Genomic DNA, 138078 nt, shown 5'->3' with positions numbered 1-138078 from the left:
TAAGGTCGGTGCGACGTAAATCAACTTGTAAAAAATATATCCCTAAAAGGATGCTTTGAAAAGCCTACATAACTCCAGAAATGTGAATAAAACTTTCGAATTTTGTTTCCTCCTCCCACCATTATAGTGATGTAATTTTAGTAATCCATCTAATACTTCCTTTGATATTGAAATCAGCAGTATTTCCTGAACCGTTTCTCTCGCAGCGCGTGTTCCATTATTCCGAGAATTTGTGAGCAAAATTAGAATATTCAAATATAAGAATGTAACATACGCTGTGGTTCAGTATTTGCATGAATCACAGTCTGCTGATGACTTCTCTGTCTTAGCTCGTAAATGTCAAGTTGCAGAACTTACAGGGGCTTCACCATCAAACTCGTTTCGGTATGCTGTCTCCATTATCGAATTAAGTAAATTCGACAAGGTTAGTTCCATTGTCGTCCATTGCTTCGGGTAGACTACTCTAAGGGTACTAAGTTCTGGGCATCCTTAGGGAGCTAAAGAAGCATCCGCTTTTAGCAATACCGTGGATTATACGCGGTTTACCTAACCACGGCTGCAATAAATTGATAAACGAAAGAAAACAGAGAGTGAACGTTCGAGAACACAGCATTTTATGGACACTTTCAAAGTGACACTTGCACGAAAATCAGTACCTTACCCATCGATCTTGGTTGACTCACTGAACCAAAGCCACCTTACCCCTATATATTATTAAACAAACAGTGATTATTCGTAAGAATGTATTTAAAGGGAGATCCGGGGGATCCAAACTTCCTCTACCTCTGCTGAACTTCCTATTTATTTACAAATACAGGATTACTAAGATGCGTTTTCCACCTGAAACGTCTTCTGATCCGTTAAAGGTTCTGTTATTAAATTCTTAAATTGTATTAGGGGCTCATTAAATAGTGTTCAATTCGTCTCCACATACGTAATTACTGAGAAACTGTCCTCCTTCGTAGCGTAACGGTTAGCACTATTAGGTGCCGTCCTCGGAGGCCTGGGTTCGATTCCCGGTACTGCCAGAAATTTAAGAATGGCAGGAGGGCTGGTATGTGGTTGAAATGGTACGTGCAGCTCACCTCCAATGGGGGTGTGCCTGAAAAGAGCTGCACCACCTCGGGGTGAGGACACGAGTTTACTTTTTACTGAGAAACTGATAGGAACTTTGTTTTCTAATGGGACTGTACTAAATTCACTTAATAGAACGACGGAATCGACTGACAATATCGGTGATGAGCTTATTTTGCAAATCCAACGAATACTTTTGGAGATATTAAACGGTTTCGTATGTGTAGGTATTATAGAAAGCGATCCGCCACTCGCTGTGATGTGGAGTGCATGCTGCGTGACTCACTCTTTGTTGAAAAACACACATACCTCGCCTTTATCTCGAGCGGGCTCGGAGAAACAACAGTATAATATACAGCATTTCGGAGTTACAAAACTTTAGTTTCATTGACGCTGAATCGAAAAGGGACGAGGTAACACAGTGAAACTGTAATACTTCAAATGCTTTATTGCCCTTCTCACAATCACACAGTATAGGAAATGGAATGGACAAATTTATTTTTTATTTTTTGCTATTTGCTTTACGTCGCACCGACACAGATAGGTCTTATGGCGACGATGGTACAGGAAAGGCCTAGGAATGGGAAGGAAGCGGCCGTAGCCTTAGTTAAGGTACAGCCCCAGCATTCGCCTGGTGTGAAAATGGGAAACCACGGAAAACCATCTTCAGGGCTGCCGACAGTGGGATTCGAACCCAGTATCTCCCGGATGCGAGCTCACAGCTGCGCGCCAATAACCGCACGGCCAACTCGCCCGGTAAGCGAACAACTTCAAAATCCAATGAATGACAGCGTCATTGGAAAGAAATTATACAAAAATTAACGGAGAACGTTATTGTTGGGCTCTTTGGTCCTCCTTAAAGCCAGGATGCAAGATTAATATACTTTCGCAACAGGCAGTGATGGAGTTGGGAATAAATTACCGCTGGTATGCTAGCGTACATCACTGTTTAGACAAAATGGTTCAGGTATTCTTATTTTTAGGAGTATTGTTTCATTCACCCCCGCCCCCGTTTCAACCAATTCCATCGCACGGAGAAATGTACAGACGCTCAAAATTTGGTTGAATGTATGGTATTATTGAAGTATCATTGAGGTATTATTGAAGCAGTATGTAAGGATTGTTGTTTACAAGGATAATGTCCAGATAGAGGAGGTGACGAATACTAAAGAAGTATGACAACAATGACATTTACAGTAAGATATAAAAGTTGAAAACTAGAAAAGCAGATGGAATTGATACGGTTTCGGGGGATATACTAAAGACAATGGATTGGGATATAGTACCATATCTGGAGTACTTATTTAATTATTGTTTGCATGAAATGAAATGGCTTTTAGTACCGGGAGTGTCCGAGGACAAATTCGGCTCGCCAGGTGCAGGTCTTTCTATTTGACTCCCGTAGGCGACCTGCGCGTCGTGATGAGGATGAAATGATGATGAAGACGACACATACACCCAGCCCCCGTGCCAATGAAATTAACCAATGAGGTTAAAATTCCCGACCCTGTCGGGAATCGAACCCGGGACCCCTGTGGCCAAAGGCCAGCACGCTAACCATTTAGCCATGGAGCCGGATATTGTTTTCATGAAGGAGCTATACCAAATGAATGGGGAGATGCTATAGTAGCCCCTGTGTATAAAGGAAAGGGTGATAGACATAAAGCTGAAAATTACAGGCCAGTCAGTTTCACATGTATTGCATGTGAGCTTTGGGAAAGCATTCTTTTTTATTATATTAGACATGTTTGCGAAATTAATCACTGGTTTGATAGAAGGCAGCTTGGGTTTAGGAAAGGTTATTCCACTGATGCTCTATTTATAGGATTTCAGCAAGATATAGCAGATATCCTGGATTCTTTTTTTGCTAGTCGCTTTACGTCGCACCGACACAGAGAGGTCTTATGGCGACGATGGGACAGGGAAAGGCTAGGAGTGGGAAGGAAGTGGCCGTGGCCTTAATTAAGGTACAGCCCCAGCATTTGCCTGGTGTGAAAAAGGGAAATCACGGAAAACCATTTTCAGGGCTGCCGACAGTGGGGTTCGAACCTACTATCTCCCGAATACTGGATACTGGCCGCACTTAAGCGACTGCAGCTATCGAGCTCGGTATCCTGGATTCAGGTCAAATGGACTGTATCAAGGTTCTTAAACACTACTCTATCGCGATTGACCTATCTAAGGCATTTGATAGGGTAGGCCTAGATCATGGGAAAATACTGGCAAAAATGAGTGCAATTGGACTTGACAAAAGAGTGACTGAATTGTTCGCTCGGTTTCTAGAAAATAGAACTCAATGAATTAGAGTAGGCGAAGCTTTATCTGTCCCTGTAATAATTAAGAGGGGAATTCCTCAAGGCAGTATTATTGGACCTTTATGTTTTCTTATATATATATATATATATAAATAATAATGATATGTGTAAGGACGTGGAATCAGGGACAAGGCTTTTTGCAGATGATGTTATTCTATACAGAGTAATAAATAAGTTACATGATTGTAAGCAACTGCAAAATGACCTCGATAATGTTGTGAGATGGACAGTAGGTAATGGTATGATGACAAACGGGGTTAAAAGTCAGGTTGTGAGTTTCACAAATAGGAAAAGTCCACTCAGTTTTAATTACTGCGTTGACGGGGTGAAAGTTCCTTTGGGGATCATTGTAAGTGCCTAGGTGTTAATATAAGAAAAGATCTTCATTGGGATAATCACGTAAATATGTTTGTAAATAAAGGGTACAAATCTCTGCACATGGTTATGAGATTATTTAGGGGTTGTAGTAAGGATGTAAAGAAGAGGGCATATAAGTCTCTGGTAAGACCCCAACTAGAGTATGGTTCCAGTGTATGGGACCCTCACCAAGATTACTTGATTCGAGAACTGGAAGAAATCCAAAGAAAAGCAGCTTGATTTGTTATGGTGATTTCCGACAAAAGAGTAGCGTTACAAAAATGTTTGGGCTGGGAAGACTTGGGAGAAAGGAGACGAGCTGCTCCAAGTGGTATGTTCCGTGTTGTCAGTGGAGAGATGGCGTGGAATGACATCAGTAGACGAATAAGTTTGGATGATGTCTTTAAAAGTAGGAAAGATCACAACATGAAGATAAAGTTGGAATTCAAGAGGACAAATTGGGGCAAATATTCCTCTATAGGAAGGAGAGTTAGGGATTGGAATAACTTACCAAGAGAGATGTTCAATAAATTTCCAATTTCTTTGCAATAATTTAAGAAAAGGCTAGGAAAACAACAGAGAGGGAATCTGCCACCTGGGCGACTCTCCTAAATGCAGATCAGTAGTGATTGATTTGAACCCCGGAAAGAGACTGAGCTACAACCCTCCACGAGTTCTTCCCCCTCCCAGCCTTCTAGGCCGCCACAGAACACCAACCACTCCCACTGAGACTTCTCAGACAGACAGGACAGAATCTCCCTCCTCTCCCCTCCCCCCCTCCCAAGGAGGAGTGGGCGAAGCCATGGACACTCCGCCCGTGAGGAAAACCTCTGTCTACCCCCATAGTGGTCGCTGATATGACAGAGTTTCAGTACAACTATAACTATTTGAAATCTCGATGCACTGGCGATATCCGAGTGATAAATACCAGGATCGCGTTGAAATTCCACGCCACTAATGAGCATGACCTCAAACTCATAAAGCAGTACTTTTAAATAACAATAAGGGCTACTACACTCACCAGCTGGCAAGTCAGGGGCTCCTTAAATTTTTCATCAGAAATATTGTCTCCGCAGTCGGCGTGGGCTGGGTAAGGAAGGAACTCGTGGCGCTTGGTTACCAGCACTAGGACGTGTACCAATTCTCTAGACGAGATACCACGACCAAAAAGCTGATACCCCTAAGTGTCATGGGCGCCACCCTCCCGAAAGACAAAATATCTGAGACTATTTTCTCCATTGAGTATCTTTTCGGGTCCAAGGTAAAAATTGAGGCGTTAAAGGGTCGTGAGGGCCCTACACAGTGTTTCCGATGTCAGAGGTGGAGGAATACTGCTAATTACTGCAAGATGCCCTTACGCTGCATCAAATGTGGTGAAAACCACTCAGCTGCTGCCTTCCCCCCTCACGCCGGAGGCACCACAAGCTAAGTGCATAAACTGTCTGGACCAACACCCAGCATCTTGGAAAGGCTGTGACCTATTCCGCTCTATTGTGGAGGAGTATGGTATGAGAGTACCTGAAAGGCCAGAAAAAAAAGGACTCTTCCTCCTTCAAGAGAAGTCGACCCCAACTTCTCTTTTGCTGCTGCAGCAGGAGGAGCCCAGGCCCTCAGCACTACATCGAACCCTGTACCATCAGCGGAAGCGTCGTCCATCTCCGATATGTCGGGCATGAGCGACATTTTGAACCTCGTCAGGTAGATTAATTTTTCCAGGTTTTTGCCTATTTTGAAAGACACAGCGACGTGCATTAAATCATGTCAGACAACAATTGATACAATGGGAGTACTGATAAGTGCTGCGATGCAATACTTTTCAGAACCCTAAGCTATGGTTGTTCCCTGACAATGGATCTTACAGTCTGTGTGTGGAATTGTAAGGGTGTTACTGGTCAGAAACACGTACATGAGTCGTTTATTTCTGACCATAACCTTGACATTCTCCTGTTAGGAGAAACATGTCCTTAAACATTAAGAACCGCAAAGATAGAGCCAACAGATAGGGCGGGGAAGTGGCCGTACTGATTAAGTCGAAACTTATTCATCACGTCATTGACCCTCTCCCTCTCGGCGTAATTGAGTCTCTCGGTATCGAGATTAGACACGGTAACTTTTACTATCGAATTTTCGCGGCATATTTACCCCCCCCCCCCCCCCCCTGCTCCGCTACATTCTGCGGAAATATATATATTTTTAAAAAGAATTCGCTCCATGTCTGTTCTTTCATAGGAGGAGACTTGAATACCAAGCAACCAGACTGGAACTCTAGGACCACAGCAACATATGAGAGATAATGACCAACGGAACCTTCTCTTTTTTTTTTTTTTTTTTTTTTCTTTACGTTGCACTGACACAGATAGGTTTTGGCGACGATGGGACAGTAAAGGCCTAGAAATGGGAAAGAAGCGGCCCTGGCCTTAATTAAGGTACAGCTCCAGCATTTGTCTGGTGTAAAAATGGGGTTCGAACCCACTATCCTCCGGATGCGAGCTCACAGCCGCGCGCTCCTAACCGCACGACCAACTCGCCCGGTAGACCTACATTTTTTTTTTTTTTGCTACGGGCTTTACGTCGCACCGACACAGATAGGTCTTATGGCGACGATGGGATAGGAAAGGCCTAGGAGTTGGAAGGAAGCGGCCGTGGCCTTAATTAAGGTACAGCCCCAGCATTTGCCTGGTGTGAAAATGGGAAACCACGGAAAACCATCTTCAGGGCTGCCGATAATGGGATTCGAACCTACTATCTCCCGGATGCAAGCTCACAGCCGCGCTCCTCTACACGCACGGCCAACTCGCCCGGTAGACCTACATTTTATCCCGACTGGGGTGGCCTATCCGACGTCTTAGATGTAGGAGGTGTTTTTAAAACATGTTATTTATTCGGGGCGTCGACCTAAGAAGATCTTTTGCCCCTACTTTGCACCATATGTTGTGAACCTGCGTGTATTTGGAAATGGAGGAAGTGTAGTGTTGAATGTGAGAAAAGGAACATTAAGGACGACACAAACACCCAGTTCCCAGGCCAGAGATATTAATAATTTACAATTAAAAACACCTGACCCGGCCGGGAATCGAACCCGGGGCCGCCGGGTAACAGGCGGACGCGTCCCCCCCTCCCCCCACACCACGGGGCAGTTACTAAATTGTATAACAGTCCTAAATTTTCTACTCCTGAATTCGGACCACAAACCTACTATCTTCAATCTTACATGAGTCATGTTAGATGAGACAGCCGTCTCTTCCCAGAGAGAAATTAAATCTTAACTGCCACAGATTTATGTGGCATATTAACAAAAAAATTTAAACATTTCAAATAAACAGTAAGAATCTAAGAATGATGTTGACCGTCCATTGTTCTCCTTAATAATGCCAATAATGCGCGAAAATGTATTATTCGAACTGCTAGAAATTCCCCGCAACTACTTACGCACGACAATGGCGCTGGCAATTTTGCCAATAATGGTATTTCTGGCAGAGGTAACTTCCCACCAGATAGCGGAGTTACAATATCGCCATCACGCCCTGAATAACAATAATCAGGACAGTCGTCAAAATAAGCGGACCAGCCAGGAAACGGGTGCTGGCCGAGGAGGCATAAATACGAACGTTAACTCGGCGCACTCCGTCGCTTGACAGGTGTTCAGTGGTATGAGAGAAATACTGATCTGCATGAAAGGTACCAGCTCGCTACCATTCAGAGCAGGATCACCCACACAGCCACCCAGCTGTACGACAAGCTCCATCTGAGCAATAACCCCCTCATCTCCAACCTGGGGATGTATGACACCTTAGGTTACGCTACCGGAGGCCTAAGGACATCCTCCCCTAAACCACTCCCTTAGGGATGTAGGTCATACCGTGGCCAATTAGATTTACCATACAACAGTCCACAAACTTACCACAGCAATGCAGTCTTTATGCAATAAATGTTAAGAAATAGTACTCAAGGCCTCAATAGGTCGAAGGGCAAAAAGCCCTCACGGGTACAGGGACCTCCCGGCACCATGACAATTGTGGCTTCGTTTCAGTATAACCACGGCTCCCGATCTCCTAAGGGATTTGATCCAAATTAAACATACGTATAAGAAAAGATGGCAGAAATATCGCGACCCAGCCGATCGGGCTAAATACAAGGAAATAGTCTGCAATCGTTTGCTGGAACATAAGATCGAAAGATGGGAGGAATTATGCAGGCATCTCTCAGAACACGAGTCAGTTCGTGAATTTTGGCGAATTACTCGTAGTCTGACTCGAACCAAAGAACCCCGACTTGCAATTCACAGCCGAAATGGCTTGGCATTCTCCCCTTCTGATAAAACTGAGTCTTTCGCATGCTCAGTTGAAAGTCAGTGCGGAATTCACACTTTTCTGACGAAGACGATAACGAAAACGAACTACGGACCCGTGAGATACGCAGAAAAGCTTCAACTTTTAAAAGCCAATGGACCCCAGACATCCAGCCTGTTGAGGTTCACAGGATAATGAAGAAAAACGAGAAGAAGTCTCCAGGTGATGATAGGGTATCGAACAAGGAAATTAAGTCACTGCCATATAGGGCAGTAATATTTTCGGCTACAATCTTTCCGGCATGTATTAAATTGGGATACTTCCCTGACACCTGGAAGACTGGTAAAATGATAGCCATTCCAAAGCCAGGAAAGGATAGATTATTCCCACAAAATTATAGAGCGATAACCCTGTTATCATACATATCTAAAATATTGGAGAGACTTCTCACTCGCCTTAATGGATACCTGGGTACCCACAACATACTGCGACCGGAACAATTCGGAAGAGTGCTTTCTCCCATCCTATACGGCCTATACGTGAACGACCTTCCAACCCGTCAAGGAGTGGAGGTCCAGCAATACACGGTGACATTACCATTTACACATGTTTGAGGAGAAATGACTATGCTCCCTGCGCGCTGCAATGTATGTATTGTAGCAAGTTGTTTTGTTGCAACGCTACATAATGTAAGCTGTGGACGATCGATGAGGACGCTGCCTGCATAGGAAAAGCCAAGGAATCCATGTCCTGACCATCGGTTCGATCAGATATGGCGTTCCTGTAGGCAACATAAGCTGCCGGGAGTCATCATTGAATTGGAGAGGAGTGGCATGCCTCTTAAGGAGTCCATTAGGATTGTGAAAGAAGTTAGGTGAAGTCTTGAGCAAGATCTGGGAAGGTAGCCGCTATCAGGGAAAAGTTTTTTTGCTATTTGCTTTACGTCGCACCGACACAGATAGGTATTATGGCGACGATGGGATAGGAAAGGCCTAGGAATTGGAAGGAAGCGGCCGTGGCCTTAATTAAGGTACAGCCCCGACATTTGCCTGGTGTGAAAATGGGAAACCACGGAAAACCATCTTCAGGGCTGCCGACAGTGGGGCTCGAACCCACTATCTCCCGATTACTGGATACTGGGCGCACTTAAGCGACTGCAGCTATCGAGCTCGGTAGGGAAACGTTTGATAGGACCCTGCAACGAAATCTAGATTGGAAGGAGGGAAGTAAAAGTAGCCAGTGTGTTACGAGGTGAGGTACGTGGAACAGTAGACCTAAAACCAGATGAACTGGCTTCATTGAAGTTTTGTCCCATCACTTCGTGTGACGTTTAGAAATCCATCTCACAATACAGAAACATTCTTCAGAACACGGTTGTTACCTGAAAACATTGAAAATTTGTTAGTTGCAAATTCCTTCCATACTCATTGAGTGTACTACTGTATTAAATTATAAGAAATTTCTCCGTGCCTATTTGCCTGCCTATTTTACACAACAGAGCCTATTGACGTGCCTATTTAACTGTTTAATGCCTATAATTACTGAGTATAGTCATGTTTCTATTTGGAAACAATGAGATCAAATGGGTTAAGTGATGCCTAACAATAAGCGACGTTCTCTCAAACTGTATATTGTTAACAATGTGACAGCAAAAGCTATAATACTATATTAATTCTTTATATTTACAATTTTGCTTTACGTTGCACCAACACAGATAGGTCTTAAGACGACGATGGAATGGGAAAGAGCTAAGAGTGGGAAAGAAGCTTCTTTTTTTTTTTTTTTTTTTTTTTGCAAGTTACTTTACGTCGCACCGACACAAACAGGTCTTATGGCGACGATGGGACAGGAAGGAGCTAGGAGTGGGAATGAAGCGGCCGTGGCCTTAATTAAGGTACAGCCACAGCATTTGCCTGGTGTGAAAATGGAAAACCTCGGAAAACCATTTTCAGGACTGCCAACAGTGGGGTTCGAACCCACTATCTCCCGAATACTGGACACTGGCCGCAATTAAGCGACTGCAGCTATCGAGCTCGTTGGGGAAGGAAGCGACCGTGGCGTTAATTGAGGTACAGACCCAGTATTTGCCTAGTGTGAACATGGAAACAACGGAAAGTCATCTTCAGCGATGCCGACAGTGGGGCTCGAACCCACCATCTCCCGAATGCAAGCTAATAGCGTTACTCACACCACAGAGCCACTTGCTTGATATATCTTCTTATCAGTACTAACTGAACCGGAGCACAAAGTTAGTTGCTCATAAGAGCAACAAAACAATTCTGCGTCCTCCTACTGAAAGAAAAAGAAACCTGGAACATGGAAAATTATAGTCTGAGCTGAGAATTCTCTCTCCCATCAACCCAACGAAAACACAAGCTATCATACTAGGGCAGATTGCTTACCCATTTACACAGTCTACAACTTCCAGTTATTCAACTAAATTGCGTTGCTATCCCATTCCGTAAATCAGTAAAAAGCCTTGGAGTCACTATAAATGAAACTTTGAACTGGTATGAGCATGTCACTAATGTATGCAGGAAAGTTCATTCATTACTTCATCCCCTTAAGATTCACCAGACCGTATTAAATCTCAACTTAAAAATAAGACTGGTTCAAACACTGATACTTCCACTGATGGTGTTGCTGGAAGCTACCAGTGAACAAAATAAGAAACTGCAGAGAGCTTTAAACTCCTGCATTAGATTTATTTTTTTCATTGAATTTTGCCTCGCATGTATCCCTTTTTTATGCGCAACTTTCTTGGTTAAACGTAGAGCAGCAGAGAAATCAGCGTGTATCCACCCTTATCTATCGACTCTTATATATACCTGAATATCTCTCAAGTAACTTACATTTTATATCTTCCTTTCATGATCGTGACACGCGTTCTGGGTGAACAATTGCAATACCTCCATATCATACACCTGCCTTCAGTAATTATTTCCTTGTGTCGGGCGCTAGAATATGGAATGCTTTACCGCCTGAAATTAGAAATTGTTCCTCATTAATTACCTTCAAAAGACAGTCTAAAGATTTCCTCTTGAATACGTAGGCTATATTATGTAGTTATGAGTGAGTGAATATCTTAAGTAAATAGTTCCCAAAAGTTTACATAAATTACGGTTATATTGTATGAATTCCACGTAGAATAGTTAATATTGAATTAATTTTGTTCATTTTAGACTTAGGATGTAGATCTTTTAGTTTTAATCTATATTTATATTACTATATTATACACAGTGCGTTGAGTTTGAATATTAAGTTTTTATTCATTATCAAGCCGCATAATGTGGTTAAGTGTAAGAGAGGGCTAAGAACCCTAACTTCGCCACAAATAAAGACACCATTAATAATAATAATAATAATAATAATAATAATAATAATAATAATAATAATAATAATAATAATCCTTCAGGCAAGCAACTCAATGTTGAAAACATCCTAGGGTATAAGCTACGAATTTTAGGTAAATAAAATGTAATGAGAATATATTCTATATTTATTCCTAAAAATTGTAAGACTTTTCTTAAACATCGCTATCCGGTCGATTACATCACGGCCGACTGGATCCTTCGCTGCGCTCCTTACACAGATTAGCAGCTTGCTTTCTTCTACCACTACGAGCGCTAATGTGAGTAAATGCTTTGTTTCACTTAAGCACCACTACGAGCGCTAATTTGAATCAATGCAGAGTTTCACTTAAGCCCTTATAACTACATTCGGTGCGAACATTTTTCTAAAATTCAAAAAACGCCTGACGGTATTGAACCAAGGAACACATTATAGAAATAATTATGTAACTAAGTTAGTTTGGCTAGGATTTGAATAAAAATGAAAACGATTACAGAAACAAGCGATTTTAGGCTGTTTTTCTGGAATTACATGTAGGCCGGGCCCTTTAGACCTTCAACTTTCGGCACAATTGAGTAAATTGATTAACTTTACGTTTTTCATAGTATGGGGACCTCTACTTTGCTAAGAAATGTTTTCGACCATCAACATTAATAAATTTGTTCCAGCCCATAACGGAAGACATAGTGCACTGTAACCACCAGGTCTCGCCAGTGAAGTCGTACATACAGAGTACTACATTAATTAGCCTATTTGCATTAGGTGCATTACCCTGAAAAAAGAAAATTAAATTTCAGAAATATTTTTAAGTTCTGGTTTCTAGATAAGTAAACACGTAAACAGTCCATTGAGCATGTGTCATTTCCCTTCCTTCGTCCTGCATAAGTCTGGCCCTGGAGTTAATTATTAAATGCACTCTTAAGGCTTGATCTTGCAGTAGACCTATTCTGTTGAAAAGTCAATGCAGGCTTCATCGTGGCGCGCGCGTGCGTGTGTGTGGGTGTGTGTGGGTGTGTGTGGGTGTGTGTGGGTAGGTGTGTGGTACAAAGAGAGAGAGATTGACAAATGGAGACACAGTTTAATAGTTACGGTACTCACTTTTTCACACAGCTAAGCCTACGTATTAACGAGAAGCAATGGAAGTTCGTTAAACCATGCCTCGCACTGCACTGTTGAACAGAGTATGTTGAGTAGTCAGCCCGAAGGCTGATTGGATAATCAACAGCTCCGCTATCAGCTTTCAGAGATGGCCTATGCGTCTTTAAAGAGGCGTACAAGAGAAATCAGGAGTGATGTAGTTTCTCGTTGCTTTCCTCGCCGAGCCATAAGTTGCTATTACATATCAGTCTGCTAAGCCCACGAGCGACATTTTCAGAGCATTCATAATTTCATAACAGGAACTGGCTGCATAAGAAATGGCATTACTAGTATCGCTCATATCTCAATAACTTTCAGGTTGTCAAAGCCAAAGGTGAGACGGAAACGGAGAGCACCGTCGCATCCCAGAAACAGGCTTTTATGACGCTCAGTTCAGAAGCCACCATTATACTCACTTTAGGACCCAGCATTCTAACATTGGACTTAACTCTCCCACATGACGCGGAGTAGCCATCTGGTAAGTATCCAAGGCAGCTATTTCCGAACTGTGGTCCGCGGACCCTTGGGGGGCCGCGACGATAATACAAGAGGTCCTCAATAATAATGCAAGTTGTAAGAATTTAAAAAGATATAAATTGTATTGTGCACACACAATTCGTAGATCATTATTCTAAATTTAGGAACATATGTCTTCACTGCCGTTTAACTTACATACAAAAAAAATGTCGTTCTTGGCCGATAAACGGTACAAGTGGGCAGTATCTTATGAAGACCTTCAACTTCACGTCTTTGATGGACTTCTGGATCCATGACGACCTCTAGTTGGTTCGGGTGACTACGCTTCACAGCACCATCCGTCCCATTAATCCAACAACTGAACCAAGTGAATTTTCTCAAGTAAGTATGCAGATCCAGACTGCTGTAATTATTAGCATAGTGTCATAATGTTTTATAAGTTCTATGCATATATAAAGTATCTTTATGTAAATAAAGTTACATTTAAATGTAAAGGAAAGTAAGTATTAGTCCTAAATTATACGAATACAATCAAACATGGTGCTAATACATAATTCTGTGTTTTGTTCACTGAATTCAGTATTATGAATGCGATATGCTAAGGGGGCCTCAGACACAAAAACTTTTGGAAAAAGCTGATCTAAGGAACTGTATATGCATTAAAAAAAAGTAAATTTTTATTATTACGCTGCCTCGGTGGACCAGTGGTAGAGTCCGACTCATGATCCCAGGTTTGCGGATTCTATCCCGCCTGGGGTATTCTGAAGGACGGTCAAAAATCGTGGTATTTTCGAGAAATGTTTCCTAGCATTTCAAATCACACTAACGCATTGAATGCTTTCGGTGACACAAGAATGGGGAAGGAACCGGCCATGACCTAAGTGTGCAAATTTTCCTAGTGTGAAAATTGGAAACCACGGAAATCCATTCATATTATGCTTATAAAAATCGTTGAAAATTGATCTTATGCCTTCGAAATTAAACCTATCAGAGCATTCAGGTGACACGTTTCATTGCACAGGTTACCTGCAGTAACACGCTTAGCTGAAATTAACTTTCCGTTCTGAGACTCATAACTTTAACCTCTCTCATGTGCTTTACCAGCAATTACTCTTTCAAAGTTCTTCATTGCATTGTCGCTTTCGAGTTTACTGTTACTGTTTTTTTCTATGGTGGTTCTAACACATCAGTAGCACCGGTATTACCGGTTTATTCACCACTGTAGCATCCCCCAACACTCATTATCATCATCATCATCATCATCAACAACAACAACAACAACAACAACATCAATTATCTGCATTTAGTTCTGTCGCATATGTGGCCGATTCCCTGTCAATTGTTTACTTAGCTTTTCCTTAAATGCCGGGTTGAGTGGCTCAGGCCGTTGAGCCGCTGAGCTTCTAACCCCAAGTTGGCAGGTGTGACAGTCCGGTAGTATTTGAAGGTGCTCAAATACGTCAAACTTGTGTCGGTAGATTTACTGGCTCGTAAAATAACTCCTGCAGGAAAATATTCCCCGCACCTCGGCGTCTCCGAAAACCACCAAAAAGTATTTAACGGGTCGTAAAAACAATAACATTATTATTCTTACTAAATAGTTTCAAAGAACTGGAAATTTATCAAGCATTCCCCTTGATAATTGATTCCAATCCCTTACTTCTCGTCCTGTAAATGAATATTTGCCCCAATTTGTCCTCTTGAATGTCAACGTTATTTTTCATACTTTTAAAAGCTCTACTCAAGCTTATTCTTTACTTATGCCATTCCACGCCAACTCTCCACTTACAGCTCAAAAAAATCAATCAATCAATCAATCAATCAATACTGATCTGCATTTAGGGCAGTCGCCCAGATGGCAGATTCCCTAGACCCTATCTGTTGTTTTCCTAGCCTTTTCTTAAATTATGTCAAAGAAATTGGAAATTTATTGAACATCTTCCTTGGTAAGTTATTCCAATCCATAGCTCCCCTTCCTATAAATGAATATTTGCCCCAATTTGTCCTCTTAAATTCCAGCTTTATCTTCATATTGTGATCTTTCCTACTTTTAAAGACGCCACTCAAACTTATTCGTCTACTAATGTCATTCCACGCCATCACTCCGCTGACAGTTCGGAACATACCATTCAAAATTCAAACCACCAAAAAGTATTTAAGGTGACGTAAAAACTATAAAATTATTATTCTTACTAAATATTTTCAAAGAACTGGAAATTTATCAAGCATTTCCCTTGATAATTGATTCCAATCCCTTACCCCTCGTCCTATAAATGAATATGATTTTTTTTCTAGTTCTCGTATCAAGTAGTCTTGGTGAGGGTCCCATACACTGGAGCCATACTCTAACTGCGGTCTTACCAAAGAATTACTCGCCCTCTCCTTTACATCCTTACTACAACCCCTAAACACACGCATAGCCATGTGATGAGGTCTGTAACCAAACCAAACCAAACCCCATGGCACTACAGCCCTTGAAGGGCCTTGGCCTACCAAGCGACCGCAGCTCAGCCCGAAGGCCTGCAGATTACGAGGTGTCGTGTGGTCAGCACGACGAATCCTCTCGGCCGTTATTCTTGGCTTTCTAGACCGGGGCCGCTATCTCACCGTCAGATAGCTCCTCAATTCTAATCACGTAGGCTGAGTGGACCTCGAACCAGCCCTCAGGTCCAGGTAAAAATCCCTGACCTGGCCGGGAATCGAACCCAGGGCCTCCGCGTGAGAGGCAGGCACGCTACTCCTACACCACGGGGCCAGCGAGGTCTGTAACCTTTCTTAATAACATCGTTAATATGATTACCCTAATGAAGATCATTCTTTATATTAACTTCTAGGTTCTTAAAGTGTTCCCCATGAAGTACTATCACCCCATCAACGCAATAATTAAAACTGTGAGGACTCTTCCTCTTGGTGACGCTCCCTTCTGTCTTTCGGTGTCGGGCTTTATTATTATTATTATTATTATTATTATTATTATTATTATTATTATTTCATGTAGTCTGACTCCTTGGCTGAATGTTCAACGCACTGAGAACTGGGTATTTGTGCTTGTCCCACCACTCTCCTCGTCATATTCAGACAACACACAGCACTACCAACCACCAGAGAAACAGGCCATGGTGATTACATCCCTCCACATATGGTTGGTGTCAGGATGAGCATCTAGTCGTAAAACAGGGTCAAATTCACATATGGGTGACGCCGTTCGCACCCGCGACCCCACAAGTGTGGGGAAAAAACGACAGAAGTATGTTAGAAGCAGCGGAAAAAGAAGCAGAAGCAGAAGAAGAAGAAGAAAAACGATGCCATGTACAATTTCCATTTCAGCCAGGGTGAAACATTTTAAACAGGGAGGAATAAAATATGAACTATGCAAAAAAAAAATGACCTGTTTTCCAGAAAAACTGCAAAATCGAGTTGGAATTAGACAAGATTATCCCCACCGCTCATAATCGATTGGCAACATTTTATGCGTTTATGAGCCCGCGATGTAGAACGATGTTACTCGTGTTAAACTAAATAAACAGGACAGAACCGTTCGTTAACAACTAGTTTACTGTCGAATAATTTGGTTGCTTGAGAATATTTTCGATAATATTTTCAATTGAGTCATGAATTATTTCTTTAAGATTAATAATAATGGATTAGAAGGAACTCTCTCGAATGAGGTGTGGCAGCACTGACACATTATCGAGTTTTGTCCTTTCGTTTCGTCATTCGATTGCGTTGCGGTTATGGGGATAGCTTCGAATTGGCTTGGAATAGTTTGGAACTGGAGTTTTCTGTGACGTTGCCAAGTTTTCACCGTGATATTTTTGTTAACGTATCTATTTAGTAACATTTAGAGAAAAAAGTACAGTGTAATTGGACTTATTGGGGCATATTTTATCTTGTACTCTGGAGGTGTATGCGGTGTAATACCATTCGCATTTGAGTTGTTATTGATAATTGTAGGCCTTCCGGTTCAGTGTAAGAATTTTAATGTGAATATATTTGTATAATTTTCAGTATTAATGCGCTTATCAGATCAAGCATTTGCAATCCAGAATCACTTACGTAACCTTACCATTAGTAAGCATGTTCTAACGGGTTGCTTTTAATTGTAGGGAGGTTTATGAGTGTTGTATGGATTTTCTTTAAACTGTTTTGCAGAAAAGAATAAGGACCTAAACAAACAACACAATGTCACGAAAGAGGCAGAAGGATGATAAAGATAGGTACAGAAGTAGAAGTCGGAGTAGTAGCAGTAATGTGTCTGGTCACAGTAGAAGTATAGAAGATGAAGAAGAAGATGGAGTCAGGATTCATGTGGCTGGTATAGGTGAGTACACAACTCTCAAAATATATTTGCAGTATAGTACGTGAACCTTTTCTTGAGCCCTGAGCTCCATAGTGCTGAATGGGAACTAGGACTCAAGAAAAGACTTGCGTACTATACATTGACATAGTCACTATGAAAAAAGACTTTTAAGGTTTTATACTAATGGCTTGTTTTCACAAGTGGTATAATTTTTCCTTCTGCAGCCCACAGTTCATAACATTATAAGGAAGGGAAAATAATGCAAATCTTACTTGAATAGCCTACCTTGTAGAGGAGAGATGTGTTCATTGCTATGTCTAGGAACCCACCATCCGACACCCAGAAGTACATTTACTTTTATAACCTAATAAGAGCAGCAGCCGCCATCGACCATGGCTAAAGTAACTACTTGCATTCTCATCGGTCAATGTGAACGGAATGCGACGTCCTTGCCATCAATGCTGATAAATGCATTGCGTTACCAACCCCGGCTGAATAAAAGCCAAAGAAAAAACACCGTGTAAAGGAAACAATGTGAAATACTCAACAGCAGTAATTTAATTTAATACTTACGTTAATGTAGAGGCGGATGCAGAGCTGTGGCACCTTTGAGGAATTCATGCACACTCTGTTCTAGGGGGAAAGTGCTCTTGAACAGGGATTCGAGAAGATATCCCAGGAAATGCTGTTTCCTCCTGCCGAACCCTGGAACGCAATAGCTGCCGTACTTACAATGATGCAACCGATTTTCGATATTGTGCATATGCACAGCAGGGCGATTGTTTGGCAGCGCCCTCCTGTTTCCGTATGGACGTGACGACTCTTGAAATGTCCACAAACACAACAGAATGATTGACGCAGAGATGCACGAATCCCTCGTGCTCCGAGCAATCATACGCCTTCCAGCAATCAGATATTATGATACTTCCAGGCAGTATCCAGTCCTTTATGACTTCGAGCAAAGTCACTTTGTCCCTTCTCTCTACAGGTACAACAAATAAGTTTTTATGGTTCTCCCTCTCCACACCTCCAAAACACCACTGTCCTACAGGCCTCCCCCTATTATACTTCTTTTTACCAAACTTACTCTCATCAGTTTCTACAATAATACCGGGCCCACCACCACCCATTCTACACACACCTCTAGACAGAAGCTGGACCAGTCTACTGTTGTTTCGCCAGAATAAGCCAACTCAAGCTTCTTAATAGGACCCAGCGGTTTATGTTGAATGCACCACAGGACGATGAAATATCCTATTTTGAAGAGCTTCAAATTAGACTCTGCAAAGAAAGTGTTTTTCCATGCACTCCCCAACCATCGGCACCTCATACCCCCTTTCAATCAACGACAACACGAAAAAGTGATACGAGTGCCGTTCACACTCACAGTCAATTTAACTTCAAGACTACACTTTTAACACACTCGGTGATTAGAAAGTAAGCCATGACTTACATACTACTGAACTAAATCATTCACCTTCACCTCATAATCATGTACAAAACCTCTTATATTAATTACACATCCACTGCAGGCAGCCATTTTCCAACATCAGGCAATGATTTTCGAACATAGAATGTGCTGAGATCCCCCTACAGAATACCTCGGGGCTTCCCCTCCTAAGCAGTTCAGACCAATAGTCTTGTCCAGGTCCTATCCTAACCATCCGCACGTCCAAACCAATCGTGTTTCCACACGAAACTAGAGACATAGGGCCGCTTCAGGGCTTCTAACCGTCCAGACCAATAGTCTTGTCCACGGCAAGAATCCTAACCGTCCATACCAAGGGTCTTGTCCACGGCAAGAATCCTAACCGTCCAGACCCATCGTCTTTTCCACGGCAAGAATCCTAACTGTTCAGACCAATCATGTTTCCTCGTGAAACTAGGTGCCTAAGTACGCTTCACGACTTTTAAACGTCCAGACCAATGGTTTTGTCTACGGCAAGAATCCTAACCGTCCAGACCAATGGTCTTGTCCACGGCAAGAATCCTAACTGTCCAGACCAATCGTCTTGTCCACGGCAAGAATCCTAACCATCCAGACCAATCGTGTTTCCTCACGAAACTAGGGTCCTAGGGTCGCGGCTTCTAACTATCCAGACCAATGGTCTTGTCCAGATCATATCCTAACCGTTCGCACGGCAAAACCAATCCATACGAAAGGTCTAACCAATGTAACAGTAATCACCACCACGAGCTATTGAAGTACCACTCATTAGTTCCTAAGGGAACAAGGCCAGAATTCGCCGGCACAGCTATGACTACATGCTTACGGGACCTCCTGGGTAGGAGGGTTTCGGGTGGGGAGAAATTAAAACATACTGAAAAAATTTCGCCTTTACTTTCAGTCTTCACCTTCTTTCAACTCCCGCCTGTGCTTCACCGGCATCCATTTAACCTAATTTATACGTACTTATTCCACTTACGTATTCGCATACTATACTAATTTTACTTACCTGTTATAAATTCCTGGCGATAGCCCATCTTGAACCAGCGATCTTCAACTCCGTAGTCCACCAGCTTATCCACTCAGCTAATGTGTTACTTGATAGTTTCACGTGTAAATGATGTATATATAGATACATGTAGTATATTACCAGTAAAAGAGATGGCATTGCAAAGTAATTAATATTTACCCAAAAAGATGACTCTGTCTTCTCTCTCTCAGCTGTTACCAACTTAACTTCTACAAGTAACAAAAATACATCAAACTTAAATCACTAGTTTCATTACCGGCAGTGTGATTATTGTTTGAAGAGGGAGTACAACTAACAGACAAAAACAAACCATTCGTGTCTCCAGCTATGTTATAGTCGTGATTACTGTCTTAAAGAGGAAGTAGGCCTACAACTAGACGAAAGCAATCGAGTTGTGTGTCCAGCTCTGTAATAGTCGTGATTATTGTTTTAAGATGAAGTACAACTAGCCGAAACAATTAAAACTCCTGTTCAGTGCTGTATCCATACTAGTAATTATTATTTTAAGAGGGAGTGCATCCACGTAAACAAAGAAGTCCATCTTCTGTCCACTCCTCTGTCAACTTATGGTGAGTACCCATATATTCATATCCTGTCTCAGTGATTGCAGTATACTCGTATGTATAGTGTTCCCTTCCCATTCGTGATGTGATCACCAAAAGTGTACTTCCAACAACAGTCGCTGAATTAGCAATGCTGTCGCACCTAACCTAACCTGTCACTACCAGTGGTTTTCGGTGGATTACAGCCTAACCTGTCACTATCAGTGGTTTTAGGTGGATTACAGCCTAACCTGTCACTATCAGTGGTTTTAGGTGGATTACAACCTAACCTGTCACTATCAGTGGTTTTCGGTGGATCACAACCTAACCTGTCACTATCAGTGGTTTTCGGTGGATCACAACCTAACCTGTCACTATAAGTGGTTTTCAGTGGATCACAACATAACCATCATTATCAATGGTTTTAGGTGGACCACAACCTAACCTGTCACTATACGTGGTTTTAGGTGGATCACAACCTAACCTTCAATATCAGTGATTTTTGGTGGATCACGCCGCTCAATTAGCAGTTCTGTCGCACCTAACCTAACGTGTCACTACCAGTGGTTATCGGTGGATCACAACCTAACCTATCACTATCAGTGGTTTTCGGTGGATCACAACCTAACTTGTCACTATCAGTGGTTTTCGGTGAAACACAATTGCTTTCGTAAGTGATGCTAGAGGCCTGTTGGCCGCTTCGCGGTTCTAACCTGGGGGCTGACGCCCCCAGACACCCTTTGCTTCTCCCCAGACCAATGGTTTTGCCACTAGCCAGACCTAATCAAACCAGACCAATGCTTTTCGTACTTGCCGGACGTACTTAATACTCGTAAAGTTTTCGCGACGTCAAGCGAGCCCCATCATATCGTACCGTCAATACCTATTTCACGTATGAACTAGTCAAGTTGTAACCCAATCTAGTGCCTGTAAATTGTGTTAAACGTCTCAAACAGCTAAATATAACAGACCATTAATTCATACATTTAGCGGCCGCTACACGTCCCTTCGAATTATCCGCCATGTTTGCAAACATCAGCTCGCCAAACAAGTCATATAGACGAACAAGCAGTGGCCGCAAAGCCCGTGCTCGCCCGTGCCAGCGGATCCTGGACTTATACTGTTCCGGTTCCTAGGTACAGAGGTTGGCAGCAGTGATCATCTCTTGATAACATTCTACCCAAGCGTGTAAACAAATGACAGTCGTTCCGCGCGCAGCTGAATGTAGCGAGTGCTGGGCTGCGGAAGGTAAAATTATAATTTATAAGGAAGGGAAAATAAATCAAATCTTAGTTGGAATTCCTTTTAGAGGAGAGAAGTGTTCATTGCGATGTGTAGGAACCCACCATCCCGCCCCCAGAACTACATTTAATTTTATAACCTAATGAGAGCAGCACCCGCCATCAACCATGGCTAAAGTAACTACTTGCATTCTCATTGGTCAACGTGAACAGAATGTGACGTCATTGCCATCAGTGCTGATAAATACATTGTGTTACCAACCCCGGATGAATAAAAGCACAAAAAAAAAAACAGCGTGTAAAGGAAACAATGTGAAATACACAACAGCAGTAATGCTGACATTAATGTACAGGCGGATACAGGGCTGCGGCACCTTTGAGGAATTTGTGCATTCTCTGTTCTAGGGGAAAGTTACTCTTGAAGAGGGATTCGGCAAGATATCCCAGGAAATAGTGTTTCCTCCTGCCGAACCCTGGAACGGAATAGCTGCCGTGCTTAAAAAGACGCCACTGATTTTTTATATTGTGCGTATGCACGACAGAGTGATTGTTCGGCATCGCCCTCTTGTTCCCCCTATGGAACAGGACGGTGTCCACAAACTCAACAGACCGGGCGAGTTGGCCGTGCGCGTAGAGGCGCGCGGCTGCGAGCTTGCATCCGGGAGATAGTAGGTTCGAATCCCACTATCGGCAGCCCTGAAGATGGTTTTCCGTGGTTTCCCATTTTCGCACCAGGCAAATGCTGGGGCTGTACCTTAAGGCCACGGCCGCTTCCTTCCAACTCCTAGGCCTTTCCTATCCCATCGTCGCCATAAGACCTATCTGTGTCGGTGCGATGTAAAGCCCCTCGCAACTCAACAGAATGATTGACACGGAGATGCACGAATCCCTCGAACTCCAAGCAATCATACGCCTTCCAGCAATCAGATATTATGATGCTTCCAGGCAGTATCTAATCCTTTATGACTTCGAGCAAAGTCTTTTTGTCCCTTCCACAGGTGCAACAAAACGTTTTTATGGTTCTCACTCTCCATGCCTCCAAAACACCACTGTCAGTCTACAGGCCTCCGTCTATTATAGTTCCTTTTACCAAATTTACTCTCATCAATTTCCACAATAATACCAGGCCCACCATTTTTTAAAATTTTTTTAATAGCCACCACCCATTCTACACACATCTCGACAGAAGCTGGACCAATCTACTGTTGTTTTGCCAGAAAAACCCAACTTGAGCTTCAGGACCCAGCGGTTTATGTTGAATGCATCACAGGACGATGAAATATCCAATTTTGAAGAGCCTTCAAATAAAGTGTTTTTCCGTGCACTCACAAACCATCCTCACCTCACACCCCCTTCCAATAGACGATGACACGAAAAAATTATACGAGTGCCGTTCCCACTCACAGTCAATTTAACTTCACAACCACACTTTTCACACACTCGGTGATTAGGAAGTAAGCCGTGACTTACATACAACTGCACTAAATCATTTACCTTCGCCTCATAATCACGTACAAAACCTCTTATATTAATTACACATCCACCGCAGGCAGCCATTTTCCAACATCAGGCAGTGATTTTCGAACATAGAATGTGGTGCTATCCCCCTACAGAATACCTGGGGGCTTCCCCTCCTAACTAGTCGAGACCAATAGTCTTGTCCAGGTTCTATCCTAACCGTCCGCACGTCCATACCAGTCGTGTTTCCACACGAAACTAGAGGCCTAGGGCCACTTCGTGGTCGTGGCTTCTAACCTTCCAGACCAATTGTCTTGTCCAGATCCTATTCTAACCATCCGCACAGCAAGAACCAGGCCAGATCGTATCCTAACGTCCGCACGGCAAGAACCAGTCCAGACCAAGGTACCGGTAACAATCGCCACCACCAGCTATTGAAGTACCACTCATTAGTTCCTAAGTACAGATATTGGCAACACTGAGCGCTTCTTGACAACATCCTTCCTGAGCATGTAAACAAACGACAAATCGTTCTGCGCGCAGCTGAACGTAGGGAGTGCTGGGCTGCAGAAGGTAAAATTATAATTCACAAGTTTCGTTTAGGCCTAAGGTAGTACTTGTATGTTTGTACTCGTATGTTTAGTTATGTTGTTTTTCTCTCCCCATCCCCCTTTCTGGAGCATACTGCCACTGATAGTATATTACAGCTAAATAAATATTTTCCTACACAATAGGCTTGATTTTGTGGTATTAATGTGATGGAATTTGGTACAGGCCTAAATATGTTCAAAAATATAGGTGATAAACTTCCAAGTACCTTGAATCAATATACATACAATAGCTCTTTAATATTGTGCACTGGTAAAATAGAGGATGCTAGCAACTCCACTTTATTTTGAGGCCTACCATACTCCTGGACTTTACATTCGTCTGGCGAGGTTGTAAAGACAAAGACGATTTATTTCATTTATGGACAGTACACCTGTGCTTTTAACAGTAATTCTGTACAATAAAAAACAAAGTTGCTGTGTTATGCGACCGTTGATATCATGACCATTGCCGTAGGACCTGTAGTTTCATGTGGAATCTGATCCACAGGAACGTCGTGTTTAATTTCTAATATCCTGCGTGCAGTGACTGGCATTCAAACCACAGCCGCTTGATTATCGTGCCCCAATCTTCAACTTCTGTTCAATAATCTAACATTTAGGCCTTGTGGGGCTGTGTTAAGTAGTACGCAGCATTCAAGATTTCCTCACATTTCTGTATAATGTTTCTGCAGTTTTCTTGGTAGTGTCTGTCCCAGAGTACACACACAATTGAAAGGAAGCTGAGCATATTATTCTAGAGATTTTTTTTCCTGATTAATACACACTATTTCCATAAAAGGGGTCACACCTCTGCCTTCTAATACAAGTTTAAATTGTAACAATCGACACAAGCTGCCTGAAAGACTGCTTGTCAATTTTGTTACGTTTTAGAACTACTGGTACACAAGTTTATAGGCAAAAAGTGTACTGAACAAAGATACATTTAAGAAAAAAAAAAGCAAGATATCTTTTATTACATAAGACAGTAGCATAAGAAAGAGTATAAGCCTACAATCAATCAATCGGGCAGTCACCCGGGTGGCAGATTCCCTATCTGTTGTTTACCTAGTCTTTTCTTAAATAATTGTGAAGAATTTATAAATTTATTGAACATTTCCCTTAGTAAATTATTTTAATTCCTAATGCCTCCTCCTAGAAACAAATATTTGCCCCAATTTGTCCTCTTGAATTCCAACTTTATCTTCATATGTGATATTTCGTACTTTTAAAAACACCAGTCAAACTTATTCATCTACTAATGTCAGTCCACGCCATCTCTCCACCGACAGCTCGGAACATACCGCTTAAAACTTAGAAACAATGTTAGGTTTTGGTGCACCCAATCAATACACATCACTTTACAAGTGAACTGTTTAATTAAAGACATATTAAAAATATTTAGGGACATGTTTCATCTCTATTTGAGACTTCATCAGTCCTAAATATTTTTAATATGTCTTTAATTAAATAGTTCATTTGTAAAGTGATGTGTATTGATTGGGTGGACCAAAACCCAACATTGTTTCTGAGTTTTAACTGTATCAGTACGGATCTACATGATGAAGTTCGTAAATTGTACATACCGCTTAGTCGAGCAGCTCGTCTCCCTTCTCCCAAGTCTTCCCAGCCCAAATTTTGCAACATTTTTTAACACTGCTATTTTATCAGATCGAGCTGCCTTTCTTCTTTTTTTTTTTTTTTCGAATCGCGTAATCCTAGTCAGGGTCTCATACACTGGAACCATACTGTATTCTTTATTAATAAAATCAATTGTTTCTAAAATTACATACATTATTTTACAGGTTGCTTTACATCGCACCGACAGATGGGTCTTATGGCGACGATGGGACAGAGAAGAGCTAGGAGTGGGAAGGGAGCAGCCTTGGCTTTAACCCTCAAACTGTGTCGTGACATTTCCAGTGTATAAACTGCATCTTGGGGTCATTAATGGCACCGGGAATGTACAGTCGAATAACTCTGTTTGAAATTTCTTGATTACACCCTTATTAAGCGATTTTACTACAATGTATTACGTACCAAATGATCGTCATCATCGCGATCACTTTGCTCACTATTATCAGCATCCTCGTCGAGGACAATATTTAATTCATTTTCAATCATTTCCGAAAAATAGGGTCCAGAACTGAAACATGAGCTTCTGTGACAGACAACATATAACCTACTCACAGAATCCTTTGGTCACTCACAAAAGTTATTACAATGAATGAACACGCATGACAGCATTTACGACATAAACTCCGTCGTGGGGTCGAATATGGTACCACTTGACGATTATTACATTGTTACAAAACGAACTAAACTGAGCAGAACCTTGCTAGCCTGGCAACAGTCAAATAACACAAAGGTAGGAAGGTACAGTACAGCAACTACCAACAATAGTATACTAAACTATTTCCTGTTATAAGAGCAGGTTAGTTCAGCGGTGTCGTAAATGACCCCATGGCGTAGTTTGAGGGTTAATAAATGAATTACAGATCCGCCATTTGTCTGGTGTGAAAATGGGTAACCACAGAAAACTATCTTCAGGGCTGCCGTCAGTGGGGTTCATGCGTTATTAGGAGGCATAAGTATATAAAAGATTTTGATTTCATTATTTTGTCTCTAGAAAACCTGTTCATAAACGTTCTTTTTCCACTGAGTGAGTTGGCCTTGAGGTCAGGAGTGTGGAGCTGTGAACTTGCAGTCGGGAGATAGTGGGTTCGAACTTCACTGTCAGCAGCCCTAACGTGGTTTTCTGTGGTTTTCAATTTTCACACCAGGCTAATGCTGGGGCTACACCCTAATTAAGGCCACAGCCACTTCCTTTCCACTCTTAGCCCTATCATGACCCATCGTCTCCATAAGACCTATCTGTGTCATTGCAACGCAAAGCCAGTTGTAAAAAAAAATCTTCCTCCTTGTTTTGTCATCGATGTCGCCTCTCAGGAGACAGGAAATCAGTTAAGTCCACTTAGGCTTTGTACAGCAGTTGAATGTTTTCTGCGACATGGCCCATAGTTCCAACTCATTGTGTCAGTCGCTTTCACTCCATACTCTCCCTTACCTCTCCTTCTCATGACATGCACTTGCATACAGCACTGTGAAATTTTAAGCACATGACATGCTCACATGCAGCGCAGTGGGTCAGCTGTAGGCTACAATATTTATGCTTACCATAACAACCAAGGTCAGATTCCTGGCATCAATTTTTTTTAAATACCTAATGAAGGCACTGTGATGATATCAGGCAGCAAACACACCAAGTTTGGCCAAGCCAAGTTCGATGCTAAATGCTCGCTCCATTCTGACAAGGCTCATTATTCACATGTGTCAAGGGAGCAAATGCTGACTATCTTCCAACATTGCAGTTTTAGTTTTCAAGGGCAGTGATTTTACCTAGGAGTGCTAAACCAGATTTCTACTAGGGAAGAAGACAACAGGTTATTTGAAATTTCACAGGAAAACCCGTTCTTAAACTCGGCAGAGTTCAAGCAGGTGACCAATTTTTCTGGATGTTCATGCAGGTCTGTAAACAATTACGAGAAGCCACAGTCTTTTGCAGAAAAGCTATCGCCAAAGAGTCTCCGATGAACGGATGGTTGGTCGCTGCTCCTTTGCAGGGATGGAATTAAATAGTAATTGGGATCGTGTAGTCGTATCTGACAAGACTTCTTTCAGTTCAGCAGAGGTCGGGTCGCTTTGTATTTACAGGCCACGGGGAACCCTGTACGACAAGACATATATAGTTCAAAAACAATGAAGTTATTTATTAAACCACCTGTTCAATACTTGACATCCACTTATAAGTGGTTACATAAACATAACACTTATTCGGGACATGTTTCGCCCCTAATTTAGGGCATCTTCAGCCTAAAATATAATCTTCAAAAGTACACATAATATTAAAAGAGAAGCTAAAAGATTAGCCTTGTAGCCTAATTACTAAAACTTGGTACAAATGTGAATAATACATTGATACCTTAATAAAACATTTCAATGGAGCACTGTCAATGATCATACTAAAACTATCTTGCCTTGTCCGAGACTAAAACTTCCTCCAATAAAATTACGTAGTTCTAATTAAAATGGTTCAACTAAAATTGTTTGTGGTTTCACCTAATGTGAGATTGCGTATATTGCCAACAAAATAAAGGCTTTAACACAAGCACAAAAAAGTATGTCATGTACACAACATGTTTAAGGCCACTGTTAAAGTCGTAAATGTGAAGGTAGTAAAACATTCCAAAGGTAGATATAAGTAATGGTGAAACTGAAGCATCAGTTGATTATCGTAGAAGAAGTGACCCTGTATACAAGTAATATTGTCGGAAACCTTTGCCGAGAGATACCAGTAGATTCTGGAATAATGTTCACTGTAAAAGAAGGAAAGAAAGTCTTTTAAAGGTTGCTTAGAATAGATGAGGACTTGCGAGTTTGTTGTAAGTTGTTACTTGTTTTCTTCTGTTGTGTTAGTAACCGCCATTCTGTTGACTCTGTGTCTTGTATTGTATCTGTGCTGCAGAGGCGGTAGTGAACTCGGAGGGGAAGGGATTGGGTTATGTGGAAGGGAGGAGAGGATGGCTGGAGTTATCTGTGTCGAGGCTGATGAAGGGGCGGAGTTATCAAATTTGATGGAAGTGGGCCTATTATCCGAAGGTATGGGTGGAGCTTTGGAGTATGAAGAATTAAATATATTAGGAATCCTAACTTTGTCTGAACTAACCGTATTTAATAATTTAGGCGTTAATTCATGTAACATGCTTTTAATGTCCATGATGTCATTAAGATTCTGATCCTTATTATACGTCTGGTCTAAATAGATATATAAACTTTCTAGTTAGTTTTAACATTCTTCCTTTTTCTATATTTCTAATTATCGCTAGATCAACTTTCTCTATGGATTCAAATCGGTGACCAGTCTCCCTCATATGCAAACTCATTGCTGAGTATTTTCTATGTTTTTCCGCATTAACATGTTCCATGTATCTTGTCATAAAGCTTCTCCCAGTTTGTCCAACATATGAAAAATTACACTGTGAACATTTAAGTCTATAATACTCTCGATCCCAAATAACGATTTTTGTCATAATTAACTTTATTATGATTAAAGAATATGGATTGGTTAGTGTTAGTAGTTCTAAATGCTATATTAAAATGATGTTTTTTGAATATGTTAGCAATCTGGTAAATAGCTGGATTGTTATAAGTGAATGTACCAAACTCAGTCTTTATAGTTGTAGGTGATTGTATCGGTTTTCTGAAGATTTGGAAATCAAGGGTTTTATCTTGACGCGTGACTGTTACATCTAGAAAATTCAATGAATTATCGATCTCGTCATTGCTTACGTTATTATACAAGGCTGGGAAATACAAGGCCTCGCTGGTTGTGAAACTGGTTCCCGCTCGGGCTTGTGAAATGCATCGTTTTGCCGCTAGGTGCGCTCTTCTTAGTCATAAAATTGCGCGGGCGAAGTACTCATTCAAACATTAGCGAGCGTTTCAAGACGTATTTTTGTAATTTATGAGTTTGTTGTGCTAGTGTGGGTGAATATAATTTAGTGACTGAAATTAATGATGTGCTTACGGAATGCGAACATCGGATACACAAAAAAAAACATGGCATACTGTAGTATTCATTACTGTAAATCGAAGACCTCAAAAGGATTTGTATTTCATTTCCCAGATTTCCGAAAGGCGAGGAACTTAAAACTAAATGGTAATTGACAATTTCTCGTCAAGGAAATAGACTGGGATCTCTGTGGAAACGTAGTGAACATTTCAGTGTTTGAAGTAGGCATTTTAAGGACTCAGATTATAGTGTAATCATAGCACTAAAAATCCTACTTCTGAATGTTATTCCATTCGTGTTTCAAGATTTTCCCGGACACAGATAATCACATACAGGAAGACCACTTAAGAGGAAGGCTACGGAATTGGGAAATGAAGCTGAACCCTACAAGACAATTGAACTTCATGTGGAACCAACCACATCTACAGCCAGTGAAGAGAATGACCCTCCACCTGCAATTGTCAGTGAAACATTATATAAAATCACAGGCACACAGTGCTCTGTTAAATTTCAACTCTGTTTCATTAAAGTGGGTTTGAAACTGGAAAGAATAGTCAGAATATTTAGGAAAAAAGAACACTTGTAAGAAGCAGAAAGATATTATTACCACTTTAAAAGAAAGGATGCATCACCTCAAAAATGAAAAAAATCAACTTGGACTTGACAGTTTACAAAATAAAATTACAGGACTAGCTGAACAAGGTGATTTGAAAGCAAATTTACTGATTGAGAAGATTCAAGCTTTCTGTGAACAAAAGTGTAAATTCAGAGAGAATACAATAAAGGACTACATATTACTGTCCAACAGGTCATCCACAGGCTATAGGTTCCTAAGATATCTTAATATTTTGCACCTACCACACCAAAAAGCTTTAAAAACTTACATTGGTCATTCCAGAAGAGAGACATGAATTACTTCTTTGGTACGAGCTTGTCTGATTACACAAAAGAAATCCTTACAGCACGATAATGAAAAGGTAGGTTCTCTCATCATAGATTAAAAGGCAATAAAATCAAGGCTGGTATATGACAGGAATTTGGATATGCTTCTTGGAATGACTGATGTAGAGATAGATGGTGAAGACAAGCTTGCTAATAAATTGCTCTGCAGTCTTTTCAAAGGTCTTTCCACACATTGCAGGATTCTTGTGTCATATTATTTTACACACAGCTTGACAGATCAACTAGCCAAATTAACATGTGAGGCCTTAGAGATTGTTGAAGACTGTGGATTCCATGTCGTCCAAATTGTTAAGTGAATGTGGCCAAGTTTCACTTCTTGTGTGGAAAGGAAGAAGACCTTGTGCATCAAATTCAGCTCCCATTAGATCTCGGCAGACCCTAGCCATATATTAAAAAATGTAAGATCACAACACTTCGGCAGGAATGTTAAAGTAAATGGTAACGTGGTAACTGCAGAACTTGTGAAAAAGCTGTATCACCTCCAAAAACGATTGGTAGTGAAACCTGTGCGGAAATGAACTAAGAAAGAACATAGTATATACCCTACAAATTTGGAAAAGATTAATTTTGCAAGGGCTAAAGTAATATTCTCGACAGACGCTAGTGCTGGCCTAAGAAGTTTGGAGAAAGTAAGCCCAGAAGAAATCGGTGGCAGGAACAGCTTTAATGAAACCACAGATTTTCTTGAACTATATCAAACTTGGCTTGATATTCATGATTATTTGCATTACAACAAAAATGGATCAAAAGCAACATTCAGAACACGTGGTTTCTCCGTAAGGATCATAATTACCTATACATGAGCGAATTTTCACAAGCACTTGTCACAAGATCCATGCTAAACATAAGAGGACATTGAAAACTTATGTCTAAGAAAGGTGTCAATATCGGTGGTTGTCTTGAACAAACTCTTAGCGAGGTACCTCCGTGGTTGGTTCCGCGACCGGATATACGTCTAGATCTGCTCCGTGGACCCAACGTGAACATGGATTCCTCCGTTTATCGGAGGTATTTCCAGGACTTCGTTCACCAATATCCGGGTGCGAGACTGATCTTCACGGATGGTTCTAAAATCGGAGATAATGTTGGTTGCTCTTTCTTCATTGATGATATGAGCACGAAGATCTTGCTTCCTAAAGTATGTAGCGTGTATACTGCAGAGCTTTACGCCATCTTAGAGGCTCTGCAGTTTGCACTGCGTGACGAAAGAAGCCACTTTCTTATGTGTACCGATTCGTTAAGCTCTCTGCAGTCTATTGAAACCTGTTTCTCGCAACACCCACTGGAACAGCAGATACATGACCTAGCCAGGTTAATGGATGCTGGCACCAGAATCACTTTCGCGTGGCTACCAAGCCACGTTGGGATTGCGGGAAACGAACTTGCGGATGAAGCTGCAAAGGAAGCTGTACTTCTACCTCCAAGACCAGTCAATGTACCTGCTAAGGATATTTGTTCTCAGCTACGTCGAACCATCTTGGTGTCCTGGGAATCGGAGTGGCTAGATATCCGAAATCCCAACAAGCTGAGAGCAATTAAGAAGACAACTACCGTGTGGCGGTCCTCTTTCCGACCTTCTCGGAGAGAGGCCATAGTACTGTGCAGGCTGAGGATAGGTCATTTACAATCCACGCACTCTTATCTCTTGAAGAGGGAAGACCCCCCCAGTGTGTTCTTGAGGTGCCGACTTCACCGTGGCCCACATCCTCACAGAATGCGCCGATCTCTCTGGCCTAAGACGGAGCCTCGGCCTGCAGGAAATACTCGAACGCATACTAGCCGATGACGCGACTACTGCTGATCTCGTCATCCGCTTTATGTGCGACAGTGGACTTATCAAGGGCATATAAATTAAAAGTGTACCGTTACTCAAGGATTGTACGTTCCCTTTTGATATGTTAGTAATCTTTTCGGCCTAATTCTATAATTGTTTTTTGTTTTATTTTGTACTGAGTTTCCAAATTCCTTTGTTGAATAAATAATTTTGTTTTATATTTTAAATTTCTTTTCCACTTATTTGTTCAGAGAGGATGATTACCTCATTGTACTTCCTCTTAAAACAAAAATCAATACCACCACTCTAAGAAAGGCGATCCTAGCGGGAGAACTGAAAACTAAATTTGGTGACCCTACTTCTCATTGCTCATTTCCCAGCCTTGTATAATAGCGTAAGCAACAGATCTCGTTCTCTTTAGTGAATTTAAATTGGGTTTGATTTCATTTAACTTATCTTAAACTTCTTGACTATTAGTAGCGACCCCTTTGTTTAAAATCACAAATTACATATCTCACCCATAAATCAATTCCTTTAATTTTTGCTATTATTTCATTGTCAGCCTCGACACAGTTAACTCCACCCTTCCCCTCCGAGTTCACTACCGCCTCTGCAGCACAGATACAATACAAGACACAGAGTCAACAGAATGGCGGTTACTAACACAACAGAAGAAAACAAGTAACAACTTACAACAGACACGCAAGTCCTCATCTATTCTAAGCAACCTTTAAAAGACTTTCTTTCCTTCTCTTACAGTGAACATTATTCCAGAATCTACTGGTATCTCTCGGCAAAGGTTTCCGACAATATTACCTGTATAAAGGGCCACTTCTTCTATGATAATCAACTGATGCTTCAGTTTCACCATTACTTATATCTACCTTTGGAATGTTTTACTACCTTCACATTTACGACTTTAACAGTGGCCTTAAACATGTTGTGCTTGTGTTAAAGCCTTTATTTTGTTGGCAATATACGCATTCTCACATTAGGTGAAACCACAAACAATGTTAGTTCAACCATTTTAATTAGAATTACATAATTTTATTGGAGGAAGTTTTAGTCTCGGACAAGGCAAGATAGTTTTAGTATGATCATTGACAGTGCTCCATTAACATGTTTTATTCATGTATCAATGTATTATTCACATTATATGACCAAGTTTTAGTAATTATTATTATGTGTACTTTTGAAGATTATATTTTAGGCTGAAGATGCCCTAAATTAGGGGCGAAACATGTCCTGAATAAGTGTTATGTTTATGTAACCACTTATAAGTGGTTGTAGAGTATTGAACAGGTGGTTCAATAAATACCTTCATTGTTTTTTAACTATAAAAAGTTTTCAATGCGGATCAATAATGAGGTTTATAACATGTAAGGCATATAGCCGAATGTTCACGCAGTGGTCGCATACGTGTCATGTTGTGGGGTATATCGTATATCATCTGACGGGGCTGGAAAGCTTCATCGGAAGGTTGACCATCTCACATTAGACCAAGAAGTGCATGGGATCGTTGAAAGTGCAGTGAAGATGTGGCCTTAGAGCAGTTTACTTTCAGTCCATTGTCTTGTAGCATTTTTTGCCATTTTTCAAATAGCTCTTGAAGGAGTACCATGTTATTACTAATCAGTGCCACATCATTAGCAAACAGTAATGTCTCAAGAAGTGCATCTGTAAAATTCATGACAATGAAAAGGAGCAGGCTGAGAATATTATGGTTTCAAGTGTGAGAGAGAGCTATCCAGATAAATTTGTGCAAGACAGCTCTCCAATCCACGCGAGCGGTCATGTTCGTGGGTGGTTTTCAGAGCAGGACTCCATTAAACTGCTCAGTTTAGTCCCTCGAGCTCCAGACTAGAACCCCATTGAACTACGTGTGGGCAAGGTGGAAAAGTCGTATAGAGAAACGCTGGCCTCGCCCTGCCCGGCGTTCGCATGATGCTTTGTGGGGCATTATGTTGGACCCATGGGAGGAGATTGCCCTTGGCGGGAAATGCTTATTGGGTCAATGCCACGTTTGCTCCGACAAGTTGTTCAAGCCAATGGAAAATGGACGAGGTACTAAGTCATGTCAAAAACAGTCCTTTTCAGTATGATATAATTAAAAACACAATACAGTACCAGATTTTGCAATGAAGTTGGTTAATGCAACACTTAAAATTTTTACAAAAAGTAATGTGTAGAGTAGGACTTGAACCCTGATTTTTACCTTGATGGACAGGTACACTTCCTCGAAGCTAACTGGCATGTGCATTAACTGTGTGTGGCACGTAGCATATTTACACATTATTAAGATAAGTTCCAGATTTCAAGTTCTTAAATATTAAACGGAAATAAACATAAATATTATTGAGTGTGACTTGATAGAATCTGATCTTTCAAGAACAAAACATGTCATTCTTCTTGTAATAGTGTGTATTTTTATTTCTTGTTTGATATGTTTTTTATAGGTATAGTGTAATATTGACATTTAACTCTTTTGTATGTGTGTGTTTTTTTAATGCTATTTGTTCGGGGCGTCGACCTATAGAGATCTTTTTGCCCCTACTTGCACCGTATGATATGAACCTGCGTGTAATTGGAATTGCGGAAGTGCAGAGTGTTGAATGTGAGGAAAGGAGCGTTAAGGACGGCACAAACACCCAGTTCCCAGGCCAGGGATATTAATCATTTACAATTTAAAACCCTTGACCCGGCCGGGAATCGAACCCAGGGCCGCCGCGTGACAGGCGGACGCATTGCCCCCTACACCGCGGGGCCGGACTACTTGTGTTTTTGACAGACTAGAAAATTTTAAAGTTACATTTGTACTATTACAGTCCTTCAGGATTTCATTGATGATAAATTATGTGCATATTGCATTCATTTGGAGTGGAAATACAAAGACTGTATGTAGTATGGTGCAGTTGCACAATAGAGCAACGGAATTCATTTTTTGTTTTTCAATGCCAATACCAGTATTTGAACCCCAGGGTTAATAACAAAGGACCTTTCTCTTTCACTAAGACATGTTGTGAAGTGCTTCACTTCGAGTTTTGCTTGTCAGGCATGTACCTCACTTCATGTATTTATTTAACCATTATGACAGTTTCTCATCCATTGTATTCTTCTATGTTATTCTGATGTGCTGACAGTTTCAGACAGTCACATTTCATCAGAAACATGCTGTTTAACAATAAGAGTTGTATAACTTTTTGTTGTTGCTGTACGGCATCACATGAGGAGGATGATGATGACTTCAAAATTTTTAATGCATGAATTTGTTATTGTTAAACCGTACTTTCATTGGTGATATCCTGGTAGTGGAGCATTTGCTGGAGATCCTCCATGGTTGCAATTTGTTGTTGGCAGCTGCTTGTGTTTTGTCATCACTGGAGCTGTAAAGTAGTTGTCGTTGCCGCCGCCTCATCTGTTGGGCCAAGCTGTTTGTAGGCCTTCCTCTTCATCATACTCTCGGTAGCTGAAGGTCAAGGGCTTTTTTGTCTTCATAACTTTCATCCTGTTTGTTCATCTTCTCTAACCGTGTCACCTGCTCACGCTGAACCTTCTCCGTGACTGTCTCCTTAACATGTGACATGCTTGTGATGCACTGGTTTTGGAGAGAGGAGAAGATTTTGAATAAAGAACTCCCTTCTCGATAATGATACCCCCTTTGACCTTCCCGACAGCAATCTATTCTAAAGTATACCACATTACACAATAACATTTGCAAACTACCTCTTAATTCAGTGATAAAACATTCCTTGTAACTCGTTTCGCACCCAGCAGCTGCTTTTCAAGGTAGGTTTTCATCAAGCATCCTTCCCCCTCTGATCACATTTTCGTTTCCTGAACCAGAGGCGATTCCAGTGTAGATGTCCTTAATGTAGGTCTAAATTCTTTCTATCAATTGTCCGGTACACTTACTACAGAAATACAACTTTACTTAAGGATTTATAGCAAAGGAGAGATTATGGGCAGCGAAAGGAAGTAACGATCAAATAAGTATCGTCGTCTCACAAGCAATGAAACGAGGAGAATTTAGCAGAAATGCTCGAAAGGATCAAACGTTTTTCCTTCTCTTTCTTACGTAGAAAATGATTTTGTGTAAATGTCAGCTTTTCCATAATAATTTCCCCTTTGAGCGTAATGCCGTAATCGTGAATTGAAATCCGTAATAATTACGGACAATCCGTAATAGTTGGTACCTCTTTGGGACTCTTCCCTAGTTGTAGCCGCAAACATCACCTCGTCAGTGTATAGCATTGCCCGAGGGTCATAACAGTGCAGTTCACATGTTAGTGTCCAAGATTTTCTGGAGAACCAGAATCTAGTTTACTGGTAAGCACTGTTAATGACAGAGTTCAATTAAGAGCAACCTATGACTCGCGTGGGGAGTATAGTCACTTGTTGGCAGCCCTGACTCTACCCCACGCTATAGGACACCTGGATGGAAGAGTGGAGGCAGCATGTGATGTGTTATTGCTGTGCAGTTTGTTGTGCTTACTTGTTCCCACTCGCGCACTACTTCGTTTCTCCCACTCGCGCACTACTTCGTTTGAGTGCTAAAGTCATCAATACCTGTCTCTACTTTTATTTTGTTCTGATCGTGAAAGATGCTGAAGAGTGCACAGGTGTTCTTTTCAATTCCAGGGCACAAAAGATTAATAGATCCAAACTGGACAACTTGATAACTTCATCTTGGCTACAGTTCTCCTTTTGTCGTTCCATCCAACATTCCATTCCCTTCTAGGTCTCTTATGGTTTTTATAAGGACCTAGTGGAGTTGTTTATTCAAAATCTTCTCTCTTTTTTTCCCTAATTTTCATTAGCCTATGCAAAAAAAAAAATCCTCCCTCTTTTCACACACAGAATTATTATTAGTTATTATTGTCATTATTATTGTGAGTTTTTCTGGTTCGTTTCAGGTCTTGCTGTATCCAAGAAAGATCTGCAGCATGTATTTGAGAAGTACGGGGGCTTAAAAGAAGTTTGGGTTGCCAAATCACCTCCCTGTTTTGCTTTTGTTGTTTTCCGTGACAAGGAAGATGCTGAAGATGCTGTGAAAGCCACAGATGGCATGTGAGTCTTTAATTTGATTATGACATTGTTGTAGAATTTCTTTCTTTTTTCCCAGAATATCAAAATTTTGACTTTTCAGGTTGTGAAACAGCCATGCATTTGAAAAATATTGTGCTTGGTAGTGTGATTTAGTTTTGTTCATTGTTTTGTAAGTCCCTTGACAATTAGCTATTGTGATTTTAAAACATAATAGTTTGCTCTCTAGGGAATCATTTTTCATATTAAGTGGGGAATGTGCTATTACTGATTTTATGCAATAACTTTTGGTACTAGTTTCGAACCTGATCATTCCTCTTTTACTTGCAGAATCTGAATATGTTTTTAATGATGTTACTGTGTGAGGGATGTATTAAGTTACAGTAATGTCTTGACTTCATTCCTGCTATGAAGGTCTTGGAGGCATTGGTTGCATTTATCATCACCCCACACAGGTATACTCTAGAATACCATGTAAATTGATTCCCTTTTTTAGTAGCTTATTGGGTCTGTTTTGACCACATTAGTTTAAGTTTACTAAGCACAAGACTGTTGAAATGTTTTACAGGATTAGTTTCATTCAGATATAGATGGAAATGTGGAATTGCTACAAATAGTGCATTTTTTTCTGGAAGTTTCTCAGTAATATTTAGGTCCAAGAACTGAGCAGGCCATCACAGTAAGGAAGTCATTATGTTCCTGAAGAGAAAGGATTACTCTTCTTTGATATTCCATTGCAATATGGCATTCAGATAGGAATGTATGGATGTTGGGACCAAATGTGTATAAAAGGATGTTTCTCAAGTTTAGTGAATGTTTTACAGATGTGACCCTGTGCTGTTGCAACACATTCACTGCAAAGTGCATAGTGTGGTCCAATATTTTGTCCTGTCCAGCAATCATTTGATATAGATGTTGATTCCCATAGGGAATCTGAAATACTTGTCCTGAATGAGTAAATTTATAATACCAATATAAATGGTCCGTTATTGGACATTATAAATTTTCCAGCTAACTCATTCTTGGTTGCCAGCGTTTCGCCCTCGTGTGCTAGGGTGGGCTCATCAGTTGGTACCTAGCACGCCCACCAATACGCTGGCTAGTGCATACCGTGGAGGCCACTGCGTAGGCTAACTGGAGCCACCGGCAGTGCCAATGCACTAAGAGACTTGGTCTCCACGGTATGCACTAGCCAGCGTATTGGTAGGTGTGCTAGGTACCAACTGATGAGCCACCCTAGCACATGAGGGCGAAACGCTGGCAACCAAGAATGAGTTAGCTGGAAAATTTATAATGTCCAATAACAGACCATTTATATTGGTATTACAGCAATCATTTGACAAGTGATATAAAAGGGTAACCAGTTGTGTGCCCAGAAAAGGTGTGCGTTTGAAGAGCGGCCTTGCTGTGGGGTTTTTTTTTTTTTTTTTTTTTTTTTTTTGACTCCAAACACTAGAGGGGAACATACAGGAATGATGCTGCTCTTTGATCCTTGTTTTAAGTGGCACGTCTAAGGCGCCTGTCTGATTACTATGGGTAAAAATAGGAAAATTTGACCCTAATGAATTTTGCTCCACTGTTCAGTGTTTTGCAGGTAGAAAGACGATATATTAAAGAAATTCTGCAAGAAAAGAACATAGGAGTGAGACAAAATGGCATCAAAAACAACTAATTGCTCCCATAAACTATACAGTACAAGATATCTGAAAACTGTATTATAACTAAAAGCTTTGTCTGACCAACAAAACAACTTTGGAATTGGCTAGTGTAATTATTAATCTCATTCCTTACTGCCAGATCAGATCAAAACGTTAGAATCAACAGTGTTCTGATCAAAGTAGGCCCTCATTTTTGAGAAGGAAATAAAGTAGTTGAAAAACATACATTTTAGCATTACCAAATATAAATTGATGGCTTATCTTGAGTATGTACGGTATGCTTATTTCCCAAAATTATAGAACCCTCTGTGGCAGTCGCATTCGGGTAACTTTCGCCCGCCCAAGGACTAGAGGACGAGGACGTCGGGGTTTTGACCCCAATATGCGTTGCTACCAGTGCGGGGATAAGGGCCACTTCTCCCGTGATTGTCCCGATACGAAGTACGGTTACAAGAGGCCACCTTCAAGGTAATTGTAATTACTGTTGTAAATTATGCTTAAGATCTAAATTAGTATGCGAGATTATCTTATGAAATGATATTCATCTGCTTTTTTGCTGAAATACATATATCTGGCTTCAGAAGTGTGATTGTTTCAGGGGAATTACAATAAAATTCCGTTCTTATTTTTGAGGATAGGAGTGGGTCAACAGGAGAATGATTACTAATGGCATTAGATATTTTGAACTTAAGTATGATTCTAGTCATGCTGAAGCAGTGTGAGTGATAGGCTGAAAGTATTGCCATTTGATTGTTTACCTCAAAAGCATAGCCTATTTAGATAAATACTTAATGGGGCTATGTAATGTTTTGTTTACACTGCTACTGTGATCGTAGTAAGATTGATGGCATGGATGTAACCTTTTTCTCAATTCCTCCTATCTGGGGGCTTACGCTCCCAGACCCCTTTGCTTTATTGTAATGATAATAATATACAATGCAAAACATATTTTCATATCACAAAAAATATTACTCATTGAAAAATACCTTGATGGAGAGGAGGGTACAGTTCATGTGCCCGGGTTTCCAAGGCAAAGGTTGATTTGAGCAAGAACTTGGAGAGATAACCTACAGAGTGCACCTTCTTCCTTCCAAATCCTGTGATAGTGTGACTGCCATGCTTCATGTGTAGCCACCTGTTTTCTATATTTTGGGTGTGAACGGGTGGCCTATCATTAGGCATCACTCTGCCTCTGTTCATATGCTTGCTCTTCTGGCTGTCAATGAACTGAATGTAGTGGTTAACATGTATATTCAGGTAACCTTCATTCTTCAGGCAAGTGTATGTCTTCCAGCAATCTGAAATTATAACAGTTCCTGGAAACGCCCAATCTTTTGATGACTGCAAGCAACGTATGCTTATCGTGTCATTTCAACAGGTGCAACATTTTTGCAGTTGCCCCGTTCCACTCTACCAAATACCACTGACCCTCAATATATCGTCCTCTATGGTGCTTCAATTTTCCAAACTTACTTTCATAGAAAACGCCTGAACCACCAATTTTCTGCTTATTGGCATCTACCCAAACAATGCACACCTCTCGACAAAAGCTACATCAATCGACAATTGTGTTAGGAGGAGAACCTAATTCGTGCTTGACGAAAGGAGTGATAGGTGTGGGCAGGTTGCACCAAAGGACACAAAACAAAAAAAAAGGGCAATGTCAAATACCAAAAGTATGAAGTCACCAAAGAAGGTATTCTTCCTCCTACTCTTGTACCACCCGCACTCTTTCCCACCTTCGAGGCGGCTACGGCACCTAAAAGCGATTCATTTGTTTTTGGCACACAATATGACACTGTGCACTTGCTGCAATTACTGGTGATGCTAATTAAATTATGTCCTTCAAGGCACTGAAAACAATCAGCCTGATTCTCTGCCTTAATATCACATCCAGTGCACACAGCCATATCAAACCAACCAACAATTAACCAACACCAGCAACATACAGTTGGCAGCAGTGTCATTCTACGTACCTCAACTCTACTAGTGCTGCTAATGGATAACCTGGGTATTTCACAGATGACGGTCTACTCGCATGCACCACCTACTGGTGCCTCATGTTACTATCCTTGCAGGGCAGACACTATAGTTCTGGCATTATCCACACTGGCATAAATTTGAACAATTGACCCTAGTGTTTATAAGTTGCCCTTTGGATTTTGTTTAAATATTGCCAGGTGGGATAAGCATTCATTGCCATGTGCATAAGAAAAACAGGATGATTTTCAAAGTGTGCCAAGAAGTGTGAGAAGAGATTGCTTGAAAAGAGTTCAGGTTGAGCCTTGGAAAAAAAAAAAAAAAAAAATACAGTGGTGGTCAAAATAATAGAGCCACCTGGCAAAGGTTTAGAATAAAGTGCAAATTTATTACTAGACATGTTTGTACTATGATGGAAACAAAATTTTACGTTGTACAGGAACCATTACAACAGAGTCACATTGTACTACAGTCAGTTATATAGATAACACAACTGAAACTAATCAATAATATTCAAAATAATACCAGACCACAGGGTCAAAAAAATAGAGCCAATTGACACAAATATTTTGTACTTGATCTAAGTCTTACGAAATTTACAGGAACAGTCGTTTTTGCATAGGAGTGCATTAATACTTCGTGGTGTAACCCTTATTTTTGAGGATTTCCCTGTACCTCTTACCCATAGAGTCGACTAAACGCCTGCATTCGTCGTTGCTGATCGCATACAAGGCTCTCTGGATTTCTTCCCAAAGTTTATCTAAAGACGTAGCTTTTGAGCGGTCAATTCTCTTGTCTACGATCTCCCATAAGTTCTCGATGGATGATGCGTCAGGGGATTGAGGTGGCCACTCTAACACTTCGATATGGTGATATTGAAAAAACTGCCTTATGATCCTTGCAGTATGCTTTGGATCGTTATCGTGCTGAAATTTCCATTTCAGCGGCATTTCCTCTTCAGCATAAGGCAGCATCACATTTGCTAAGATGTCGTTGTACATTTCTGCGTTCATTATGCCGTTGATACGGTGTATTGGACCAAGGCCATACCATGAAAAACATCCCCATACCGTAACACTTCCGCCACCGTATTTCACAGTTTTTAAAGTGTACTTGGGATTAAATTCCTGGTTTGGTGGGCGGCGCACATAGACTTTTCCGTATGAGGCAAACCTATTATACTTGGATTCATCGGACCAAAGGATGTTCCTCCACCAAATATTGGGTTTGTGTTCATTTCTCCGGGCGAAGGCCAACCTTTTCCGAACATTAGCTTTTGAAACATGTGGCTCCTGTCTCGCAATGCGCCCATTCAATTTTGCGGATCTCAGTCGTCTTTGAATCGTTGAAGTTGATGGTTGAACATCATTTTTGTCGCTAAACAAAATGGCTTTCAGTCGTGGTGGTGACAAAAATGGGTTTCTTTACTTCCCTAGTGATGAGTCTGTCTACGCGAGGAGTAGTTACACGAGGTCGCCTCCTGTTCACCACCTGCGGCTTTGTTTGTTTTGCCAATAGAGGTGGCTCTATTATTTTGACCGCCACTGTGTATATATATATATATATATATATATTTCAAATTTTTGGCATCTTGGGTGTATTGGCAGAAATGTACTGTATACTACGCAAGCTTTATAACATTATAAGGAAGTAGGAATGATGCAAATCTTCTGTGGAATTCCTTTTACAGGAGAGATGTGTTCATTACAATAACCAAGAACTCGCCAGCACACCCCTGGAAAACATCTACTTTTAAAACTTGATTAAATGTAACCCGTGCCATACTCCATTACTTGAGTAGCTACTCGCATTGCGGTTAGGGGTGCGTAGCTGTGAGCTTGCATCCAGGAGATAGTGGGTTTGAACCGCACTGTCAGCAGCCTCAAGATTTTTTTCCGTGGTTTCCCATTTTCACACCAGGCAAATGCTGGGGGCTGTACCTTAAGGCTACGGCCGCTTTCTTCCTACTCCTAGCCCTTTCCTATCCCATCGTCGCCATAAGACCTATCTGTGTCGGTGCGGCGTAAAGCAACTAGCAAAAAAAAAGCATTGCCATTGGATGATGATGATGATGATGTCATTCCCAGAAATCAAAACTCTCAACTTCAGTTACCAACCTGCGCAGAATAAAAACCCAAGTAAATGCTCCTTTCTATGGATGTTACAGAAAGAGGTGATAAGGACAAATATGAAAGCACTAAATGACAAGGACAGTCTCTACATCTTCAGATAATGGGTGCTTTCCTTATCAATCCCATCTTTCATACTATCCACAGCGCAAGAAAAAAGGTAATTTAGTAGCTTTAACCTATCTTTGCACATCTAGGACAATGTCAGTTGTGAACTAAAACTTAAGGCTGTATATAGAATTGTGTATAATGTAGTACACTGAGGTCCTTTGAGGTCCTTGGAATATTACCACAGTCACTTGATTCGAATTGAGCTGCCTCTGCACATCAGGCACAAAAAGGCTAGCTTGAAAAAAAAAAAAATTGAGCACTGCTGATAACTTTTCTTTATTTAGTATAAATGGAAAGGTATAAATTATGGAAAGGAAGAAACAAGTGGCAGAGTAATATATTTTGAATTATAGGAACATACAGGGTCTGATTTTTACAATTTAATACAATTAAATACAATGACAAGTCAGTGTGGGACGAGGATGTTACAGAAAGAGGTGATAAGGACAAATATGAAAGCACTAAATGACAAGGACAGTCTCTACATCTTCAGTTAATGGGTGCTTTCTTTATCAGTCCCGTCTTTCTGTGAAGGTACAAAGTACATTTTGATGTATTTATCACTTGAACTACGCTAGGCAGCCTCATCTTCAGTATTTGTTCCCATTTGTGTTTCTTACATGAGAAGTAAACCCACATAGGTATTTTTCAAATAGTGCATAATGAAAGAATTTTCTTATTGTGTTCAACTCACATTTTACTAAGGCAATACTTTGCATATATGCTATATGCTCACTTCTACATCTCATCAAGATTATGAATGATTTTGAAGTGTATCTACGCTTCGCAGTGGTAAGAAGAATATCATAAGACTTCTTCTCCTCTACCACAACAACACTATGCATATATGCCCATTTCCGCATCTCATCAGGACTGTGAATTTTGAATTGTATCTACGTTCTTGCATACTGTGAAGAATATTTCAAGACTTCTCATATATTCCTAAAGTTGAGTGAACTAATTTGTTGCAACAAATGTGTTTTCAGGAAATTCTATAAACAATTTTTCGTAGTGTCAAACTTATAGGTTTTAAGACCATCTTGAAAACAACTGTGTTTCAAATACTTTGTTCTACACGCGATATGGCTGAAGATGACCTTTAAATAGGTCGAAACTAGTCTCATTAAATGTTTATTTAATAAACACTGTTTAATTTGTATTGAAAAGATGGATTAACTCACTTATTTTATTCGGTTTTATTGTGACATATCTGTAAAATCACCATATATTAGCCCATATTTTGAAATATATAACCACAGAACTTGTATTGAGAACGTTTTACTGATATAGCATTACTTTTGCAGATACATTAGTTGTTGGTAATGTATAAACACAACAACTGTGATTGAAGAAAACTGGGAATGAGGATAGAAAAATGCATTAAGATTAAACATGATGACTCGTTAATTGGAAAGAGGGAAGAAACAGAGAGACAAAGCCAAACATGAAAGTACAAAAGAGGACAACAATGTACTTTACGTAGTACTGACACAGATAGTCTTAAAGTGACGACGGGATGGGAAGGAAGCAGCCATGGCCATAATTAAGGTACAGCCCCAGCATTTGCCTGGTGTGAAAATGTAGAAACTAAGGAAAATCATCTTCAGAACTGCCGACAGTGGGATTCGAACCCACTATCTCCCAAATGCAAGCTCATAGCTGCGCGACCTTAACCACAAGGCTAACTCGCTTGTTACAAAAGAACAACTTTGTCGTTCTCATCTTCTCAGATACTGTAGATACAGTTTCTTTCATCCTGGTTCTTGTTTCTGCTTCATCAAGAGGTTGATTGTGTTGACTCACGGATATCTTCAACTTCGGTGTAGGAATTGTAGAACAAAAAGAAAGCCAGATAAACGGGTTCAATCTAAAGAGCACTCAGCCAGTGAGAATGAATGCCTCTCCTCTAATAAAGATAGGGAAGAAAAAGTGAGCCAGCTGGTGGCTGAGGAGGAAATTAATTTAGAAGAACTAGAATTGATGAGAAAGCTGATGTACTAAGGCACGTTGTGAAGATTTGAGTGAAGTCCTTCTATGTTTTCACGCTTGCTCTTCTCCTCCTCCCCCCTCCACAGTGATTTGTCATTATGTTTGCTCACATCTTCCTAACTTTTTATATTTGTTGTGTATCTGTTCACTTTGTCCCTTTTCTATCACATATCCATTCGTGTCACATGGTGCTAGGTAGGTATATAAATAATACTGGCTTCAGGTCATTCGGATTGTTAATTTGCTCCTCCCCACCCGATTGACCCCAGACGAACCACCACCAATATGCAAAGCTCAGTTGAGCTTAGTTGACGTGCATTTTGTAAGGTTCACCGACATTAAGTGTTCACTTGTATAACATGCCTCACCAACAAGCAGCATATCAGCATTTGTCGCTGGTTGAGAAGGACTAGATAATTGGTTTGCTTAAGAGATGGTTATTTTTGCAAGTTGTGGCTGCACATGTTGGTCAGAATGCATCTGCAGTACAACTTGTATGACTGCGGTGGTCAAATGAAAGAATACACACCCGGAAATTTGGGACAGGACCACCCCGACAGACATCAACCCCAAACTGTGGACAAATTGACCCTCGCAGTTCAATTAGCAAGTGATCCAGAGCCTTATTGACCCCATACTGCACAGGATACAGCAGTGCATTCCAGTTCAGGATGAGGTTATACCTTATACTGCCCTATATTCACATGTGCGCAGAAACACCGGGACATATCGTTGCATCATTGCCTCGCACTCGACCACTATACACACTTGGGATGTTGTGAACACATCCTTGCATGATGATGAAATTTCCATTTTCCCTAGTGTATTTACTCTAAATGCAGAAATTACCTTCTGTATCCTTGAATAGCCAACGTCTGCCATCGTCCCTTTAAACTTTGAACTTCTCTGATCGTCACACTCATCGATCATTCTGTATGGCAAAGGTTTCTTCAAATGATAATGTAAGGCGGATTATCTACAACTTCCCATTTGAAGCATTTTAATGGCTGTTCAAAATCATCCTGTGGTCTTGCTGAATAATAAATCATCATAGTGTCATCCTGCTGGAGCTGGCTTCACTTTTGGAGTCTTCAATCTCCATTCACTCAGTCCTGGGCATCATTTGGACAAATGCCATAGATTCTTATGTCCTTTTTGTTGATAGTGTCCTGCAATTATTGTTTGGGTCTGCTACATGGTCGTGGTCAAGATTATTTATATTTATTGTTCTGCTTTTTGTACTGGAAGTGTCTGAGGACATGTTCAGCTCGTCTTGTGCATGTTGAGATATTTGGAATTGAATTCAGGTTTTTGCCATGCAGTCTAGTGATTTAGCCGGCCCCGTGGTGTAGGGGTAGCGTGCCTGCCTCTCACCCGGAGGCCCCGGGTTCGATTCCTGGCCAGGTCAGGGATTTTTACCTGGACCTGAGGGCTGGTTCGAGGTCCACTCAGCCTACGTGATTAGAATTGAGGAGCTATCTGACGGTGAGATAGCGGCCCCGGTCTAGAAAACCAAGAATAACGGCCGAGAGGATTCGTCGTGCTGACCTCACGACACCTCGTAATCTGCAGGCCTTCGGGCTGAGCAGCGGTCGCTTGGTAGGCCATGGCCCTTCAAGGGCTGTAGTGCCATGGGGTTTGGTTTGGTTTGGTTTTAGTCTAGTGATTTGCTGCCCAACGATCTGATGGAGAACTTTTTTCCCACCAATGGGATTCAAATTGGCTAACATCAGACCGTATAGACTTAACAGTCATGACTGTCAGTTGGACTGATGGCAAGGTGATAGAATGTTTTTGCTACTGTTCCAGGTGCTGCCCACAAGACATGGCCTAGATAATGTAGTTGTCGTTCTCGCATTTCATCTTCAATAAGGGCAGTAGCAAACTACTGCATGAGAGTGCCATTTCAAATATGGTCTGGGATGGAAGCATTGCCCAGTGAACCATACACATTTTCATTGCATGAAGTTTACTTTCACTAGTTTTGGTTGTGGGCCAGCATATCGTTCCATATAAGGCCACTGGACACAACAGTTCAACGGTTGTTCTTTGATTTCAGCTTGGTTGACAGAGTACCTGTAACTTTGCTTTACTATGACCACGTTTCTCTCTTGCTCTAACACCCCCACTGATTCCATCTTCAGCTAGCAAGTATGAATTCAGTTATCTGAATATGTTAGCTTCCTTAGATCTACACCATTAACTTTGCAGGAACCATCAACCGGAGTTGTTTCCAAATACTCCGTTTTCACAGTGATAAGATGAAGCCCGGGCTTCACAAGGTAATCGGCCCATGTCTGCACTTGTCGCAGGTGCTCTTCCATAGTTGTAGCTGCAAGTATGATGTCATCAGAATATAGCAATGTGTGTGGGTCATGACAATGCAAATTGTCCATTGTCCATGATGATTAAAATGGGCAATGACAGCGTAGATCCCTGATTGGTGCCAACTTTCACATAGAAGCCGTCAGAGGTGCTAACTAGACATCTAGCACGGCTGATGACATTCGAGTAAAACAGTCTAATACTGTTGACGAGGAGCTCTGCGGCTCCGTGGCCGGGCAATAAGTACCATTCAAATCAAGAAAATATAGATCTAATAGCTTTCTCCTCTCCATTTGCCAGAAATTGCACCTGTAGTGCTGGTTGATGGTGTGAAAATGATGTGAAGATGCTGGTCAAGAAACTGCTGGGAGATCCTCAGGTTGTGACACAGGACTAACTGGTCAGTGGCTTGAACACATCATCAAGTCCCCCTTGTTTTTAAAAATTGAATGCCTCTGCATTAATTATGAGATATCGGGTGTACCAGACTAATTCTTCTTGACTGCTAATTCAGTTAAGGCTTTGTAGTCCAGGAACATACCTTTCCTTTGAATGATCTGTTAAGAAAGCGAGGGGTAAATCACCTGAAATTTCTTATTCTTGCCCATTGATGTTTTGGGTATCCATTGCAAATCCAGTTTTCTACAACTGAAGGTTTCTGTCCCATTTTCATGAGTAGTCTGTAGTTCTGCAGGAATTTTCCATATAATTCTCTTAACACTCTTTGATTTTCTTGAATTCATGTTTCCGTTTCGACAACAAAGTAGTTGGAAGTCATTTCATACTTTCTGGGCGTGAATATTTGTCCTGACTTTCGTTGTCATAATGTTGTCTCACTTTTTGTGATTCATAGTGTTAATGTAATGTTTGAGTGAGAGGTATTTGCTTTTGTCCAAACACATTTATCATAGAACAAACTCTATCTGTAGTGAGATATTGGATTTAATTGCTAACGAATATTACTTGCTACAAGTTTTACCAAACACTGTAGTCATACTGGCAATGAAGTTAAATGATCGTAGTTAAATCCTGTATAGACAGATGAGAATGGCATGATAATTTTTCTTATGTTCCAAGTATGTCTCTTCCTGAGTATGCTTCATATTAGTTAGATGTGCCCCTTTTCCTTTTTGTTGTCTTTACAGTTCATTTTTCTGTTTCTCTCCTAAAATAATTAGAAAACCTTTTATGTTTATAGGTATGCTTTAGTTACTTCTCACAATGTACTGTACTTGTACTCATTAGCAATATAATCCAACCTTTATTGTCCAGATTTGGAAATAATGGAAGAAACTGTACATCTACTGTACATCATTGTGTAGCTCGTACACAGCACACCAACACCCTGAATAATCATTTTCAACACGTAACATATGTTTGCACGTTTCATAACTGCATAAAACTAGTATTGCAGTTGCCTGCACCAAACGGGGAAAAGAATATTGATTGAAGCCTTAAATAATGGCCCTTTCTCTTTTAATTTCTGATTGCCAGTCATCACCAAACATGTTCGCTAGAAATTAAACATTTTGACTCATATAAGCACTAAACTCTTGGTTTGAGGTATAAGCTACCAGCAGCACAAGAGTGATTAGCACTTTGTAGTTTAAGTAAAATCTCATTAGCACAAACTCTCCTAAAATTAACACTCACGTAACACGAAACAAATTTTTGTTCTCAGCGGGAATACGTTAATTCTTATGGTCTTACCAGATGACACAAATTTCAGTTCGCCCAAATTATGAACAGTTTTTTTGTCCCTTGAGCTATTTGGTATCCTTTAAGATGAATTCTATTTGTGATCATCTAAGTCAAAATTCACAACATCCGTTGGAAAGCAAGCATGCTGGGAAATAGCAGGGAAGAACAAAATACCCACCTCAACGGTCATGTCTTACCATCTTCGAAAAAACCTTGACACATGCTTGGTAATGTTACTTCCGGCTCATAGACACTGCTCTAGCAGGCAGTACAGTCCAGGAGTCCTCGAACACAATCACGTTGTAACTGTTCGCTCTCCTCATCAAGACACTTGGGGAGATGAAAGTTATTACCTTGGGACACATGAATATCAAATAAACTATTTGTGGCTTGCCCGCAAATTGCCACGCAAATAGAAACAATTAACATTCCATGGTTTCCCATTTCTCTGTGTGATGTTTGGGCGCCAGGGTTACAGTTTTAAACAAAACTGTAAACCAAAAGTTATATTTACTAGCATAGAGACTTATACCTAAATCACAGGGGTAGGATTTTAAATAATTAACCATTAAGTATCGCTTAAGAAAGAAAATTAACGCAATATAAAATACAAATGAATTTATTATACAAAAAAATGAGATGAATCGGAAAAGTTCCTTAAAGCGTGGAGGGCTTTAGAATTTACTTTACTGAATTTACTAATTCCTTGCTTTATCTAATTGAAGCTCACCAATTGCAGCTTTCGTTGAAGTCATCGGGTTTCCGTGGTTACTCGTTCTCTTCTTCTCGATGTAGAATTGGCTCCATGGACATCCTTCCTTCCTTCTCTGATATGATATGGGCTATCTGGACTAGCACTCCCTAATTGCCTAGTCTTTAAAATTAGACATTGGCCCTATACTTGTAAAAACTGTTCAGCGTTGATCGTATGAGGAGAAAATTTAGAGATATGAATTTTTCCATATTAGTAGAAATCTCAATCCAACTGGGCTATACAATTTATACGGTACAGACTTGTACCAAATTCCGTGGACTTGAACTAAACATAGTTCTTCGTCCAGAAGATTTACTGAATATAATACAAGCCGTAAGCTTGTTTCGTCTCACGCAGATCCGATAACATAACCGCACCTAAGTTCTGTATCGAAGCGACAACACACTGTACAGAAATAACTATGTCGCGAAGCGAGCACATACCGTCTCAAAATCAATAACGTCATTCACAGTAGATGTTCACAGTAGAAGTAGTAGTTAGGTTGTTAGGTTCACAGCAGAAGTTGTAGTTAGGTCCCGTTCTCGTGGTGAGAATCTCTATATATCCGGGCTCACCCCCACTCTTGGTAACAGTTCAATTTCAAAACTCATACAGCGAAGTATCTGATTCGTAGATCGATTTATCAACTCCCCTTCTCTTCTTTCTTGACAAGTCCAGTAGGTGTGGCGATAATGTAGCTGATCAGCTTGCAAGCCTCGCGCGCAGGTCGCTGTTTACTAGCCTTGGCTCATGAGTTAAACCCAAGTGAGTCGTGCAGTTTCCCCGCTCAAGAATAGCCTTTTCCGTATACACAAATATGAGATGAAATGACAACAACTATATTTCAACATATTAACCAAGTCCAATACATAATAAATTCCTATCTTTCATAATATAATAATAAATAATAAATGATGTTATATATATAATATGATTGCAAAAACCTTATTTACAAATGCTTGACGTAGAATAAATATGTTATTACGAATAATTGCCGATGGCGGATAAACTTGATATCAAATGATATCGCGTAAAATATTATATTAAATTAGTAGGGCTGGAGAAGCCTGGACGGTTACGTCTATGCAGTGCAGTTATGAACAATGAACCAGTAATGGTACGGAAGTTAAAACTTCCAATTTTTTGCATGTCTAAGTCTAGATCAAATACTGAAGTACCTTGAAAAGTAACTCTCTTGTAGGCAATGTGATCTGTTTCTGTAATAGTGTTGATAGTACAGTTTTCATTCATTATTAAGGACTCTTGCTTGAGCTTAGCCTGTTCAGTATGGGATACTGGTACTTCTGTATTTTTACCCAAAGCTTATAACTGTTAAGTGGTACTTCTTGGGTGGGCTGTACTCTATATTCCTCCTGTAAACTTCTTTCATTTTATGTTCGGAATATTGTCAACAGTTAGATTGTACAATGCTGAAGACTGCGAAGATCCTTGCATTACATCTCAACAAGGGAGTGGTAGACCTTTGGTTTCAATTTGCCTAGTATTTCCTGACTAAGTTCATTACAATCTGTGTCAGTGTTAATGGAAAATCTTTTGCTTGAAGAGTTTTGCACAAAGGTATGTGACCAATGATTTCAGATGTGATGTGTATATCTGAAAATACAACTGTAGCCTTGTCTAAATTCTATAAAGATCTCTTTCACATTTATTTTCCATGGGAAGGGGCAATAGGAAATTAATGAACTTGAGGAAAATAAATACACAATCTTCCACGAGTTTTCATAATATTTGTCAATGTCTGATTGTTCAGACCTGTTTCTGTTTAGATTTCTTGCTTGTATAAAACTTTTGGCAGAAAAGACAGTCTTAGTTTCGAGATACAGTAATTGAAGATAGCATCCATAAGCAGGACATTTGTAGGTAGACAGCAGAGACTTTTCCATTTATCTTTAATACCAGACATTTTTAAATTCAGTGGTGATGAATATATATTAAAATTAGACAGATGAAAGTATTCATAATCGTAAATTACAGGTAAGGCACCGAGGTATGTGAAATTGTCAGAATCTTCCAGCATACCTTGCTGCTCTGTAAGACAGACAGTTTGTTCCTGCTCTTTATATGTATAGTTTTCATATTGTCTGAATATTTTTGTAGCCCCATTCAACTAACCATTCCAATCTAGCTCAGTGGCCATCCCCTGTAGATTTGCTGTTTTTTCAACTAGAAGGGCAATATTGTACTCAAAATCAAAGGCAGTAAGGCAAGGTCTCTCATTCCATCGAATGCTAATACCGTCCATTATGGAAGAATGCAGTGGTGCCTTTTTTATGTTTTTATACAACAGTCTGAGCCTAAATACAGGTTTTGGAAAATGTTAACGCAACATTCAGGTAAAAACTAACCCACCCAATGGCACTACAGTCCTGAAGGGCCTTGGCCTACCAAGCGACTGTTGCTCAGCCCTAGGGCCTGCAGATTACTTGGTGTCGTGTGGTCAGCACGACAAATCCTCTCGGCCATTATTCTTGGCTTTCTAGACTGGGGCCACTATCTCACCGTCAGACAGCTCCTCAATTGTAATCACGTAGGCTGAATGGACTCGAACCAGCGCTCAGATTCAGGTAAATATCCCTGACCTGACCGGGAGTAGAACCCGGGGCCTCCGGGTGAGAAGCAGGCACACTACCCCTACACCACAGGCATTTTAGCAGAACTGGGCAAAATACTTCACTTGGCACCTTTCCAGTTAGTACTCTTGGTCAAGTTCCCCTTCTTTGGTATTTTAACAATAACACCATGCCTCCAGTCATGGAAACTTAATTTCTGTAATCACACGTGTTTACCAGTAGGTCGTGAATATGCCTTTCATTTGTAGAATTAAAGATTTTGGATGGAATTGGTTGGTTTGATATTTCTCAGATGTTCAACCAAGTAGGCATTTTGCTCTTCTTTTATAAGAAGTTTACCGTTTTAGTCTTTTACTGGACAGCTGAGGGCTCCGGTAAGTTCTCGAGTGATACAATGTTTCTGTGTCATTCCAAGAAACATCCTGTTGGGCATTCTTGCCTTTTTATTCCAACCAGCCTTGTTTGTCAGCTTGGCAACTTTTTGTGATTTGGCGATCAAACTCTGCACACTTTTGCACAGCTATCTATAGCTGTTCTTGGTCTTCAGCTTGATCACGCTGTTTCATCACTGCTTTTCTGGCATCAGTCAGTTGCCATGTTTTATCTTGGGTTCAGTGCTACTTAAGAGTTCCTTTTCAACATCCCTTGCACATTGTTATTCACAGTATCCTTAAATTCGTCATTGTTCAAATCTTGTAACTCTTGGAATGTATTAAATTGAAATTAAGTGTATGTTGACATGTGATGTAATAGGAGGTGGATCTATACTATTCATTGCAGAAACTTTTAGCTGAAAAGTATGAACTTGTTGAGAGACTGTGCTTAGCTGGTTAGCCTAATGTCAGTCAGCTGTTTCCAGTCATTTGACCGAGTCAGGAATGGAATAAATAAAGCCCCATCTAGTAGCGAGGATGGAAACTGTGCAGGCTGCCGAAGCCTGTCACACTCCTCTGTATGATTAAAGACTGACAGATGAAATGATATTGGCTAGTATTGCCTAGTATTGCTGGAAATATAATGCCAGGAAAAATCGGAGTACCAGAGAAAAACCTGTTCCGGCTCTGCTTTATCCAGCACACATCTCACATGGAGTAACCGGGATTTGAACCATGGAACCCAGTAGTGAGAGGCCAGCGTGCTGCCACCTGAGCCACAGAAGCTTTATTTTTAAAACATATATTTATTGAAATTTCATGTCTTTGTTTTATTAGTACTTCAGAATGTCAGTTCATCTACAACTACAGAACTGGATGGAGGAATAACTCAGTTGAGGGGTATGATAGTGATGTATCTGTTGCTCCCTTAAATTAATTAGCAAAGACTGCAGCTGGCTTATGTCTTTATTTGTGCCAACTTTCTTTTGTTCTCTGTTGCAGATTGCAAAAAAGAAATTAATTTGTATTTATTTTTAAATATATACAGCAAAACCTTTTCAAGTAAAATCCTGTTTTGTAATTAAACAAAGAAAACGGCATGGGTATTGTATCCGTATTTGCTACCCTGTCCCTTCTTCCGTATTCCTTTAGTCATCTTCTTAATTGCATAGTGATAATGAGATACTTTTAGAAACTTGTTCGCTGTTAGGAATTACTGCAAATATTGTTTTAAACATGGAAGCTAAATGTAACAGTGTATCTAAGAAAAAGAATTATTTTTTGTGTATTCAAAATTAGAGATGAACGAAAAACCCTAATGCTCCCACTCAACCCATCCAGCTGGTAAGTTCAGTCAGCTTGTACCACTGGTCTCCATGCAAGCAAGTACCACTCATACACCCAACTACCATGGAGCTCAGCTGGGGAACGTGGAGTATGGTGTAGTCTTGCTCACAAAGTGGATTGCTTCCAACTGTCACAAGTGTTGGGTTGATAGAGTAGAATTTCTTGATGTTGTCTGAGGAATATATAATCAAGTATTAATGATTTGGTTTATAAAGTTTAAAACAAGTAAATGCTTCTTTTACTAAGGAATAAACAGTGTTTCAAATGGGGAACAAGGGATATGGCAATATCTTTGTAGGCAACTACAGTTATGAATACACTAAGTTATCCCTTCAGTATAATCAAAGACAAACTCAGTAAGTTCAGGGACAGGGCAGACACAGGATTAGAACTGGATAACTTCCAACAAGGCACAGTTACAGCTGCTTCCAGATTCTGTTAGATCGGTAGCAAATGTATGAACTTTCAGTTGAAGCCTGTTTTCTTGGGGAATAGAATGTTCCAATTGATGGACAACTCCACTCTTCTCCATCTATATATATAAAATAAGAGTTTTGTCTGTACATTGCTCAGAATTTGAAAAGAATGGTATTTCTGTATCGGTCATGTCCACAGAACAAGAAAATGCATTTTTTACTTTTACGTAATTTCTGTCTGTCTGTCTGTCTGTATGTATGTATGTACACGCATCACGAGAAAACGGCTGAAGAGAATTTAATGAAAATTGGAATGTAAAGTCGGGTGATGAACCGCTACAATCTAGGCTATAAATTATTTTAATCACGCTGAGTGAAATGGTAGTTCAGGGGAAGGCCTGAAATTTAATTCTCAAATATTTTGTGTTATTAATGGTCGTGTCTTAATGAAAATCGCTAGACAAAGATGGGAAATAATTCGCTACAATATAGGCTATACACGCTGAGAAAAATGGTAGTTTAGGGGAAGGCCTAAAATTTAATTTTCAAATATTTATTTTATTAGTGGTCGTATAGTCACGAAAATTGGTATGCAAAGTCGGGGAATAGGTCGCTATAATCTAGGTTATCAATAATGTTATTCGTACTGAGAGAAATGGTAGTTTAGCGGAAGGCCTGAAAAGTAATCTATATATAAAATAAGTGTTTTGCCTGTGTATTGCTCAGAATTTGAAATGAATGATATTTCTGTATCCGTCATGTCCACAGTAACAAGGAAATGCATTTTTTACTTTTCCGTAATTTCTGTCTGTCTGTCTGTATGTATGTATGTATGTACACGCATCAATAGAAAACGGCTGAAGAGAATTTAATGAAAATCGGTATGTAATGTCGGGTGATGAACCACTGTAATCTAGGCTACAAGTTATTTTATTCACGTTGAGTTAAAATGGTAGTTTAGGGGAAGGCCTGAAATGTAATTCTCAAATAAGTTATTTATGTTATTAGTGGTCGTTACATAAAATCAGCTTCATGGTCCGTATCGCACTTCAATAGATTCACAATGAAGTATTTATTTATTTTCCACCTAGTCGATACAATGATTGCCTAAGGCAATTTTTATTGGTCAAAAGTGGTACATGTTTCGTATATTATCAACATCTTCAGCCACATAACACAGTTTAGATGAAAAATATAAAATTGACAAAGTAATGCTTTAGAGGAAGTGTCCTTGAAATTAACATAAGATTGACAAGATTAAAACAAACAAATAACTCAAGAGAAAATATATAAATTATTTCTACAATAGAAAGCAGTCGTCAAGGAAACACTTGTACAATATTCCATAGAGAAATTGTCCTAATAAATATTCTTTTCTTAATAATCCATGAAAAAAGATCAATTTATAAATTAAAAATTATACATTTTATAAGTAATTATCGAAATGAAGAAATCCTGATATCACAGTGCGGCTCTTATTATTAATGTAGATGAAAATATAACTAATTCCTAGTTGTCAAATCTTATTAAGCCTGCTTTCCTTTGGAACAGTAACTCCTGTCATTCTTTCACAGTTTTGCGCCGGGTGTAATATTGATGATGCGTTCTTCCTTGTTCTTGCACCTGAGGAGGAGGAGGAGGAGCGGGGGATATAGGTGTGTCAAGAACTTCCTTGCTGTCACCTATAGCTTCAACTGAGGAGGAACAAGTTGTAGGGCTATCTGTAGGTGGAGAAATTCCAATTCTTTTTTCTTGATCCTTCTCAAGCATTTTCAAATATACTAGAATTTGATAATATAATGGATTCTTATATTCTACAGCCTCATTAAGGTTATCATTTTTCTTTACAAGTTGGTCTAGATGAATGTACAGGTCTTCATATGTGTTCATTAAGCTGCCCTTTTTTAACTTTTTTATGATGGTCAGGTCTTGTTCTATGTTTGTAAATTTATGACCTGTGGCAGTCATGTGTGATCCCATTGCTGAGAATCTTCTATGTTTTTCAGCAATGGGATCACACATGACTGCCACAGGTCATAAATTTACAAACATAGAACAAGACCTGACCATCATAAAAAAGTTAAAAAAGGGCAGCTTAATGAACACATATGAAGACCTGTACATTCATCTAGACCAACTTGTAAAGAAAAATGATAACCTTAATGAGGCTGTAGAATATAAGAATCCATTATATTATCAAATTCTAGTATATTTGAAAATGCTTGAGAAGGATCAAGAAAAAAGAATTGGAATTTCTCCACCTACAGATAGCCCTACAACTTGTTCCTCCTCAGTTGAAGCTATAGGTGACAGCAAGGAAGTTCTTGACACACCTATATCCCCCGCTCCTCCTCCTCCTCCTCAGGTGCAAGAACAAGGAAGAACGCATCATCAATATTACACCCGGCGCAAAACTGTGAAAGAATGACGGGAGTTACTGTTCCAAAGGAAAGCAGGCTTAATAAGATTTGACAACTAGGAATTAGTTATATTTTCATCTACATTAATAATAAGAGCCGCACTGTGATATCAGGATTTCTTCATTTCGATAATTACTTATAAAATGTATAATTTTTAATTTATAAATTGATCTTTTTTCATGGATTATTAAGAAAAGAATATTTATTAGGACAATTTCTCTATGGAATATTGTACAAGTGTTTCCTTGACGACTGCTTTCTATTGTAGAAATAATTTATATATTTTCTCTTGAGTTATTTGTTTGTTTTAATCTTGTCAATCTTATGTTAATTTCAAGGACACTTCCTCTAAAGCATTACTTTGTCAATTTTATATTTTTCATCTAAACTGTGTTATGTGGCTGAAGATGTTGATAATATACGAAACATGTACCACTTTTGACCAATAAAAATTGCCTTAGGCAATCATTGTATCGACTAGGTGGAAAATAAATAAATACTTCATTGTGAATTAGTGGTCGTATCGATAACTACTACATAATTAACATAACTTTAGTTATGTCGTAAGTTAGTAGTAGTTATGTAAGAAGTTATTAAATGTCCGATCACTTATGTCTTATACATTGTTACCGTACCGCATATAATCAGAGATATTCGTGAATTTGGATTTTTGTTACTAAGTCCATATCAGTGACGAGTCACGAGAAAATGGGTAAACAGAATTTAGTGAAAATCGGTATGTAAAGTCTGAGAATGAGGAACTACAGTCTACGATATAAATAATTTTGTAGGACACCCTAATATCAGAGTCGAAAGAAAACTAATGTGAAGGCCTGAAATATAGAAAGCTCATAAACTTTATCAACAATAACATTACATTGACCATTATTTGTTGTGATGTGCTTTTTGTCTTCTGTTTCCGCTCATCCCTGATAGATAGGATTACTGCAGCGTACCTAGGTTTTTTTAATTTGCTTGACATCGCAACGACACAGGTAGGTCTTATGGCGACGATGGGATAGGAAATGAATAGTGGTGTGAAGGAAGCGGCCTTAGCTTTAAGGTACAGCCTGGTGTGACTGGTGTGAAAATGGGAAACCACGGAATACCATCTTTAGGGTTGCCGGCAGTGGGGTTCGAATCCACTATCTCCCGGATGCAAGGTCACAGCTGCGCGCCCCTAACCACACGGGCAACTCGCCTGGTCGTACCAACTGTAACAGCATGCCTGTATATTGACGGGAAGTAGCTGGGGAGTAAGATAACTTTCTTCTTTAGCATGCCATTCCTCTGGTTCGTACATTATCTGATATATCTGGTACGTAACACACTGGTTCATCATAGTATTCGAGTTATTCAATCCCTACACTGAAGCACTGATTGGAATGAGTAGTGTGCATATTTGACTGGAATAATGACAGAGGAGTGTTCACGGCAGTCTGCGACCTGGTTATTCCGGCTGTGGAACTTTGGACTCATTGGTTCGGCACAGTAGTACTGTTCGTTGAAAGTGAGAAAGTGTGCGGTTTTTTCATTTGATCGAGTATCTTATATGATAACATTGCTTTCAATCGCTACATTCCTTCTGACGTTTTTGTGATGACCTATGTTGAATTCAGTTAGGAAAACCACCAAGTCAGTCTTCCTGAGAATCCCGTAGCGAAGCACGGGTACATCAGCTAGTATATATATAAATCTGTGCTGCTACAGGACTCACACAGGTGATGTCAGAATATGTGTATGCATCAGAAGTCCAAAGTATAATACATATCTGCCTACTTGCTAGGCATTCCATTGCCAGACTAAAATGTCGGGTATGAGCACTGACTGTTCAAAATGACATTCAGGGGAAACAGGAGGAAAGACTAGAATGATACAATAAGAGGAAGGAGATATAAATTAATTTTTAATGCACAAAATGAGGCAGGTGTAATACCTGTAAATTCATGGTGGGAAATTTGGTTGGCATGTTTAACTAGTTAAGTGATCTTATATTACAGTATGTTGCAAGAATAATCAAGAGTTTTCAAGATGTAGGAGTACTAGTGTTTAATTCTTAATTTATCCTGATAGGGTTCAGTGGAACCCTAGAAGTGATATCTAGCTTAGTTATAGTTCAACAAATAGCTTTTACTTGTATTTGCCATTAGTTGCTTGCAAAATAATAGCAACATTTTCCTTTGCGGTACCACTTCTGTCTTGTGTTGTTGGGATTTGGTCATTTGTACCACTTCTGTCTTGTGTTGTTGGGATTTTGTGCACATACTGTATATACAGAGTTATTACTGAAATGTGACCACATACGTACACCTTAATAAGTCTTTTATTGCCCGTACAGTTCGTGATTTCAGTAAGATGCCAATAGTTGTCAGGGTCTGACCAATCTGGCTATGAGTATTTCCTTCTTTACTCTATAGCTCATTGCATGTTAAGAAAACAGTATTGCTCTTATGACAACAGGGTTGCTATATTGAACGACTCTGCTCATCACCGTCACGGAAAAACGGTGGCACATAAATGAATTCAGCATGTAAGTTAAAGACAAAAAGCGGAAGAACTAAGCTACAAATTATTTTTATGAACTAAATGGGATGGGGGTTTACAAGGGCTCTTGTGGTTTCTACAGAATCAGAGGTAAACTACGACACATAAAAAAAACCTCAGCATTGAAGTGTAAAATTGGGGGAGAAAATAGACAAATAATTGTTACCATATGGGTTCGAGGGGTGGGGGAAGCATTGAATTGTGTTTAATAAATTTCTGCAGGCAATAAAGGCTAGAAAACTGATGCAACAAATAAATACTGTAGATGACTCTACAAAAGATCACAGTATTAATGCTAAAGAAAGAAATCACACACATAGGCTTCTCATAATCCTCACTCAACACAAGAGTTACACGTTGATTTAACGCCTAAAAATACACGTAACAAATAAATACTGGAGATGAGTTCACTGCAGAAGTGAGCTGCCGGTGGTTCACAGAGTGAGGGACTACACGAGGCTTATACCAGAGCAACACAGAAGAAGGAAAATGAAGGAAGGCAGTGAAGCGATGGCTGTTCCTGCCATTGAGCTACCTCCCTACAAATGTATTTATGAAAGAGAAAAAGTTATGAATTTATTTTAATAACTCACGGGCAAATACCTCAATCTTTTTATGTATCTTTCATAATACGTTACAAAGTACAGTATAATATCCCTTAGTTACGAGGAATTATGGATGTCCCAGAGGGGGGTGTGTTCACTCCTTGTAAGTCCATAAGAGAAATACCCACCGGGCGAGTTGGCCGTGTGGTTAGGGGCGCGCAGCTGTGAGCTTGCATCCGGGAGATAGTGGGTTCGAACCCCACTGTTGGCAGCCCTGAAGATGGTTTTCTGTGGTTTCCCATTTTCACACCAGGCAAATGCTGGAGCTGTACCTTAATTAAGGCCACGGCCACTTCTTTCCCACTCCTAGGCCTTTCCTGTCCCATCGTTGCCATAAGACCTATCGGTATCGGTGTGACGTAAAGCCAATTGCAAAAAGAAGAGAGAAATACTGTTTTCTTAATGTGGAATGAGCTATAGATATTATGCTTCAGTATTATATCCAGGTTTCATAAGTGGTTTTCCTTAAAATCCAACTCGTTCTGAATTATGGGAATTGAGAAGCAAATCAATAAACTGGAAGTTAGAATTATAACATTTTAAAAGAATGTAAAAATTTTACAAACTGATGAAATAGAGGCAGGGCTTTACTGCCACCTATTTTCTTGGTATGCACAAGTAGGCAGACAGAAAATTAATTTTAATGGGGAAATTGAAGCGGTGCAACAGGTAATGTATCGATCTACTATCTTCCAAATGGCTGTTGCCGGTAGACTCTGACATATCTTCAGATACTTGCCAACATCACGATTTCAGAGTATTAAGCAATAATTTATTAAATACCTGAAATCTCTCCAGAAAACTTAAGTCCCAGCCAGGGGTAGAAGAAAATAGAAATAATTCAGTAGCCAGCCCCTTTTTATCAGGAGCCAGCACATTTTTCGCAAATATACATTATGAACACCACAGGTTAGACTAGGATCAAGCTACGTATTATTTTTGAAATGTGGCCTTAAGTCATATAGTCTCAGTTCATATAAGAATGGAAATTTATATTTTAAAGAGATACTAACCGAAATAATCACCAGTCACCTTCAAGGTCAGTGTCTTTTAAAATTACACTACATGTGCCTGTTTGATTTCCCACCAGTAACATTCAACTTGCTTAACAATGCAAACCAACCTTCAAAATCAGTGTACGGTCTGTTTTTTTTTTTTGCAGTATGATAAGATGCCATGAACAATGCATTCATATGCTGTAACATATTAGCATTTATTTTCTTGTCACACCTCACTAAAAGTGCATATTCGGGATTTTTTATGAAACTTTCAGCCTCCTGCCGCCCCCGCGGTGTAGTGGTAGCGTGCCTGCCTCTTACTCGGAGGTCCTGGGTTCGATTCCCGGCCAGGTTACGGATTTTGACCTGGATCTGAAGGCTGGTTCGAGGTCCACTCTCTCTACATGATTACAATTGAGGAGCTATCTAACGGTGAGATGGCGGCCCCGCTCAAGAAAGCCAAGGATAACGGCCGAGAGGATTCGTCGTGCTAACCGCACGACACCTCATAATCTGCAGGCCTCCGGGCTGAGCAGCGGTCGCTTGGTAGGCCAAGGCCCTTTGGGACTGTTACGCCATTTTTTCAGCCACCTGACACTTCGAGTGAGGATAGGATTTTATAGGTTAGTATGTTTTAAACATTTCCAGTTTAAATGGTCCTGAAAATCCGGATACACCTTTTAGAATGTTTGTCGGCAATACTACGAAAGTTACTGCATAATTTACACTTCGCAATTCCTTCTTCATAGCACAGCCACGGTAGTCATTCAAGCTACGATTCTCTGCATTGTGTATCATTCTCATACTTCTCTGAATCGGTAACATTCAGCTTGCTTAACAATGTAACCAAACCTTCAAAATCAGTGTAGGGTCTGTTATTTTTTGCAATATGATAAGATGCCATGAACAATGCATTCATATGCTGTGACATATTAGCATTCATTTTCATTACACACTTCGCTGAAAGTGCTGAAATTTCCGTTTGCCTGAAAATTGAAATTTTGACGTATTTTTGATGTTTGACCTGTCATTGTCTTGAACTCCATAAATTTCACGCTGGTCATTGTCGTCCTGAAATCTACAGTCGACACTTCCATTAAGTGTTTTCTCACATTCACTCCCTTCTGTATCACTTTGTGTTACATTTACGGGGCCTACTTACGAAGAAATCTGAAAGAGTACACTGTTTGTTACTCGCATCAGTCAATTTGTGCGGTTTTGTTCGTTTCAGTTTGCCAGTTTTCTCCAGTATAGCACAGAAACAAGAAATACACCAGCGTTAAATGGCTTCCGAATTCGCGGGCTTCGATGTCTGATGCTACGTTGCCAATTCTCCATACACGCACAGGAATAAAAACAATCGTATTTATAAAGTGCAAACTGTTCAATACCAAAATGCTGTAATTAAATTAAAAGAATAAATATTGTTCGGTGAAAATACAAGAATTGATAAACACGTCATTCCGTATGTTGTAAATGCAAAGAATGAATTCCACGGGAATTTACAGTATCAGCACTGCTTTGGCGGCAATAGTTGAGGAACGGCTAGTCACGGGAAGGATGGCGGTAAATTAGTGTTTGTGGAATTATTTAACGTAGTAGTTCTCTGAATTTCTCCACAACTCTGGTCTGATCTTTGTACTCGGCTACCGATAGCTGATCATCTGTAATAGAACTCGATGTGTTACGATATGTTCATATGAAAGGATACTTGTTTGACGGGTTACAACGGTATCTCCCATGACCGCTAGGCAGCTCCGGTGCAGAACTGAAACGCCCAGTTCCAAGGTACGAAGAGCAATTACAGAATTCAAGACTCTGCCAAAAGCACAGAAAATGTTGATTGCACATATTAAAATATATGAGCTACAGAAAAAAACCGTGAAACGCCACACGACTTGTTACTTTGTAAAGTAATGGGAAAGTACATGTAAGGGAACTCCGGATTTCAAAAAATAAATTTTCCAAACCGAATTTGAAAATACAGGCGCCAGGTAAAAGTTTCAGGCGCCATGGCGACTGGGCGCCCGGTATTTTTCGACCCCTGGTCCCAGCTCGTGTGGGAGTAAGTACTTTTACTATGACATTCTTAACATTCACCGTTTCCTTTGCGTAGGAGTGGTCATCGTCACTTTATGTAAGTTTAAAATGCAAAGGAAAGAAAGGAAACTTCCTGACCTGAGGCTCTGGTATCAGGAGACAGAACAGCCCATCCCTTGTAGAATGCATATGGATGAGCTCAAGGCTTCATTCTAAGTTGTTTTTGCCAATCTCAGTTGCTTTCTCATAACTGAACAACCTTCATTTTTAGTAACCCACATGCAACCTTGACTAAGTCAAAGTATATGTTGTTTCTGTTTTCATTTCAAGAGTTTGTATACATACTTGTAATGTTTCTTTATGTGTGCGATGCCTAAAAGCTGTGGAGCCATTTTATGTATCTGACATATCTTCTGCAAAATGTTTATTTTCCAGATTTCACAAATATGAGTACAAAGGCTTGAGCATGATATTCTTTGAAGTTAGAGAGACACTAGCGAATTGTTAACAAATAACCGTATAAATTATTTTTAATGGCTGAATTTAGATTTGGGAAAGTGTCTGCAACTAATTCATGCTTCGTTGATAAGTTCATGAATTATTCAGATTTTATTATTTTATTTGTTGAAGCATGAAGTTTCAACTTAACCTTACTTACAAACTTTATATTTTCAGTTCACTTCCTTTTCCTTTATGAACAACTTAGTATAGGGAAAGAGCAACTAAGCAGTGCCTAACTAATATTTTCCTTTAAATTTGTGGCCAATGACTGCAATGTTTGGCCACTTAAAACAACTATAATTGTATTTCTATATTCTGCAGAAATTGTATGCTATTGTTTAATTGAAATTCAAATATTGGTTTTCTTCTTGAAAGACTTTCTAGATTTACATATATCTTCTTACATTTGCTATCTATCAAATAATCAACAAAATATTCTTTCATTATTTCTTCCTGTTGTCAAAAGTTTGGATAATTAAGTAGTTCTCTTAGTGGCAACTGTTGAATGACTGTTTTCTTCTTTGTTTAAGGAGATATACTCATTGTTATAATTATGTCATGAATTGGAGCAGTATTTAAACAGTTGCTGAAAGTAAGTCAGATATGCTGATCTTAGCTGCAGTAGACCAGCAGAAGCTTCAAGAGAATGGGATTCCAGGTGGGCCTCGAGCAGATTGCGCTTCAGTGTCACAAAAAGAGTGTATGGAATGCAGACTTCAAATCACAGGTACCATCCAAGTTGGTGACAAAGAATCGATGAAGTGAGCCATTTCAAGTACCTTGGCTCTGATATCTGTGCAGTTGGTGACACCATTCCTCATGGCTAGACTCTTGCCAGTTCAGCCTGAATACTGGCATTTTCTGGGACACAAAAAACCTTATCCTTTTGAAGGGAAAAGTTTCCTGGAGTGTTGTGCGTCCAATTGCCCTTTCTGGATTTGACTGCTGGACGCCTCCTAAAATGCATCAGCCTTCATGTAAGGGTGATATATATGCTCCATTGCTCCGTAGTATGTGCACAACTAAACTATGTTAGAAATAATCATATACATATGGTCATGGGCCATGGTTCCCATAGGGGAAAGAATGTGTGAAAATCATGTGAGATGATATGGCCTATCCTGCATAGCAAGGGGCATTTGGTGGCCAAGACAGTCGTGTACCTGAATCCAGATGGAACAGGCAGCCTAAAAAATGGCTTAACTGCATTAAAAATTATATGAAGCCCATTGACATGTCTCCCAGCAATGTCCTGGATTGATAGTCAAGGAGTTGACATGCCAAGAAAAGGACACAGATCCTCCACCAGCAGGGTAGACACTTGGAAAATGGGGACTAATATTCAGTTGTCTTTTATTCATATTGCATACCTAATTAAAAGATATAAATTTCTTTATGATTGACCTGTATTTAACTGTGATTAGTGATTACAATAGTATTTAAATATTTTATTATTAAGGTCCACCTTTTCAGTACAAACTGTACAATGTTTCACATTACCTACGTTCAGGGACTAGTTTCAGCCTAACTGTAGATCATCATCAGCCTTAAAGCAAATCACACAAATATATTGAAGAAATTAAACAGTGTATAGACACAAGGGCCTTAAAAAAACTGTATGCACAACTTATAGAATTGAAGTTAAGATTGGTTACATAACATAAAATTCTGTTGAAAGTACAAGCAATTTAAGACAGTGTAGTGTCAGTGACATAAAAATGGTATGTACATACCATGTATGAATTGAGGTAAGGATCAAGAGATGTGCTGCACTACATTAAAAAGATGCTATTTGATAGAGATTCATTGCTATTATTATTTTGGTTAAGAATTTTATTCATTTTTCGTTTTACTTCAAACCTCACTTCCTCCTGTTTTTCTATTGACAATTTACTGATGACTAGTTCAGATTCTAATACTATGGTGGTAATGGTATTAAGGAGCTTTAACATAAGATACTTAGAACATGTCAATGCCCTAAAATATAATACATTTTCAGCAGTAGGACAACACATGCACAATTACAATCACAAGTTTACTGACATTAAGCAGGATATGGAAATCCTCGAAGTTATGAATAAAGGACCCCTTCTTAACATAGCAGAAAACTGCTTTATGCATTTGGACCAATATTTTAATCCAAATTACAATCTGAATGACATTTCCAAATAACCGAATATTTTATATGACCTGCTCATTCATATTTTTAGAAACACAAAATCAAATAGTCAAGGTCCGATTTTTCGTTCTATTCACAGTACTTTACTTAGGCAATCGTCTGCATCCCTCAGCCCCACCTTGATCCTCTTCCCTTCCTTTCTCTCCTCTCTTCCTCCCCACACCTCCTCCTCTAGGCTTCGGTAAAACCTCATCTACTCCACTCAGTCACGCTTCATATCCAGCTTTGCTCAACACGTTGCAGCACGAGGTGATTCCCTTACAAAATATGTCATTTAATTATATTCCTCCCCCTAACATAACTGTATCTTAGCTGTCATTTAACCAGGTCGACTGTACGGTCCGTATTGAACTGTGAAATCCAACTCCCTTTTAGTTACCACTATATATTTAGACCTCCATGTGCAACAATCATCATCTTTCAAGATTCTTAAAACAGAAGAGCCCTCCTAACATCATGCATCGCATTCATGTATACTGAACATGTGAATATCTTGAGAAGACAGCTTAACTTCGGCTCAGTTGAACTTTGAATAAAAAGCAGCATATTTAAGGAGCCAGCCTTAATTGAACTTCTATGTATCATCCTTAACCAGCATTTTAAGAATCTCTATCAAAAGCAACTTCTTAATGTAGTGCAGCGCACCAGCATTTTATGAATCTCTATCAAATAGCATCTTTTTAACGTAGTGCAGCGCATCTCTTGATCCTTACCTTAATTCATACATGGTATGTACATATCATTTTTATGTCATTAACACTGCACTGTCTTAAATTGCTTGAACTTTCAACAAGAACTTTATTTAACCAGTCTTAACTTCAATTCTATGAGTTGTGCATACAGTTTAACAGTTTTTTAAGACCTTTGTGTCTATACATTGTTCATTTTCTTCGATATATTTGTGTGATTTGCTTTAAGGCTGATGATGACCTACAGTTAGGTCGAAACTAGTCCCTGAATGTAAATGAAATGTGAAATATTGTACAGTTTATATTGAAAAGGTGGATAATAAAATATTTAAATACTATTGTATTGCATACCTGCCATCTTTCCCGATTTGGGCGGTAGACTCCCAATTATTCTATTATTTCTCCCGATTTTAGCTCTTTTTGTGAAATTAAAACATTTGTTTTCAAATCCTGCCATTTCAGCTTTGTACGCCTGTGGCGGGAAGTCCTTCGCTCATTGGCCACTTTCAAATAAAATATCGACATTTATTAATACAAGAAATGCGTACGAATGTGCTGTGTTTGTTGAAACCTATATATCGATGGTCTACCTCTCATTCTCGCATGCTATATTCGTGTTCGTTCACATCAGTCTAATCAATTGTAGAGACGAGTTTCTAGATTTGGAGTTTTTTTTTTTAGCAATTTAATGACAGAATTGCAAAGATAGTGACTAGTGACTTTTCCAGAGATTTTAGGAGCTATTTGGAGACAGTTCTGGCAAATTTTAATTAATTATTTGATATAAGTAACCTTGCGCTTCACATAATCGCACGGGCGCATGCATTGCAATATATTAATCTATGCATGTGTTAAATAATGGCATCTAAGTGGATGACTGATACACACATGTGGAGCACGAGTTCATACTATTTTCGCATGGCCTATCAGAGGCCGATCATCTCGCTCACATACTTCCTGTGAGGGAACAGAGATGTGTAACTCTTAGCCTTGTATAGCAACTGTCGGGTTTTGAGATGTAAGTGTTATAATATATACCATACTTCTGTATTGTGTGAAACCTGTAGAATAAGCAGTTTTGACCAATTTATCTCTGAATTTTCCTGATTTTCTTATCGAAATCTACTGATCTTTTTTTGTTTTTTTGTTTTTGTAAAGTTGGCAGGTATGATATTGTATGTGTAATGTTCTGCTGAACAAATATTGAGGAAGTGGATGGATGTTTGAAGAGCGATTTTGATCATATAATGGTGCCAGATTATGCCGAACACTATACTGGAACGGTCACAATGCTATTTGGAGGGAGAGTTTCAGGAAAAGGATATGATGACAAAGATGGCTTTAAGTAGTTTCTGTACTGGAGATTGTTACCAGAATCTCTTGGACACAAGATGATTCTACTTGTAATATTGACAATGTGAAGGATAAAGTTGTGTTTCAGGGAGCACAACTGCTGATCTGTGTTATTGCCTGTGGACTTCAATGATCTTGGAGTTCAACATTATTAGCAGCAGTCTTGCTTACTGTAGTTTTGACATGCATCATAGTTTCCCCACTAAAGCTCTTACATTGACCACTTGAATTATTTACGTATATTAAAATTCACTTTAAGGAGTGGCTTTCCTTATTTTTACATATTAATAATCATTTTATTTTTTGAGATCTTGACATTTTTTATTTTGACTTGTATATTCCATTGGCAGAATCTTAAAATCATATTAAACATGTAAAATAGTTCTCTAGAATGCAGAAGGAACATATTTGAGTAAAACTACATAGTAATAGAAATAACAGAAGATAGTCTGTTGGATGGAAAAGGTAGGCAAACTTCCTTTTATTTGTGGTGTATGGCCCAGATTTGTTCCTCGGTTTTTTCGGGTAGTCATGAGTCGCTAATCATTTACTAATCTGCATTTAGGGCAGTCGCCCAGGTGGCAGATTCCCTTTCTCTTGTTTTCCTAGCCTTTTCTTAAATGATTGCAAAGATTTTGGAAATTTATTGAACATGTCTATTGGTAAGTTATGCCAATCCGTTACTCCCCATCGTATAATTGAATATTCGCCCCAATTTGTCCTCTTGAATTCCAACTTTATCATCTTATTATGATGTGTCCTACTTTTGAAGACACCACTGAAACTTATTTGCCTATTAATGTCATTCCACGCCATCTCTCCACTTTCAGCTTGGAATAAACCACTTATAATATAGATGCTGATTCCCATAGGGAACCTGAAATATTTGCTCGAGCAGTTCGTTTCCTTTCTCCCAAGTATTCCCAGCCCAAACTTGGCAAAATTTTTGTAACGCTACTCTTTTGTTGGAAATCACCCTGAACAAATCGAGCTGCTTTTCTTTGGATTTTTCCAGTTCTTGAATCAAGTAATCTTTGTGAGGGTCCCATACACTGGAACCATATTCTAGTTGGGGGTCTTACCAGAGACTTGTATGCCCTCTCCTTTACATCCTTACTACAACCCCTTAATACCCTCATAACCGTGTGCAGAGATCTGTACCCTCAGTTAGACTATGCGTGATACATTGGAACTTTTAAAATCGTTTCCTGTCGTAACTTTTATTTTAGTTAGCGACTTTCAGCATATCAAATAATTTGCCGTTTACTTTAATACAAAGAAATTTGTTCTTAAAATTCTCATTGCTAAACCTTTGGCTTAATAGGGAAAGTACATCTTTGTGTTTGCTAAAAAAGACACTCTACAAGGACACTTGCGGACCAGTGCATAATTTTAAGAGCATCTTTTGGATATTGTCGGTTACGTTTGATGTCTTTGATAATACTGGAGACGTAAGAAAGTACCTCATCTGGTACTAGTGAAGCTACTGGTTCTGCTGTAGTAGAATTGGGAAGGTTATCTTCATAATCGCTTAATTTTTCCCTGATTCTACTAAAATGTAATGATCGCAAATTTATTTCAAAAAGTAAATTACAAGTAAAACTTACATTTTGTAAAAAGTGTACCTGTAAAACATTACTGAAAGTATTTGTTACAAGTAATTTGGTTGTTTTTACTCATTTTCTTCCCAACTCTGTTGCCCAGTATTTGATTAGAATGTTAGAACACTTGGCTCTTCTCCTGTTGCTTATCCCATACAAAGTCGGTGAGGCAATTCTATATTTAATTCTGGACAGTCCAAGGCTTGAATTTATGGAATACTAATTGAGGGCACCCTGCATCCTCTCCCTCATATCTCTTGTCCTGAAATTCTGCCTGGACATGTAGGATTACTCCCCCCTCACAAGGAACCGTTGCAGAGTTGTTGTTGACAATCTTGACAAAACCCACAGCATAGAACAGTGGTGGGTCCAAAGCAGCCTGTGGAAAATATTACATTTTGCAGCAACCCGTAGCCCTTCAACAAGGATGAAGCATCTGTGGAGATTGCATAGGCCCTACCTACAGGTTCATGGCAGTGCTGCCACCTAGGAATGCTGGAGTACATGTTGCATTAGTCTTTGGTGGTCAGTGCATTAACCTGGTTGTTGTGCATTGTCATCTAGAATAGCGAGGCACACTGCACAAGTCTGTGCATATGAACATTGTGTGCAACCTCATGAAGAGTATTGTTAAGGGTTTATTTTATTATTGTTTACGTGAATGTTTATAACTGTTAGGTTCTTCAGCCTGCTGAAACTAATTTTTAGTAATAAATTTATAAATTATCTGAAAGAGAAAACACGTGGTAACAGTATTATTCTTGAAAAAATTACTGAATTTATTTGTTACAGGTAATTTGATTACTTTTATTTAGTTATTTCCAAACTCGATTGCCCGGTATTTGATTAGTGTTTCTATAAGTATAATACTGTTGCCATATGTTTCCTTTTTTCAGGTAGTTAATAAATTTATTACTCAAAATTAGTTTTGGCAGACTGAAGAACGAAACAATTATAAATTAACTGAGTCAAAACTAAAAAGAGATGGCTTCAGATATTGCCAAAAAAGAAATTGTTTTTTACACTAATGTACATTAATTGGCACGTCTTTAAAGAAACTATTGAGCTTTTGTCTTGAAAGTTAAGCGTTATTTCCATTTCGGTTTTTTTTTTTTTTTTTTTTTTTTTTTTTTTTTTTTTTTTTTTTTTTTTTTTCCTGTGGTGAACATCCATTCTTCTGTACTGTATTCAATTTACATCAGTTGCTTGTGAAAATACCATACACATACTGCCATAGAGCTATTATTGCTCCAAGCTTGGAAGTTTTGTTGAGATTGTCTTTGACAGCTCCACAGTTGTCCCTTGTCAAATTTTCTTCTCTCTGGCCAAACTGAAAACTAGCTATCCAGTTATCCTGGGATTAACTGGCAACTCCACTGATGTATGGTCATCTCACTTACAGTACACATCATGGCTGAAGTGAAACATTTCTTCTGTAATCCCTTTTTCCTCTTATGCATGTTTGTTTCTACAGTATTGTTTGACAATGAAGCAAACTCTTATAGTAGACACATGGTGAAGCACTGCTGTTAGTTATAACAAAGAGTATGTGTACTCTTCCTCAGATATGTTACACGTCACTTGCTAAAAGACTATAAAATATTTTTGCCTACGAACAGTCTCGATGGAAATCTTCTGAATTTTATTTTGGCAAAGCCATAAAGATTATGTAAACGTCTCTCTTCCCTACATTAATTAAAGAATTTGTTACTACTTATTTGGTGTATAATGTGGGTATTTTAGCATCCTTGTTTCTCCCACGTCAAGGAGCATTGTATTCAAATCTTTGTACTTAGCACTTTTCGAACCTCTTAGTACTGTTACAGAAAAATGGCATGTATGTAGATCATCTTGTGTAGTCAAAAAAAATTAAATGAGTATTTGTTCAGTGGGTTAATGATTTGTGCAGCTGTAATTATACCTGTCCAGGTCAGAGATTCTCCAATCTTTATAAATTGTCATAAAGCATGGGAACATATTTTCTACAAATTAGCATTAATTACAGAATGCTAATTTTGTATTACTTTTTTAATTGTTCTGATTCTCAGCACAGACATATGTTACCACACTGACAATTGCTTGGTTTACTTCAGGGTTGTGTGTGTTGATAATGGTATTCAGAGGTGATTGGATTGGTTTTATTGGTTGGAAATCAATCACTGTTGGTCCCCTTTGGTGACTTCTGGTTGGTGGCTGATGGCCCGCAGAAAATGGTTGGACTTCTCTACCGAGACTTCTGGAGGGTTTGATGATGGGTAGCTTTGGCGAGGATGTGATGATGGTGGGATGATGAGATTACATGGTAAACTTTGAGATGATGCCAGGTTGAGAGAAGGTGGTTTTGGTAGGTATTGATTTTCTTGTAAACAATAGATTTTTACCTTAGGTATTGAGACTAATAATTGTTGTGGTGTTTAAATTTACTGATATTTCACAGATGTCAGGCATCATTGTTGAAGACAACCCTGTAAATTAATAAATCCTTTGCTTATGTTATCAGGTGACCTTAGAGAAAATGAAATATTTTTCAGGCTTATGTAAAGTATTCTTAGGGTTATGAATTTCCTTTGGCATGCTGACTGTTATATTTAAAGAGAACCAAATTTTAGGTTTCTCTAATATTTATGTGTGTTGGTAATAACCATTCTGCTTATGTTGTTTAGATCTGTGTATTCCAACCAACAGTCCAGTAACCGTGACAAGCCAGGCCCGCGCGGAAGGCAAGTAGTATTTAGAAATATAGCTTTTGAAAGACATAGTTGTAACGCTTATAAATTTGTTATTACTTATTTTTGCTATAAAGCACTGGCTTTGCAATGCTTTGGAATGTCAGTATGTTTTCTTTTTCTCCCAAGATTGTGCATCATATTGTGTTTTCATTCAATACAGTCAATCCCATAAGATTCAGTTTTCTTACTACAGTATAACCGTGTTAGGTCAAATGAATTGGGACCAGCATCGAATCGGGGTAATAAAAATCCAGGTTAAGCGGAGAATATGAGGAAAAGTCAGAAAAGGACAACATATGTAAATATAGAAATTTTCCTTTATATTGAACAAGATCCATTAGAAAACACATTTACAGATTACAAACATGTTATAACTTGTAACAAACTCTATACAATCAACCATATAAAGATTGACTGGCAAAGAAATATTCTCAAACCGTGGATAGCTGGTGGCCGAAAATATCATACTTCGAATCGTATTACCTGTACAATATGTTCATGCTATTTCAAAGAAGAGGATTTTCGAGGTAGTCATCTTCTGCAACAGCCAATTTTGGTGCAGTTGAGTGTACCTACAGTAAAGTCTGCTTCAGTTTGGAATACCGCTTGCAAGCCAGCGATCGTGCATCATTTTTCAGTAACTCTATCAGTGTTGTCTCCATCTGCTGCTCTGAGACAGTTAGTTCATCTAACTGGCACACTGCTTTTCCATGTCTTGTAACTGCCAGTTGTTCATTGTTATCCTAGTCTGTCTCCTCTATTTTCAGTATCTTATGATGAACAGGATGCAGTGATTTTCTCATCAATAATTATTGTGCTTTAAACCTCCATTGTCTGCTTCCAACCAACTTTCAGTATCATTGTCATCAAGATCTGAGCTGTCAGTTTTTTTAAATATCCGTAAATTCTTGAGGTTGGACTTTGTTGCAGTCTTATTCTTTGACAGTACTATTGTATGCCCCAATAAAAGCAATAACTCTGCCTGTAATTCTTGCACAAAGCGGGGTTTGTTTTGTAAGTTATAGCTCTTTCTCTGATTTATCATGCAGGTAGGCTTAACCTTTGTATCTATATTATTATTATTATTATTATTATTATTATTATTATTCCTCTAAATCAGTCCGGTTTATCCAGGGATCAGAGTTAAGAGGGTTGATTTAAGGTTCTACTGGCATTCATATTTATTATAGCTGGTGCGTTATTGGACATTTACTCATTCGGGACAAACAACACTTAACACTTTAAGCTTCCAAGCCTTGCCTTGAATCTCCTCATGTCCAAGCACCCACATTTGCTTGACTAAGTTGTATCCTGTCAGTTTCATGAATACATCTCACCATTCAAATACAGTAGCAGTTAAGATTGAACCTTCAGGCATTCGCAACTCATATGAGCTGCATAACTGTCAGCAGGTATCAGAATGCTCTTACTATGATTGTCCCTTTTGACGCTGTCCCACATACTTGACAAAATGGCTAAGATCTAAGCTTGAAAAACAGTAGTTGATTAATCTCATATTTACTGTTCCATATTGACACTAATACCATATAATAAAATCAAAAGGAAATGATTCTGGTCCCACTTTTCACAATACTAATCAGATTCTTAATTTTTTTAAATTACTATTAACATTTACAAATTGCACATATTTTTGGTTCATGTTTTGTCCTTAATATAGGACTTGATACATGATTAAGGAAAATGTGTAAAACATCGGATATTACACACAAAGTTCATACTATTTTTTGTTCATTAAAACAAATTAATTTTAAGTGGAGCAAAAGCTTTAAACAAATTATCACATGACATAGGTACAGAATATATTTTATTTTGTTTGATCTTAAATGGTTAATGAAGTTTTGGGAAGAGAAGAAATTATCAAGTGTTAAAAAATGAACTTATTTTTTTATGTAATTATTTTTTGAAGATTTTATTGTATAAGGTTGATTTTGGTGCTCCAATGTGGGCGTAAACTGTATAAATAAAAGAAATTTTAAAAATGATCGTTAGAAAATAGTCTTCTTATAGATAAAATTGTCCCATAATTTTTGAATATATAAATGAAACAGTGCACATTAATTGCACTGTCGACTTATTTATTTAATCGTATGGTGATTATAACACAAATTCTTAAGTCCAGGTCCAAGTTTTTCTCCCACGGTACAGCACTTTCTGAAAGATGAAACAGGTTGCTGGGCCTTCCGGAGTAGGCATGAAGAGGGCAGCGCAGGATGACATGGTCCATGGTCTGCTCCTCTTCACTGCATTCACACATTGGAGAATCCACCCATCCCCACTTATGGCATAAGAAATTGCAGCGTCCATGCCCAGTTCTCAGTCTGTTGAGGCGACACCATAGTTTTCTTGGGAAGTCGAATCCCTTCATTTTCCAAGTTGGATTTAGGTCATGAGCATTAGTTCCAGATGTTGAATTTGATCACTCATCCCACCAGCTGTGGTTTAGATTAAAATTATCCCTCAAGAGTCGGATGGAAGTCGTCGTGGCGATGGGTAACAAAATTTCTGGTGAACTGGTAATGAGAGAGAAGACCAGATCATCTTTGCTTCTCTCGGCAGAGCTTTCTGTCTCCTCAGGTGGGATGGTGGGATATGACTAAGTACGGGTAACCAGTGGCGAGGTGTGGACTTTACAGTACCAGTTATGCAGCGCATGGTATCATTCAGTTCAGTACCCACTTTATGCACATGTGCACTTTCCAACCATACCGGAGCACAGTATTCTGCTGCAGAGTAGACAAGACTGATATCCGTTAATCGTAAGCAGTCAGCCAAGGCTTCCCAGGAACTGCCACAAAGCTTGTGCAGGATGTTATTCCTTGTAGCGATTTTGTGAGAGAGCTTGGTGAGATGTTCTTTGTAGATCAGATTTTTGTCCAGGGTGATTCCTAGATACAGTATTTCTGGAACGGATTGTACTTTAGTTTTTCACCAAGGAATAAAATGGATGGCTCGTAGTGTGCAAGTCAGTTGCTGAGATGGAAGCATGAAATCTCGGTCTTAGAAGCACTTGGGATCAATCGCCAAGACTTAAAGGATGTTGCCATTTTGTCCAAGTCTGCTGAAAGAATGCCTTCTCCATCCACAACATTTCTGCTTTTAGCTACCAGTGCAATGTTGTCTGCATAAATGAATTTTGTAGCTGTGGTTGATGGATGTTGAGGTTGAAGAGAACTGGTGCCAATACTGATCCCTGTGGCAGACTGTTATTTAATTTTCTTTTGCAGCTTTTAGAATCACCTGGGAATACTACAAACACACTCACAGAGCATGTTGGAAATTAGGTTTGCAATTTCCAAGCAGGGAATTACTTCTAGCACTTTAGGAATTAGTCCATGTCGCCAGACAGTAGTATGATATGCACTTGTCAGGTCAATAAAGACAGCTGTTGATTTTAATTTATTTTGGAAGCCTGCCTGGATGTGAGTGGTAAGAGCCAAAACTTGATGAGTACAGCTACAATTTCTTCTGAAACCAGCTTTTTCTGGAGGGATTACAGCTTCAATGAATGGTGCTATCCTAGTGAGGAGGACTCGTTCCAAGAATTAATAAATGCAACTAAGAAGTGCCATATTTCGAAGGAATTCGTTGTAGATATTATCTGGGCCAGCAACCTTTCTGGTTTTCAGCATTTTGATAGCAGCTTCAACTTCCTGAATAGAGAATGGCCTAGACAATTCCTCATTCTTCTTTGGTCCACGTTTGAGCTTGGTGAGCTTACATTTCACAGTTTTCGTATGGCATTTATCTTTCTTGGTTCGGGTGACTTCAACCATTCTATTAGCAGTGGCATCTGGGCTCAAGTTAGTGCACTGCTTTTTAGAATAATGTTTTCCAGCAAGTCAATTTAAAACTCTCCAAGGTTTTCTGCTCGATTTCGCTAAGTCCATGTCTTTCACTGTTGCTTCCCACTTTTCTCTCCTATTCTTGTCTAATGACCGTAAGAGCTGTGAACCTACTTCATGGCTGCCTGTTGTTTGATATTCTTCATACAGAGCCTCACTTTCTGGGTTCCAGCCAGCCACACAATATTTTCTGAAACCTCTCAGAATGTTCGATTTGGCAGCTGAAATGACTAAGCTGACGAAGTAATCATAGTTCCTGGCAGTTGGTTCTAGATTTATATCAGACAGCTTCTGATCAAGATCTTTAGAGAATTTATCCCAGTTTGCACGATTAAAATTCCACCTGGGTAAAGGTAGTGTGGTCCCCAGGGGTATCTTCATACCTGCTTCCAAACACACTGGTCGATGCTGGCTATTTGGGAAACTCGACAATATTGTACATGTAATACTGAGAGATTGATCAAAGCAATCCTTGGACACAAATGTTAGATCGGGGTTGTAGTCTCTTCTCCAGCGAGCAGAATGGAAAGTGCCCTTGTCTTTTGCATCAAAACCTAGGTGCAGATTGGATATTTCGGCCCACTGAGTTAATGCCTCACCATCGTCATCAACTGTGTCATATCGCCAGCTTGTATGATGGCTGTTAAAATCTCCAGTGTAATTGCAGGGATGGCTGAAGGTTGGCAAATTGCTAGGGGGCTTAAACGCGTTAACAACTGTTAGGTTATTAACCTGTATTACTATAGAGAAAATGAGATCCTTGACACTTGACTCAATAACTTGAACTCCTGTAAGACTGAATTTGGCATGGGCAGCAATCCCATACTGCTGATGGTGGATAGCATCAACTAGGGTATAGCCCAATATTCATTCTCTTCTGTTAAAGTCCTGTTCATCTGTGGTGTGAGTCTCCTGAATGTTGACGATATCAGTGTTGAGGTTGTTCAGCTGTTTTCTAAGATATTCACACTTAACTTAAGCCTTCAATATTTCGTTGGAAAATACGTGCTGAAGGTCCAGTGTGTATTGTTGAGTGGTTCTGAAAAGAACAGTTATTGCCAAAAGTTTGAGACATTGTGTCATTCAATGGTATCACCTTATGTCGCGTAGCACCACCCGGGGGATCGTGCAGGGCAATCAATAGGTAAAATCCTGCGGACGTGAGCAACGTTATTATGCTAAAATATTTGGTCCAAATTTCAAATATAGAGATAATAACCACCGACATGGAACAACGGTATACCTAATTTCAGTCTCAATGAAATATCGGAACAAACCAATGTACTCTTCAAGGCATTATTTTATATTTTTAAGAAACAAAAGAAAAAATCCAAATTGCATCAGGTCTCATACAATTTCCCCACAGGCGGCACCTGTTCTGTCTTTCCCGCTCCTCCGTCCACATGCGATACAGACAGCTGATTTGTTTTTGGCAGTCTTGCTTGCAGCTTTGTTACAGTGTACATAAGGCCAGGTTAATAGTAAACAGATTCACATGACAACATGGAGTGAGATTTTCATTTAGTTGACCGCTAGGTTTTGATTGCATAATCTCATGGAGGGGGGGCTTGTTACTCTTCTCTTTTTATGAGTACTACTAGCAGTGGCGGCCGGCGGACTTCTAGGTCCAGGAGGGGGGCACAGTACTTTTCTTGCACCTCTTTCTTGACAACTTTGATAGAAAAGAGAAGAGCAAATTGAGATCTTAACGATGCCCTTATCAGCTGTTTTTGCCATTTGGATATAAAATGATGATTACATTTAAAGAATACCATCACAGAGGATCTGATGTGAAAAGCACGTAAATACAGAGTTTCAAGCTTTTATTGCCAAAGTAAGCTGGAGGTAAGTAAGTCCCCTGGAATAGCTCAGAGCTATGATGGCTCGAATGTGATGAGCGGGCAACACGCAGGTGTACAGGCTAGAATGAAGCCTGTACAAAAATGCGCAATTGGTGCAACCCAAAACAAGCAAGTGAAATAACTTTTTTAAATAGTAATTTAGAAGAATTTTCCACATTTTTCTCCAATTCTTCGAAACGGACAGCCGTACCAGATGAGATCGTTTAGAAACGTGTCCCGAAAAATTCCGCATCTAGATGGAATTTTAGGGCAGGATGTGTAAAATCTAGTTTTGTATAAAAAATTGAACTGAGTAAAGATTTTGCAAGACTATAATGGTTGTTCTGGTTGTCTCAGAAAAACCTAGTCACATGTCAACTGATTTGAGTTTAAAAGCTTAATCTGTACAGTTTTAGATAGTCCCAGAAAAACACAACTGTTAGCTTTTTTTCAATGTGCCCCTTTAGAGTCTAGCTCGACCATTAAATTACCCAGCCCACTAAAAATTCCAGGATTATCGGGTGAACTGGTTTCGTTACGCCCTCGGAGTGCGAAGTCAAATTTTCCATAAAACAATCGCTTTACTGAGTATGTAACAGTTTATCAATACGTCCTCATTGAACTGTTTAATTTTTAATCTATACACACTAAAAGATCTGACACATGTCTACCTGTATAGATATTTCATAGATTTGGGACATAAAAGATTCTCATATTTGAATTCTTAACATCGTTGTATTATCTATGTTCCGGACATCCCCCCACCTCCAGTCATTCAACTCACTAGCTAGTCAGTCTCCTGTTTGAACTCATAGTGCCCACAGACCCGCTAGACCTCTGCATCTTAAGTAAGTTTTCTTTTTTCTCACAGACAAATTAAAAGGTTCATTTTAACCTGGCAGGCTTGATCTACATATTAACAGATTTACTTTCCATTAAGATATTGTAATGATAGCAGACGGTCACACCACTAAACTGAGGGACTAGGAAAGACCATAATAATGCCACATTTGAATACAATGGATGAACAGTCATCCATCTATATTTTATTAAATCATATACAGATGTTTCATAAATTTGGGACAAAAATGAAAGATTCTCATATTTGAATTTTTAACATTGTTGTATTGTCATTTTGTCCACAATCTGTCGGCACATAGTTCATTATAAATAAGGTCTTTGATACATGTGATTTTACTAACAAGCTGAAGAAGAGAATTTTGTTGTTTTCTTGAAACATGTACTTGTGTTTGAATATAAGTGTGTATATCAGTAAATGATAGTTCAAATAATAATATATTCTGAATCGTATTGACTAGACAGAACCTGGACATAATTAACTGTTAAGAAGCATTGCAAACTCAATGCTATTGTTTATATGCTTTCCACTATATATTTTTTTTAACTCATTCAAGTGTTTTAGGTCCATAACACCAGTTAATGTCCACGCGAGATCACAAGAATTCATAGCCAAACCCATGTAGCAAAAGAACACATTTCTTATCTTGCATCCACTCAACCAGTCTGCTTGCTTGTACAATGGGCGATTGCAAGGATGCTGAACCTGTGTAATATTTAAGTCAGGTTTTCGATATTTTAGGCTTTCCAGTTCTAATCTGCTACCAAAAGAAAGACATCCGCTCTTGAAAATAGCGCCCACAGATTTAATTTTCAAAAGCAGGAATAATTAATCACCCTAAGATGTAAACATGGTTAGGATAACGTAGAAAGTTAAAACACGGAAAGACATTTAAATTTAAGACTTCAGCACCGTGAGCACAACTCGCCAATTTCAACTCTAGAGCACAGCATTATTATTATTATTATTATTATTATTATTATTATTATTATTATTATTATTATTATTATTATTATCATCATCATCATAATCAAGCCCAGATAAAGAAATCACAAGGATATCACTGGTACCACAAGTGGTTTCAAATCACAATCGCAAAGGTAAATTAACACACACTACTTTCAAAGCTTAATAGTGTACAGAATCACCACGGAGCACGAACATAAAGAAATATTATGACCAAAGAACACAATTATGGACCAGTACCACAGCACCCATTCAAGTCTTCTGCACAAAAACTCTCTCACTACTGCCAACTCTCATGAAATGCAGGATGTAAGCCAGAGGCCCATGTTATTTCACCTTTGCAATTTGAATCCATATTCCTGGTTTCAAATGTTACATTTCATTATGAATTATTATTTAAAGTTGTTATAAGCAGCCATTGATGGCGCATGTTCATAGAGAGGTTTGTAAAGATGCCTTTACTCCTCCAGATTCTGCCAAGCTTAAAGCATCTTCCCACACCCTTCATCGCTCCGAAACCATCCACTGGCATGCTTCCCCCTTACGTCTCTCTCCCCTCACCTTCCCTATACCCTGGAACGGAGTTTCGAGAGTCCATGCCATATCTTCAACCTGAAAACAATTACCAGAGAATTGCGTACTGAAAGTCACGTAAGTTTGATATTGCCTAACAGTTTTCCTTATTGATGAGAATTTATGGTTTTACGATGAAGTGTAATTTTCGTGGCATTATTAGAGTCCAGGCTTTTACCTCAAATATTGAGAGAAAATAATAAACCCTATTCATTCTCTAGGGAGAACGTTGTCTGGGAGTCCTTACATGGCAGAAGTTTTCTGGTGAAACTTAACATAAGAGCACAAAAGATAATCTCCATCCAGTGATTCATAACGTTTTTTAGTGGACACCGCAATTAATGTACATTCATATAATCAATAATTTATTGGGACAATTTAGTCTAAGAAGACTATTGTATGTAGACAGTTTTGTAGTAATCATTTTAGTGTAAAGAATAAATATCACATTTCCTTGTGTATTAGACCCTCCTGGCTTTTTGGGACAAAATTAAAAAAATAAAGCTTTCATATAAGGTCCCCCACTGCGTAATTTATCAAAAGAGAACAACAATTGCCCTTCGAAGTGGATACAGGCCATACTGCAGCTCCGATGAGATCACACAAATTAGTGAATAGTTTCATCCATCCAACTCACATGATGTAAACACTCATCAAAGTCATGCGGTATGTCTGTGTTTCATAGTTAAGAATTGTCTGCTTCCCTAGCATACTGCAGCTCCAATGACGTCGCACAAATAGGTGCACAGTTTGATTCCAGATACTGCCAGAGATTTTAAAATGGCAGGAATGTTGGTATGTGGTAAAATCATAAATGCAGTTCACCTCCATTGGGGCATGCTTAAAAGGAAATGCACCACCTCAGGATGAGAACACAAGTTTACTTTAGTTAATAATCACTGTCATTGGTGTTAATATAGCAGGCGAGATCATTAACAAAGTGATTATCATGTAACTCAGGCCAGTATAGGTATTTTTTTTGGAGAAGTAGGTGTAAAGCATGATTAAAACAATCATAATGACTGTTGTACTCGTCAACGTACTTATCAAAAAATATGTAAAAATAGTTTTACACTAACTACTTTTACGGTTTTTTGAGACGCCAAAAAAATCATACCACGCATTAATAAAAACCTGGAGACGAGCTTACGAAATTAAACATTATGATAATAAAATGCACTGCCTCTACACATTTACTATCCATAAATTTGGCAGGCCTTCCTGTTTTTTTGTCTTGGAATTTCTGGCACTGTCCAGCATCTTGGATATAGCATACCTGACCTAAACAGTGTGGTCTCTCTATCTCAATTACAGCTGTTTAGGTAAATCCTGATGTGATAAATGTAGACAACAGGAATGAAATACACTTAAAAATAAAGGTTTCCACAACCGCAGTTATCCAAAGAATGTTTCCAGTCACTCCGTATTATGTTCAGAAGTACAGCTTGTAATATTTGCTAGCAGTCAGCTGGTGAGTTGGCATGCTTTCTGCAGTACGGCTTTATTCAGAAGGGGTGGATTCTGCTACACATACACCAATTGGGGAAATACAGAAACCGTTTGCAAATAGATTCTCACTGTTTGGATTCTGTAATCGAGAACAATACTATTTTTTAACGCGTCGAAAAAAACGGGATCTCGAATGCTCTCGATGGCAGTGAAGATAACATCTTTTAGGATGGCAACAGTGCCAGTATCAGGGAAGTTGGTGGCACAAGATGGCCATAACTCGAATGATAACAGTGCTTAGGTTTACTGTGTGATAGGACTACTGTTCAATTGACAGACACAAATGACTGGCCATTAAGTTCTTTTGTATTTTGATTGCATAATCGATAAAATTGTTTGTACAAACTTTTTCCCATTTCTCTACGGTGTAGAGTATGAAGTGAGAAAAATATTTGTAGAGAGTTTTTACGACCGGATGCCCTTCCTGATGTCAACCCCATCAGAGAAGTTAATGAGATGAAACGAATGACGTGATATAAGAGTGTACTTAAGCCTAAAAGTTGTGTGTTCTTTTTTTTTAAATATATATATAAATACTGCCTTCCAATGAAGTTAGCCCTTTTTTGTTTTAATTTTATAAATACTGCCTTCCAATAAAGTTAGCCTGTAAGACTTGTAATGCAATCAAAAATATGTTTAAAGAATAGTGTAGAATACATGCTGTACAGTTTATATCCAGAAGTCACTGCACAAAATGGGAGGCTAACGCATATCGGATCCTCCCCTTGCTTTTTGCAGCAGTGAAAGTGCAGGCGGGGGGGAGGGGGTTCTAATACGCGAGTAAACACAGTATTTTTAAGAAGTGTGTAATGTCTGATGCTTTAAACATTTTTTTCTTAATTATGAATCATTTATTTTGTCATTGTATATTGAATGAAGAAATCCTATGTTAAATATGAAATGTGTACCAAAAATATGTCCAGTTTTAAAATGTTAATGCTGTAGTAATAATAAACTGAAGATTTTCAGAATCTGATTAGTATTGAATAAGGTGGAACCAGAATTATTTCTGTTCGAGGTTATTATATTGAAAAGGAGAGCATACTGACAAAGTCTATAAGACAATCTTGTACCTCAGCCTTCAACAACATTGGTCCTTTATTTTAAAAATCTTTTTCCTTGCACTCATTGGCAATTTGGGTAAGATGGTATTTTTTTTGTGAATGTTTCATTTTACCAGTTCTCGTGCTACGCACGTGATCCAACACTTTGTCCCAAGTAAATATCAGATCACTTAACACATTCCCTGTGGCAGTGAATTTTGATGACTTAATTTTATGTTGTATTGGCACACCAGTGACCTGATGATGCCTTTAGTTATCGGTTCAGATCACCAGTGACCTAACGAATTTTACTTTGGTTAGTCCCTACTATGAAATCCAAAACAATGCTGGAGCACTTGTGTGCGTTATTGTTGTGGAGACATTCCGGTGTATTTACCTCTGTGACAGTTTCTGATTCAACAAGTGTGTGGCCCAGAAGTGACCCCGGAAGTAAATGTTAGTTTCTCGTTCATTGATCTGGTTTTATGGGAATATGATAGGCGTATGTTAAGTATTTTCATATTATGCTTAGTAAAAAAATATCACAAAAGACAAGGCTGTACGTAGGGTCATCATCAGATACTGAAGAATAATCAGTCACTGGCATCACTTTTTTCAAATAATGAGCAATTTGTCTGGGATCAAGTGCCGTCCTAAACCTTTCTTTTCTGTGCCACCGGTGTTAGAATGTTGCACCGACAGATAAGAGTAACATTTTTCGGGACACATGGTGACCCAAACCGCGGAGAACGTGTTAAGATTGGCTAAAATAGGCACATTAGTCTGACAATAGTGTGTCATATTATTTTATATATACAATAATCCTTGTACTTTATTCCATTGGTATATCTTTATTCTATAGTGGATTCTATGCTCTGTGCCAGCCTGAGTAGTTTATACGGAAAGGTATTGACCTTCTGATTTAAGGGCTGCAGGTTCAGTTCTGTTTGTGTCCTGCGGGTTTCTCAAATACAGGGTCTCTCATATAAACTAAGATAGTCGAAGCAGCATTTTCTGTCTCCGATCTGTAAGCTGTGGTGTGGGAGCCGAGCGCATAGTTCTTGACCTTGCATACAGCCTGTATGTGTTCAGCCTGGCAAGCATCAGTCGCCAGTCTGAATCTCAGCTGACAACACGGTGAGATAATTGTCATTGCAACACTGTATTTTTGTATGTAAAAGTTCTGGTTTCATCTTACTGGTCGTGTGAACAGTCATAACGCTTGCTATTCGTGTGCCGAAAATCCTGATGGTGTTTATGAAGTCTCTCATTATTATAGGAAGATTGGTGTTTGGTGTGCTGTTAGTGCAAGACGTATAATTGGGCCTCTTTTTTTTTTTTTGAGATAACAGTAACGGCAGGGAGGTACCAAGATGACATTTTGACGCCGTTCTTCCGTCATTTAACTGAAGAAAAATCGCATGGGTGGTTTCAACAAGATTCAGCCCCTGCTCATACAGCAGAAGATTCCCTTTTTATAATCTCAGAAGTGTTTGCAGACAGAGTGATCAGTGTTGGTCTGTTTCCCCCTCATTCTCCAGATGTATGATTCTTACTTGTGGGATAAACTAAAAGAAAATGTATATCAGACAAATCCTCACATATTGGAGGAACTGAAATAAAACATTATGAATGAAATCAAAAACATTACATTGGCAGAACACAATCGCATCGGCCAAAATGTGGTTACCAAATACAGTGCCTGTCTAACCCAGGAGGGATGACACTTCCAGTATCTTTTATAAGGCAAGATTTCATATAAGATTGTAAAACAGGGCGGCCGCGTGCAACATAAGTTCGGCTGAGGCAGCTGCTGTAGCACAAAGTACAAACACCGTGCGCTCGGTCTTAGTTTATATGAGAGACCCTGTATGCCAGCTTTATATGGGCACGTTAAAAAACTCCTATGGGACCAAATTCTAGCTCCTCAGCATGTCCAAAAAAAATCATAAAACTAGTTAGAATATGTTCAGAATTTTTGTTCTTGGGACTTGCATGTCATAGCGCAGTAATATTGCTACATCGTTCACTGGCCTTCACCGGCTATTGTCAGACAATTCCTTGTACCTAGTACCACAACTGCAATGTTTGTAGCAGGCATAGGTATAACTGAGTTTTAATGGAGTTGGTCTTTTGTGCGCCTTTTTTTATTAGCTCTTTGCATTGGTGGTTTGTTCAGTTTACTCTGTTAGGCACCAGGAGTTAAGTATGTAAAGATCTGGCCATACAGAAAGAAAACGGTCTCCTGTGGCAGGAGGCTGCTGGGGGAGACTGGCTGCCATCTGATAACACCAGATCTAGCAGTCTCCTGTTAACCCTTTCAAGGTCAGTTTTTCTAAACGCTCGCACACCCCACAATTTAGGTTTTTACAGGCACATAAATAAATCTCTCTATAAATAGCAAAACACGCTCGTTGGACATTATATTCACAAAAATGGATAAAATACAGATGAATGAAATGAAAAACAACAATATAACACATGATATTCTTCAAAACATGGGGCTGGGCACAAACCAATTTTCTTCTAAGCTAAGTTTCTTTACATGACCCATTAGTATACTTATTGATAAAAATAAATACATTTCTTCAACAGTAACATCAGTCCATTTTGATGCTCGGGATGTGGGAGAAATGACCTAATTATTCTCTACGCATTGTGCGTGATACAAGTTCATTTCTATGACTATTTTTTCCAATATAGTATGCAAAAAAATTATTTGGAAAATGTCTTAGTTCTGGAGAGTTTCAGTCAAAGATAGATCCTGGATTCTGACTAGATCAGACTTATAGCCAAAATCAGCAGGTAAAAATTTATTATTACCCGTTTCTTTTTCCCAGATCCGGTGATCAGTTAATACATTTCATTTCTGCCTCTTCGCGGTAGCTGGTTGTAATTCTTCGTCATTGTCAGTCATTGTCACTTACACCTTCATCAATAACAGTTGAAACTTCAGGTACAATATCGTCAACACTTTCTAAATGACTTTCACACAAATCTGAAACCTCACTTTCATCATTCATTAATATTTCAAACACTTTTTCATCACCTTTCAAAACTTCCGCATGCCTGCGAGCAGCCATGTTTATCAGATCGCATTGACTCGCAAGTATGGTAGACATTCACATGAAAAATTAAAGTGAACAGTGCTCCCAAAGTGAATACATACTAGCGCAAGCTTCTGTAATATAGCCAATAGATGGTAAATACGACAAATTCTTCAATCATTGCTGAAAGTCAGAGAGAAGCAAAGATATGATGCTCGGAAATTCGACATGCAATATATTGCACCGTAACTGCTGGGGCACTTCCCGCGAGACGCAATATATTGTGCCGTGACCCGGAAAGGGTTAAGAATCCACATCATCTACTGAAATCCTACAGTTGTTTCCATCTGCTTGCGATGTGTCTTATTTTTCATCTGTTTACTCACAATATCCAGTTCCATGTGGAAAAACAACTTCTGCTGATAGCATGGAGTAGTAAAAGAAAACTACTTTTTCTCTCACACTTTTTCAATCAGTTTATCAGGTACGTTTTTCCATACTTCCGTTCTGTTCGTTCGGTAAATCTGTCTCTAAACACAAACTGCTCGCTGCCTGCCACAATCTAGACAGGCCAGCCGCAGCCGCATTAACATACCTTTTGTCAGACATGGATGTTACAGTATTAAGGAATATAATTCAAAATGTGCCTTCCTACAGTCACAGGAGACCACTTCGTATGTGACCAGATCTTAAAGCATGTTAGTAATATAGCATTCTTGTTTCCAAAATAATATATTTTAGTCACAGAAATGAATATCAAACATAACTGCTCATGCTATTACTTTTAACCTGTCTGTAGGTCACCACCTTCAAGGAGAAGGACAACCAATAGGAGTAATAGTTACAGAACTGGCAGCGGCAGCAGATCATCTTCTAGGAGGACCAGGCGCTACTGAAGTTTGGGAGAAGAGACAAATGTGCAGAGATGATATATTAAGAGACACCATGTTCTTGGTAACACAAGTTCTGAAATTTTTCAGAAGAAAAGGTTTTAATTCACTGTTCTACTTTATGTGTGCAAACATCAACATGGTGATAATTTGTAGTTTTAGTATATGTATGTTTGTATGTGTGCAGAAAAAGAAATGTTACCTAATAAAAGTAATTTGCTGATTGTTGCGAAAGTTTCAAAAAAAATTGATAAATATTTGTTTTCTTTCATTTTCATGATACCTTGTCAGAACAACCGTACTGGAAATAGTATTTATTTAGCTATTAGGTGTTTTTAGGTTTTGTTTGGTAGTGAGAAAGGTAAGGAGATTGGGAAATACAATGGTAATTTTCCATCATATTCTGAAGTATGTAAGTGAGCGTACCTCTCCCTGTCATTGGCTTGTCGTGACATACTCGCTTCCTTGCTCTATGTGCCACTTAACTTTCTCTTTTTTAAAAAAAATCTCTTCCCTCCAGTAAAAAAACACCTATACTCCGCAAGGCTTTACTTCTAATTTGACGTTTCGTAAAACAAATGAGCATCGCCTTACCTCTGTTGCCAGCGCACTACTGCCATGAGAACAGCTGATGCAATACGACCTCAGTAAACAGCCCTCGTAAAATGTAATACCATACTCTGAAAAGCTAATGAATCGGCATTGAAAACAAATTCACAAAAACTACACTTACTAAAAACATCCGACACTAAAAAGAGAATACATTACTAAAAATAAGGGAATGCGGATATAACACATCACTCACCGCTAATGGCTGGCACAGGAAGAAGATAATGGCCTACAAAGGGAACACTCCACTGATTTCAGTCACATTCTTGTCACTTGTCTTTCCCGAACTATACCGAGACTGACTAAATACACATGAACAAGTACACTAACCAACACATGGACGTAAATAAAACTACAACTATTTTTCTACACTGAACTATTAAACCTGTATTGTACTAAATAAACTACTTTACTGTGCTATACTAGAGAGATAAAGACTAGTATGAAAAGCACTAAGGTACTGAAGAAAATGCAAAATATCGCGAACCGTACTGAATACCATACGTGCTGAGCGAGATAGGTTAACCCCGTGGTGAATGTACATAGTAGTGTTGGCAACCAAGTATCGAGATTGCACTCTGCCGATATGATTTACTTGACTTAATTCCTGTTGTTCCTCGTGGAATATAGAGCATCAACAAAGCATCTCCATCTTATCCTGTTGACAGCCAGCCTCTTTACCTCACTCCAGGTCTTGCCTTCTTCTATCACTTCCATGTGAATAGATCTTCGCCATGTTTGCTTGAGTCTCCCTCTCATCCTTTTACCCTGCGGGCTCCAGTCTAGTGCCTCTCTCTCAATTGCTTTGTTCCCCTTCCTCGGTGTATGCCCGATCCATCTCCATTTCCGCTGCTTCATCTGTATGGCCATCTCATTTTCTGCCGTCCTACTCCAGAGTTCATGGTTGGAGATTACTTCCGGCCAGTAGATATTAGGAATTCTGAAACTTGGATGTAATTACTCCAGTCACTTTCCAAGTCTCGGACCCATATAATAGAACAGACTTGACATTACTTCGGAAGATGCGGAGTTTGGTCCTGATAGATATTCTCTTGTTCTTCCACACCGGATAGAGCCGAACGAAGGCACCATTTGCTTTTCTAATGCTCTGGGAGACGTCTTGTGCAGCTCCCCCATCTTTGGCAACTAAACTGTCCAAGCAAGTGATGCTATCCACATCCTCAATAGATTCACCATTGAAGAAAAATGGGTCAGATTTTTTTATGTTAATCCTTAGGGCCTTGGTCTTCTTTGAGTTGATCATTAGTCCCACCTCCCTTCCCCTACCAAATCTTCAAGCTTTGCTTGCATTTCCCCATGTGCCTCACACAGGAGACACAAATCGTCAGTAAATTCCAGATCTTCAAGCCGACTAATCCCCATTGGATACCACGTTTCACATTTCTAGTCACGTTCCACATTACCGCCTCAATCACAACCAAGAACATAGTTGACGACAGGATACACCCTTGAGAAACTCATGAACGTACAGATAGGCTCAGAAATATGGTCCACATGAATGACTACTGTACATGTGTAATCACAGTAAGTTTCCTGAATGAGATCGACAATTTGTGCTGGCACTCCAACACTTCTTCTTCTTCCTTCCACATGGCTTCTCTGTTAATCGAGTCAAAGGCTTTCTCAAAGTCAGTGAACACTTGTAGGGGCAAGATGACCATTAGCCATAGTCTAGAATTATCCTCAAGGTGTTTATTTTGTCGATATATGAGCGATTCGGATGAAACCCTGCCTGTTCTCGTCGGAGCCTTAAATTGACATATTCTTTAATTCTGTTTCTCTGCCGATACAAGTCTATATTAATGGCAGCTTGGAATTGGTTGGATGTCTATGTTAAGGCGCATAACCACCAGACAGAGCCAAAACCAGCCAAAACATCAATTTACATAGAAGTAAAGCAGTGCGGAGTATAGTATCTGGTTAATATTCAAAAAATACTGTAAAACATTGCCGGAACAATCTCCATAGCAACTCTTTTTGCAGTCTATAGAGCTATTTACTGTCTCTTAGACTTTAAACTTTCACATGACTCCCACTGACTTTTTTCTTTTCCCCCTCTGTATTGGTAAAAGATAAACAAAAGATTCCCCATGAGCTATTTTTGTGTAAGAGAGATACATCTGCTTTAGGCCCCCTTCTGAAGCACTCCCTCCTGATTAAATCCTTTGGACAACTTACAGCTAAGACCCTACTCAACCATATTCTAAACCGAAATTCCAAGTTTCAATCAATTTCGCCTATCCATTTTCTCATGATTCTGTAATAGGCAGACAAATATTAAACTGAACTTGATATAGATCATTACAATGACACTGGTATTCTTGTCAAAATCCAATATACCGAGCTTGATAGCTACAGTTGCATAAGTGCGGCCAGTTTTCGGAAGATAGCGGGTTCAAACCCCACTGTCGGCAGCCCTGAGGATGGGGGTTGTTTTCCATTTTCACACCAGGAAAATGCTGGGGTGTACCTTAAGGCCATGTCAGCTTCCTTCCTACTCCAAGCCCCTTCCTCTCCCATTGTCGCCATAAGACCTATCTGTGTCGGTGCAACGTAAAGCAACTTGTAACATGCAATATTGCCAACTTGGAATGTTACGGTTGTAAGCAGTGCTATCAAATGAAAAACAGTAGTTTCTAAATTTTCACAAACTGTTCTTTCGTTGTTTGATGTTTATTAACACCTAACCTTGCAAACGTGGAAATATTGTTAACTGGCGATGGTGGTGGTTTTTGTCGCGATTGTATTAAGGGTGATATAGACTAAGCAACGAAAATCTAAATTCATGAACATCTCTGTTATCGTAGCGGATATGGTGAAACTGTATAGGATGTAAATGATTGGAAATTATATTGTATATAATTTTTGTTTTGTAGTACTTATTGATAGGATGACTAATAACATAGATTTTTGGGAATTCTAATTTCATTCACTGTTAATAAAATTATTTATAACCTAAAATGTAACACCTTATGGTGTTCTAACAGTGGCAAGTTCCAGAGCTGGGATGACCTGGTCACAGAGAACACTGCTTTCCATTTTCATTAAGTGTGCACAATGCTCATTCCTATCAGCACCGCAGAACAGGAATCGAATAGCTGGAATACTATGATGAACCAGTGTGTCACGTATCAGTAGTTGTTAGAACAATGTCTGAACCAGAGGAATGGCATGCTAAAAAAAAATATCTAACTCCTCAGTTTAACTTCCTGCCAATATTCAGGCAAGCTATTCTACATGGAATGTAGCAGTAATCCATCTATAGGAGGTGAGTGGCAGCAGAAGAGAATGAAGCATATTGCTACAAACAATAGTCAATATAATTATTGATCAATTTTATGGGCTTTCAATATTTTGGTCTTAACATTTAGTTTTCTTCTGACTCTGTGATATTAGGGCATGCAATGTAAAGCAAGTCCTCCTTCCTCCTTTTATGACGCCCTCTTCTCTTACTCTTCAAGTGATTGTTCCTTTAAGGTTTTTTTTCTCATTTTGATAAGCTTCACAGTTTTCCTTGTTGATGTGGGCTGATGACCACGTAGTTTTTTTACCTTAAGACAATTGCTTCAGAAACCACCACCATGGCCACTTGACACCAATCAACAATATTTTCATGTTAGCAATGCTAGGCATTGATATGGACTTAGCACCAAAAGCCTAAATTCATGAATTCTGTTATCATAGTCGGTACGGTAAAACTGTGTAAGGCCTAAACGATTGGAAATTGTATTTTCTATAACTTTTATGTAGTATGGATAGGACCAATAATAACATACCATATTTACTTGTGTATTAGACGCCCCAACGTAATTCATCGGAGTAGACCGATTCCGCTCTTCGAAGCCGGTACAGACCTTGCGTCCATATGCCCCATACAATGAAAACTCGCATTTAAGACATGCGGTACATCTGTGTTTCGTAGTTAAGAAATGTCTGCCTCCATAGCGTAGGCCTACTACAGCTCTGATGACGTCGCACAAATAAGTGAATAGTTTTGTGTCCGACCCGCGCAATGCAAGTACGCATGAGTCGTGTATGTGTTTTGTAGTTAAGAACGTCCACCAGCATAATGGTTAGCGCAATTAGCTACAGTTTTCAGGAGCCTGAGTTCGATTCCTGGTACCATATTGCCAGAAATTTATGAATGGCAGGAAGGTTGATATGCGGTAAATATGGTACATTCAACTCCCCTCTACTGGGGGCCTGTCTCAAAAGAGCTGCATCACTTCAGGATGAGGAAATGAGTTTACTTCAGATATATTCATGGTGGTTGCTACTAATGTAGCATTGCAAGTGACTAATCTCATGTTTTAATCCGTATTGAAATCTGTTGATATACAATAATAAAGTTTTATTTTGAATCCACCTGTTCAATGCATTATATAATGTATTGCATTATATAATGTATTGAACAGGTGGATTCAAAATAAAACTTTATTATTGTATACTAATGTAGCAGGTGACATCATTTAATATTTCGTAACTTGGGCCAACAAAGGCTTTTTTGGAGAGAAGTAGGTTTAAAACTTGAATTCAATCATAAGGATAGTTTTACTCACCAACGTACGTAACATATAATAGTAATAATATTGATTTTATGTCCCCACTAACTTTTAAAGATTTTCGGAGATGCCAAACAAAACATACTATGCATTAATTAAAAAATGGAGGCGACGATCGTTCGAAATTAAACATTATGATAATAAAACGCATTATTGCCATGCCTGTAGATATCCATAAATGCGGCAAACTTTCCTGTTACTTATTTTTATTCTTTCTTTATTCTAACCTAAACAATGCGGTCTCGCTTATCTCATTTACAGCTGTTTAGATAAATTCTGATGTGATAAATGTAAAGAACAAGCGTGAAATATACTTAAAAATAAGGATCTGGCTTTCAACAACCGCAGTTATCCAAAGAATGCTTTAAGCCACTATGTATTACATTCGGAAGTACCATTCGTAACATACAATAGTTATTAGCTGGTGGTTTGGCAAGCTTTCTACAGCATGGCTTTATTCAGGAGTGGCTTCTGCTACTCATCCACCAACTTGGAGAATATCAAAGACCATCTCTAGAAATCATTTGGGAATAGATTCTCACTGTCTGGATTCTAGTCTGGAATGAAACTGTTTTTAAAAGTTTCAAAAAGACGGGACCTCAAATGCGTGGTTGACGAGATTGCAGTGAAGAAGACGTAATTTGGATTGACAGCATGCCGGTAGCAGGGAAATTGGCGGCACAAGACTATAATTGAAATGAAAGAAGTGATCAGGTTTACTATGTGGTAGGCCTACTGCTCAACGGACAGAGACAAATGACTCGCCATTAAGTTCTTTTGTATCAGTACTGCATAATATGATAATACGATACCCTTATCCCTTTTCTTTACGGATCGAGTATGAAGTGAGACTGATCTTCTTAGCGAGTTTTTACGACAGTATGCCCTTTCTGAAGTCAACTTCATCAGAGGAATTAATGCGATGAAATGTATGACGTGATCGCCGGTCTCCACTGATTAACATTTAACAACAACATGTTAAATGTTAAAAGTATTAAATGTTAACTGGCGACATCAACATGTTAAGTGTTAAATACTGTTTCATTTAACATTGTGTCCACACTTAATAAACATGTTAAACTTTACTTCCTTTGTTTATATACAGGTAATTCATCACATCAATTTGTTCTAATACATTAGGTGGTGTCTAGTATTTTCAAACGCCAGGCTGAGTGGCTCAGACGGTTGAGGCGCTGGCCTTCTGACCCCAACTTGGCAGGTTCGATCTTGGCTCAGTCCGGCGGTATTTGAAGGTGCTCAAATACGTCAGCCTCGTGTCGGTAGATTTACCGGCACGTAAAAGAACTCCTGCGGGACTAAATTCCGGCACCTCGGCGTCTCCGAAAACCGTAAAAGAGTAGTTAGTGGGATGTAAAACAAATAACATTATTATTATTATTAGTATTTTCAAACAAGGACAATGGACTCAGATGAAGAGGATTTGGCCTTTGTTATTGTCACTGGTGCTTCTTGTTATGATTTAGAAATGCAATTTTATTAGGCACATTTCCTCCCCTCATCCTGCTCATTGCTTCAAAAGCAGACCACTTTGAAGTATAAACTTCGTGTGCTTCCGACTTTTCTGAACTTTTTGCATTTCTCGACTGTACTGGGAGCGGAGGGATGCTAGGTTTTTTTTTTTAATACACCCGCATTAACAATTACAGATAATTTTGAGTTCCTGGAAACTGTCTGCTTTCTTCGCTTTATCTCTGTATTCCTTTGATGAGACATCCCACAAGCAAGGCCTTTCTGTTATATCATTAAGTCCAGAGTAATCTCCTTGCTGCACTCCATTTCTGACTAAATTTTAGTATAGTGCAGAGAGAACGACACACTAGCGCGTACTGTGTTTGTAGCTTATAACAAAGAGAATGAGTGTTGCGGAGTGTTGTAACTATAATCCTATTTCACGAGAAGCACGTTGTTTAGGCTAAATGTTGGCATGGAAACAGCATGGAAGTTGCCGAAGCTGTGCCAACATCTCACGAACAACGAATTAACTTGACATGTTTTCCACTTGGAGCGGAAAGCACGCCAACATGTTAAAATTGTTAATCTCAACACTGAGTTAACATGCTAAGTCAGTTGGAAGACACAATCACAATACAGTATACATGTCAATTGTAACATGTTAAATTTAACATGTTGCTGTTTTAAATGTTAATCAGTAGAGACCGGCCTTTATATGTAGGCCTAAAAATTGTATTCACCATTTGTCTTTTTTACATTTAGAAATACTACTTTCCAACGAAAATAGCTAGTATAACTCAAGTAAATTCGTAGGTTTGTTAAAGAATAGTGCAGAATGTTTACATGTATAATTTATGGCTCTTTAGAGCCTAGAAGTCTTGTGTTCACTGCACAGAATTTTAAGTTATCACATATTGGAACCCCCTCACTTTTTTTGGCAGTAAAAATGAAAAAGAAAAAAGGTGGTCTAATACACGAGTAAATATGAGAATTAAATTGTAGACCTTCTCCTCGACTACCAGTTCCTCCCAGCATGAATAAAATTGTTTATAACCTACCCTGTGTGCCTTATTTTCAGACTTTACACACAGATTTTTATTCACTTATGTTCATCCATTTTGTCGTGGCTGGCATTGATATAGACTAAGCAATGAAGGTCTAAATTCATGAATATCTCGGTTTTCTTAGCTGGGACAGTAAAACTGTGTAGGACATAAATGATCGGAAATTGCATTCTTCTTCGTCTTCTTTTATGGCCACATAGGATCACTTTAGTCAGTCCGTCGTTCAGGTCTCTTTGAAGGGATTGTTCGGGCTTTGCGGTCCTCCCAGTACTTCTTCAGACGCTCTGATCTTCGTGCCCTTTCCTCATTGAAAATGTGCGTGTTGTTGGTTTGTTTTGTGTAAGGGTAAAGCGGAGGTTTGTATTCTTGAGTTTTGTATTCAATTTTATCTTATTTGTGGTGTCTTCTGTTGTAAGGCCTATTTCCTTCAGATCCTCTCTTCTCTGATCCATTTACATCCTGTTGTGGTATTTTTTGAGACGAGATTGTGTTGTACTAGTTGTTTCAGAAGTCTCGAATCCTGCATCCTCATGATGTGTCCAAAGAATCCCAGTCTCCTCTTACGCATAGTATCTGTAATGGGTTCTAGCTCTTTGTACACGATTTTGTTAGGTATTAACCGCCACTGTCCATCTTTCTGGTATTTTTTGTTGATGCAGGTTCTTCCAATCCTCCTTTCAATTTTCTGAAGTCTGTCAGTCTTTGATTGTTTATTCAGGTAAAAGAGTGTTTCTGCTGCATATGTAGCTTCCGGTTTTATAACTGTGTTGTAGTGTTTTATTTTTGTATTTATTGATAGACATTTCTTTTTGTAGATATCCCATGTTAATTCTTGTGCTTTAGCTAATTTATTTGTTCTTACTTGGATTGAGATTTTTTCATTTAAGTTATGTGTTATTACTTCTCCACGATATTTAAACTGAGTTACTATTTTGATTTTATTACTATTTATGGTGACTTCTTTTAGCTGTGTTGGTTTTTGGGGCATAATTTCTGTTTTTTCATTTGATATTTTGAGGCCAATTTTATTTGCAATGTTTTGAAGTTCTGATATCTGGGTTTTTGCTTCTTTTATGTCCACTGCTAGTAATGCTAAATCGTCAGCAAAACCCAGGCAATTTGTTTTGATTTTTCGGCCAATCTTTATTTTGGGGGGACATTTTCTAAACCATTCCCTCATTACCATTTCTAGAACACAGTTAAATAATAGTGGTGAGAGCCCATCTCCCTGCCGTAGTCCAGTTTTAATTTCAAATGTCTCTGATGTTTCACCCCTAAACTTCACTTTTGATTTGGTATTGGTGAGAGTCAATTTTATCATGTTTATTAATTTGGGGTGTAGTCCAAGGTGTCTTAAAATTTTAAACAGAGATTCTCTATGGATGCAATCATAAGCTTTCTTGAAATCTACAAATGTTATCACCATATCTCTGTTTCTTCTCCTGTTATAGTCCATTATCAACTCAAGACTCATGATCTGATCAGGACAGCTCCTCCAGGGTCTGAAACCACCTTGATATTCTCCTAGTTCTTTCTCAAGTTGTAAACTTATCCTATTAAGGATGATTATTGAAAATATTTTGTATGTTATGTCTAGGAGCGAGATTCCCCTGTAGTTATTAGGGTCGGTTTTGTCCCCTTTTTTGTGCAGTGGATGAATGAGGGCTGTTGTCCAGTGTTCTGGTAGTTCTTCTTTAATCCAGATAGAGACAAGTTGTTGATGGAGGGCAACTTTTGCTGATGTTCCTGCATATTTCCAGATTTCCGCAAAGGTCTGATCTTCTCCTGGTGCTTTGTAGTTTTTTAATTTATTCAGAGCTTGGTAGACTTCCTTTATTGAGGGGGGATTGATGTTCTCTGGTGATGTTTTTATCGGGGTGTTGGTGTCCAAATGAAGGAGTTCTGTAGGTTCCTCACAATTTAAAAGCTTGTTGAAATGTTTAGCCAGAATTTCTGCATTGTCTTTATTGTTATGGGCCAGCTTACCATATTCATCCTTCATCAGTAGGGTCGGGGGTTCATATTTTTGGAGCTGCTTTCTGAAGGTTTGATTGAGTTTGATTGAGTTTTACTGAACTGTTCTTCAATTAACTGCAGGGTGTCCTTATGATGTTGTCTTTTTATTCTTCTTAAGACTTGGGTAGTTTCTTTTCTCTGTTTTACTAGCTTTTGATAGGATATTTCTGTCTTTTGGGACTGATGTAATAGCCATGCCTGATGTCTTTTCTCTACTGTTTCATCACATTCACTGTTCCACCATTGGTGTTTTTTACGTGGTTTAATTGGAGCCAGGTCTTCTGCAATTTGTTTAAGGTTGTGTACTAAGTCTTCAAGTTTATCTGTGATTTTTATTTTTTCAGTTGCTTTCTGGTAATTTTTGTTGTTGATTAGCTTGGTAGGATCCATTTTTCTTTTAGTTTTAAGGGCTTGCTTTTGTTGTCTCCTCTGGGGAGTGAGTTTAATTTTAATTTTAACTACGTAGTGATCTGAACCTGTGTCTATTCCTCGGAGGACTTTAACGTTATAGATCTCTTTGTGGTGGTATTTGTCCATGCACACGTGATCCAGTTGCCATTTTCCTTTAGTGTAGTCAGGGTGTTTCCATGTTTTGAGTTTTTGAGGTTTCCTCTTAAAACATGTAGATTTTGAGATGAAATTATGGTTTCTACACAGGTCAACTAGTCTCTCGCCATTTTTATTTGTTTTCTTGTGTGCTGGCCATTTTCCGATGATGTCACAGTATTCTATATAACTTTTGTTACGTGCTATTTGTTGATAGGACAGTTAATAACATAGATTTTTGAGAATTAAATTTTAGGTATTCCCCTAAACTACCATTTCACTCAGTATGAATAAATTTATTTATAGCCTGAAGTGTAGCACCTTATTGCCCGACTTTATATGCCTATTTTCATTCAATTCTTTTCAGCTGTTTGCTCGTGATGTGCATACATACATTCCAAGATCTCTGGAAAATTAAAAATTTCATTTCTCGTTTACTGGACATGACCAATACAAAAAATAACATTCCCTTTTTTTATTTGAGCAAATTACAGACAAAGCTCTTAAATATATAGATGATAAGAAGAGAGGAGTGCAGCAAGAAAATACTTTTATCATTACTGCTGATCATCATAGTAATGGACCAGTTCATAAATTTGTCAAGGAAATGGAAAATCAGCCAAACACCTTGATATTTGCTGATGATGTGTCATGAGGAGAAACAGAAGAACAAATTCAAACATCTGTTTGGAGGTAACCAAATTAGGATCAGCTTCCCAGAAGTAGGGTGACCAGACGTCATCTTTTATCCGGACATGTCCTCCATTTTAGACCATTGTTTGAGGTACGGGTGGATTATTTAAAAAAAAGTCTCTTTTGAATCTGCTCATTTTGGGCTAATCTGTTTAAATACTTCGTTTCCACAAGTATACTTAATTACGTGACGGTATCATTGATATCGTATTGATGTACAGAAATGTGATTAATGGATATACAATACATGTAATAATGCATGTTCTTTATTGTGATTATGGTTGCTATTTACCCCCCTCTGGATGCTTCTTTATACCCCATCAGAACACTGCTATGTTCACGTGTGACATCTGACAACGTGACAAGCGACAACGGGAGATAACCGGGATTTGAAGGAAGCCTGTTTTAGATTGATGGCGTGGAAAGTTATATTGATTATTGTGATGTTAAAAAAAATTTATTCTGTATTTGACCTTCAAACTGATGATGTAAAATCTTTTGATCAGTTCTGCAGTTTCAAGCAATTCCTGAATGAGAGTAGTAACGATCCTGAATATAACAACTTACTTTGTAATCAGAAATGGGCAACGTTGATTGTAGTTCAGAGTTATTAAAACTTGCAGAATGCTTTTTTTCTATATCAGGGCACAATGCAAATGTAGAAAGAGTATTTTCATTGATCAAAGCACAATGGACTGATAATAGGAACTGTTTCAAAGTGGAATTGGTGAAGACCCTCTTAGTGGCTCAATATAATTGATGGAATCTGTGACATGAATATGGGCAACCATAATTATTTGGACATATTTGTTTGTGTATTGGGATTTTATCTCCTCTTATCATCCATTGTTTGGAACTGCTGTTAATTGGTGTGAGCGACAATGTCTATATATTTAAAACTGTTATCTGCAATTGTTACACTAGCTGCGATCTTCCCATTCGTTCAGTAAGCAAATCGGTAATTGTGCGCATGCGCATAACTCACTTCTGCACTGTGCTCTGAAGTCACTTCCAGGTAGCTGTGATTTGCTCTCGAGCCGTTGTACAAGATGGAGGTAGATTGTCCTATGTTGTGGAAGACGTGCTTGAGTGTTGGTGGGATGCTATGTGACACTCCAGGCTAGTAGCCATGTATATTAAGGCTTTTGCCTTAATACCTTGTGATTCAATGTAATTTTGCGAAACGTGTGACCTCTGAATTGCTGGGAGTGTGTGCTTGATTGCAAACATGACCTAAGGATCTAAGCTATTGGATTACATTAATTTGGATACTTAAGGATGTAAGTACTGATACCTTTTAATTGTTTCGAAACTATTCTTCTGCCGGGGATTATTTGGAGAAGAAGATATTACCGTAAATTGAATCTAACAAGCTTCATCATGTCACATTATTAATATTGTGGGAAATTTCGGCAACATTGTCAAGGTTGTATCAAGCCAACCGTGCAACTGTAATTTGAAATTACACCTACCTTTTCATGGACCTGTCGGCAACAGTTCATTCATTAAATTAAACTGGGATCTCTTCTGCATCCGACATTTTCATAACATAATCTGCATCGTCAAGATTTTTAAAATGTAATAAGATTTTCTCAAATTCAACATTCCAATTGTAATTGAATTATCGGTAATTCGGAAACTCGGTACATGCGCCTATGAGAAAGAAAATTATTATATTTGTTTTATTTAATTGAGATTATCATTGTGTTAAATTTTCTACTTCTTAATGTTGTTGGGATTATTATTATTAATTTTGGTTGGTGGATTTCTTTCTATTTTTCCTAGTTCTTGTTTGTGGTCTCTATTGCATTGTTATTTATTGTATGATGCCGTGTGCTGGTTCATTTTTCATAATGGGGTTGTTCTTTTACTCCCTTCAGGGATGGGTTTATATTCTGACTCATATGCACATTACCGTACTTCCAAGGCCTCCTACCTTTAAATTTTAGTAACAAGCATTTTGGTCCTCTTAAGATTTTGTTAAATGAAATGTTAAACTCAATCAACTAATATTATTGTTATTGTAATACCGCGGTTGTAGCGAATTGAAATTTGTTTCACCCTTTCCTTAAATATTCTTTTGTTTACGCTCCTCAGTCTAATTCATGTCCGTGTTTTGTTTCCTTTTCCCTTTCTTTATTTGTTGAGTCACATTCTTTTATCTTATCTCCCGTGCACGCTATATTTCGGCTGGCTTTCCCAGTTAATTATGATAGCTTGGCTTGGGTAGCTGTAGGCTTCCGTGTGTACCGTTGTTCAGTTAATTGTGGAACATTAATATTGTTTTCCCTTTGTACTCTGTAACTTATTTTGGGAATATTTTTTTTCTGCAATTCACTTGTCCATTTAATTATTTATGTGTGTCAATTTTTATTTGCTGTCATTACATTTTGAATTTTCTGTACTACTGTGTTTCCAGGATGGTTCAAATATTTATCTAGAGGTAGATGATGATTATGCTTGTTGTTTAAAGGGGCCTAACATCTAGGTCATTGATCCGTAATGGTACGAAATGAGGCGAAATGTGATAACAAATTAAAAGTCCACAATCCTGCACTGAACAGAATTCAAAACATGAGGACGAAGAATGAATGGATGAATATGAATTTAAAACAATCAGTGGATCCGACCCGCAATGCCTCACAGTCTCAGAAACTGACGGAAAACAATATTATTACTGACCAAGAGACTGCTTCTATAGCACAATACTGAATCTATGATGCTTGTAGTATAAAGGAGTTCAAAACTCAAGTCATCGGCCACTCATAATGGTACTCATCGCTAGAAAAGTAGAACCATGATATTTGTCATGTTGCGGTACTAATCAAAAGTAGCGTAGACTCGCGGTATTCCACACATTATGGTACTACTCACAGATAATGAAATTCGCACATGTAATACAGACCTATGGTGTTTTGCACATTGCGGCGCCATTTACAGGCAACGCAAACCTATGGTGTTCATCACATACATATACTAACCACAGGGATTCGCACTATCCCGTGGTGTTCCTCACATAGTGGGTACTAATCATAGGCAAGCCAGAACCATGGTGTCGCTCCTAAAGTGATTCTAATCACAGGTACTGTAAAAGCCAGCAACGCACTCTGTTGCTAATCACAAATCTATTTTGTACCTAACATAGTGGTAGTACAAGCAACTAAAAGCGACCCATGATGTTCCCTGGTGGTACTAATCGCAAGTAGTTTCATGGTTCTAATTCGATCATCCCTTGGTCGTGGTTTCCCATTTTCACACCAGGCAAATGCTGGGGCTGTACCTTAATTAAGGCCACGGCCGCTTCCTTCCAACTCCCAGGCCTTTCCTATCCCATCGTCGCCATAAGACCTATCTGTGTCGGCGCGACGTAAAGCCCCTAGCATCCCTTGGTTGCCCCTTTTAGTCGCCTCTTACAACAGGCAGGGGATACCATGGGTATATTCTTCGTCTGCATCCCCCATCCATAGGGGGTTTTATGTAGAGGGACTGGAAACAAATTTCAATTTAACCAGATTAATTGTAGCCTACCTAGTTGGAACTTACTGGCCAGTAGTATGATTAGCTCTTAAGGAATGGATCCATTTAACATTAATTATTTTTTTATGTGAGCTCTCGACTTCGCATATTTTTCGATACATTGTAAGAATTACAGTAACTTGCTATCTGAGTGTGTGTTCAGAATTTTTAATTTTAAAAAAATAGATATTTGACTCCTATTTTAATGAATTAATTTAACTTTTTTTTTTTTTTTTTTAAATGTAAGTTCTCGAACTTGCTTATTTTTCACTACATTGTAAGTATTACTATAGCTTGCTATCTGAGTGTGCACTCATAATTTTAATTATTTTAAAAATAGATATTTAACTCCTATTTTAATGAATTCATTTAACATTAAATTATTTGTTCTCGACTTTCCCTTTTTTTCAATACTTTGCAAGAAATTCTGAATAAGATCCTGGCCTTTATTCCCCTTATTTTGGGTCCTCTTCCACGTTTTATGTTTGATGCTACAGTCCCAAGGTAAGTAATTTTGTGCTTTATGTTGATTTTATCATTTTTGTGCATTCGTTGTTGTTTGTGTCCTTGGGCGTTGCAGAATTTACATGTGTATCTTTTTATAAGTACGGTATATGTTAGACATGCCAAAACTTGTGAAGACAACCGATTCTTCAGAAAAATATCAGCAAGGCGTGTAAATTAGTTTCATTGTTTAAATTTTGTAAGATCTTACTGTATAATATGGAAATGGATAAATTTTGTTTACATCTGTGAATATTAGAATATATGTAGGTGGATCAAAAGGTTAGTTGCACTAACGCGCTGCAGCAGCGCGCTGTGTGTCGCAAATGTGGGCAGCGGAGAAAGAGACAGACACTGCCCATACGTCTGTTAGGCAGGTCGCTGTGGTGTCTCGTCTAGTATTGTGTGAATAGCGGCCAAATGCAATGGCGTGTCAACTGGACGTTCACTCCAAATATGAGGTGCGTGCAACAATCCGATTCCTATGGGCCTAAAGGAAGAATTGCACGGACATTCATCAAGAAATTAGTGCTGTGTATGGGGAGTGGCCATTTCCCGGCAAGGTTTCGTAAAGTGGTGTCAGCAATTCGAAGCCGGACGCACGGATATCACGGACAACCATCGCAAAGGCAGGCCCAAAACGTCCAGGACCTGTGCAAAGGTCAACAGTGTGAATGCGATCATTAGACAGAACCGGCACATTAAACTGAGAGAAATCGCGACGCAGCTGAACATGTCATATGGCAGTGTGTTCACCATTGTTCACGAGGACCTTGGACATCGTAAGCTGTGTCAAAGATGGGTCCCACGTCTTCTCACCGATGAGCACAAGGGACAACGTTTCCAATCCTCCCTGGCATTTTTGCAATGCTATGCCGCAGACGACAACGGGTTTCTGCGGCGAATCGTCACAGGAGACGAAACGTGGGTCCACCACTTCACCCCCGAAACAAAGCGAACATCAATGGAATGGGTGCACCCCTCATCACCACAACGAAAGCAGGCCAAGGTTCAACCTTCAGCCGGTAAGGTTATGGCGACAGTGTTCTTTGACATGGAGGGTTTGCTGCACGTGGAATTCATGCCAAAAGGAACGACGATCAACGTGGCGTCGTATTGTCAAACGTTGCACCGGTTGCGTAAAGTGATTAAAGAGAAGAGCCGGGGGAAATTGAGCGCCGGTGTGATTTTGTTGCACAATGACGCAACACCTCACAAGGCCCGCCAAACGAGAGAACTGCTGCAGCATTTCAAGTGGGAGGTCTGGCAACATCCACCCTACAGTCCCGACCTAGCGCCATGTGACTTTCATCTATTCGGTAAGCTCGGAACGGAGCTCGGTGGTCAACGTTTCCAGACCGATGAGGAGGTGAAGGCCGCTATCTCTGAGTGGTTGCAGAACGCTGGAGGAAATTTCTATGCATCCGGCATCGACAAGTTGGTTGTGCGTTCACAGAAATGTTTGGAGTCTCTTGGAAACTATGTGGAAAAGTGACGTTACAGTGTATGGCGTTATAGTCGTGTTGCTGTTGTATAGGTGGTGTAATAAATGGCCATAACTGGGAAGTGCAACTTATTTTCTGATCTGCCCTCGTACAAGTCTGAATTCAGACTCTCAATGGTGGATTTTTGTGTCCTATTGCCCTCCTTTTTAAATAGATTTGTCCTCTTTTATTATTTATCTACTTGCATCTGGTCACCCTAACCAGAAGTGAAAATCCACAGCCTGTTTCCAGTCATTTGACCAGGTCAGGAATGGAATGAATGAAGCCCCATTTAGCGGCGAGGATAGGAAATGTGCCGGCTGCCGAAGTCTGTCGCACTCCTCGACAATGATAAGTGACTGATAGATGAAATTAAATGTTAATGGTGAGTGTTGCTGGAATGAAAGATGACACGGAAAACCAGAGCACCCGGAGTAAAACCTGTCCTGCCTCTGCTTTGTCCAGCACAAATCTCGCAAGGAGTGACCCTAACCAGAAGTGTACTCTCAAAAGACAATATGGTCAGGCAGATAATATACTTAACTGGACGCAGAAATCAAGTCAGAAACTTGGGACAGCAAATTATGCCAGGAAGCAAAAAAGACTACACATGACAACTATTTGGTACCAGCTCTCCTCTGCAGTTTGGAGATTTGATCAGAAACAAAGACAAGAATTCTAGCAACAGAAAGAAACAAAATGAAGTAAATAAGAAGGAAGGTTCCAATCTTGCAGTGGTATGGTCATGTAATGAGAATGGACAATATGAAAAATGCGAGGAAATATTTCGGCCGCAATTTGGAAAGAAAAAGACCAAGAAAATGTCTGATAGAGATGGTGATTGAAGATGCGAGAAAAGGGATTTTGTTTGGGAAGATGTCCAAGAACAAAAAAATGTATGAATCTAGGAAGAAGTGGCAAACAAACTCTTACATACTAGACCTAGAAAACTGGAGTTGCTGAATGATGATGGCATCCTGTCATGTAGCTCTTGAGTTTACACCAAAGCTTTGAATCATTTGAATGAATATGAGAAAATTACTCAAACTTATTTTGCTTTGAAATTATCTGACAAAACCTGTTATTTGTCTACATATTCCAACTGTAAATAAAGCTATAGCTCTAGGTAGACTTTGGAAAATCTCCCATTTTCAGCATATCTTTCTAAATTCATTACAGCCATCTTTGTCTTCTAGGGTGATCCATCATTTGACTCCATTAAAGTAGATATGATATTTCTGTGCATTTAACTCTGTGCGTCAAGTTATTTGGATGGATTTTTTGTTAAAGTTGTTTTAATTGTTACAATGAACTGATCAACAGTTTCTAGTGAAGGTCTTATGTCTTCAATACAGATGTACAAGACATGGGTCCATGAAATGGACAGTAAAAGCTTGAGTTGCAACTCCAGACAGTCATTTGCCTGAAGAAAATATGTCTATGACTCATTGTTGAATAATAATGCAATAAAATGAGTTACGTGAACACAAGTAAAATCCATCCTATTAACTGGTAGAGTGGAGCCAGGAAGTCATGGCACCCAGATGCCTATGAAATGAGCTAGGCAGTCTAAACTTACTGCACTGAAAATAAACAGGAGATAAACAATCCGCCTTGTCAATACTAAGAAAAACTATATAATGTTTTTTCTTGTATTTGCAATTCAATATGGACCAACATGAAGTTTATAGCTTATGATTGTCAATACTAATCAAAAACTATTTAATATATGTCAATTAATCATACATGTTTTGAGAAAATATCAGAACGCTTCCTATAAGCGTTAAGAAGTCGCAACCCTATTACATTGGTTCCCACAGATGATTTTCATTCACAGTCCACAGTCTTAGAAGAACAAATGTTTAGTTTTATCAGAGTGGACCATTGTATTAGTTTAAGATCTCTGAAGATGAAAAAATGGACATTACATATATACCAACCCTTCTGATTTACCCGGAAACTTTCCGGTTTTTAACTTATCTTTCGATTTTCTGATTTATTTTTACTTCTTCCTATTTTTGACCAATGTAAACCTCGAGTACGGTCAATACTCTTCCCCTAGGATAAAGGATACATTCTTCTGTGCTTGTGTAATTTACGCAACCTCATTTTCAAGCATAATTATTTGATGCATTATTTCGTGAGTGTATCGTGTTTCCCGGCTCACCACAGCTGTGTGTATGCTTTACAGCTGGGGATTCGGGACGGCATCATCCTACAAGCAAAAGAAGCTAGCACACAAAAGCGACCTAGTTAATCGCGACGAAAGAATGAGAATGTTATTGTGTGATTTGCGCGCTTTTAACATCGTTTCTGTGAGTAGTTTCATTGGAGTTGTAGGCCACTTGTTTTTCTTGCGTTTCTTTGCTTTCCTCCCCTGTCAAAGCCTTATGATAATAATGTACGAGGCATATTGAATTGTTTTGTATGTGGTAGTTTCGCGTATTTCGGTGCATAATTTTAATGAGTTGAATGTATTTCAGGGAGTTGTGTCGGTGACAGTTAGTGGTATTTTCTCTTCACGTTATGGCCAAAAAATATAACAGACCTTATCTCCTATCACCTATAAATTTCCGTTCATTTTACCATCTAGTAAAGGAAACTATTATACATTTTGTTGCATGTGTCGGTGTGATATAAATATTATTCAAATGTGTCATAAATAAGAATGAAAAAGTACATTTACTTGTAACCATTGTTGTGTTTTTTTAGTTTGAGATTTTAAATTTAATGGTCAATTTGCATTGTAACTGTAGATATGTACGCCTTTTATCGTGTCCTTTCCTATTTTTGATTTCCAAAAGTTTGCAGGTATTACATTATGGAATAGCTATATTTCAGTTGTTTAAGTAATGTTATGATAACTGAACATCAATTTATTTTAATCAAGTCATTGAAATTGTAAATACCTTTGCTATAGAAGAGAATGATACATTCTCGAAACATGTACAATTAATTAATACAGTATATGTATAATCTTTTTTTATTAGTATTGACAAGGCGGATTCTCTGTTTCCTGGTTTGTTTGGGGTTATTTTTCAGTGCAGTAAGGTTATCACTATAAGTAGCCAATACAGACCATATAGGTCATTAATATGGTCAAGTTTATAGATTCTAGGCAAGCTAGGAAAAAGAAAAGTGGGAGTACACCAGAGTGGGGACAGAGAGAGTGAGACAGCAAGCTCGACCTTGTACTCCCGTTTTGTGAATACTGCTTCACTTCGCACTCCCAGATCGAACTTGAAACAAAATAATTAATTCCAGCAGTCAACTGTCAATAAAAATATAGTAGAAATATCGATAATCAAAATTAATTAAAAAGACAGATAATTTTGTTAAAACTTAACGCATCATGGGGGTGGGAATTTTCACAGAAAATGGAATAATCAAAATTTTAAAGAAGACAACCCAAAACGGATATTTGTCATACAGAACAAACTTGTTAGCATGTTAAGGAACACAGAATTGTCACACAATAAAATTAAAACTTGAGGCATTGCCATCATCTGTATACATACGTTAATAGTATGTTAAAACTCTACTCCATAATACTATAATGATTACGTTCCTTTGCCTGCCATAACAACATGGGCAATGAGACGAGAGAAACTGTGTTTTGTTTAGAAAATACAAACAAACTGCAATCGATGTTACCAGTACGAAACCTTGTTACAAGCTGAACTGTCACCACTCGTGGAGCTGTGATTGGCGCATCCATTCCAGGGACAAAACTAGTCCGTGTGCAAGTGCCATTACCTGGGTTCACTCTAGCTAGAACATAATTATGCCTTGTGGTATTCCACAATTTTGGTTTTTACAAAACAAATATTTTGAAAATATTTTTAACATAAAAGGAAATTTTTCTGCCGAAGTCCCAAGAAACAAGAGTTCATGGTGAAGAATGATGAGATAATGTATTTGCACAGAAGGAAGCTGAAATGAAGGTAAGTAAACTTTGACCTAGCAAGTTGGCTGGATGCTACAACCAGATAGCTTGTAAGCTTTCATTCAAGAGATGGTATATAGATTTAACTGTCATAAGCCCTGAACATGGTTTTCAGGGGTTTTCTATTTTCACATGAAACCATCACTGCTCCCTTCCTAGTCATAGCCATTTCCTATCTCATCATTGCTGAAAACCTATCCTTGAGTCAGAGCGACATTAGACCATTTGGGAAAAAGAAAAACTACATTATCATAAAGCAGCAGGGGTGACGTAGCTTTATATAATAATAGGACTAGCGTTAATTTTGAGTAATGTGCCATTTGATTGGATGAAAACAGTAATTAATAAGTATATATAAGCAAGAGGACAAGAAGGATTGCAGTAACTATCAAGATACAGTCATATTTTGATTCTTGGAAGTGCTTGCAGAGCCTGAGATACTTTGAGCTATAGAGAAACTTGCTCCACAAACAAAAAGTATCTACCGTACAAGAGTTGCCCACCGGGCGAGTTGGCCGTGCGCGTAGAGGCGTGCGGCTGTGAGCTTGCATCCGGGGGAGATAGTAGGTTCGAATCCCACTATCGGCAGCCCTGAAGATGGTTTTCCGTGGTTTCCCATTTTCACACCAGGCAAATGCTGGGGCTGTTCCTTAATTAAGGCCACGGCCGCTTCCTTCCAATTCCTAGGCTTTTCCTATCCCATCATCGCCATAAGACCTATCTGTGTCGGTGCGACGAAAAGCCCCTAGCAAAAAAAAAAAAAAAAAAAAAAAAAGAGTTGCCCACCCTGACACCAGCTGCCACATAAATCTCGAAGGTGAAAACATTCAATGTGTACAGGTATTCAAATACCTAGGCAGCATGATTTCCAGCAGGGGTACTGCAGAAAAAAAAAAAAGCAGTAAACAGAGTGGCTAGCTGTTCCCAAAGTCTCTCATAGTGCATTGGAACTGCAGGTGGCTCCAAGTAGCCTACGCAGTGGCCTCCACAGCGGGGACCTTTGAGCGTGATCTCGATTATCTTTTGCAACTGGATATCTCCGACGCAACACTTCTTCATTTTTGATCGGCTGGGTGGCTATTCATCTCTACTGTCAGCCTCCCCATCATGACCACCACCGCAACCACAACCTCCGCTTTTACCTTTCTTTCCATTCCTATCAGAACTGTTACGTACTCCCACCCTTCACCGATTGTTACTTCGACACTTCCTCAGCCAATATACATTGATCCACCCAGTTTTCTTTACATCCCTCCCAGCTTCTTTAACCACTGCCAAAGAAAGCTCTACGACGCCACCAGCAACACAGCCACCGCCTCCAGCAGATGGCGCACAACAATCACAATCGCCACAGCTACAACCAGCCCACAACATTATGTATAGTTGTGTCCTCCGCGGCGTGGATCCCCTCATTTCTGACAGAGACGTCATCCACGAGCTCAACCACGAAGGTATCCCTGTCCGGTGAGCCTTCCGCATCTGGAATACCTCGGGACCAACATAATTAGTTTGTCTTCACCTGCAATCTGAAGAGGAAGTCCAACGCCTCATCACCAATGGCGCACACCTCTATGGTCGACCCCTCACCATGGAACCTTCCCACTCCCCTCCCAGACCCTCACACACCTCACGTCATCAACCCCGAACTGCCCCGCCATATCGACCTCCACCACAAGTCAGTCCACCTCTTCCTTCAACGTCCTCCTTCATCGCATCACTTCTAACAGCTGACCTTCTCCGACTTCTCACCACCTCCCTATGTAACATCTCAGCTATAGTTCACCTCCTCATCTCACACATCGGAACTCCAGTTTGAACTTTCAGTACTCCCTAACCCACATCTCCTCAGCCAAGAGGCCCTCATCACTTCTCTACCTAATATCAATTTGCATTACCCACCTTCTTCATTTCTCATACGTCCCAGTTCTCTTCACTTCTCCCGGCCCGAGAGATCACGTTACGATCTAACATCTCCGCTGAAAATGGTTTTCCGTGGTTTCCCATTTTCACACCAGGCAAATGCTGGGGCTGTACCTTAATTAAGGCCACGGCCACTTCCTTCCAACTCCTAGGCCTTTCCTATCCCATCGTCGCCATAAGACCTATCTGTGTCGGTGCGACGTAAAGCCCATAGCCAAAACATCTCCGCTGCCGCCTCCACAGCATGCACTAGCCATGCGTCTTGGTAGGTGTGCTAGGTACCAACTGATGAGCCCAACCTAGTACACGAAGACGGAACGCTGGCAACCAGGAATGAGTTAGCTGGAAAATATATAATAGCCATTAACAGATCATTTATATTGGTATTATAGGTAAGTGATGTTAATATTTTTGGTTAGGTTTCAAATTCAGGTGTCAAAAATAATCATTGTCCATTTTGCTAAGAGAGGAGAAATATATTAATCCTGATATCAATGTTTTACAGACAGGCATGTTACCTGATGCTAAGTTCAAGGTCAATTATGTTTATGTATGGACAACAGCATATTCAGTAAGTCAATTGGAAATTCCTCAGAGTAAAGTAGAATATTCTATTAGGGATGGATTTTTAGACAAGCTTTTCTTTCTTATAATTTAGGTTGGAGTGAAGAGCTACAAATCTAGGGAGTGTTCAAGGACGGATGGAATACCAGCAACATTAAACTGACGTGATCTCTGAATTGGAAGATTTTAGTAGAATTTTAAGAGATGCTAATTTTAATAAATTGATTATATTGTTAGCTAATAGACAAGGGTGACATTTTAAGAAGATTGTAAATAGAATAATGTAGTTTTAGTGTTCTTTTATTACATTTATTATATATGTTATTTTATTTATAACACATATAGTACACACACTTTTTAGTGATAGATTTTTTACTCGGTTGTGGAGTAAGAAAGGAGCACTGCCGGTTCCGGTAGTACTGCCAACTGAATGAAAATGAAATCTGAATTGTATCGATAATATGATCGATCGATATGAATTTTCTGAACCTTTATTATCTTACGCCAACAACTGTGTCACACACAATATAACTATATAACATTTCCCGATGCGAAACGTGTTCCTAGCATGAATTATATAGTTTGACTTTGCTGTGTAAACAACAACAGTACGAGTACTTAAAGTGTATGCCAGATGTCGCACAGCGATGATAAGCGATTCTTAGTTTGTGTTTCAAAGGTTGGCAATACGAATCTCGAAGATAACCGAAGTCGACCGATTCATCACTAGGGTGTAAATCTATCGCTAAAAAGTGCACAGATAATATTAGATTTCAATTAAGAGATGTTTAGAACTTTGGTGTTTAATAATTAGAGAGATCCAAGAGATAATTGGTAGTGTGAAAAAACCGCTGAGGAAGAGGACAGTAAGGTCCTCCAAAACATGTACGGTGTATGAGATGATAAATAATTAATTAAATAACTCTTAAGTATTGACAAAAAAGCAAAGTCATTTCTGTACAGGCCATGAAGGCCCTAGGAGGGGTGGAAGGTAAAGGCTTCGATTATCCGTAACCTTGGCACTTGATGGGGTAGAGTGGTTAGCTCTACGCCCGGCCACCTTTGCCCCCAGGAATTAACCTGGTACTCATTTTTTGTGTAGGCTGAGTGAACCTCAGGGCAACCGGAAGTGGAAATCTCATTTCTTAAATTTTACAACTTCCTGACGGTGATTCGAACCCACGTCCTTCCAGGCGAACCGAGCACGCCTTTACAGCCCCAGCCAGGCAGCCCCTTTAATTATTGACAAGGCTGACTTTAAATATCAAATGTGTACTTATTGGAGTAGATTTTGTTATCCTGTGATCACAAAGTTGTGATGTTCATCCATCCGCTATTGACTTTGTATATTTACGTATGTTTCAGTTCCTTTACATACCAACCAAACTTGCTTTACCCTCTGGTGGAACCTGCAAGTACCAAACTGAATCCCACTTAACATTTCTTGTTAACCATGTGTATATTCTTACAAGAACAATAGAGTACAAAAATTGTGCAGCAAAAATACAATCTAAAGATAAAATCGGGGGGGGGAATGTGAATTTTGAAGATGAATTTCAAATACCGGACTGAGACTACAGTTTGCCTGATGTAAATGAGCAGAAATTTGGCAAAAAATGCTTAGTGTATATTTTAGCTGGATACTTAGAGCAAAGTATTTCAGAAGCGACAGTGTAAATTTTGCCCACCCTTCCTCCATGGCAAACAGACTGATAATGTACCAGTACCTGTTTTGCTAATACTAATTAAAGATCACAGATCTACACAGAGCGGCACATATCTTACGTATGCATCAGAAAGTGTTTATAATGTTCTGTTGCAAGTGAAAAAGATGGTTGCAGAAAAGCTGTCGTGTGCAAACATTTTGTGGGGGATATATGTTTTGAGTCTTTGTATAGTTTAGATGTTATTAAAGTGAAGTCGTCACGGGATACTGTGAAGATCATATATTGTGTATGCTACCTAAACTTGTATATCGCTACTTGAAGTCCAAATTCTACTTCCGCACAAAGAAGGAACGAAGACAGCTAAATCATCTCAAGAATACTCCAAAGTCCAGCTGCTGAAATCAAATTAAAGGCAAGTTGGATGCATCAGTTTATTACAAAAAGAGAAACAATGGTAGTACTTACATGCCTCTGTCAACGGCAAGGCAGAGGTGTTGCCAGTGCCATCTGTGCAGCGGTCTATGAAAAGCTTACACTTCCTCTTCTATATGCTATGATAATACCGTATCCAACATCTCACCAGAGCGTACATACTTGCAGATTTTATCGGCAGGTTAATGGGATGCAAAGGGCTATGGAGTGAAAGTCACATTCCAGTTACCAGCTAACCTCTATTCCTTGTAGTAAGAACTCCCATTGTTATCTCCTGTACTTGTAGAAACAATTGACAGTTCACACTGAATCATATAGTACTACTTGTTAGAATTTGGTTCTGAAAGGAATGTGGAAATTTCATAATCATGATCCTTTGGGCTTTCCCATCTATCTATATTGGGTGTTCTATATATATTTTTTGAATGTGTAACACAATATTGTGAGAAATCCGTAATACTAACGCCTATGTGTTAAACACCAAAAGATAGGTCTCCGTCTCAGGATTACTACAAAAATATTGTTTATTGTATTAAATCCTTTATTTGCATAAAATAGTCATTTATTTGAATGACACGATACTCAGGTCTTGTAGTTAACTCCATTCGCCGTTAGATGGCTCTATGAAAGTTGTCTCTGCTGATCTTTCTATGCTAGGTTGATAGAGTGCTCCGTGAATTGTCTGTGCAGATCTTTCTATGCTAACGTTGTGGCTAGTATCTCCACACCTCTAAGTGCATCTAAATCTAAGCTGAAGAAACAGTTGGAAAGTGACAAATTATTATAGTGATGAACTGGAGGAAGATGGTGGATTTAGGTTAATTGATTTTTTATCACACAGTCTACCTGGACCAGTTTTATTAGCAATAAAGCTGAGCCATTTTGAAATCCCGACCTTTTCCGCTGATGTCTCCATGGTAAAACACAAAATCCCAATTCCTGAACTTAATGATGTCCTAAAATCACCTTTTACTCCTTCATCATTGTCAAAATTACCACAAATGATGCTGTATATAGTATTACGAATCTATTCAAAAAACATAATTTAAGAATCGCTTTTATGACTAACAACACAAACTCAAAATTATTTTATAACACTCATATCATTAATAATAATAAATTCCAAAATTCGGGTGTTTATAAACTGAAATGTGCTAGTTGTTTAAAAAGTTACACAGGACAAACAGGTAGGAACTTCATTATAAGATATCAGGAACACACCAGAGCCAAGAAATACAACAGATACTTGGCCATGAGCAAACACACGACCAAATCGAATCACATGTTTACAAACCTAATGACCTTAAAATACTGAAAACTGTAAATGAAGGCCATTTATTAAACATATATGAGGAAATCTACATTTATCTGGACCAGAGAAACAATCCAACAAATAATATCAATGAGCTTTCTGAGAAGTATAACATTTTATATGAAGAACTATTAAAAGCGAAAGTTAGGAAGAAATGTCAGACACTAACACGTCACGCTCGGTGACACTCAGGTTGTTCAACTTAGGACACACTCTCCTACTTCCCCTCCACGCTCCCTGCTCAGCGTAGCAACTACCAGTACTTGTTTCAAAGCAGATGCACACTTACCTTGGTAGAAGTGAGTCCTTCTCCGCACATCGGGGCCAATAATAAGGAGTAAGTAATACGACTTTATTACATTACGTTATATTTATTTCATCTTCCATTTCACGTTACTTACACTTATATTATTTTTTCATTTTATTTCAGATAAAATTATATCCATTACCACACAGAACTTTACCATCACGGCCCTGATCTGACTTTAAATTCTGAAGCATTTAAATTTTATTATACCATCTAAGGAATGCTTATTAAGTTTCAACAAATCTTTTACCAAGAGATACAAATCAAGTGTGCTATTTACAACAAATGATATTTTAAGATTTTATAAGCAAAACTGGTATTTTCCAAGAACATCAACAAGAGAAATATGGACAATTTAACTGTTTTATCTGTCTTATGACTTACAATTTTAACAAAATTTTGAAGATCTTATTTTAAATGTCAAAAATTTTAAGGTGTCTTTCCAATTTTAATATTTATTTCTGATATAATAATGTTAATTTATTATTAGCTGATGATGTCCCTTAGGGGACGAAACATGTACTAGATATAATAAATTACGTATTGTATTGAATAGGCGGACCGCTTAATTATAATATTTAAGTTTATCTTGAATATTCATTGATTGATTATAGTCAATACGAGATTAGTATTACTTGAAATGAAGCTGTTAAAGCTTATCACTTGTAATGATGCTGTTCTTGTCGACAATGATGGAAATGAAGGAAGAATTAATACTGCATATGCCGCGTCCTCAGAACTATCTAGTGTAAAACAAAAGCTAAAGGTTTCCACCTATTCAACACTGTTTGTTGTAACCTTAAAAATGTTACATACAGTGGGTCACCTTAATATTCGGACAACACAGGTAATGGAATGTTTCCTGACATAATGCGTTCACAAACAAATGTATATACAACAAACACACGTCCAATAATTCATTATATACCCCATGTATCACAACAACATTAAATGTCAGGCGAATTGGTGAAGTGTTCTGATAGTGATAGAAAAGGAAATCATGAGATACTACACATTGCTTTATTATTCGGACACGTCGTCGTTACTCCATTTGCACGTGACTACCTTACCAATGGCGGCAAGGGAGAAAGGTAAGGAGTAGGATATGTTTCCCTGAACTTCACTGCAGAAACACGTTTGAACAGCACCAACTGGTTATTTTCCATTATGCAAAGGGGCGTAGTTGCAGAGATATTGCGCAAATGTTGTGTATGAGTAAAAGTACTGCCAATGACATTGCACGGCAATTTCAAGAAGAGGACATCATTGCGTCTGTACCGCAAAACGGGTCAACTTTAGCTAACTGATCGTGGAGAGAGACTTCTCTTAAGAAAAATAGGGAACGATCCTCAACTGATTAGCTGGCCATATACGGAAAGGAATTGTGACAGGCGAGGCTAGGACTGGTCGTTAGTGAGGGAGATCAGTTAGAGGCGTTATCTGCTACAGGCGAGACCTGTTGTCAGCGTCTCAACGGAAAGACCTCGCCTCACAGATCAAGCCTCTTGTAAGGAAAGCATGGAGTGGACAAAGGCACTGCTAGAGAAATTTATTGAAATGTACAAAGAGCGGCCGTGTCTGACAATTAAAACATGAAGTGTCACAATCAAGCGTTCTTCAGTATCCTCTCTTCCTCCTTCTTCAGCTTAGAAGCTACAATATTCACAGTAAATATGCTTTCAGCTAGACTGTTCTCCAGTAATAGCTATGCAAAAAAAGTCATTTTTTTACTAGTGGCTTTATGTCACACCGACACAGATAGGTCTTATGGCGATGATGGGATAGGGAAGGGCTAGGAGTTGGAAGAAAGCGGCCGTGGCCTTAATTAGGGTACAGTTCCAGCATTTGCCTGGTGTGAAAATGGGAAACTAGGGAAAACCATCCTCAGGGCTGCCGACAGTGGGATTCGAACCCACTATCTCCCAAATGCAAGCTCACAGCTGCGCGCCCCTAACCGCACGGCTAACTCGTCCGGTAAACAAGTTATTATGTATGTGTTGTGTGAGTTTGATATTCAGCCCGAAGGCTGGTTTGATCCTCCACAGCTATGCCAACAGCTGTCATAGATAGCCTAGGCATCACTGAAGAAGCGTACTAGGGAAATGAGGAGTGAGATAGCTTCCCGTTGCTTTCCTCACCGAGCCAAAAGTTGCTTGCATATCAGTCTGCCAAGCCCACTGAAATGCACACACCAGCTGACCTTATTAGTGATGTTTTCATACCATTCATAACAGGGACTGGCTGCATAAGGAATGGTATTGAGACATTCCTAACTTGCTGACTAACTTTACAAACATATAAAACTGCATTTAACTTGAAAATCTGAATATCTGCATTTAAAATGGAATTTATGAAAATTAACATTCATTAAATAAATTACACACTTGTCGAACCTTGTACTCACACTTACTTGTTACCTGCTTACTTACACATACGTTGTTTGAAGGGCGCCAGCTGTCACTCAGTACAGCAATAATAGAATGAGACTCTTGACTATCTCTAGGGTGTGGGGTAATAAGCTTACTTTTGACAACATACCATATAAGTTCTGGGAAAAGGAGATTGGCGTTCGGTTTCCCCATTAATTTGGAGGTTAAGATATTTTACTGTCAATGAAATGAAACTATGAATTCGTTTGATAGAACAATATATATTCTTTAAAAAATATATCAAAAATAGTGAGTCTTGTTGCGATAAAACAGATGAGAATATGAAATTATGACATTGCAACTGAAAGAAACTAGGCATGAATTTGAATTCTTCTTGACCGGACATTTAACAATTTATACGAAATATTTCCCTCACTGATTCACTTGACTGTACCTTTAACACTTTGAGTGTAATTACGACGTAATCCATTGCTCTGGTGTTTACTGTAGATGTGTCACGCCTAACGTGGTGATACATCCTTGAGACTGCTTCTTCTCCATATCATCTGACTTCTTTGTAAGTCAATATGGTATGACCTCTTGGCAGGTCCAGGGTTGCCCTCTCTGACTCCATGGTAAGCCCTTGCGTCCGTGTCCTCCACTAAGTGACGGACCAACCATTTGGTCTCACTCTCTCAATGACCAATAATGGCTCACTGAGTCTTCACCATCTCTCGTTCACACTGGTTGACGGACCAACTAAGGCCTCTTGATCTAGTAGACTACTTCACTGTACTGCATCCGTATAAGTAATGACTGACGCTACAATGTGCATCCACCTTATATAGACCTTGGTTGACACAACTACGTAATCTCCAGAAATAACAATGACATACTCCCACCTACGCGACAAATATTACATACAGTGGTGAAATAGCCCCGCGGCGACTGAGTCCGTGCGCGCATTGCTAAATAAATACGATGACGTAGCCATGGAGTGGCGATGACTTGGCAGAATCGCCAGTGGTCTAGCAATATGACAACGTCACTTCCAATCTCTGATATATACAACAATTCTCACTGTACAGGTGTTTAATGATAATCTACACATACATATATATGCATACAGCTAAGTGCAATCTTGCAAGCAACAGGCAATTGCAAAATTGAATAAAACGGATAATTACAATAATAGTAACAATATCACAGATAAAATAATAATACTGACATAATAATAATAATAATAATAATAAAATACAGATATCATCTTGTAACGGGATTTGAACCGTTACAATTCGCCTCCCTCATAAATAAATCGAAGAACAAAGAATCGATTGATTTATGAACAAAATTATATATATAACACTGACACAGATAAACACTTTAAATGAATATACAACAATAATTTTCTTTTTCAGCATCCATACATTTTATAATACATCACATATGAGAATTTTTCTCGCACATTGCCATCGTAGATAACTGTTCAGTGTCCCATTCTCATACAATTCACAAGAGCATAGCCCTTAATTTAACACACACAAATAATTTTCAATCAATATACAACATTCTTCTCCTTTTTTTTTTAACATATCAAAATATTTTGTGAAAATTCACTTATATGAGAACTTTTCTCGCATATTGTTATCGTAGATAACTGTCCAATGTCCTGTTCTCCGTTTTTTTGTCACACAGTACATGACAATGTAGCACTTATTCTTCCAATACACCAATACGACACTTGGTTCACACGCAAATTCACATATGTTAGTTTTATTTTGCCAGTTTCTTACAAAAATTAGTCATCTTATTATTATCTCAACAAATCTCACGTGAAGTACTTCTTTACATTCATTTTACTATAAATACCGACAATATCCCCTTCCTGATCTTTATGAGAATATGCACACTCCCCGATACGGTTCACAATAGTGAAATACCCCTGATACAAAAAATAACTTAGACATATTTCCCGCCTCTGCAGATGATGAAATGGAACTCTGAGTAGCACTCTGTCACTCAAACAAATCAATTTTGCCCTTATTAACTTACATATCTCAATAAATCACATCCTTCTTGGCAACAATAATTAAAGAATCAATACTATGGCTACAAGATGGTTCAATTATTCCGTAATCCAGCATAATGTTTATTTGTTCTTAGACTTCACTAGCATTTTTAAGTTGAATGGGGTACTTACCTCCCACAAACGATGAATGGTCATGTACTACAAATTTATGTTCATATACGTTGCACCGCTCCCGCGTCCAGGTGGGGATACATTAGTTTCCTGACTAGCTCTGAAGTGTAAATGGTGTGGCCTCTGTAACAATTCGGGTTGTGAGTTCCGCTTGAGAAAGTGTGCCGACGGGTTAAAGTTCAAATCAACCTAGGGTGAAGAACATCTCCTACACGCTATCAGTTGAATTCCTAAGTACCTTTGTGTTGCCGAAGTAATCGCAAATGAATATTGCCAATGTAGTACCATGCTTGGTTCTTACAAGTTGCTATCGCATTCGCAAGCAGAATAAAAAGCTTAAAATATTCTTACATCTAGCTCTTATGCTAAATGGACATTAAAAAAAAATGTTAATTTTTTTAATTTATTTATTAAATAATTACTCTGAATAATAAATGAATTAATTCGCTATGATCACATTTGGGATGTTCCACATTGTCTTGTTGGCATTATATAACCATATGGGTCCTTCCCCTCGTCATTGAAATGAAAGTAAAAAAAAAAGTATTCCTCGTAAGAACTTGCCGATGACAAAATCCTGGCCATGAATGTCCATATTAGTGCTTTGGCCTCGTTGGTAATTCAATTAATATCAAGTAAAATTAAAATAATTGGTTGAAATGAGTAGAAATGTTAATAAAGAAAAAATATAAATTCACTAGAGTTAAAGGTATTAGATGCATCTAATCGATTATGAATAAAAGTAGAATTACATTTACTATCATACAGTGTCACATCATATCAGATTGAAAAACGCAAAGTTTCTTCAGATAAATATTTGATTAAGTTTTGGAATCTCTTTCTCTGTAGCTATAATGCTTCCTTAAAATAATTCAAAGTCCAATGCTTTAATTACAAGCTCAAATGTGACTAATAAAATGAACGTCACCTTGTCCTAAATTTTGTATCTGTGTCAGTATACACAGTGAAAATCTGGGAAACGATTTAACTCACTCAGAAAAACAACAGTTATTCAGTAAGATTAAAAAGTGTTCTCACTATCAATTACAATTTCATTTTTACGTTGTCATTCAGATCTTCATGTTTCATCTTACTTGGTCTCAAAATAAGCAACATTAAGTCTGCTGTATGTCGTAATGGTTTATATCATAACATTTGTATGGCTAATACGGTTAATATGAAAAATTAGCATCTCAATATTAGGTTAAAGATTCAATTTAAGTGTGCTTCTGGCTGAATATTACGTTACCATATGTATTTCATCCAATTTTTAACAAATTTATCCCTAGGCAGAAAAATCTCTATGTTAGAAGACTCTACCCTCACTTAGAAACTCAAATATGAATGACTAATTCACCAGTGGTATACCAATTTGTTCTTATAAATTCGGCAATTAACTTATTATGTGCGAGAATTCTCTAATGTGGTTAAATATATTTCATTGATGGCCTATTTATTAGCATAACTAGCTTCATGGCACTTTAGATGACCTTAAGTACTCCAAAACCAGGTTATACTGATGGCTTCGAGATCGTATCCTATGCTACTCTACACATCAATGGGATAAAACAATCATTTGAAAACGGTACGCTTCATATATACCGCATAATGCATACCCAACACATAATAACATCGCACAGAAGACTATTATGACCGATCTCCCAAATAAAATAATCATCATCATCATCTACTAACACGTGCCTGCCATTACTACTATTCAACCATTAACCTACTATATTTCGCGTAGCAACTGTATCAAAACTCATTAGGCACTCCATTTCCATAAATACCTAACATATCTACCATAACCTTCTCATCTTTGCCGTCTTTCCTTCTGTCATAGTATTAAATCATAATATATCGCAATCCTAAGCTGTGCTATTTCATATCTTGTCATATACATTCCCTACATACGATCTCTTTATCTGATATTATGAATAAAGCCATCACACATAATATAAACATTACCACTCGCACCTTAGCACTTCACTGATAACAAAATAAACATGCTTATTGCCTTTTAAACACCGCATTGGATAATATTGCGAACGAGTTTCACTGGTGAGTTGCGCCTACATATGGAATTAACATTGATTACAGATGAATACCTGTATCCACATAACCATATTTCATTACGCTAACACGCGCGCACACATTATCACAGCACAAAATACTAATATCTTTCCGAAGATTAAAATACATTACGGTACTTACGTATATACGACTTAAAGAGAACTTAACTTGCTTATTTGGACTCTTCCTGTTGCTCTCCCCCGTCATCGGAACTAGTAGGCCTGGCTCCTCGGTTTTGTTTAGGTCAACGGGTCCATGTGTTCCTCTCTCAGCTGACTTTCATCTGTATTGGGTCGTCACAGCATAGCTCCGCCAAGCCTAAGTAGTCGTGCCTCTCAGCTGCTCACACCATCATAGTAACGTGTTGAACTCTCGGAAAAGAAAATGGTAATACAGGGTTTAGTGTCGTCATCTTATGGTTAGGGTTTTATCTCTATAATACTTGCAATATTAAAAATGATTCTGTTTGGAATAATCAGTTCTAGTATGGTTTCAAAACTGCTAACTGTTGAGGATAATAAATTTGGTAATCGGGTAGATATGTTTTTCTGGTTCCCTTATCGAAGAATACGTAGTAACTAGTTGGTCAGTGCTTCTCGGAACACGCAGTATCGTGCAAAATATCCGTCCACTGAGTCGAGTCGTGATGTAATTTCTATTACACTCTTCTGGGGTTTCCTTATTGCTTCAATTAGTAAAGCGACGTATATTACTTGGTATTTCGAACTCTATAGCCAACAAATATGTTGCTTTCGAAATAAAAAGCTGCTTCTTTCTTCTCTTGCTCGTGCTAGTTAAGCTTAGTAATGTAGATTGACGAAATTTTCTAATGGAGGTTCCTTTTTTCATTAATAATAGATCTGAATAATCTGCGTTTGTCATTCTTTTCTTACCGCCTTCTAAACGTGGTTCTTTCGGTAATTGCCTGTTGAAAAGATATATCATTTCGGTATATCGGCGTTATTCCTTTCTAGATCGACGTTTTACTAGCTTGAACTCCATTTTTGTTCCTATTTATGCAGATACAGAAAGTGAAATGTCACAACGTGTTCTTCCTCACTTACCACTAAATACCTCTCGATGCTTACCTAACATCGAACACAATTACTCCTCCTGTATTCACTCAAATTACCTCACGTCACTGCCTCATACAGACTATCCCTCGGATACTGGTCGTTATAGACACGCAACACACCCAACAAAACATTTCCTCTCACTAGGAACAACTTCACTTACCTCTCATATATTTCAAAGAACACACGTCACCAACACACTTACCTCAGACCATCATAATTAACACGTACTTCTTTGCTAGTTTCCTCACAGGACAAACACACACTACCTAAATTAAAGTCTACTCTACTTCCATGATTTGCAACCAAGTCGGCTCCTAAAACAACTGAATACACAAGTTTTGGTACAACAAGGCATGGTTGAAACTTACAATTATCTTCAATTGACTGGTACCGCTATCATCTTCTTTACTCATTATGACTTACCCAACGGCTGTTATAAAATAGTACCTTCTTCACATCACAATTTCCATAATCGGAGTTACTACCTCATTACTTACATCATATCCTCAGTATTATAAGTACTTACATCACTTACCAGAACACTTCTTACGTCTAACTTACTGCTACCATTAATTACTGCATGATCTACGACTACGGCACTACTTAAATATCTCACTTAACATTACTTAGGTCACACTCACACTATACTTAAATTTACTTTCACTACATAACTACTTATACTAAATACCTGTTCATCTACTACCTTCAGCCTGTCTACTTAACTTACCCGATTCCCTGTGAATCTGAAATACTCTGACTCGATAACGACACCTGGATAACATTCATCTTCAGACTATCATAGTCTCTTTGATAACTCAAATCCGTACGCCTCCCATCTTCCGATTCTCTCTGATTACTCTTCTGATACTCTCTCTCACAACTCAAATTCATACGCCTCCCATCTTCCGATTCTCTCTGATTACTCTTCCGACCACTATCACCATCAACACAATTATTAATCCTCTGCGGATCATGATCACTACCTCTTCTCTGATACACGGCTAACATTTTTCCCCTTCTCTCTACTATACTACTTTCTCCAGACATCATGCACTCTCTCTCGCGCGCCCTTGCACACATTCTTTCCAAGGCCTATCAATGAACACTTTAATCTCTCCTAAATTAGACATATTATCCCAGTACACTCGAAAACATATTCTACTTTCACCAATAAAAGCATTAGACAAAATCTCCAACACGTATTCCCATTCAATAACATTATTCCTCAACTTACTTGCAAATCTTTTCTCAACTACTTTTACAAATTCTATAGTACTGAACTGTCTTCCAGAAAACTTGGTTAAATCACAATCCCTACTGAACAAACCACTCACTACTAGCACCTCTACCGCCGTTTTACCTGTAACTTCATGCCGTATCACTTCCTGGCAACTCAAAATTTCTTCTTCCGCTCCTCTCTCAGCATTCTCTTCCTCTATTCTCACTTCTTCCTGCAATTCTTCCTCTCTCTCTCTCACCTGCTGTGATAGCGTTTCCTGTCCGTTCCATAGTTCACTGACTTCCACAAGTTTGCTTTCAATTTGTTCAATTCTACTAATCTGTTCCCTCGTATCTTCCCTAACTGCATTGTAAATTTTGTCCAATCTTTTCTTGACTACCTCATGAATTTCTTCCCGATTACTCAAAATTTTATTACTTAACAGTACGATCTTGTTCGTACATGTTCCTTTGACATGCTCAATTTGCGTATGAAGATCGCTCCGACTCGACTCCATTTCTTCTCTAAGGTCAACACACTCTTTGTTTAACTTATTTTCTAACTTGCATATTTGACTAGTTACCTCTACTATCTTATATAATTTAGTGATTCACTTAAAGCATCTATTTTCTCATTGATCACATTAAAATTTTCTTTATTACTGCCAATTAATTCTTCCATCTGTTTCTTATTATTTTCATTACTAATACCAATCAATTCTTTCATCTCTTTCTTATTATTTTCACTCATCTTTTCCATTCGTTTATTACTATTTTCATTACTATTACTAATTAATTCTTGCATCTCTCTCTTATTATTTTCGTTACTACTAATTATTTGTTCCATTTTACTACTTAGAGAATTAATCTGTTTATTACAATTTTCATTACTACTATCAATTAATTCTTCCATCTGTTCCTTATTAACCATTTGTTTCCTGAGCTCGGTCATTTGGGCCAACAGCAAATTTAGAATATCTTGGTTCATCCCCCCCACGATTTCCTTTTGAGTTTCAGTGTGCTTCTCAATTTCTGCACTTTCCTGAATTTCCTCAGAATTTTCCATCGTATTCACCTGCTCCCTACTCTGAATTTCACCTTGGATGTCCGCAGAAGCAATGACCTCGTCGTCACATGACTTGTTATTGTCTTCCTTGTCCATCTTTGGTTCACTAGTGATAGTACGCGATCTCAAATTAATTTCCCTCTTCAAATCCCTTGACATATCCCCAAAATACAAATATATATCACAAAATTACACTCTTGACATTTACCGGTATTAATTCCGTTGGCTTAAATGTGCATACTCTTCCCAAATGAACCTATGATATGCTGTCATTCAGAACAGATTCTGAATTTATTCGAGTCCCACGTTGCGTCGACACTTTGTGAGTTTCCTAACTTGCTGACTAACTTTACAAACATATAAAACTGCATTTAACTTGAAAATCTGAATATCTGCATTTAAAATGGAATTTATGAAAATTAACATTCATTAAATAAATTACACACTTGTCGAACCTTGTACTCACACTTACTTGTTACCTGCTTACTTACACATACGTTGTTTGAAGGGCGCCAGCTGTCACTCAGTACAGCAATAATAGAATGAGACTCTTGACTATCTCTAGGGTGTGGGGTAATAAGCTTACTTTTGACAACATACCATATAAGTTCTGGGAAAAGGAGATTGGCGTTCGGTTTCCCCATTAATTTGGAGGTTAAGATATTTTACTGTCAATGAAATGAAACTATGAATTCGTTTGATAGAACAATATATATTCTTTAAAAAATATATTAAAAATAGTGAGTCTTGTTGCGATAAAACAGATGAGAATATGAAATTATGACATTGCAACTGAAAGAAACTAGGCATGAATTTGAATTCTTCTTGACCGGACATTTAACAATTTATACGAAATATTTCCCTCACTGATTCACTTGACTGTACCTTCAACACTTTGAGTGTAATTACGACGTAATCCATTGCTCTGGTGTTTACTGTAGATGTGTCACGCCTAACGTGGTGATACATCCTTGAGACTGCTTCTTCTCCATATCATCTGACTTCTTTGTAAGTCAATATGGTATGACCTCTTGGCAGGTCCAGGGTTGCCCTCTCTGACTCCATGGTAAGCCCTTGCGTCCGTGTCCTCCACTAAGTGACGGACCAACCATTTGGTCTCACTCTCTCAATGACCAATAATGGCTCACTGAGTCTTCACCATCTCTCGTTCACACTGGTTGACGGACCAACTAAGGCCTCTTGATCTAGTAGACTACTTCACTGTACTGCATCCGTATAAGTAATGACTGACGCTACAATGTGCATCCACCTTATATAGACCTTGGTTGACACAACTACGTAATCTCCAGAAATAACAATGACATACTCCCACCTACGCGACAAATATTACATACAGTGGTGAAATAGCCCCGCGGCGACTGAGTCCGTGCGCGCATTGCTAAATAAATACGATGACGTAGCCATGGAGTGGCGATGACTTGGCAGAATCGCCAGCGGTCTAGCAATGTGACAACGTCACTTCCAATCTCTGATATATACAACAATTCTCACTGTACAGGTGTTTAATGATAATCTACACATACTGTACCAGGAAGGCCTAGGTCCTGGTCCATATTAATTGAAAGAAATGTTATTTCCGGCATTAAAGATCCGACCGACGTACGAACATCCATGTAAAGAATGTTCCAGTATGTGCCAGACCCTACGAGTACGCTAGGCGGAGTCAAGTGACGTCACCTGTCGCTCGAAGCTCACCTCCCCTAGAGATATTTCTCGAAAGAATTTTTCTTTTAACAGCTTTTTAACACCTTAACCAATTTCAACGGGACAAACGCTGAATTATAGCAAACATCATAAAAGTTAATCCCCGTAAATTTCAAATTAATTCATCAAACGGTTGTTGAGTTATAACAATTTAAAGTCTTAACGAAATTACGTAATTACGGTCACATGGCCGAGAGAGAGCTGCCACCCCTCCCTGCGCTGGTATCTATATATGTCAAGGCCAAATAGCCCGCAAACCAGTGCAGTACAGTACAATACCGTACAAGGACAAGCAGACAACTGTGTGAGTGAGATAGTGAAGAGACCGGCCCGCGTACAGTATGTTCGCGCAGTCACGGTAGAAGTACTTTCGTCGTATCTCCAGAACGCGAAATTCTATCGCCGATAAAGGACGTCGCACTGCAGTTAGTATGTCGCGTCGCGATTACAATATAATCCTAAAAAGACATTTAAGACTGTAACACGAGTGAACTTATTGGAGTACAAATATTAACTATTTCATTACGTGTGGACTTAGGCAACGTCAAGTAACATTAAACTTCTACAGAGCCTAATACTTAAGAATCACCAGAACTTATTTTTTTTTTCTCGAGTATTGCATCATATTTCTTTATTCACGTCACATCAATATTTTGAATGAAAAAGTAAGAACTTTTCTGAGTTAATATAACAGGATTAGCAGAAAATCTAACTTAATGACTGTGTTCACAGACTGTGCTTATCGACTTGCTTTCTTTTTTTTCTTCAAGTGTGAACTGTGTGATTAAGAACGTTTCAATAACGACTGTAAATAGTATTTAGTACAGAAAGGACTGTGATTCTTCATACGCCATAAATAGTGTTCAACAGTGTAAGTGATAACCAGTCGCACTAAATGAATTTCGTGTGCGAAACTCAACAGTTCCAGCTGTCATCACCTCATCGGGAACTTCAACATCGCCGATCCTGATTCTACATGGAACATTCCAGATGTCCATCTTTCGACATTTGGTAACAACAGTTCTTGTCATAAGTGAGTAACAAACTGACTAAACTTTTTCATTTATTTTGAACAGTGAAACTTCAGTGTCGCGTGTGAACAATTTCCATAATTTCTCAAAAGTGATAAATTTAATTTCAATTTCATTTCTCGTAGAAAGACTGTAGGATTTCAAGTGTGCTGTATAACGAGATTGACGAACTGAGAACTGAAAACTTTTAATAATTTCTCATATCCATTTACCATTCTAAAAGTGTGCTTAGGTTTAAAAAGACTTTAGGTGGAAATTCACACATATGAAAGACTTTGAAACCAATGATATTTATGCCATTTTTTTTCAAGAAGATTATTTTCAACATTTAATTTCAATATAAATTTTGAGTCAACAACCATACCGCAGGGTGAGAAATTAATAAATTGTTTTGAAAAAATTATTTACCATCTATTATTCGCTCTGCGAGACTATCCTTCTCTGTATCGGCTCCAAAACCCAGTTCCACTCCCTGAGGTCCTACTCATGCCCTTTGCCCACAACTTTTCCTGGTACAATACGTATATATGCATACAGCTAAGTGCAATCTTGCAAGCAACAGGCAATTGCAAAATTGAATAAAACGGATAATTACAATAATAGTAACAATATCACAGATAAAATAATAATACTGACATAATAATAATAATAATAATAAAATACAGATAAAATCATACAATAATAAAAATACAGATATCATCTTGTAACGGGATTTGAACCGTTACAGTATTACTAGCATCGCTCATACCTCAGTCACTTTCATATTGTCAAAGCCAAGGATGAGGCTGAGACAGATCAAACATTTAACGTAATAACGAGAAAAATCCATTCATGCTCACTATTTATTTATTTTTTTGCTTTACATTGCACCGCACAGATAGGTCTTATGGTGATGATAGGGTAGGAAAGGCCTAGGAGTTGGAAGGAAGTGGCCGTGGCCTTAATTGACCCTCCAGTACTCTCGCGGGGTAATAAATTACCCCCAACGTTTGGAAAACGGCCACCGACTTTTTTCTGTCGCGTACTGTACACTGGGCTGTTGTGTACCTATCAAGGACACTGTGTGGCGCTTCCTGAGCTGTCTCTCATAAACCTTCATGCATCAGTACGTTTCCGGCAGTGACACAAAGTTGACTGGGGTAACATATTGCCCCATGCGAGCACTGGCGGAAGTAAATTGGCCGACTTGTGTTTTGTTAATTTTCATTCTTGCGTGTCTTTATTCTGAGAACAACTAGTAACGTTAGTGTAGACAGTAAATATGAGTCGTGTTATAGCCGGGAACATTAGCAAGGACCAGGAACGAATTCGTCAACTCCTTTCTGAATTAACTGACGAAGAATTAGTGAATTCAGACGACGGTGAAGAGGACAACACAGAAACATTAGAGCATGATTCGCTCTCAGAACAGCGTGTTAGTGACTTTGGACTGTTCCAATAAATCAGGGAGTGAAAATGACGACACTTCAAACAGGCCCTGCCAAAACTACGTACAGTATATGGACGTGATGGTGTGACTAAATGGAGCACCGTAGTGCCTCCTAAAATCATTCATAACTGTGCTCATAACAAAGTTTCATCGTACTTCCCTGGCTCTAAGCTGAAAACACGTGGCGTTACGGATCCAATGACATTGTTTAATTTTTTTATTGATGAAAGCTCAATTGCAATGGAACTTGTGAAAGCTAGGATAGCTGTTAGAGCGGCACAATCAAGCTTGCTTCACAGTATCAGAGTGAAAGCCTTCAAAATGAGTTCAAATGGTAAGGAAGAAATTTCCCAGACTTCTCTGACTCCACCCTTGAAGAGAAAAATACCAGGATCATCCGGAAGATGTGCCTTATGTCCTAGAAGTCCGGACAGGAAAAGCGGAAACTCTTGTGTGCTGTGTGAAAAGTACATGTGCCAAGATCACTTCAGTACCGTGTGTGAAGAATGCCTCCACAAGTTAACCGAAAGTGACTAAAAGAGACTAAACATCAGTGTTCAAATAGTAATGAAGTGTGATTGATTTCCATATTTCTAGTTTTTAAACTACATGAACTCGAGTGTTGTTATGAATGAAATTGTCTACTTTGAAGTTATGAAAGATATCTGTTTTCTGCATGGTGTATATATTAATGGCAATAATAGGAGTTATATTAATTGTGTTTTATTCATTTATAGGGCCCTTAGTCAGGTGAGTTATGAAAAGAGCGTAATTTCATTTTTAAGTTACAGTAAATATACATGAAAGAATGGGGTAATATTTTACCCCACGCGAGCACTGGCGTGACAAACCTCCACGCGAGTACTGGAGGGTTAAGTTACAGCCCCAGCATTTGCCTGGTGTGAAAATGGGAAACCACGGAAAACCACCTTCAGGGCTGCCAACATTGGGATTCGAGTCCACTATCTTCCGGATCCAAGCTCACAGCCGCATGCCCCTGACCGCACGGCCAACAGCATATCATAATCACTGTTGTCCATTCGCAAATAATTCTTGTAATCGTCCGGTTCATTTTCTCTCAGGTTTTGTATCAGACTCATGTGACTAAAGCTGTCTCGCTCTCCTATCCATGATTTCACCCACTTCGATCGATTTTTCTGTTTGGATGATTTAACATAGAGCAAAACGCACATTCCAACAGCCGCAACAGCATTTTTTTTCCTCTGGACACTGTCTGCTTTGATGTCCATCGCACAGTTCTAAATACGGCAGACCCGACTGGCAAGAATTTCAAACTAGTTTGAAAGGCCAGCGGATGAGGCTTGGCCTGTTGAGAACAAAGGGATCATTCCATTAACGGGAGGCTCTGGAATGTTGACAGACTATGTTACACAACACGACAGGCTTGGTGGTACAGTTGATGGCGAGCAGTAGGCCGGGTCTCTGAACGTCACGCCTGGCAGGCGGCTTGTCAGATCTGGCCCCAAAGGCGAAGCCTGCAAAAAAATCTGTCCGTGTATGGCCAGCTAATGTGCCCCAACTTGCATGGGAATTAGAAGAGGAAGCTGGTAAATCAGTGCACCCTGAAACTGTGCGCAGGACTCTTCGAAAGGCCAGATTTACCGGGAGGGTTTCGAGGAAAAAGTCATTTATCAGTGAAGTGAACTGAAGGAAAAAACTGAAGTTTGCTTTGCAATATGTACACAAGGACACAGAATGGTGGAAACGTGTTATTTTGATTGAGAGCAAATTTAATATTTATGGATTGGATGGGAGGAGAATGGCTTGGTACAAACCAAATGACGAATTAAAACCAAAACATTTGCAAGCAACTGTCAAACATGGAGGCGGGAATGCAATGGTATGGGCGTACTTTTCGTCTGCTGGAGTAGGTGAAATGTCGTTTATTGAACATACAATGGACTATAAACAGTATCTAGCCATCCTGAAGCAGAATTTACACCAAAGTGAAACAAAGCTTTATAAGGGACATTTTTCATTTCTTATCAAGATAATTATCCCAAACATAAAGCGTGTAATGTCCGAATGTTGCTGTTGTTGAACTGCCTAAAGGTGCTTGAAACTCCACCCCAGATCCCAGATCTCAATCTCATTGAGAATTTATGGAGTGAAATTGACAAGAAAGTGAAGAATTCCAGAATAACATCAAAGAAGGAACTGCAACGGAAACTGATAAAAGAATGGGCTAATATAAGCCCTAAGTACACGGAAAAGTTAGTTCATTATATGCCACAACGACTGAAAGCCGTGGCAATGCCACCAAGTACTAGATTGATTTGAGTTCCATGTTATGCTACAGTTTCGGTCATTATGATCCTTGTGTCCGAATATTAAAGTGGTTTCTTTATGAGATAAAGTGACGACTTTTTTTTTTATCTACATGTCATTTTTGTTCTGAGACACTTGCATTATTATGTAATCATATTGGAAATATTGGGGTTTTGTATTGTCAAACGTTCTTTTCTGTATGTATCAAAAAAGTACAAATGTAATGTTCAGATTGTCACATGTCATACGGTGTATGAATATTAAGGTGGCTCACTGTATATTTGTTGAAACTAGTTTCTCTCTCACCAGAGACCATCATCAGTCAAAATCAAAGTAAAGACGAGACATAAATAAATAAATAAATAAACAAATAAATAAATAAAATATATATATGAAGCAAGCATGAAATTCAAGACAAGTAAAGATTTTAAAAACATTCATCACAATCATATGTCCTGTGCAATCTCTCAGCTTTTCTCCAATTGGAAGACAGCACCTCACAGAAGACCAGGTGAAACACTAAAATATCAGCACTAGAGGAATCTTCTAGAACTCAGTTCAGCTGAAACAAGTGTGAACATAATGATGTTGATGGGAAAATGTTAAGATGTTCACTTGTTTCCAATATGGATCATTGAAGAAGCACTTAAAATACCAACACTTGAAGAATATTCTAGAGCTCAGCTCAGCTAAAACAAGTATGAATAGAATGATCTTGATGGGAAAGAGTTGAGATGTCCATGTGTTTCCAGCATGGCAAAAACAAAAAACAAATAATAATAAACATAAAAATTCAAAAATAATAAAAAATATATTTTAAATATATATATATAATAATAAAAATTAAAAATGCCTAAGGTGGGGCTGAGGGATATGGAATGGTGGGTGATTGCTGGAGGGAAAGAAGGGGGTTTAGAGTACTTCATTTCTTTTCATTGAAAATAGGAATTAATAGGTCAAATAAAGTGTTTGTTTTTTCAGATATTTCATTAAGGTTGAAAATGTGATTAAAGAATTGATCCAGGTGGATGAAACAATTCTCAAAGACATTGAGCAGAGAGCCCTTATTAACTATTTTTTAGATCCTGATCAGTATTTGTGAATTTATGGTTTGAGTCCATCATATGTTTTCCTATAGCTGATAATCTATTATATTTACATGAATTTACATGTTCTAAGTACCTCGTATCAAAGTTTCTACCTGTTTGGATGAAATAGGTGGACGGATAGCTACTACATTTAAGTATACAAAGGACACTAGGAAAGTTTTGCAATGTGAGTGAACGCTTTAGACTTTTTCAAAATAATTTCCATCACACTCAATACACATCTCCATACATCAAAACCAGTCACTAAACCAACTCTGCCACTTTTCTTCGGTTACATTTTCACACTCTTGATCCCATGCTGCCAGAAGCTCCTCATCGGATGCAAAATGCCGCCCATTCAACTCCATCTTCACTTCTGCGAAGAGTGCAAAGTCACATGGGGCAAGATCAGGACTGTATGGAGGGTGATCAAGCACAGTCAACCCTGATCTGGCAAGAAATCCATTGTTACATCAGCACAATGTTCTGGAGCATTGTCGTGATGCAAGAGCCAAGTGTTGAGCCGTGACTTTAGACGGAGCTGCTTGAGAGCCTGGATGAGCTGAGGCAGACAAGTCTCACTGTACCACTTCGCAATAACTGTCCTTTGTGTTTCTAGCACAACCCGAGTCAGGATGCGCCGTTTAGTGAAGAATACTGCAATCATCCTTTTCTTCACTGATCTTGACTTTCACACAGTCACAAGAGTAGGCCCTACTCTCATCTTCAAACAGTCACACCTTGTTCTGGGATTTTGTTGGGACATCGTAATAATAAAGCCAAGTTTTGTCACCTATAATGATGCTATTGACGTTACGCGAAGTCCCATTTTCAAACTGTTTTGGCATTTTTTGGCACCATTTGTCTCGATGTGCCCTTTGTTTCTCTGAAATTGAATGGGGCACCCGAAGGGAACAAATCTTTCTAACATGGAGATGGCCGTGTAGAATTGAATGAATAGTTGGTGCAGGGATGTGGAGACTCTTCTACCTGCCGATATGTCAACTGCCTCTCTTGCTGCAACATTTTCCTCACAGCTTCAATGTTTTCCTCAGTCACTGATTCAGACGGTCGCCCAGAACAAGGATCGTCTTCAACCCCAAAATTTCCTCTCTGGAACTCTTTGTACCAGTGGAAAATTGTCCGTTATGGACAGTCTTTTCCAAGCACAGGAGTCATTTCGTCCAGGCACTGGTCAACAGTTAATCCACGAGCAAAATTGTAGCGGATAATTGTGCGATATTCACCTTTAGACTACACTGACATCTTAACTTGCTTTCAATTCCACTGCTTGGTAACAACTGGTGTGAAGGTCGTGCCTTGCTGTCTTCTAGACCGGTTTTCACCCCTCTTTTCATCCCTCGCCATAACAGGGGTGTCAAGCCAACCGTTTTTGCGTATTGCAAAACTTTCCTAGTGCCCTTTGTATAAACACCTGATCTATAGAATTTATTATTATTAATTGAGTTTGTGTTGTGTAAAATTGATGCATTATTATTGTCTGTTTTAAAAGATATTTTTATATCATGTTTTTTGAAAATGTTGGAAATCTGGTATATCTGTGGATTATTAAAAGTGAAAGTGGAAAATAAAGTTTTGTTATTTTTTTTTTCTTCTTTAGCGAGTGGAAAGTCGATGTCTTGACTTTATTTATTATTCATTCAGTGAAATTATTATTATATCCGTTGGCCTTTGCTGTGTTTCTGATGGTGTTTAATTCATGTATAAGATCTTTTTTGACATGGGATATTGAACGCACGATGAACCATGCTGTAGTATGCAGCATGTTTGTGGACTTGTGGATGTAAAGACTCTTGATGTATGGTGTTTATGGTTTGTGTAGGTTTCCTATAAATTTTGTAGCTAAGGGAAGGTGGTGTTTTGAGATAGTTAAGTAGTTAAGTCGAAAAAATTGATTTGATGCTCAGTTGCTGATTCTAGAGTGAATTTGATATATGGATCAAGTATGTTTAAGTTTGAAAGAATGGTGATAGCGTCGATTAAGTTCTCATCCATTATAACCATAGTATCATCTATGTACGTATCTGGCCCAAAATTGAACGCTGTCAAAAATATTATTGTTAAAAATTCTGGTATGTTTCAAATAATCAAGGTAGATTTCAGCCAAGATTCCTGAAGTTGGTGATCCCATCGCTAGACCACTTTGTTGGTATATAGTGTTGTTAAAACTAAAATAATTGGTATTTAAAATAAATGTTAAAATAGAAGTAAATTCAAGAATTTCAAGTTTACTTAATTAGCTGTTTTTAATCAAATTCTTTTGTATAATGGAACAAACTTCAGATATGGGAATGCTGAGATACATGTTAACGATATGGAATGAATGGATGGAGTGGTTAGGTTTGATTTTTTAAAAGGTTGATTTTGTCAGCTAGTTCTTTAGTGTTTCTAATAGATTTGTTGGCTAGAAAATGGGAATTTCTTTTTAAGAATCTCTGAATGAACTGTGATGTTTTATATAAAGGACTGGGTCTGTAATTAACTATTGGTCTAATGAGGATGCCGGTTTTATGGATTTTTGGAAGTGCTCTGACGGTGGACAGGCCAGAATTCATGTTGATGAGAGAATTACATTCGTATTCTGTTAATATGCAATATGAATTTTTTAGTATTTGTTTGAGTTGACGTTGGAGTTTGGTGGTGGGATCTTTCTTAATTGGGGTAAATGAACTATTAGAAAAGAATTGTTCTGTTTTTCTTATATATTCATCTTTGTTGATAATGACAGTAGAATTACCTTTATCTGCCTTAGTTCTGATGAGGTTATGATCAGCAATTTTCTTTCTGAGATTGCGAATTTGTTTATATGTGAAATTATTATCTTTATTAATGTGGTTATAATTAAGATTAGTGGGAGTATCATAAAGTACCGGTAATGGTTCAAGGAGGTTTTCTCATTTCTTTTTTGCTTCATATCTAACTTCGTCTTCGATACTGAGTGGTAGTTTATTGATGGCTAATTCAGTTTCTACTGTAGTGGTTATTATGTTGTCAATTATGTTAGGTTTAGACAAATTCTGTTTTGGACCTCTACTCAATATAGAAGTTTCAATATCATCAAATACAACATTAGATAACTTAGTAATCTCGAGGAACGCCAAACTGTGACACTACATGATAACCATCAGGAATGCTGCATTATATGCAACTGAAACGCTGATGTTGGGCAAGAGAGTGTGCATACAATTGGAGGAGGAAAGAAGAATCTGGAGACATGTATGGGGCACGAAAAAGCAAGGTGAAATCTAGGTACACAGATCAAGGCAGGAACTATATGAGAGTATAGAACCGATCTTGAGTGTGATAAGAAAGAGAAGGTTAGGATTTGTTGGACATCTCATGAGGATGGATGATAGTAGGCTGACGAAGAGGATATGAAATGCAACCTGCTTAACTGGAAATAATTGGATGAAGGAAGTCAGAGAAGATAGGGAGACTATTGGCATAAAGGAAAAATATCCACTGATGACAGTACAGGATAGGTCCAAATACAGAAAGCTCGTGGAGGTCACAGATGGACGGACACCAGGATCCAGATTCAGATCCCGGAAGCAGAGAGAAAGAGGAGGAGTGAGAGAATGAAGAGGTATTGGGAAGAAAGAAGACGTGCCGAACAAGTCACTCGTGATCCTCAGGGGTCGTAACAAACCAAATATAATAGATGAATGTGCTGTGTTAAGAGTTAGAAGCAGGTATTGAGTAACTTTTTCTCTAAAACTTGTTGTTTACGGAATAAAGCTATTTGCAGTTTATATTCAGTTTGTGATTGAAAAAGATTCCATTGGGATTGAGATAGTAACTTGGTAGATTCAAGGTAAGATTCATAGAGTTTATTATTAAGAAAAGATTTCTTCTTATATAGGAACATTATTTCTTCTCTGAGCCAAATATTATTAGTGCAGATTTGGGTTTTTGTTATTTGAAAAGAAGATCTGCATACAACAGCATGGTTCATCATGTATTCAATATCTCAATGTCAAAAAAAGATCTTTTACATAAATTAAACATCATCAGAAACATAGCCAAGCCAAGAAAAAACTAACAAAACCTCATTTTCCACTTTCACTTTTAATAATGCACAGATACACCAGATTTCCAACATTTTCAAAAAACATGATATAAAAATATATTTTAAAACAGACAATAATATTGCATCAATTTTACACAACACAAACTTAATTAATAAAATAATTATAAAAATTATATAGGTCAGGTGTTTATATACTTAAATGTAGAGGAATATTGGCCAAACAGGTAGAAACTTTGACACGAGGTACTTAGAACATGTAAATTCATGTAAATATAATAGATTTTCAGCTATGGGAAAACATATGATGGACTCAAACCATAAATTCACAAATATTGATCAGGATCTAAATATCTTAAAAATAGTTAATAAGGGCTCTCTGTTCAATATCTTTGAGAATTGTTTCATCCACCTGGATCAATTCTTTAATCCCAATTTCAACCTTAGTGAAATATCTGAAAAATCAAACCCTTTATTTGATCTATTAATTTCTATTTTCAATAAAAAGAAATGAAGTACTCTAAATCCCCTTCTTTCCCTCCAACAATCACCTACCATTCCACATCCCTCAGCTTCACCTTAGGTATTTTTTTAAATATCTTTTTATTTTTTTTAATTTTATTTTTCCCCGCCATATTGGAAACAAATGGACATCTCAACTCTTTCCCTCAACATCATTCTGTTCATACTTGTTTCAGCTGAGCTGAGTTCTAGAAGATTCCTCTAGTGCTGATATTTTAGTGTTTCACTTGGTCTTCTGTGAGGTGCAGTCTTCCAATTGGAGGAAAGCTAAGAGCTTGCACAGGACATATGATTGTGATGAGTGTTTTTAAAATCTTTACTTGTCTTGAATTTCATGTTTGCTTCATATTGAAACAGGAACGCCCGTACTTCAGCTTTGTGGAGAGTATGGATTAACACCAAGGTGTGTATGGTTCATGCTTTAGAGAGTACGAGAGAAGGGCAGTGAAATGAGTTCATTTTTAAAGTGGAACTTGCAGTTTATTCAAAAAAATGCATAGAAATTATATCACCTTTTACAGACGAATAGTTTGAATGTCCTCAAAGATGTGGAGAAGGCAGCGTCCGACGTCGTCCTGCGGCGGCGTTGGCGTCGTCCCACGGTGGTTGTTGGCCCTTGATGTTGAAGGAGACTCGAATCTGGGGGCGGTCGTCTCACGATAGTGCAGCGTGGAATAGTTGTTGAGTTTTGTATTCCACTAAGTCCCATGAAAGGAGCAGGTAAATGTAAAACTTTCGCACAGAATGTCAATAGAATCTGATACGACACTTCTCTACCACACTGCACTGCAAATTATGGCGAGACACTGTTTACTGGCCGAATAAGTTCCACTATAAATGGTGTTGGATGCACATTTGAAAAGAAGAGATGAATTCAAAATCACAGTTCTGTGAGAATGATTAATATTGTTCATGCAATAGTCACTATCGAACTTGAAGTGATAGGCAATGAAAATAATCTGTAACTTTCTGAGATACGATGGTTTACCACTTCACTTAATCTCAGTGCAAAAGAAAATAAATTAAGTCCTTCGGACACAGTCTCTGCACTGTTTGTAATGAGTACATGCAATGTTCTAGCACACACACACACGTAGAAATAAATTAAAGTTTCTGCAAAGACAGAAAAGAAGTAGTTTATGACACAGTCTCATGAAAAAGAACCAAGTTCTGTTACGACTCAGTCTTAACAAAAAAATCATGTAGTTTCTCGGAGATAAATTTTCCACTGAGGCACATTTTTTTACATGTAATTTAATACAACTTTTCGGCAATAAATGTGGACACAGTCTTTTATGAGGGGAATTAATATAGTCCCTTGAAAAGAAATAAAGGTACCGTATTTCACGAATCAGCACAGTCCTTGAAAGGAAATATTGTCACCGAGCTCGATAGCTGCAGTCGCTTAAGTGCGGTCAGTATCCAGTAATCGGGAGATAGTAGGTTCGAACCCCACTGTCGGCAGCCCTGAAAATGGTTTTCCGTGGTTTCCCATTTTCACACCAGGCAAATGCTGGGGCTGTACCTTAATTAAGGCCACGGCCGCTTCCTTCCCACTCCTAGCCCTTTCCTATCCCATCGTTGCCGTAAGACCTATCTGTGTCGGTGCGACGTAAAACAACTAGCAAAAAAAAAAAAAAAAAGAAATATTGTCACAGTTTTATGAAAGTAAATATTAGCAAAGTTCTGTGAAATGGATTGACACAGTCTTTTGAAAATGAAGGTTGGCACACTCTTATGAAAGAAAATGTCAACACTGTTTTTCTCACGGAGTGAATTGACACAGTCTTTAAAAGAAAGGTTGGCACTGTCCTTTATGAAACAAATAACACTGTCCATGAAAAGAATTGTACTTTCACTAGGGCACAATTTCACGAAATATCCTAACACAGTCTCTTGTAGAGGAAACAACTAAAGCACAGTCTTTATGTCCTAAGTCCTTTAAGCACAGTTTCAAAATATCAAGTGATTACTGTACAGTCTCTTCAATTACACAATTCACAAAACGAAATAATGTTACTCGGCTCAACAGGCCAATATTATCAGTGAATAAGCTTTCGCTTACACGCGAAGTTAGAGTCCACAGAGAAGGCTTTCAACACTCATATTACGTACTTTCAAACCCCGGTCCTTAACCGGACAGAGTAATGAACTGTATCACATCAGCGAGATGACTGGTTCATGACGAAGTACTGTGACACACACTGTGACACACTGACACACTCTGGTCTCCTCGATTTACTATTTTTAAATTTTTTTTCCGGGGGCCCCCCGAAGTCCGCTCCCCCCCGCGTAACCATCTACTCAATCTACATGGCCTCTGACATGCTATCATTTCTAAGAAGAAAGAGATAGCAGGGAAGAGTGGGAAATGATACAAGGAGTATCTGCCTGTTTCCATGTCAGACACATTACCAGGCGAGGTTGTGTTGGTTGGGTAGTGTTAAGGTATGGTATTGAAGGATCAGGGAAAAACCAGATAGGCAGAAAAGAGAAATAGCCTACATGTAAAACCTGACATCTTGTGATAGCAAATGCAAGGATGTTGACTGGAAAAGTCCAGTGGTAGTGTTAGTTGGGAATAGGTATCATGCACAAGTCATAAGCCTATTCCTCGCCATTCCATCTGCTAGGGGATCAGTCCGTCTGGGCACTGCCGTGACTAGCGCGGGCCTTGCCAGCTGCGGAGCCATGCGTCAAGTGCCACTAGGGCCAGTCGCACAGCA

At 38.8% G+C, this 138078-nt stretch overlaps 1 protein-coding gene across 5 annotated transcripts; it reads left to right on the top strand.

Annotated features, from left to right (window-relative positions):
• Nucleotides 1-16653: 16653 nt before the first annotated feature.
• Nucleotides 16654-86831, top strand: LOC136881119 (serine/arginine-rich splicing factor 7). Of its 5 annotated transcripts, XR_010860986.1 has the most exons (7): nt 16657-16969; nt 17153-17321; nt 36828-36981; nt 38916-39083; nt 71356-71606; nt 71926-71982; nt 86492-86569. XR_010860986.1 is itself a non-coding variant. In XM_067153767.2 (6 exons), exons 2-6 carry the CDS (start codon nt 17183-17185, stop codon nt 86586-86588), a joined length of 615 nt encoding a protein of 204 aa, XP_067009868.1. In that variant the 5' UTR covers nt 16654-17071; nt 17153-17182; the 3' UTR covers nt 86589-86831. The 5 variants fall into 5 exon arrangements, 3 of the variants coding, with proteins under 3 accessions (XP_067009868.1, XP_067009867.1, XP_067009866.1); XM_067153767.2 differs by lacking the exon at nt 71356-71606 and having other exon boundaries at nt 16654-17071; nt 86492-86831; XM_067153766.2 differs by lacking the exon at nt 71356-71606 and having other exon boundaries at nt 16655-16983; nt 86492-86831.
• The last annotated feature ends 51247 nt before the right edge of the window (nt 86832-138078 follow it).

This window comes from Anabrus simplex, chromosome 9, assembly GCF_040414725.1.
Source record: "Anabrus simplex isolate iqAnaSimp1 chromosome 9, ASM4041472v1, whole genome shotgun sequence".
NCBI lineage: Eukaryota > Metazoa > Arthropoda > Insecta > Orthoptera > Tettigoniidae > Anabrus > Anabrus simplex.
Note: the sequence above shows the minus strand (reverse complement) of the source record. Positions and strands in the feature narration are given on the sequence as shown.

Bases quoted from the DNA above. Each gene is read 5' to 3' on its own strand.
- LOC136881119 (XM_067153767.2), top strand. From the start codon at position 17,183: ATGTCACGAAAGAGGCAGAAGGATGATAAAGATAGGTACAGAAGTAGA. The intron at 17,322-36,827 runs GTGAGTACACAA...GGTTCGTTTCAG, and splicing joins GATTCATGTGGCTGGTATAG to GTCTTGCTGTATCCAAGAAA. The intron at 36,982-38,915 runs GTGAGTCTTTAA...CCAAAATTATAG, and splicing joins GTGAAAGCCACAGATGGCAT to AACCCTCTGTGGCAGTCGCA.